This window comes from Rhinoraja longicauda, chromosome 18 (assembly GCF_053455715.1).
Source record: "Rhinoraja longicauda isolate Sanriku21f chromosome 18, sRhiLon1.1, whole genome shotgun sequence".
Taxonomy (NCBI): Eukaryota; Metazoa; Chordata; class Chondrichthyes; order Rajiformes; family Arhynchobatidae; genus Rhinoraja; species Rhinoraja longicauda.
In genome coordinates this window covers 40,280,077-40,393,500 of record NC_135970.1, presented here as the reverse complement: position 1 = coordinate 40,393,500, position 113,424 = coordinate 40,280,077, and the positions used below count along the sequence as shown (strand labels likewise).

The 113,424-nt window shown below is 40.9% G+C and overlaps 1 protein-coding gene across 1 annotated transcript; it reads left to right on the top strand.

The window, feature by feature from the left end:
- The first annotated feature begins 19,537 nt into the window (after window positions 1-19,537).
- On the top strand, window positions 19,538-110,093 carry qser1 (glutamine and serine rich 1). The gene is made up of 10 exons (XM_078414916.1): window positions 19,538-19,947; window positions 78,470-78,570; window positions 90,604-90,765; window positions 93,516-97,265; window positions 101,354-101,688; window positions 102,631-102,747; window positions 103,900-104,033; window positions 105,431-105,639; window positions 106,747-106,812; window positions 109,945-110,093. The coding sequence occupies exons 1-10, from the start codon at window positions 19,820-19,822 to the stop codon at window positions 110,091-110,093; spliced, it is 5,151 nt and encodes a 1,716-aa protein (XP_078271042.1). The 5' UTR covers window positions 19,538-19,819.
- Window positions 110,094-113,424: the final 3,331 nt, after the last annotated feature.

Genomic DNA, 113,424 nt, shown 5'->3' with positions numbered 1-113,424 from the left:
TCCCTTCAGCGCCGGGTGTTCGATGCCATTCACGGGCTGACGCACCCGTCCATCCGCTCCACCTCTGCCTTAGTAGCCGCTCGGTTTGTGTGGCATGGCCTGCGTAAACAGGTAGCTGTTTGGGCCCGTTCCTACGTTCCCTGCCAGACCGCTAAAGTCCAACGCCATGTCCAGCCCCCGGTACAGGAGTTTGAGGTCCCAGCGGTCCGTTTTTTCCATATTCACGTGGATTTAGTAGGACCCTTGCCTTCCTCCCGGGGCTACACCCATCTGCTCACGGTGGTGGATCGGTTCACCCGGTGGCTAGAGGCTTTCCCATTGTCAGATACCTCTGCTGCCTCTTGTGCCAGGACCTTGGCCCTCCATTGGGTGGCACGTTTCGGGGGTTCCGGCTGTTATTACCACCGACAGGGGGCCACAGTTCACTTCGACCATCTGGGCCACACTAGCAGAGCTGTACGGTTCCCGGTTGCAACACACCACAGCGTACCACCCCCAGGCTAATGGGCTTGTGGAGAGGTTCCACCGACAACTCAAGGCGGCCCTCTGTGTGAGGCTGGAAGGCCCGGACTGGGTAGACCAACTTCCCTGGGTCCTTCTGGGCATCCGGACCGCTCCTAAGCAGGATCTCAGTGCTTCGTCCGCGGAACTAGTATATGGCTAGCCACTTCGAGTACCCGGGGATTTGCTTCCGGACTCCTCCGGCCAGCTGCCTCCAGTTCAGTCAGTCTTAGCATCTCTCCGGGCACGCGTGGGTTCCCTGGCCCCGGTTCCGACTTCACGTCATGGGTGTCCCATGGTACACGAACCGCCTGCCCTGAAAGACTGCGAGTTTGTATTCTGCGTAAGGATGCTCATCGTTCCCCGTTGCAGAGGGTCTATGAAGGGCCGTTCCGGGTTTTGCGTAAGGGGACGGTCACCTTCACCTTAGACGTGGGCGGCAGGAGTGAGCTCGTCTCAGTGTCCAGGCTTAAACCTGCGCATTTGGATCCGGACCGCCCGGTCCTGGTCGGCCAACCACCTCGGCGAGGCCGGCCTCCTGCAGTTCCGCTCAGTCCAGGACCCCCCGCTCCGGTAGTTCCACCAGGTCCGGCATCCCCTGCTCCTGTGGTTCAGGCTGCCCCTCTCCTTACTCGTTCTGGTCGCGAAATCCGGCTCCCTGCTACGTTCCGTACCTCGGGTTCTGGGGGGGGTGGTCATGTAGCGACCATAAAAAGTCGTCCTAGTTGTCGAACCCTCAGATTGGCCAGCAAGGTCACGTGTGGGTGCGACCGTAGGGATTGGTCCAGAGAGCGACACCGCTGATTGGACAGCGTGGTCATGTGCGCTTTTGGCGCCCAAAAAGAGTCAGTTGGGAGACGTCTTCGAAGAGAACAGTTAGTTTTAATGGTTGTCTGTAATCTTGTTAAGAAAACTTTGTAATCGAATATTGCTGTCGCAATAAACTTCTTCAACAAAGAACAAGTTTCCAGACTCGCCATACTATCATGTCTGCTTTCTCCACCACTCCTGCAGCAGATTCCAAGACCTATCATACTCTATGTTAAAAAAAACTTGCCCTGCACATCTCCTTGGTAGACACAAAATGCCGGACTAACTCAGGAGGACAGGCAGCATCTCTGGAGAGAAGGAATGGATGATGTTTTGGATCGAGACCCTTCTTCAGACTCATGTCAGGGGAATGGGCGGGACAAAGATAGAATGTAGGTGGAGACAGTAAGACTGGTGGGAGAACTGGGAAGGGGGAGGGGATGGAGAGGGAAAGCAAGGGCTATTTGAAGTTAGAGAAGTCAATGTTCATACCGTTGGGGTGTAAGCTATCCAAGCGAAATATGAGGTGCTGTTTGTCCAATTTACGCTGGGCCTCACTCTGACAATGGAGGAGGTCCAGGACAGAAAGGTCAGATTGGGAATGGGACGGGAAGTTAAAGTGCTGAGCAACTGGGAGATCAGGTTGGTTAAGGCGGACTGAGCGGAGGTGTTCAGCGAAACGATCGCCGAGCCTGCGCTTGGTCTCGCCGATGTAGAGAAGTTGACACCTGAATCAGCAGATACAGTAGATGAGGTTGGCAGAGGTGCAGGTGAACCTCTGACTCACCTGAAAAAACTGTCGGGGTCCTTTTATCAGAACTTACATCAGCATCCAATAATAAGCCAAATTTGTCTAACCTTTCCTTCTAGTTAATATCCTCTAATGTCTAATCCAGACAGCATCCTGGTAAACATCTTCTGCACCTTCTCCAGCTTCCAATCCTTTCTGTTTAGAACAACCACAAATGCACTCTCCAAATGTGACCTTACCAAAGTTTTATTAAACTGCAACATGACTTTGTGACTATATTACTCTATGCCTCAACTAACTAAGGCATATCATAAAATATCACATACTTTCTTTATCTACTTGTGCTGCTCCTTTCATTTAGTTATAGATGTGGACACCACGAGCAGGCAGTGAAGAAAGCCAATGGAATGTTGGCCTTCATAACAAGAGGAGTTGAGTATAGGAGCAAAGAGGTCCTTCTGCAGTTGTACAGGGCCCTAGTGAGACCGCACCTGGAGTACTGTGTGCAGTTTTGGTCTCCAAATTAGAGGAAGGATATTCTTGCTATTGAGGGCGTGCAGCGTAGGTTCACTAGGTTAATTCCCGGAATGGCGGGACTATCATATGTTGAAAGACCGGAGCGACTAGGCTTGTATACACTGGAATTTAGAAGGATGAGAGGAGATCTTATCGAAACGTATAAGATTATTAAGGGGTTGGTCACGTTAGAGGCAGGAAACATGTTCCCAATGTTGGGGGAGTCCAGAACCAGGGGCCACAGTTTAAGAATAAGGGGTAGGCCATTTAGAACTGAGATGAGGAAAAGCTTTTTCAGTCAGAGAGTTGTGAATCTGTGGAATTCTCTGCCTCAGAAGGCAGTGGAGGCCAATTCTCTGAATGCATTCAAGAGAGAGCTGGATAGAGCTCTTAAGGATAGCGGAGTCAGGGAGTATGGGGAGAAGGCAGGAACGGGGTACTGATTGAGAATGATCAGCCATGATCACATTGAATGGCGGTGCAGGCTCGAAGGGCCGAATGGCCTCCTCCTGCACCTATTATCTATTGATCCCTTTTGCATCTGTGCTGTTAAGGATCCTGCCATTAACTATATACATTCCTCTTACATTTGACCTTCCAAAATGTAACACCTCACACTCATGGGTATCAGGGATTATGGGGAGAAGGCAGGAGAATAGGGTTAGGAGGGAAAGACAGATCAGCCATGATTGAATGGCAAAGTAGACTTGATGGGCCGAATTGCCTAATTCTGCTCCTATCACTTATGACCTTATGACCTTGTCCAGATTAAACTCCATCTGCCATTTCTCCACCCAAATCTAGTTCCCCATCTTGTTATATCCTTTTTTAAAAATATTTATTTATTTTTATTTTTTACAGAACTTTTTAGAAAACAAACCCTCCCACCCTCCCCCCCCCCCACCCCCCTTATACTAACCCCAAATAAGAAAAAAGAAGAAAAGAAAAAAAGATTAAAGACTGCCTGGGTGTTGGGGGTCCTGCACACGCCCCATGGAATTCCAAACAGAATAAACTGTATATATATATACATCTCTCCCAAAAGAACCATTGAGAATATGAACAATTCTTCTATATATATAGGCCCCTCTTTTGTAGATAAGGACGCCAGATATTTAAAAAAAGTATCATATTTGTTCCTTAAATTATAAGTAATTTTTTCAAGTGGGATACAGTTAGAAATTTCATTATTCCAAAGGTCCATACTTAAATAGGAATCAGATTTCCAAGTAACTGCGATAGTTTTTTTGGCTACTGCTAATGCAATTTTTATAAATTCTTTCTGATATTTATTCATTTTAAGTTGTGGTCTTATTCCTTCAACATCACCCAATAACAAAAATCTTGGGTTGTATGGAAGTTGTATTCCGATAATCTGTTCTAGAAAACTTCTTAAGTTTGTCCAAAAAGTTTGTATTTTTGAACAGGACCAAGTAGAATGAAAAAAAGTACCAATTTCTTGATTGCACCGAAAACATTGGTCAGATAAACTTGAATTTATTCTCTTTAATTTTTGTGGTGTGATATATAATTGATGCAGAAAGTTATATTGTACTAGTCTAAACCGAACATTTATTGTATTTTTCATACTGTCAAGGCATAGTTTTGACCAATTTGTTCCATCAATATTAATATTCAAATCCGTTTCCCATTTTCGCCTTGATATATGAATTCCTTGTTTAGGGTCCTTTCTTTTAATTAGATTATATATAATAGAAGTACATTTTTTAATTTGTCCTTTTTGAATTAGGTTTTCAATTTCCTTAGATTTCGGCAATAACATTGTTTGACCCAATTTATCTTTTAAATAAGCTCTTAATTGAAAGTAACAGAAAAGAGAATTATTTGATATATGATATTTATTTTTCAATTGTTCAAATGACATCAATATACATTTTTCAAAGCAATCACCTATATATCTAATCCCTTTTTGATGCCACCTATATAGAAGCTGGTTATCCATTGTAAAAGGTATCAATCTATTCTGAATCAAAGTTGTCTTTCCTAACAAAGATTTTTTTGTTTCATCCTCAAAATTTACCTTATTCCATAATCCGATCAAGTATTTTAATAATGGAGATTCTTTCAGTCCCCGTATCAATTTAGGTTCCCATTTATATATAAAGTCTTCTGGTATATTTTCTCCTATTTTGTCTAGTTCTATTCTTGTCCATGCCGGGTTTTTTTCTTCAAAAAGAGATGCAATAAATCTCAGTTGGTTTGCTTTATAATAATTCTTAAAGTTCGGAAGTTGTAATCCTCCTGAATCAAACTTCCATGTCAATTTTTCCAACGATATTCTTGACATCATACCTTTCCAGAGAAATTTCCGCACATATTTATTTAACTCTTGAAAAAACTTCTGTGGTACTTGTATTGGTAATGTTTGGAATAAAAAAAATATTGTAACTTCGGAAATATATTCATTTTAACGGCATTAACTCTTCCTATTAATGTTATTGGTAATGTCATCCATTTATCAAGGTCTTCTTTTATTTTTCTTAGTAATAATAAATAATTTAATTTATATAAGTTCTTCATATCATTATCAATTCTTATACCTAAATACTTTATACCAATTAATGGCCATCTAAATTGGGTTAGTAATCGACATTGAGTGTAATCTCCTTTAGTAAGGGATAGAATTTCACTTTTATCCCAATTTATTTTATAACCTGATATTTTTCCATATTCTTCTAATCTAAAAGATAGTTTGCGCAACGAATCTAATGGTTTTGTTAAGTATATCAAAACATCATCTGCAAATAAGTTAATCTTAAATTCTTCCTGATTGACTTTAAAACCCTTAATATCTGGGTCAGTTCTAATTAGTTCAGCTAACGGTTCTATCGCCAGGACAAATAAAGCAGGTGATAATGGGCATCCTTGTCTAGTTGACCTTTTTAATTGAAACGGTGTTGAAATTTGGCCATTTGTCACTACTTTAGCTTTGGGATTCACATTTAGAGTTTTAATCCAGTTTATAAAAGTTGTTCCTAACCCATATTTTTCCAATACTTTATATCCTTATAAGTATTCCAATATGTTATATCCTTTGACAGGCTTCACTGTCTGCAACTTTATTAATTTTTGTGTTGTCTACAAGTTACTAACCAACCCATCTACATTTTTGTCCAAGTCATTTATATATACATATCACAAACAAAATGGTCCCTGCATTGATTCCTGCAGAACAGCACTTTTAAAAGACCAACAGCCAGAAAGACACCTCTCCATTACCCTCTGTCTTCTATGGGTAGATGGTTCTGAATCCAAACTACCAAATCACCATGGATCCCATGCATCTTAATCTTCTATTCAACCTAATTTCCTCAGATCATTAGTCCAGGTCACGAGGATTTAATCCTGTAGTGTCATAACCATGGCATTGAATTAATTAATTGCTAAAAATAATGCAGTAATGAAATCTAAAACAGAAAACATATTATAACAAATCACACATTTATACATATAGGAAAACAGTATTAGAATGATTTTAGTAATTTAAAAAAAAATTGGCTCAGTGGTATATCCTGTTACTAGCTGAGGGGATAGGCCGTCATCCAACTCTGCCCTTATTGCAGCTGGTGGGACGCTATTTTGTGATTAAAGGAAGCTTGTTGTGATTGCCCTTGTAAGGTTCACTGCTTCCCTTTGGGGTAATGTTGCCCTGCACACTCGTTCAGATGGTGATGAAATGTGGCATGTGCGGTCAAATAATAGTAAAAACAAAAGTGGCACCAGCTGCAGCCTGACATCAAGTCAGATGTACATACTTGGATGTCACAAACAGTAGAGTAAACTTCGGATAAAAGTCAAACCAATAAATCTCCAGAGATGGATTTTATATACATGTTGAGGTATTGAAACTGGGTGTGAAACCTATTATGTTGTGACAGGTAACTACAGGATAGGTTTCTGTGGAATGAAAACAAATCAAGAAAGCACCCGTTCTTAAATAAAGAGATTTTTTTTAAAACTGAGAATCATTAACACTACATTGGAAATTGGCAAAATAACAGATTTGAACATCAACTGGAAAATTTCCTTTTGAAATTATTCCCGTAAGGAGCAGCCAGAGTTCAGAAGGGGTAGATTCTGTGGTTGAACTTAAGAAAGCACCAAACCAAGTCATTTTATGCCTGGTGTACTATGGTTAAGTTCCAAAAAAAAACCCCAATTGAATGTAAAAGACTGAAAGGCAAGCTCAAAATAATGGTAGTATAGTTTGTATTTGGTTTGATTTAGAAAATGTAGAAATTAAACAACTACCAGTCAGAAAACTGGGAACAGATTGGAGGTATGTACAGACTTGATTGCTCCAGGGATCAATGTTCAAGTTCCTACTTTTTCTGACCCAAATAAATGACCTGCATTCAGAAACTTAATGGAAGTTGACCAGGTTTGCATACAAAACAATTTCAAACCAGGCTAGGCAGCAGAAAGCAACCAAGGATTTATTTTTAAAAATGACAGTACTTTCAGGTGGGCACGTCTATGAAAGACAAAAGTAAATACAAATAACTGCAAGGTAATCTATATATATATAGACAAAATATTGGGAAACATGTTTCACGAATGGTGCTCAATTAAACAAAAAAAGGGAGATTTAAAGTAATCTAGTGGGACTAGTAGCCTAGCACCAATTATGTTGAGTCATTGTGAAACATTTAAGAAGGTATCATCTGCAGCTTGGTTGCATAACTCTCATCAGAGCAAGAATACCTGAAAACTCCAATCCCCTTCCTGAGATTTAAGCACAAATTCTAGGCTGAATTCTAGAATGGGTAATAGATAATATTGTGCCTTTACTGATGAGGGGCTGCAAAGAAACACTATCGACTATAGTTTTTTAAAGAAGTAGCCAAGAAGGTTGATGAGAGCAGACAGTAGACATGGTCTATATAGACTTCAGCTAGGCTGCTGATAGACTTCTGCATGGTAGGTTGTTCTAGAAGGTTGGATCACTTTGGATCCAGGGAGCGCTAGGAAATTGGATATTGAATTGTTTGGATCAGTAACAAAATTCACCAGCACTGTCTTTGATCAATTGAGGAAAAACGTGTTGTAATAACAGACCTAATGCAAAATTAGTGGCAGCAGTCATTCCTGTCCTCTTAGATGCTTCTAAAGCCTTGAATACCTATAGATAGCAACTCTACGCCATAAAATATTCCAAATTCACTTGAAAGGCAAGTGACTCAACGTGTTCTCCCCTAGGCCACCATCCCCAGCACTGAGGCCATAGCTACATTTAGTCAGCTGTTGGGCAAACAATATTGCTCGCTTGCTTGACACTAGACTTCCAAAATTATTTATATCAAGCACTGTTAAGGATAAAGATTACTATGTTGGCAGCGAAGAAGATTCAAGGATGTGTCCAAACCTGCCTTGATAAATAACAGGTACATTAGTTGAAAATCACAGCTGATATTTCCCTTTGCACTATACACTGGTAGAATGGTGCTTTCTGCACACTGACTGCACTGCTGATCCCAGCGACACTTTCAATTTTAGCGTAATTTATTTTTTTCAAGTCACAATTCGATCACTTAGATTCCATCTTGGGAGTTTGTAGGTTGAGAACCGAGTGGTGATGGGGAGGGTGAAGAGAAAGGCACTGGGAAAAGGCTGGCTGCAAGCCACAGGTGTATGCAATAACTTCAATGGTGAGATGAAATCATCAAAACCTCAATCCAGCTCCTTTTATCAAACACCCGAAATTGCCCCATTTATTGTTATTCCCCCGCTGATTCTCCACTAAATAATATCGTTACAATGCCCAAAAGCATCTTATGCATTTCATGTCACTAAATAATTATACCTGCAGATAGAGTTAACATTAGCACAAACTCAGCAGAAAGAGGAAAAAAAATCCATTCTGGTAAATAGACATATAAAATATGCTGGTGAACTAAACTACTTCTTACCTTATATCCTCCAATCCATTAAAGGGATTAAAGACTCACAGATTAAGGTTTAAATGGATAGAAGTGACCATATACAAAATGATTCAAACAAAAAAAAGGTAGAATTACAAATCTACCTTTGAATCTGATATCACGTTTGCGAGGCTTCTGCCAAAGTTAATTTTGAAGTTCAAAAAATCACTAAGTTTTGTGATTACAGATGAAAACTACGGAAATGCATGTCACTACTAAAATAAATGAACAGCAATAGATCAAGAAATTCAGAGGCAATTCAAAGGCATTCAGAGGTTTTTTTTCTTTCATAGAAACATAGAAACATAGAAAATGGAATAGGCCATTCGGCCCTTCGAGCCTGCACCGCCATTCAATATGATCATGGCTGATCATCCAGCTCAGTAACCTGTACCTGCACCTCACCAGATAGCACCTCAAAAACCAAACCAATATAGGTTCAACAACATCTGGAAATCATTTTAGATCTATTTTTCACTACAAATTGTAAACTGATTAATCCTGAGCTTTTTGTTTTAAGGACGTTTCTTTTAAGTCCCTCATGGATTTTTTCAAGACTATGGTATATTCATAATCTTTAGTTTTGGGTTATCTCACACCCACAAAATATTTTTATCCAGAATATCCTGTCAATTCCCTTCATAATTTTACAAATCTCAATAGCAGGAATTAACATACCGCACAATCATGAACAAAGATACCGGTAAACTCCATAGAGCATCAGCAGGCAAGTACAGAAAAACACTAATATTATATGTGAGCTACTGCAGATTGGATTCTGGCAATATTGATGGAGAAGTTCGGATGTTGAGAAAACTAAATATAATTCTTGCAATTTAACCTAGTATACTTCTGCATAATCTATGATGAATTCCTGTCAAGGCCAGTAATAACCTGTCTAATATGTGGCGTTCAAAATTACATGTGGTACTCCAGACGTAGACTAATCAGGTAAACCGAAGTCCAAGACAATTAAGAATGGCCAATTTATATTGATGTTGCTAGTGACAACTTAATCCCTAAATGAAATAAAAAATCATGAAATACAAATCTTAGGATTTTAAGTGTGTAGGGAGGAACTGCAGATGCTGGTTTAAAACCAAGGACAGACACAGCGGGCTGGAATAACTCAGCAGGTCAGACAGCATCTCACCTATTCCTTTTCTCCAGAGATGTTACCTGACCTGCTGAGTTACTCCAGCTTTGTGTGCCTGTCTTAAGTTTTGAATACTGGATGTGTTGCCAATCTGATATCAATTTCTTACTTCCTCCAGTTTTTCCTATTGAACACAAAATATTGAATGGTATTTTTTCCAACAAAATGATGGGAAAGCATTCTAGTTTTACACTCTTGAAACAGTCAGATCATTAGGAGAACCAGTCAATGTTAATGTGTTTGGGAATTACTAATGACTGGAGAGCAAACCAATTGGGTGAATCTCCACTGATAGAGGCATTTTAGTTTATTTGCCAACTATCATTGTGGCAGTTGAAGTTCTAGACCATAAAGATAATCTTAATGTTCAAAAGCATAAGCAAGCAAGCCAGAGCTGTTCAGGCATGGCAGATAGTAAACAGTTGCCAAAAACACTTTAATTACCTGAACAGAACTTTGAGCGCTTTTGATTCAAAGTCCTACTGCATGGTATGGTGCCAATGCTTTATGCGTCAAATATAATCACGCATCCAACACATTAATTAGTACATAATTTAGCATGGCTGTGAGATGAAGTATACAGTATATGCACAGTGAATTCAGTCAGAGTTGAAATATGTGCAAGTAGCAAGCAAGCTAACAAAATAAAATAATAGTTTAATATATTTGTATCTTCCTTTTGCCAGAAACAACTTTCAGAATTGTTAAACATTTCCATGCACCAAGGCAATATTAGTAGTTTCATAAAATCACTAATTGATCCAATCATAAAATTCAAAAGTGCCAAATTAAATATTTTTGCATGAAAGTTCTGAGTTAATCATCAGTAATTTACAACATTTTGTAATAGAAAGGAAGCATTTTAAAATTATTAACATGCAAAATATTCAAACAACTGTTAGGTTTAATGTGAAGATTACAGAACCTCAAAGTTATGAAAACCAATTATATGTGTGCTAGGTAGACACAAAATGCTGGAGTAACTCAGCGGGTCAGGCAGTATCTCGGGAGAAAGGGAACGGGTGACGTTGCGGGTTGAGACCCTTCTTCAGACTGATGTCAGGGGAGGGTACGGGACAAAGATAGGATGTAGTCGGAGACAGGAAGACAATACAAGAGACAATAGGTGCAGGAGTAGGCCATTCAGCCCTTCGAGCTAGCACCGCCATTCAATGCGATCATGGCTGATCACTCTCAATCAGTACCCCGTTCCTGCCTTCTCCCCATACCCCCTCACTCCGCTATCCTTAAGAGCTCTATCCAGCTCTCTCTTGAAAGCATCCAACGAACTGGCCTCCACTGCCTTCTGAGGCAGAGAATTCCACACCTTCACCACTCTCTGACTGAAAAAGTTCTTCCTCATCTCCGTTCTAAATGGCCTACCCCTTATTCTTAAACTGTGGCCCCTTGTTCTGGACTCCCCCAACATTGGGAACATGTTTCCTGCCTCTAATGTGTCCAATCCCCTAATTATCTTTTATGTTTCAATAAGATCCCCCCTCATCCTTCTAAATTCCAGTGTATACAAGCCCAATCGATCCAGCCTTTCAACATACGACAGTCCCGCCATTCCGGGAATTAACCTAGTGAACCTACGCTGCACGCCCTCCATAGCAAGAATATCCTTCCTCAAATTTGGAGACCAAAACTGCACACAGTACTCCAGGTGCGGTCTCACCAGGGCCCGGTACAACTGTAGAAGGACCTCTTTGCTCCTATACTCAACTCCTCTTGTTACGAAGGCCAACATTCCATTGGCTTTCTTCACTGCCTGCTGTACCTGCATGCTTCCTTTCATTGACTGATGCACATGGATACCCAGATCTCTTTGAACTCCCCCTCCTCCTAACTTGACACCATTCAGATAATAATCTGCCTTTCTATTCTTACTTCCAAAGTGAATAACCTCACACTTATCTACATTAAACAGCATCTGCCATGTATCCGCCCACTCACACAACCTGTCCAAGTCACCCTGCAGCCTTATTGCATCTTCCTCACAATTCACACTACCCCCCAGCTTAGTATCATCTGCAAATTTGCTAATGGTACTTTTAATCCCTTCGTCTAAGTCATTAATGTATATTGTAAATAGCTGGGGTCCCAGCACCGAACCTTGCGGTACCCCACTGGTCACTGCCTGCCATTCTGAAAGGGCCCCATTTATCCCCACTCTTTGCTTTCTGTCTGTCAACCAATTTTCTATCCATGTCAGTACCCTTCCCACAATACCATGTGCCCTAATTTTGCCCACTAATCTCCTATGTGGGACCTTGTCGAAGGCTTTCTGAAAGTCGAGGTACACCACATCCACTGACTCTCCCCTGTCAATTTTCCTAGTTACATCCTCAAAAAATTCCAGTAGATTTGTCAAGCATGATTTCCCCTTCGTAAATCCATGCTGACTAGGAATGATCCCGTTACTGCTATCCAAATGCTCAGCAATTTCGTCTTTTATAATTGACTCCAGCATCTTCCCCACCACCGATGTCAGACTAACTGGTCTATAATTACCCGTTTTCTCTCTCCCTCCTTTCTTAAAAAGTGGGATAACATTTGCTATCCTCCAATCCACAGGAACTGATCCTGAATCTATAGAACATTGAAAAATGATCTCCAATGCTTCCACTATTTCTAGAGCCACCTCCTTAAGTACCCTGGGATGCAGACCATCAGGCCCTGGGGATTTATCAGCCTTCAGTCCCATCAGTCTACCCAAAACCATTTCCTGCCTAATGTGGATTTCCTTCAGTTCCTCCATCACCCTAGGTTCTCCGGCCCCTAGAACATTTGGGAGATTGTGTGTATCTTCCTCAGTGAAGACAGATCCAAAGTAACGGTTTAACTCATCTGCCATTTCTTTGTTCCCCATAATAAATTCCCCTATTTCTGTCTTCAAGGGACCCACATTTGCCTTGACTATTTTTTTCCTCTTCACGTACCTAAAAAAACTTTTGCTATCCTCCTTTAGTGGGAGAACTGGAAAGGGGGAGGGGATAGAGAGGGGAACCTCAATTTGGTCTCCTCAATATCCCGCAGCTCCGCTCTTGCTCCCCCTCCCCCCATTCGTAACAAGGAGAGTCCCCCTTGTCCTCACCTTCCACCCCATCAGCCGTCGCATACAACAACTTATCCTCCAACATTTCCGCTACCTCCAACGGGATCCCACTATTGGCCACATCTTCCCATCTCCACACCTTTCTGCTTTCTGCAGAGACCGTTCCCTCCGAAACTCCCTGGTCCACTCGTCCCTTCCCACCCAAACCACCCCCTCCCCAGGTACCTTCCCCTGCAACCGCAGAAGATGCAACACCTGCCCCTTTATCTCCACCTTGACACCATCCAAGGACCCAAACAGTCTTTCCAGGTGAGGCAGAGGTTCACCTGCACCTCCTCCAACCTCATCTATTGTATCTGCTGTTCCAGATGTCAACTTCTCTACATCGGCGAGACCAAGCGCAGGCTCGGTGATCGTTTTGCTCAACACCTTCGCTCAGTCCGCCTTAACCTACCTGATCTCCCGGTGGCTCAACACTTCAACTCCCACTCCTATTCCCAATCTGACCTTTCTGTCCTGGGCCTCCTCCATTGTCAGAGTGAGGCCCAGCACAAATTGGAGGAACAGCACCTCATATTTCGCTTAGGCAGTTTACACCCCAGCAGTATGAACATTAACTTCTCTAACTTCAGGTAGTCCCTGCTTCCCCTCTCTATCCCCTCCCCCTTCCTAGTTCTCCCGCTAGTCTTCCTGTCTCCGACTACAACCTCTTTGTCCTGCCCCCTCCCCTGACATCAGTCTGAAGAAGGGTCTCGACCCAAAACATCACCCATTCCTTCTCTCCCGAGATGCTGCCTGACCCGCTGAGTTACTCCAGCATTTTGTGTCTATCTTCGATTTAAACCGGCATCTGCAGTTTTTATTTCCTACACATATGTGTGCTAGTCTCTCTTAATGACACCAGGATGGGTAGAAATATTGAATACATTTTAAATGCACAGTGGTATGAGGATTTACAAGCTGATTATTTTATCCCTGACAGAAATGTAACATGATAAACTATTTATTTATACTTTAACTTTAACTGTCTAATATACAGTAGTCAGCATTACATAACTTTCAAGTGTAGGATTCTTGCTAAAATTATTTTTAAGTTGGGTATTCTACTGCTGAAAGCATCAGTATATATATTTTTTTTAAATTATAAATTAATCTACAGGCTTTCTTGGCAATTTTCGTAGTTGATGTGGGCTTTTGTGCATCAGGAAAGTGGAACGTGCTCTTATATAAATGAAATGTGTGTTGGGGAGTAGGCTTTTATCAATGGGAAGAGTAGATTTTTACATATCTATGACATGTTTATTAAAGTGAATAATATTTCTGATGTGTTCATCAAAGCAAAACTAACCTTAATGATATTCAATACTTAAGTTTATTACAGTACTTGTAAATAAAAAATAATTTCTAATTGCTTTTCTACTGTGGTTATTAAAGAAACTATCTTAGCATGTTATAAATTTATAATTATATTTACAGAAAGAGCATTTCTTACTGTGTCTTCACATTCACTTTTGAACTATTCCCTGTCATTCTCTTCATTTACATGTTGTCTTCTCATTCCATTATTCACAGAATCAGCTTTCATACAATCAGCACTTCTTAAACTCAACAAGTAATTTGCTTGATTTATTCACAAAATGCTGGAGTAACTCAGCAGGTCAGGCAGCATCTCGGGAGAGAAGGAATGGGTGACGTTTCGGGTCGAGACCCTTCTTCAATTTCAAAAGTAATTTGCTTGATCCTGACTGTCTAAACCCACTGTCTAGACTGTTTTCTACTTTATCCTGAGCTTCAATATCTCGTCAACCATGGTTTTCTAAACTTGCCAGCCTTATCTTCACACTAACAGGAACGTGCTGTCCCCGAACTCTTGCTTTCGCACTGTTAAAGACTTTCCACTTGACAGATGTCCCTTTACCTGCAGTCTCACCCCATTGACCTCTGCAAGTTCCAGTCTAAAAGCCTTCAAAATTGGACTTGCCTCAATTTAGTACCTTAATTTGTGAACCAGCCAGATCTTTCTCCATAACTATTTCAAATTCTGTAGAATTCTGGTCACTAGTCTCAAAGTGCTCATCCACTGACATTGCAGTCACTTGTACTTTGTTCACAAGAGGAGGTCCAGTGTTGCTTCCTTTCTAATAAGGTCCTCTGTATATTAATTAATGAAGCTTTGTTGGACACATTTAACAAATTCCACCAGATTCAAGCCCTTTGCGTTAGGGATGACCTAAATATTATTGGGAAGTTAAAATCTCCCACTAATATCATCTTATTATGCTAATATATATCTCAAACCTTACTAAGCATCTGCTTCACCGGTTGACACTAACTATTGAGGGCCTGAAATAGTCAAAGTGATAGGTTCTATCATATAGCTTCACTGCACATCTCCAAATAATATCCTCTCAAAGCACTTTTGCTGTGTCTCCTTAGTATGATCCTTTGAAGTACAGGACAAGTCTCTTTGATCAATTTGAATGACAATGAGTACTAATCTTGTTCTCACAATATTGTTCTCTTATGCAAAGTAGCTGACCATTTTCATCTTTGTATAAGTATCTATCTTTTATCTTTGTAATCTCAAGTGTTTTCAGGTTTTCCTATTTTCACAATTGCTTCCACCTTTTCTTTGAATGTTTGAAATTCATTTGCATCTACTTTTAGCCCAAGAACAACAGTTTTCTGTAAAACAGCAGATTTGCTTCTTTTGAGCTTTATATAGTGGCCATGTGGCTGCCTCAACACTTCCTTGATTATTCAAAGATTTATTTGGTACGTGGCTTTAGTGCATCTTTAGTACGTCACACCTATCTTACAGAGACAATGATTTACTTTATAGCACCCTGTTTATTAGTTTAATGATGATTTTTCACAGTAGGAGGTTTTATATGTGAAAATAAACTGTGTGTATTCAGACACAACAGACTGCAAATGCTGAAACCTTGAGCAAAACAAAAACAGTGGTCAGGCAGCATCAGTGGAGGGAAATAGACAGTCAAAATTAAGGGGTGGGGCAAGAACAAGCAAGTGAAAGGTGGAGCCAGGTGAGGAGGGAATGATTGGTAGATAGGTCAGGTGGGGAAAGAGGAGGGAATGATTGGTAGATAGGTCAGGTGGGGAAAGAGGAGGGTGGATTTTGTAAATAAGGCTGGAAGTGGTAAGTAAAGAAAACAAAAGCATACAATTGTTGAAATCTGATAAGGATGGACAGGGAGGGAGGAAGGGATGGAGTAAGTAAAAAAATAGAGGGCCTGGAATAGGGAGGGATGGAATACGAGCAGGTGGAGAAGGAAAGGAGCAGAAAGAATGGAAAAAAAAGGTATGTGGGGGAGAGGAAGTGGGCAGATGAGAGGGAGGAGGGTGGGTTACTTGAAAATGAGACTTCAATGTTCATGCCATTAGGTTGTAGGCTACCCAAGCAGAAAATTATCTGCTCTTCTTTGGGTTTGTGTGTGGTTTCACTCTGGCAGTGGAAGAGGCCATGGACAAAGAGGTTGGCATGGGAATGGGTATTAAAATGGCTGTCAATCAAGAACTCCAGCCAGTCCAAGCAGATAGAGCATGAGTGTGTGTGGATGATGACACATTGGCCTGGCTCGCCTCAACGGAGCTGCAGGTCTAAAAGACACATGACAGAAGAAGAAGAGCATGAGTGTTTGGCAAAGTCGTTTGATTGCTAATATTACTGATTCTCCTTATTCAGATTTTATTTAAGCATATACATTTTAAGCATATAAATATTAAGCAAGTACACAACAGGTCTACTCTGACGAAATTTTGGTTCTTGCCAACTTGTGCAAAGTTGGCATTGAGTACCTTTTGCCATCAACTGCCTGATTCAATGTCACCTTGTAATTATCATAAAGTTAAACAAATCTATCTGATCTAGGTACAACTACAATATAAGTTGCCAAGTCAGCGTGGCTTATCTTTACTAGAACAGTTAATTCTAATTTATCTAACTCTTCCTGCACCTGTTTTTTCAACAGATATAGGATAAGACTTAAGGCAGATTAATTTTATGTCTGACGTAGACTGAATATGAGCATTAACTGCAATGTTTTTTTTACTCTGTTCACAGGATGTCAATGTCACTGGCCAGTAATGAAGCCTCCAGCCAATTGCCCTGAACTGAGGATATGGTTAAGAGTCAAATATTGCGTGAATATACTTGACTATTTTTTTTTTCAGTGCTATGCCAAAGTGTCATTCTGAAGTACCTAGTCTAACCTCAATTTTCTGAGCCAATCATAACACTAATCACCAAAATTGATGGGTAATCGGTTTCAAGCCCTGGTGGTTCTATTTGCTGACCATTGGGAGCACATTAAACATTTCACCTGGCCCATGGTCTTCAATACTTCACCTGATATAAGTTTTCAAATTCATTTTTCTCTTTGGTCGTGGTAATTTAGAAATACCCCTATGGTCTTGACTGAGCAAACTACTGCTTTGTTTTGCTAACATCGATACATTTGCCATTTAACTATTTTTGGACAAAATGATTTTATATTTATTCCACAGGTGTACAATTTTGCACAATGTTTAAAAAAAAAGATCAAATCTGTGCGTTTATAATTTTGGTTGCAAACATCCATGATTGTAAAAACTGCTAATGCTCAATTGATGGCAGAACTTTAGCAATCTTCCCTATAATTACAAGAGATTCCCTCAAAAACTTCTATTTTACTCTAATTTTGTCTGCCTCTAATATGATTCTGAAAACATACCTTGAGGATTACTTTCATCAACTTTCCCAGCATTACTATCTCTTGGATTATAAATTAACTGCGATATTTAAAAAAAAAAAAATCTTATTCGGGCAGCATGGTAGCGCAGTGGCAGAGTTGCTGCCTTACAGCGCCAGAGACCCGGGTTCGATATGGGTGCTGTATTGTCTTTACGTAGTTTGTATGTTCTCCCCCTGACCGCGTCGGTATTCTCCGAGATCTTCGGTTTTCTTCTACATTCCAAAGACGTGCAGGTTTGCAGGTTAATTGGCTTGGGTTTGTATACTTGGTATAAGTGTAAATTGTCCCAAGTGTGTGTAGGCTTGTGTTAATGTGCGGGGATCGCTAGTCGGTGCGGACTCGTTGGGCCGAAGGGCCTGTTTCCATGCCGTATCTCTAAACTAAATTAAATCTACCAAGCATGAATTAGTCGGTGATATGACAGACAGATCAACCTGATAACAAATGGAAAACAATCATTAACCCTTTCAATGGGACATGTGAATTAATTATATTATAAATGCTCAAGAAATCAAGATCATGACTACTTTTTGATTATTTGAACCACACATGGGAAGCACATCCTTCGGTTTATCATCAAAAATAGTATATGGCGAATTTTGCTTTTCAACAGGTGGAGATTGGGTACAAATGATTCATCAATTGTCATCAGAGTCACAGTTGAAGACAGCCACCAGCTCAATTCAGATAATTCTATTCCTGAGACATGCGACTAAAGTACTGTGACTGACAAATTACAATAAACTCTATCGAATCCCTTTCCCTTCCCAGCATGAGTTGCCATTGAGATATTTTCTTTGAAGGTCGATGCAGATTTAGTGGGCCGAAGGTTTGTTTCCATGCTGTTTCTCTCTATGACTCAATGAGCTTTAAAATGTATTTTGGTATCAAGAAAGTTGCAACTTGTTAAATAATTTAAATATTATGATCTATGAAGTGAAAATATTTTGTTCATTTTCATGCTGTGGCTGAGATATTTAACCTTCAGACTCATCATCAGTGTTATATTCCATTATGCAAATGGTTAATCACCTAAAGCAAGTTAAAGTACAAAATAAGCAAAATCACAGTTTTGTTTGAATTTATGAATTAAGGATTAGGAAAAGACCAAAGATAACATTATTATTCTACAGCGTGGGAATAGGACGACTGGAAACTCCACAAAGAATTGCTCTGCCCTGACAGAACAAATAGCCTTCTTCTGTTCCATAATAATTTGGCTAACTCCTATCCAGTTAACAATCAAACCTATCCTTGGTGCTGCAGAACAATCAAAACACTGATTCGTTTTCTATATCAGTGTAATGTCACATTATTAAATCCTGGACTCAGGGAATAAACAATCATTCGTCATACAATCCAGTTTTGGTACTGTCGGTCCAGGAATTCATGGTAGTTAAAGTATGATGTGACAAAACAATCTAGCATTAAGAAGCCGTAGTATTTGCTAAGCAATATTAGCAATAACAGGTATCAACATTAGCAGTTCCAGTATTGCGATTGTGAACAGATTAGTATTGGCAAACTATAATTGAGCTATCATGAAATTAATACATTCTGATATTGTGGTACTGGGAGTGCAAGAAAATTTGATATTGTGGTACTGGGAAATCAACTATCATTACGAGACCAGACAACATTCAAGTTTTGACACGAAAAGCTGGAGTAACTCTGCGGATCAGACAGCATCTCTCGAGGAAATGCAGTTCCTTTTCTCCAGAGATTTCGTCTGACTCGCTGAGTTACTCCAGCTTTTTGTGTTTATCTTCGGTTTGAAACCAGCAATTTGCTAAACATTAAAGCTTTATTGGTTAAGCAACCAAATCTTGCGGCTGCGGTCTACACACCATTTCAGTATCAGCAGCACACCCAGGAAAGTGGAAATGTGAGAAGAGGAACGGTGCAAACATGCCTCGCCTCGGCACCGCGGGCCTGGACAATCAGGCACCAAACAACCAGCTAGTTGCAGCCTCTTGTCCCTCCCCAATTCCTTACGCTCGCTCACACGTTTGGCTTCCCTTCCTTACGCCGGCTCTTGCTGTCTGTGGTCTGGAGCAGAAGGAGGTGCATCCTGGGAGCGACCAACGTTGTTGAAAGAGAGAGGGGAGGAAAAAAAATCAGAAAGTGAGGCCCGTGTGGATTTGGAGGACGTCTCTCTCTATTTCTCCCTCTCCCCACCGTCTCGAGGCAGCCCCAGGCAGGGCCCGCGCGAGCGCCACAACGGCGGTTCCCAACGGCCCGCCGGCCACGCGAGGCATGTGAGGGAGCAGCCTCAGTCCCGCGCGCCCGCCCGCCCGCCCGGCCGCCCGCTGGCCGCGCACTCGGAACAACATGGACAGGAACTACACGGCGCCCAACTTCACCGATCCGCTCGTCGCTGCCGGCGGGCAAGCGTGGACGTACGAACGGACGGGGACGGGGAGCGGCGGCGGCAGCGGCAGCGGCGGCGTCAAGTCCAGGTGAGGGAGCACTGACGGCCTTGGTCGGTCGCGTGTGTGTGTTTTGCAAAGCCGGGCGGGCGGGCGGGCGGGGGGTCGAACGTGTCTCCCCTCACCACATAACGGCGCGAGGAAAAAAATCGAGTAGGGGGCTTCGGGGCCTGGTGCAAAGTTCTCTTCCCCCCACCCCTGAAATCCCAAGTGTCGGTGTCCAGTGCACAGGGTGAACTCTCCGTGCATTTTTCAGTCCTTTATCTCTAAGTTAATTATTTTCAATCTTTTCATATCAAATATTTTTTTTTAAAAAGATTGTTTTCCTAGTGATCTCCATTGATAACACGTCCGCAGAGGTCGGGGAGGGTTGAAAAGCGGCTCTCCCACAGTCAGAGCAGGGGCCTTCAGTAAAATTGTTTTGTTTCCACACTATCTCTTTGTCGCCTTTTTTTAATCTATTTTTTTTTAAAGAGTGGAATTAATTCTGCATCGATTGCAAACTGACTATGAAAGCTATTTGGTGCAAACTCAGGCATTGGTGTTTGCCTTTTGATTGTGGATAAGAGTGAAGAATATTTTAAGTTTCCAAGAGTAGGCGTGGTCTGCAGGAATCACACGAGTTCTGTTGCCGGGACTTGCAAGAATATTCAAGTGTTTCAAAGTTAAGTTAACAGCATCGCAATCCAAGCAAACATCATTCGTATGTTTTCAACTTTGTTCCGAAGGCAGACAGGTTGGTTGACGTTAATTTACTTTAAATTGACAAGTCAACCACGTGAATTCTATGTCGGATTATTACGGTACTAATGAGTTGTTTCCCCCAGTGGTATGGTTTTAATTGTTTACATTATGGTTCTTGCAATTACTTTTTAATGCAGAGATATGGAGGCTGAAACCTATTTTGCTACTTTTCGACGAGAAAGTAGTTTTTTATTAATGGAAAAATAATTGTATCACAAATTTTTATTTGGTTAAGAATTATAGTACAGAAGGAGTGCGATTCGGTCTATTAGGATCTGTGCTGGCAAAACACTCCCATCATTCCATTTGCCTTTCATCTGTGGCTCTACAACGCATTCTCTCCCACAACCATTAGCACCCCTTTGTTGTTTTTTGGCACTTTCTTACATTAAGGGATACTTTAACTGGCCAGTTATCTTTAACAGCATATTTCTGGGATATGAGAAGAAACAAGAGCATTAAGGATTGCAGGGTGAATATGCAAATTCCACAAAGACAGCATCCAAGTCATGATCAAACTAGGGTCGCTTGAGCCGAGGCTGCAGTGCTAATTGCCTTCACTCTTTTGCATTTTCTCACAACCGCTAGGTATTCTGAAGCCCTATACACCGTTTTAATTTTGTTCTGTTTTTTGTAATAAAAGCAACGTGGCAAACATTTGTGCATGACAAGACCCCACAGACTGTGATGACTTTAATATTACCATTTGAGGACTAAAATTTAGCCAGTGAAAATTTCTAAAGAGTTTCTGAAAAAAAAGTTTTAAAACGTCATTTGGCAAGGTTTGGGTGCCACTGGCAAAGCCCAGCAATTACTACGCATCCCTAATTGTCCTTAAAGGAGGTGAGTTATGTTGAACTATTTCAGTGCCTGTGGTGAAGGTATTACTGTTGGGTAGGTAATTTGAAGGTATACATTTAGTGATGATGACAATAAGTGACTATATTTCAAGTCAAAATGAGACTTGGCAGGAGAATCTGCAATTGGTGGAGGTCTAATGATCCTGCTGCCCTTCTCTTCTGAAGTGGAAATTGTGGATTTTGGAGGTGCTGAAATAATGACAGGACTCCTGTCCCATCTCATTTGAAAGATTTTTCCTTGGGCAATACAGCATGTCAAGGTTTTGTTGTTATTTTCTGGTGTATGATCTGTACAGTGTAAACCGTAGATCAATTGATCATAATGGCATCTTGCATTATGAAAATGTATGTGATTCTTGCAAAGTTGTTAGAATTACAAAGTAAAATCAGAAAAAAATCCTGATTTAGGAAGGAGACCCATTTAGCCAAGGTATGTATGCCGGTTGACAATCAGCCCTCCAACCTAATCCTACCTTCCATCGCTTCATCCTCAGTAGTATACAGATACACTTCTAGTCACCATGGAGGGAAGATTTAGTGAGATTTACAATGGCCTTTGAAACACAACTGCCAAGTGATGCATTGATGTTGGTGCTTATGAAGAATTTTATAACCGCATTCCCTGATTTTGATAGAAGGTAGCAAGGATGTACACGCCACTGGAGATAAATGGGTCTACTGTGGATAGGGTGAGCAGTTTTAATACTTGGGAGTCCGCATCACAGAGGATCTGACATAGGCAACGCACATTGCCGCACTGGTGGGTAAGGCAAAGCAGCGCCTTTACCACCTTAGACAGCTGAGGAAATTCAGAGTGTCTCTGAGGATCCTTCATTGCTTCTACTCTGGGGCTGTAGAGAGCATCCTGTCTGGCAACATTACAGTCTGGTTTGGGAACAGCTCTGCCCAGGACAGGATGGCCCTGCAGAGAGTAGTGCGTTCGGCAGAACGCACCATGGGAACTACACTCGTCCCCCTGCAGGACCTATACATCAGGAGGCCTACCGGGAGGAGGTGGCTGATCTGGCACTCTGGTGTCAGGACAATAGCCTCCTCTTGAATGTCACTAAAACGAAGGAGCTGATTGTGGACTTTAGAAGGGCTAAACATCCAAGGACGTACACACCACTGGAGATAAATGGGTCTACTGTGGATAGGGTGAGCAGTTTTAAATACTTGGGAGTCCGCATCACAGAGGATCTGACATGGGCAACGCACATTGCCGCACTGATGGGTAAGGCAAAGCAGCACCTTTACCACCTTAGACAGCTGAGGAAATTCAGAGTGTCTCTGAGGATCCTTCACTGCTTCTACTCTGGGGCTGTAGAGAGCATCCTGTCCAGCAACTTTACAGTCTGGTTTGGGAACAGCTCTGCCCAGGACAGGATGGCCCTGCAGAGAGTAGTGTGTTCGGCAGAACGCACCATGGGAACTACACTCGTCCCCCTGCAGGACCTATACATCAGGAGGTGCAGATCCAGAGCAAGCAAGATTATGAGGGACCCCTGCCACCCCAGTAACGGACTGTTCCAGATGCTATGGTCAGGCAAACGTCTCCGCTGTCACGCTGTGAAAACAGGGAGGATGAGACGGAGTTTCTTCCCACAGGCCATCAGGACTGTCAACTTTTATAACTCCAGAGACTAAATTTTTGTCTACACTATAGTAACTTATTAACTTTATTTATATGCTGTAACTGGAATTCTTTTTTGTGCACAATCCGCAGGCATTGCCACTTTCATTTCACTGCACATCGTGTATGTGTATGTGACAAATAAACTTGACTTGACTTGAAGTAAGGCAAGACAAGTGCAAAATAAGAGGGCCACCAATACTGCAATTATTTTTTAAAATGGCTATAAGCTTCCACAAAGTTTTATCAATGTGTAAGACCAGCCTGAGTGAATTAGGTATCAAATTGCTCTATCAATTTCTGTCATCCTGATTGCTTTGTAAGCTTTGAGTTCTTTGTCACCAGAATAAGTCCAGATTTTATTCTGTAAATCTTGGCAGTTGTCTGATAGATGCCAGTCCCAGGGATTTGAATTAAAATCAGCCATTAGAAAATAAACTTTGGAATGGTGTTGCCCTGGCCTGCAATGCAAAATAAATTAGATGTGGCAATGAACTGTTTAAATATTGGCATCAATTTGCTGCTGGTGTGATCATATATTATGCTATCACCAGTAGCCTACCCTGATGTAATACATCTATTGTGATGTTGATTTCTAGTAAAGCTTGACTTTTATTCAAAAATTCTTTAGTGTTCTTTCAACAATAAATCTGTCAGAAACATTAATAAATTTACATCAGCAAAATTAATTCCAAGACTTTTGCATTCCTGAACAAGTTTTTGCATGAACCTTACTTCCCCTTTCAACTAAAACATCTCTGCAAAATTACTGAAAGATTGTAATAATGCTCAGCAGTTTTGTTAAGCTTTATACAAATTCCCGCAGAGTTCTTTATCTTCTCCATATCAATATTTTGTTATGGAGATTCAGCATCTCTCATAGATTCTCAGAAGATCGGAACTGTATAATTTCTGAATTTTAAAATGTTTTTTGTACTGTTAATACTTTGTGACTTCACCTTTAGCTTTGAACCTTGGTCATGTTGTGTACGATGAACCTTAGGTGATCTTAGTTTCTCAATAAAAAGAAAGATCTCACTGGAGATAACCAAAGTTTGGAAAGAACGTCTGTCCTACTGAATCTTACAATTCAAATCTGAAACTTTACTTGGGTTTCAAAAATAAAATAATACAAAAAGGAGTTACTCATTCCCCAATATACCTTGCTAGATCTTGATTGTAAGCATATAAAAGTACAGTATTTTCTCTGTATCTCGCTCGGTACATGTGACAATAAAATAACAACACTTGAAAAGCGAGGGACTTTTTTTGGTTTATTTAATTGTTTTCCAATAATTGTCCAGTTAGTAATCTCAAATCTTAAAAATGTACTCTGTTACTTGGAAGAACAATATGTAAAAGGCTGAGAAAATCTACAGTGTAAATTGCAGATTTTCAGATCAAAACCCCAATCTAAATTGGGGTTTTATTCTTTGTGTACACAGAACCAATAAAGAATGGAATTTTTGTGGAAACTTTGTTCCTTTTCTGCCAAGGGATTGATTCAAGTGTTTCCCAGTGTAATTCATTTATCCGTAAAGTCCGATTTAATTTTTAAAAAATTTCTTGAGATATGATATCATCTGCCAATCTGGCTTTTTATTCTTTCCTTAATTATCCTGAGATGGTAGCATACCCTTAAACTGACTAGAGTTTATGTTATTATAGTTATGAGTAGCTAACTAGGCTAACTGTTATTATAGTTATGAGTTAGCTAAGTTGTGTTATTATAGTTATGAGTAGCTAACTTATTGATGGTGTTCACACAATAGCTGCATGGGGTACAGAGGAAAGGTATTCTTCTCTAAAGGAAAGTAATAAGCCAAATTGATTTCATGACATTTTCATGGTCTCCTTTTAAATCAGATTTTATGTTTGGATTATTTAAACTGAATTCAAAATATCAATGGCCATGGTAAAATTTCAATACATTCCTGAAGACATTAAGATTTTTTGTAAATTATTACTCAGATGGTGGGTTTCTCTTGAAATAACACGCTCAGAAAATGCATTGTGTATGAAGATAATGTGAAACCCGAGTTTATTATTTCTTGTGGGCATAATAAGCTATTAAAGGACTGGACTAAAAAATGGTGGGTTTCACATCCTTCTATTGTTAAAACCGTGTTTTTAAAAGGTTTTGCTGAGAATTGAAAATATTGAAATAAAACATTAATTTGGTTATATTGGTCCCCACAAACGTAGTTTCAGATTGTGGTTTAATGGAGGCATTGGATATTTGTTCAGTAAAATTTATATTATTGATATGAACGTGGAACTTGCTACCATATGGAGTGGCAAGGGAGATAATACCATTGGCACATTTAGGAAAGGATAATGTATACAAAATTACAAATTGCCTCCCCTTTATTCTAAGACTGTGGTCCCTGGTTCTGGACTCGCCCAACATTGGGAACATTTTCCTGCATCTAGCTTGTCCAGTCCTTTTATAATGTTATATGTTTCTATAAGATCGCCTCTCGTCCTTCTAAACTCCAGTGAATACAAGCCTAGTCTTTTCAATCTTTCCTCATATGACAGTCACGCCATCCCAGGGATCAATCTCGTGAACCTATGCTGCACTGCCTCAATTACAAAGATGTCCTTCCTCAAATTAGGAGACCAAAGCTGTACACAATACTCCAGGTGTGGTCTTACCAGGGCCCTATACAACTGTAGAAGAACATCTTTACTCCTATAACTGAAAAACCTCTCGTTATGAAGGGCGATGAAGATCCTGCGGCCGAGTCGTGCAGGGCGATAAAAGTCCTGAGCCCCTGCCGGGCGATGGAAGGTCCTGCGGCCGAGCTGCGCAGGGCTATGAAGGTTCTGCGAACGGGTTGATCGAGCCTTGCGATTCGGGGCGGTCGAAGCTGCTACGGCTGGAGTTCCCGAAAGCCGGTCGCCAGCCAGGGACCTGCGAGCTCCCTTTGTTGCAGTCCACAGAGTCCACGGCCGAGCTTCCGAAGGTAGAGTCGCAACCACAATCACGGCGCCACCACAGCTTCCGAAAGTTGGCCAGCTCAGAGATGGGTCCAGGCCCTGCGACCGGAGCCTTCAAGGTCGATCCCAGCTGGAGGCCGCCAACTCCACGGTGTTAGGCTGTAGGGCGAACGGAGATACGACACGGAAAAGGGTCGCACCTCCGTTGAGGAAGAGATTTTTTTTCAAAATGTTTCCCCCACCACCCCCCACATATACACAGCTAAAAATAGACTATTACGTACATCTAACGGCCTGCAGTCCGTCTGTCTTTTGTGTTTTTTGTTGTTTTTGTCTCAATTGTAGTGTTAATATGATGTAGTGTTGTATGTTATGTTTTGGGGGGGGGGTGGGAGGGAACGGGAACTGTAACTGTAACATTCTCTCTCCAGAACGGAGACGCGACCTTTGTTCTGTGCCGTGTCTCCGTTCCCGTTGCGGCCTACCACCGGCCATGCACCTGGGACCACCTGGGTCTCTGGTTCGCAGAGCCCGCGGTCCGGACTCACCACCTGCGGCGCTGACTGCCTGCGAATGCTGCGGGAACGGCTGCGACTCGTCTCCGGAGGCTCCGGCGCGGGCCGTGTGGACGTCGGAAGCCCGCAGGCCCCTGGATGGGGGCCGACATCGGGAGCTCCGGCAGCGGCAGAGGCAACGTGTTCGCCCGCCCCGAATCGCGGGGCTTGGGTCGGCCCGCCACGGACCTTTCACCATCCGGCGCGGCCTGAAATAGGCCGCGGGATTTTTTTTCACCGCCCAGCGGGGGCTTCAATATCGGGAACCCCGACCGCCCCGACGTGGCAACTCCAACAGCCTGACCGCGGGACAAGACGGCAGGGAAGAGAAAAAGACATTCTGGCCTTCCATCACAGTGAGGAGGGACTGGAGGAGACTCACTGTGATGGATGTTTCTTTTTGTTTGGTGTTAGTTGTGATTGTATGTGTTATTGCATTTTTATTGATTAATCTTATTGGTCTTATTGTTCAACTGCGGGTAATGTTTCATTTTACTACACATTTATGTATATGTAACAAATAAACGACTATTGACTATTGACTATTGAAAGAAGAAAGACAAACAGACTGCCGGCAAGCTGCAGGGCAGCGCCGCCACTTCCGGAACATCATGGGGAAGAGAATATAGGACTACCCGTGCATCCTAACAGGAAGGAAGATCTGTGCAATGTAAACCATAGGTCAATTAATCTTAACGGCTTGTTGCATTATGAAAATGGATGTGATTCTCGCAAATTTGTTAGAATTGCAAAGTAGAATCAGAAAAAAATCCTGACTAGGAAGGAGACCATTTAGCCAAGGTATATGCCGGTTGACAATCAGCTCCCCAACCTAATCCTACATCCTCAGTAGTATACAGATATACTTCTAGTCGCTTTTTAAAATTAAGCATTCTACCTCTCCCTTTCAGGCATGGAGTTCATCCCCAACCAGTCTCAGATAAAGGATTTCTGCTTCAACTTCCCTCCAATCTTTCTACTGATTACTTTAAAGGCATGCCTTCCATTTTTTAATCTTCCAAAAGAAAATGATGTCTTATTTCCTGCTGCTTGGTGCCTCGTAACCTTGTACATCTCGATTTAGTCCTCTTTAGCCTCCTCTGTTTCCAAACTAACTAATTAATACTTATAGCTTTTTTTTTCCATTCATGACCACATCCTTGTAAATCTCTCTGCACCCTCTCCAATGTAAGCACAGCTTTCTTGTACAGTGGTGACTTGAACTGTCTGGAACATTCAAGCCCTGGCTAAACACATACTGTTTGTAAAATGTGGAGGAAGGAACTGCAGGTGCTGGTTTCCACTGAAGATAGATACAAAGTGCTGGAGTAACTCAGCTGTCCAGGGAGCATCTTTGGAGAAAAAGGAGGGGTGAAGTTTGGGTTTGGAACTCGTCTTCAGACTGAAAGAAGAGGGAACAAATCTTATTTACCTGTTACATTTAATGCTCTGAGCAAATACTCAAAAAGATACATCTATTCTCCCCACAATGTTCTCCCAGTTACTGTAATTTCTCTTGGTTTGTTGCACCTCCCCAAATGAGTCTGTTTGCACTCTGGATTAAATCCCATTTGTAGCAATTCTGCCCAAATGATCAGACTGTATATCCTTCCGAAGTTGAAAGTTTTCCTCTATCAACTGCACCCAATTTTTGAATCATCTGCTAAAAATGATCTATAAGATAGTGTTGGCTGGATCAATTCCAAAGCATAAAGTAAGGAATGTGCTTTAGAAATCCTGAAGGGAGAAAATAATTTTTTTGTGAATTCCATTATTTCTCTTTAGTTTCAAGCAAGAACAAATTTGTTGGGAATCATCCGTATACCTGAATATAGTACTATATGCTGATTTATTGTAAAATAGCTGACTTCTACAACCCCTCCACAATTCAGATGTAATTGAATAAAAATCAAAATGTGCCTTAAGAACTCCTTTATACTAGTTATTATGGATTTGTAAATAGTGAATTGCAATCTCACCAAGCTTTTTTAATCAAAATTCACAAATGTTAATTGGTTAATAGAACCACATTCCTTATTTTAACATTGGCAAAGTGGCAAATACCTACTCTATGACTAAATGTCAACTTAATCACAATTCAGAATTAAATGCCTCAATGATTCGCAGAACCAACTGAATATTTTATGACTAAATCTTTCCACAGTTAGTATGCTGCTTGGATAAACACATTGGACTGATAGCTGCGAATGGATTAATGTCTATTTCTTTCAGTTGATTTGGATAAAGGATACTGATGTTCTATGTGCAAGTTCTTTGGGCATTTTTTGATAATTTGAGAATTTCTGGCAGGCTGGGGTTGGGTGTGCAGTGGGTAAGTGTGTTAGTTGTTGCAATATGCATGGAATGCACATTGGACTTGCAACAAGGTAAGTGAATTAATGGAACAAATAGAAATAAATAGATATAATCTAATTATCGTTATTGAGACATGTTGCAAAGAGGTTAAGGTTGTGATTGAAACATTGCAGACTGGCAAAATAGGAAAGGTGAGATGGCCTGAAAATAAAGGCAGCTGAGAACCAATTTATATGAAGAACAGGAAGAGGTAGGAAACATTGGTGAACATAATACAAATCAAGAACTCAGAGATGCACATAACCTGTAATAAAATAATAATTGAGGACTTCGCTTGTGGACCGAATAAACCCGATTAGTTGTAATGGTATGGAGGTTGAGTTGATGAAATGTGCTAGAGATCAGTATGTGTTGAGGATCCAATGGCGAAAAAGGCTATTTAAGTATATTATTGTGCAATTGGAATGCAAATCTGATAGGGAATGGGTCTTTAGGAAACAGTGATCATAATGCGATAGAGTTTTATGTAAAGATTGAAAGTGATTTTATTTTTTATCCGGTTTTTCGCCTCTCCCAGGAGATCACTCAGTTCTTTTGGGTGGGCGGTTGGAGCGGTTGGAGTAGCGGCCGGGCGGTAGGTTTAGTAACCGAGCGCGGGGCTTTGTTTGGAGAGTATGACTGCCAGGGCAGTTTTTTGTTCTGGGTGTCAGATGTGGGGAATCTGGGAGTCTGATAGTCTTCCAGACATCCACATCTGCACCAGGTGTGACGAGATGGGGCTCCTAAGGGACCGTATTAGGAACCTGGAGCGGCAGATTGATGACCTCCGTCTGATCAGGGAGAGTGAGGAGGTTATAGATAGGAGTTACAGGGAGGTGGTCACTCCTAGACCACGGGAGGTAGACAAGTGGGTCACTGTTAGGGGGGGCAAGGAACAGAGGCAGGGACTAGGGAGTACCCCGGTGGCTGTACCCCTTGGAAATAAGTACTCCTGTTTAAGTACTGTTGGGGGGGACAGCCTACCTGGGGGCAACGACGGTGCCCGGGCCTCTGGCAAGGAGTCCGGCCCTGTTGCTCAGAAGGGTAGGGAAAGGAAGAGGAGAGCAGTAGTAATAGGGGACTCTATAGTGAGGGGGTCAGATAGGCGTTTCTGTGGACGCAGTCGGGAGACCCGGATGGTGGTTTGCCTCCCTGGTGCCGGTGTCCGGGATGTGTCTGAGCGTGTCCAGGATATCCTGAAAGGGGAGGGAGAGGAGCCAGAGGTCGTGGTACATATAGGTACCAACAATATAGGTAGGATAAGGGAAGAGGTCCTGAAAGGAGAATTCAGGGGGCTAGGAAGAGAGTTAAAAAAAAGGACTTCCAAAGTAATAATCTCAGGCTTACTGCCTGTGCCACGTGATAGTGAGAATAGGAATGGAGTGAGGTGGAGGATAAATACGTGGCTGAGGAACTGGTGCAGGGAGCAGGGTTTCAAGTTTCTGGATCATTGGGACCTCTTCTGGGGGAAGTATGACCTGTACAAAAAGGACGGGTTGCATCTGAACCCGAGGGGAACCAATATCCTGGCGGGGAGATTTGCTAAAATAACTGCGGAGACTTTAAACTAGTACGGTTGGGGGGAGGGACTCAAACACAGATAGCTAATAGGCAGTGTGAGGCAGGAGGCAGAAAAGGGAAACACTCAGACCCAATATGTAGGAGAGAAAGAAGGGAAAAGAAATAAACTGAGAATAAGAAATGATGGGTCCCTTAAATGTGTATATTTTAATGCTAGGAGCATTGTAAGAAAGGTGGATGAGCTTAGAGCCTGGATTGACATCTGGAAGTATGATGTTGTGGCGATCAGTGAAACATGGTTGCAGGAGGGTTGCGATTGGCAATTAAATATTCCAGGATTTCATTGTTTCAGATGTGATAGAATCGGAGGGGCAAGAGGTGGAGGTGTTGCATTGCTTGTCAGGGAGGATATCACAGCAGTGCTTTGGCAGGACAGACTAGAAGGCTTGATTAAGGAGGCTGTTTGGGTGGAACTCAGAAATGAGAAAGGTTTAGCAACACTTATAGGGGTGTATTATAGACCGCCAAATAGGGAACGAGAATTGGAAGAGCAAATATGTAAGGAGATAGCAGATATTAGTAGTAAGCACAGAGTGGTGATTGTGGGTGATTTCAATTTTCCGTATATAGACTGGGAATCACATTCTGTTAAAGGGCTGGATGGTTTGGAGTTTGTAAAAATGTGTGCAGGATAGTTTTTTGCAGCAATACGTAGAGGTGCCTACCAGAGAAGGGGCAGTGTTGGACCTCCTGTTAGGAAATGAGATGGGTCAGGTGACGGAGGTATGTGTTGAGGAGCACTTTGGGTCTAGTGATCATAATGCCATTAGTTTCAATATCATTATGGAGAAGGTCAAATCTGGACCAAGGGTTGAGATTTTGGATTGGAGAAAGGCTAATTTTGAGGAGATGAGAAAGGATTTAAAAGGAGTGAAATGGAAATTGTTGTTTTATGAAAAGGATATAATAGAGAAATGGAGGATATTTAAAGGTGAAATTTTGAGAGTACAGAGTCTTTATGTCCCTGTTCGGTGGAAAGGAAAGAATAATAATTTGAAAGAGCCATGGTTTTCCAGGGAAATTGGACACTTGGTTCGGAAAAAGAGGGAGATATACAATAAATATAAGCGGCAGGGAGTAAATGAGGTTCTTGAGGAATATAAAGAATGTAAAAGGAATCTTAAAAAGGAAATTAGAAAAGCGAAAAAAAGATATGAGGCTGCTTTGGCAAGTAATGTAAAAGTAAACCCCAAGGGGTTCTACAGATATGTCAATAGCAAAAGGATAGTGAGGGATAAAATTGGTCCATTAGAGAGTCAGAGTGGACAGCTATGTGCTGAGCCGGAAGAAATGGGGGAGATATTAAACAATTTCTTTTCTTCGGTATTTACCGAGGAGAAGGATATTGAATTATGTGAGGTAAGCGAAACAAGTAGAGTAGTGATGGAAATTAGGAGGATTAAAGAAGAGGAGGTACGGACACTTTTGAAGAATATAAAAGTGGATAAGTCTCCAGGTCCTGATAGGATATTCCCTAGGACATTGAGGGAAGTTAGTGCAGAAATAGCAGGGGCTATGACGGAAATATTTCAAACGTCATTAGAAACAGGGATGGTGCCGGAAGATTGGCGCATTGCGCATGTTGTGCCTTTGTTTAAAAAAGGTTCTAAAAGTAAACCTAGCAATTATAGACCTATTAGTTTGACGTCTGTGGTGGGAAAATTAATGGAAAAGATACTTAGGGACAATATATATAATTATTTGGATAATCAAGGCCTGATTAGAAACAGTCAACATGGATTTGTGCCTGGAAGGTCATGTTTGACTAATCTTCTTGAATTTTTTGAAGAGGTTACCAGGGAAATTGATAAGGGCAAGGCTGTGGATGTTGTCTATATGGACTTCAGTAAGGCATTTGACAAGGTTCCACATGGAAGGTTGATTAAGAAGGTTAAATCGTTGGGTATTAATAGTGAGGTTGCAAGATGGATTCAACAATGGCTGAATGGGAGATACCAGAGGATAACGGTTGACAATTGTATGTCAGGTTGGAGGCCAGTGTCTAGTGGAGTGCCCCAAGGATCTGTGTTGGGTCCACTGTTGTTTGTCATTTACATTAATGATCTGGATGATGGTGTGGCAAATTGGATTAGTAAATATGCAGATGATACTAAGATAGGTGGAGTAGTTGATAGTGAGGTAGATTTTCAAAGTCTACAGAGAGACTTGGGCCTTTTGGAAGGGTGGGCTGAAAGATGGCAGATGGAGTTTAATGCTGATAAGTGTGAGGTGCTGCATTTTGGTAGGACAAATCAAAATAGGACGTACAGGGTAAATGGTAGGGAATTGAGGAATGCAGTGGAGCAGAGGGATCTGGGAATAACTGTGCATTGTTCCCTGAAGGTGGAATCTCATGTGGATAGGGTGGTGAAGAAGGCGTTTGGTATGCTTGCCTTTATAAATCAGAGCATCGAGTATAGAAGTTGGGATGTAATGTTGAAATTGTACAGGGCATTGGTGAGGCCAAATCTGGAGTATGGTGTGCAGTTCTGGTCGCCAAATTATAGGAAGGATGTCGACAAAATGGAGAGGGTACAGAGGAGATTTACTAGAATGTTGCCTGGGTTTCAGCACTTAGGCTACAGAGAGAGGTTGAACAGGTTGGGTCTTTATTCTTTGGAGCGTAGAAGGTTGAGGGGGGACTTGATAGAGGTTTTTAAAATTTGAGAGGGACGGACAGAGTTGACGTGGGTAGGCTTTTCCCTTTGAGAGTGGGGAAGATTCCAACAAGGGGACATAGCTTCAGAATTGAGGGACAAAGGTTTAGGGGTAACATGAGGGGGAACTTCTTTACTCAGAGGGTTGTGGCTGTATGGAATGGGCTTCCGGTGGAAGTGGTGGAGGCTGGCTCGATTTTATTATTTAAGAGTAAATTGGATAGGTATATGGATAGGAGGGGATTGGAGGGTTATGGTCTGAGTGCAGGTAGATGAGACTAGGTCAGGGAGAATGGTCGGCGTGGACTGGTAGGGCCGGACAGGCCTGTTTCCATGCTGTAGTTGTTATATGTTATATGTTATTTAATCTAAAACTCTTAACTCAGTACAAAGCAAACTACAAAGACAAGCTCAATGCTCTCAAGACAGTGGAACTAATTGTAGACTTTCGAAGAGATCCCCTCTCCCCACTCACCATCAACAACACCATAGTCACATCTGTGGAGTCATTTAAGTTCCTTGGAACCATCATCTCCAGGGACCTTAAATGGGGGGGCCACCATCGACTCCACAGTCAAAAAGGCCCAACAGAGGATGTACTTCCTGTGGCAACTGAAGAAACACAATCTGCCATAGGCAATGATGATCCAATTCTATACTGCTATCATTGAGTCCGTCCTCACCTTCTCCATCTCAGCCACCAAGCACGACATCCGGAGGCTGCAACAGATCGTTCGCACAGCTGAGAAGGTTGTTGGCTGCAACCTTCCCCCCCATTGACGAACTGTACACTGCAAGGGCCAGGAAGCGAGCGGGCAAGATCATCTCTGACCTCTCTCACACTGGCCATAAACTCTTCGAAGCACTTCCCTCTGAAAGGCGACTCCGGACTGTCAAAGCAGCCACAGCCAGACATCAAAATAGCTTTTTTCCCCACGAGTGATAGTTCTACTCAATAACCAAAGTCTGTAGTCTCTTTTTTGCTCTGATTTATTTTTGCCCACATGTTTAGACCATAATGTTGTATCCTTATTGTTTTGATGTGGTTATGCTTTGCTCTTAATTGTTAACTGTATGTTTGTGTTGTGTTGTGTGATCAGCCATGATCGCATTGAATGGCGGTGCTGGCTCGAAGGGCTGAATGGCCTACTCCTGCACCTATTGTCTATTGTCTATTGTCTATTGTCATTTGTGAGCGGAGCACCAAGGCACATTCTTTGGATATGCATACTTGGCCAATAAACTTATTTATTCATTCATTCATGTTTGAATTGGCAGTGATAGATGGGGAAGCTACATTCAAAGGGAATGGTCATAAACAAGCAACAGCTACATTTAAATTAACTAATACATAGTTTACAAGTAAAATATCCCTTTTAAGGCAAAAAAAGATAACACTGAAAATCTCCAGCTGTGCGTCTCAAAAGATAGAATACCAGATCAAAGAGAAAGGTTTATAACATTGCCAAGAAAAAAGCAGTAAGCCCAAGGATTGGGAAGATTTTCGAATTCAGTAGAAAAGGACAAAACATGGATGAGGAACTGGAGGGAAGAAGGCAGGTGTAGATAATTTGATCCCACATTTTGCACTGCCACTTAGTTAGATCATGGTTAATCTTTTATCTTAGTGCTATTTTCATAGTTCATAAGTTCTATGAACTATGAAGAACTAAGAAGAACTAAGAACTAAGAAGAACTAGATAGCTATTCCGCTATCAGGTGTACTCCACCATACAAACACGGCTGATCTATCTTTCCTTCTCAACCCCATTCTCCTGAATCGCCCCATAACCCCTGACACCCTTACCAATCAAAAAATCAGTCCATCTCTGCCATAAAAATATCCATTGACGGTCTCCACACCAGTTTGTGGCAATGAATCCCTCAGATTCACCACCTTCTGCAAAGAAATATCTTCTCATCTCCTTTCTAAAGGTACATTCTTTTATTCTGAGGCTCTGGTCCTAGACGCTCCCAATAGAGGAAACATCCTCTCCACATTCTCTCTATCCAGGCCTTTCATTATTCGGTCAGTTTCAATGAAGTCCCCCCATATCCTAAACTCCAGCTAGTACGAGCCTAGTGCTTTCAAACACTCATCATATGTTAACCCAGTCATTCCTGGGATAATTCTTGTAAACCTCCTCTGGATCCTCTTCAAAGTCACCACATCCTTCCTCAGATATGGGGCCCGGAACTGCTCGGAATACTCAAAATGCAGTCCGACCAGTGCCTTATAAAGCCTCAGCATTACATTTGTAGGAAAGAACTGCAGATGCTGGTTTAAATCGAAGGTAGGAACAAAATGCTGACGGGTCTTGACCCAAAAGTCACCCATTCCTTCTCTCCAGAGATATTGCCTGTCCCACTGAGTTACTCCGGCATTTTCTGTCTACCCTCAACATTACATGCCTGTTTTTGTATTATAGCCCTCTCGAAATAATTGCATGTGTCTTCCTTACTACCGATTCAACTTGCAAATTAACTTTTTGGGAATCCTGCACCAGCACTCCCAAGTCACTTTGCACCTCCGATTTCTGAATTTCCTCCACATTTAGAAACTGGTTACACCTTTATTCCTACTACCAAAATGCATGACTGCACACTTTACTCTGCTTAATTCCTCCTGCCACTTCTCTGTCCAATCTCTCAACATGTCCAAGTCCTCCTTCTCCCTGCTTTCTTTACACTACCTGCCCCTCCACCTATCTTTGTATCATTTTGCTAACATAAACCCAATGAGTCTCTTAATATTTAAAAGTTGAGGCCCTGTCAATTGAGATTGAGGTGGGGGAACCACGGTTGAGGAAAAGTACTGGTGTGAAAAGTGTTGTCAACTAAATAGATAGAATGGAACATGATGAACTGGGAGAGTGGAATAGAGTCCCTAAAAGTTAGATGGAATAGAGTACAGAATAGTAAAAATAGATGTAGGATTCTATGGGTGTGCAGCGGATGTGGTTGCTAGCCTATAGCTCGAGACAGATAATGGAGATTGAAGATTGACCATGTAGAAATTTGATTGAAAAGATATTGAAACCTACAAAAAACTGTATGAGAGCAGGAAGCTGCACCTATATGATTAGTGTACTGTGTCAAGGTGAGATGACATAATGAACCAAGTTGGATTGAAACAAAATTCTATCCCACTTAACACAAAGGAATGGTCATTGCTTCGTACCCTGCGGGTTGCCATGGCTACACCTTTGAATTTGAGAAAATGGATGAAGATATAGGAAAAGTTATTCAATGTAAGTGCAAGTTCAGCCAGACAAAGGAATCTGGTCGAGACCCTTCTTCAGACTTCTTGAGACCGACAGGTCACCCATTCCTTCTCTCCAGAGATGCTGCCTGTCCCGCTGAGTTACTCCAGCATTTTGTGTCTATCTTCAGTTTAAACCAGCATCTACAGTTCCTTCCTACACAAAGGAATCTGGTGGTGGAAGGGGACTAGTTGAGCCTCATGGAATGAGAGAAAGGCTATTAAGGCCTGTTGTGGGAAGGAAGCAGAGAGGGATTGGAATCCATGGTGAAAATGTGTTGCTTGGGGGGTGCTAAGTATCAAGCTTACAATGGCAAGAGGATTGTTTTATATGTAAGTGGGAAGATAAGGAGAGGAAAAACTGCATCAAGATAAAACAAAGTTCTGTGGATTGATATCGGGTTGAACTATTGGGTCTATTAAAACTGTTCTTGTGGAGTGGTAGAAGCATATTATGCATAGTGGGAGACTGAGACTAGAGATTCTAGAGAACTTCTGAAACCGTCAGTGACTGGGATATGCCTGAAGAAGGGTCTCGACCCGAAACGTGACCCATTCCTTCTCTCCATAGATAGACAGACAATAGGTACAGGAGTGCCAGCACCACCATTCAATGTGATCATGACTGATCATTCTCAATCAGTACCCCGTTCCTGCCTTCTCCCCATACCCCCTGACTCCGCTATCCTTAAGAGCTCTATCTAGCTCTCTCTTGAATGCATTCAGAGAATTGGCCTCCACTGCCTTCTGAGGCAGAGAATTCCACAGATTTACAACTCTGACTGAAAAAGTTTTTCCTCATCTCCATTCTAAATGGCCTACCCCTTATTCTTAAACTGTGGCACCTGGTTCTGGACTCCCCCAACATTGGGAACATGTTTCCTGCCTCTAACGTGTCCAACCCCTTAATAATCTTATATGTTTTGATAAGATCCCCTCTCATCCTTCTAAATTCCAGTGTAGACAAGCCTAGTCGCTCCAGTCTTTCAACATATGACAGTCCCGCCATTCCGGGAATTAACCTAGTAAACCTACGCCCTCAATAGCAAGAATGTCCTTCCTCAAATTTGGAGACCAAAACTGCACACAGTACTCCAGGTGCGGTCTCACTAGGGCCCTGTACAACTGCAGATGGACCTCTTTGTTCCTATACTCAACCCCTCTTGTTATGAAGGCCAACATTCCATTGGCTTTCTTCACTGCCTGCTGTACCTGCATGCTTCCTTTCAGTGACTGATGCACTAGGACACCCAAATCTCGTTGTACATCCCCTTTTCCTAACTTGACACCATTCAGACAATAATCTGCCTTCCTATTCTTACCACCAAAGTGGATAACCTCACACTTATCCACATTAAACTACATCTGCCATGCATCCGCCCACTCACACAACCTGTCCAAGTCACCCTGCAACCTCACAGCATCTTTCTCACAGTTCACACTACCACCCAGCTTAGTATCATCTGCAAATTTGCTAATGGTACTTTTAATCCTTTCATCCAAGTCATTAATGTATATTGAGCACCGAGCCTTGCGGTACCCCACTAGTCACTGTCTGCCATTCTGAAAGGGACCCATTTATCCCCACTCTTTGCTTTCTGTCTGCCAACCAATTTTCTATCCATGTCAGTACCCTACCCCCAATACCATGTGCTCTAATTTTGCCCACTAATCTCCTATGTGGGACTTTCGAAGGCTTTCTGAAAGTCGAGGTACACCACATCCACCGGCTCTCCCCTGTCAATTTTCCTAATTACATCCTCAAAAAATTCCAGACGATTAGTCAAGCATGATTTCCCTTTCGTAAATCCATTGCTGACTCGGAACGAACCTGTTACTGCTATCCAAATGCTCCGCAATTTCTTCTTTTATAATTGACTCCAGCATCTTCCCCACCACTGATGTCAGACTAACTGGTCTATAATTTCCTGTTTTCTCTCCCTCCTTTCTTGAAAAGTGGGATAACATTAGCTGCCCTCCAATCCACAGGAACTGATCCTGAATCTATAAAACATTGGAAAATTATCACCAATGCGTCCACAATTTCTAGAGCCACCTCCTTAAGTACCCTGGGATGCAGACCATCAGGCCCTGGGGATTTATCAGCCTTCTATCCCATCAGTCTACCCAACACCATTTCCTGCCTAATGTGAATTTCCTTCAGTTCCTCCGTCATCCTTGGATCTCTGGCCACTAGAACATCTGGGAGATTGTTTGTATCTTCCTTAGTGAAGACAGATCCAAAGTACCGGTTCAACTCGTCTGCCATTTTGTTCCCCATAATAAATTCCCCTGCTTCTGTCTTCAAAGGACCCACATTTGCCTTGACTATTTTTTTTCCTTTTCACATACCTAAAAAAGCTTTTACTATCCTCCTTTATATTATTGGCTAGCTTACCCTCGTACCTCATCTTTTCTCCCCGTTTTGCCTTTTTAGTTATCTTCTGTTGCTCTTTAAAAAAGTCCCAATCCTCTGGCTTCCCACTCTTCTTTGCTATGTTCTACTTTGCTGCCTGTCCAGCTGAGTTACTCCAGCATTTTGTGTCTACCTGGGATATATCATTGTTGCGTCTCAACATGACCACTCTGATGTCTGGTCAGTATTTGCTTTCATCCACCTTCAAGTTCATCCATAAATATTGCCTATATCCTAATCGATCATTCCTATTATCCAAACCATCCACCTTGCAGATTCTCTACTCTTTTTAAAATCTAGTTTTATTTGATGGATGTGTTATTTTTTATTATCAACCTTCACTGCGTTATGTACAAGTAATTTGTTAACATGTCCTCAAGTGAGCCACAAACAGCTAGGAACGATCAGGGTTGGCCGAAGTTTTTGCTTGGCTGGTAGTTTTTAAGGAAAGTCTTAGAGAAGGCAAAAGTTGGTAGAGAAATTTAGAAAGGAATCCCAGAACAAATGTTTTCAGAACCTGAAGGCATGAAGCAGTTTTAAAATCAATAATGAGTAAAATGCCAGATTTAATAATAATGCGGGGATCTTGGATGTTCAGAGGTCAGGAGGAGGCTAATGGTAAAGGATGGGACTGGTCCAAAATTTGAAGACTTAATTTGTGGCAAGACCATTTTAATGGTATTAGACAGAACCTATTGAATATTGATTGGGTAAAGGGCCATCAGGTAAGTGTAGATACGTTAAATTTACAGATCTGCAAAGCATGCCTTCCTCCCTTTCGATTTCTGTGCGATATCTTTTATTCACAATAGACAATAGACAATAGGTGCAGGAGTAGGCCATTCAGCCCTTCGAGCCAGCACCGCCATTCAATGCGATCATGGCTGATCACTCTCAATCAGTACCCCGTTCCTGCCTTCTCCCCATACCCCCTCACTCCGCTATCCTTAAGAGCTCTATCCAGCTCTCTCTTGAAAGCATCCAACGAACTGGCCTCCACTGCCTTCTGAGGCAGAGAATTCCACACCTTCACCACTCTCTGACTGAAAAAGTTCTTCCTCATCTCCGTTCTAAATGGCCTACCCCTTATTCTTAAACTGTGGCCCCATGTTCTGGACTCCCCCAACATTGGGAACATGCTTCCTGCCTCTAATGTGTCCAATCCCCTAATTATCTTATATGTTTCAATAAGATCCCCCCTCATCCTTCTAAATTCCAGTGTATACAAGCCTAATTGCTCCAGCCTTTCAACATACGATAGTCCCGCCATTCCGGGAATTAACCTAGTGAACCTACGCTGCACGCCCTCAATAGCAAGAATATCCTTCCTCAAATTTGGAGACCAAAACTGCACACAGTACTCCAGGTGCGGTCTCACCAGGGCCCGGTACAACTGTAGAAGGACCTCTTTGCTCCTATACTCAACTCCTCTTGTTACGAAGGCCAACATTCCATTGGCTTTCTTCACTGCCTGCTGTACCTGCATGCTTCCTTTCAGTGACTGATGCACTAGGACACCCAGATCTCGTTGAACATCCCCTCTTCCTAACTTGACACCATTCAGATAATAATCTGCCTTTCTATTCTTACTTCCAAAGTGAATAACCTCACACTTATCTACATTAAACTGCATCTGCCATGTATCCGCCCACTCACACAACCTGTCCAAGTCACCCTGCAGCCTTATTGCATCTTCCTCACAATTCACACTACCCCCCAGCTTAGTATCATCTGCAAATTTGCTAATGGTACTTTTAATCCCTTCATCTAAGTCATTAATGTATATCGTAAATAGCTGGGGTCCCAGCACCGAACCTTGCGGTACCCCACTGGTCACTGCCTGCCATTCCGAAAGGGACCCATTTATCCCCACTCTTTGCTTTCTGTCTGCCAACCAATTTTCTATCCATGTCAGTACCCTACCCCCAATACCATATGCTCTAATTTTGCCCACTAATCTATGTGGGACCTTGTCGAAGGCTTTCTGAAAGTCGAGGTACACCACATCCACTGACTCTCCCCTGTCAATTTTCCTAGTTACATCCTCAAAAAATTCCAGTAGATTTATCAAGCATGATTTCCCCTTCGTAAATCCATGCTGACTCGGAATGATCCTGTTACTGCTATCCAAATGCTCAGCAATTTCGTCTTTTATAATTGACTCCAGCACCTTCCCCATTCATGATCAAATCCTCTATATTCACCAGAAGGTGAAGACTGAGTGATGACCATGTTCTCTCTCAATGCATCATCTCTGGAGGCCCTATTTGTATTTGGTCGGCTCTGTTGGGCAGGCTACCCATTGCTTGTCAATGCCATATTCCCAAAAAAAGACACTATTCTGAGCTCTGTGCATGGAAGAAATACCAGGATTGAGGAAACTTTTGAGAATATTCTCAAAAGCTCCTTGGAAACAACCCTATAAGTGAGTTCGGTATTTCGACTGAGCATGCGCCAGTCATAGGTCGCAAGGGCTAAGCATTCTCGCCGGCTGATCTGCTGCGTGTATACAGACCTGCGTTTCATCTGTATTTTTCAGTTTTGCTTCGTAGAGGTAAGAAAATACAGCTTACAAATATCAATAAGGTGTATTTATGGTTAATTTGTACTCCGGTAGACACAAAATGCTGGAGTAACTTACCGGGACACGCAGCATCTCTGGGGAGAAGGAATGGCTGTACTCTTCTCTGTTCGAAATGTCAGCATATGAATTAACAGGGCACAACGGGCTACGGACCAAGTGATGGATTTGGAATAAATTGGAACTTCATCGTTGGCATGAAGGGTCTGCTTGTTACCAAGAAACACGGGGAGAGAGATACGCAATGCGGGACACAGAGAATCGCTCCAACAGCCCACCAAACGGAAGACGCACAGAATCAGTCGCTGATCGGCAGACACAAAAATCCGCGGTCAGACCAAAAGTGATACGATTGGTGTGAGTGGCAAAGAGCGTGAGATGGCAGGAGAACGAATGGAAGAGGAGGAAAGAGCGAGAGGGAAACTCAAGTAGGTGGGCATTAGAGAGGTAACCTTCATCTGAATGGAGCTGGGTCATAACACCAGGAATGTATTATTCTGCAACTCCGACTTCCCTCACCTGGATGGGGGACGAGGAATGGGAGGATGTGACCTCGGAGGGCAGCACAGACGATGGATAGGGATGTCACTGAGCTGGAGCAGCCCCGGGCTGTGTGCCGAAGATTGCCAGCGCACACATGGGCAGCATCACCTCTACAAGCCGGTTCGCCGAGCGTTGGTGTGCAAGAGCCAAGTGGCATTTGCAGAACGAAGCCCGTAGCCTCGGACAGATCAGTGGCGACACGCGCGACTTACTTGGGATCGCAACGGCAGCAAGAGCGGGGTAGAAAATTCTCAGGACCTGTACCAGTAGCTGCATGCCTCAGATTCTTCTACGCAGAGTCGCTCCCAGAATGACCCGTCCGTCGGCTTCTCTCAGATACTTGCACTCACTAGAGCTATTTTTTTAGAGAAAAGCTAATCCCAAGAGACGGAGGAGAGGATTGTATAACTCAGACCCTACAGGAAGGGTCTCGACCTGATAAGTGAGAGTGGTCCCCGGGACAGGCAGGACATGGTTTTCAAATTTCAATCGATTAGAACTGAATGAGTTTTTTAATCGTTATGTAGAAATAATGGTCAAGTTTCTTGTACGGAAGGTCAGTAATCCAAACAAAACTTGCACGTGATGCAAAGTTGGTCATTGGATTTATCCATTGAAAAGATTAAGTGAAATAAATGTTTTTAGTCTTAGCCAAAATATAACTGATTTATATTCTAATTCATCTATCACATAGAGACCAGTTAGCTGTGGATATACTAAAATATAAATTCTTAGCATACTTAAATTTAAAAGAATACATTATTTCTAAGCTTGGTTCATAAATTCATTTTCTCCCTGCTTACATAGTTAAGCCAATCTAACTTTAAGATCTAACAATTCCCCTCCACTAGCACCTTCATCTGCTTGGTAGAACTTGTTTTTGCCCTTGGCAACTTCTCTTTTGACTTTTTCCACTTTTTACAGATCAGAGAAGAATCATGGACCCTTCTATTCGCCCTGGCTACATTCTTTGTTGGTGGTATGGAAGAACCCTTGTTCCAAGCATTTTTGGCACAGCCCACCCGACCTCCTTCTTTGCCACATTGACGACTGCACTGAGCTGTCAACAAAGAATATACTTTGTCCTCTCCTTTCACCTATCACATCACTAGGTGGGATGAACCGTGTCAACTCCAACAGAGTTCCACCACCTGTCACATCCTCCCCTCTCTGACTTTCTGCTTTTTACAAGGTGTGCTCTCTTTGGTATGCTCATCACTCCTTCCCCTTCCATTCTCTGTAGCAACACCTATTCTTTCATCACTTCAGCACTTTCCAGCGACTTGGGCAGCCCTTCCGGGGAGGTATAGGTTGATCTGCAACTCTACAATCACGTGGCGGCGCCTAACGGCAGCGGCTGACTAGCAGTCTGTCCGTCTTTTTTTTGTTGAGTGTCGGTGTTGGGATGATTTTTATATATATTTTTTTTGGTTGTGTATGTGTGGGAGGGGGTGGTGGTGTGTGGGGGGGTGGGTGTGGGTGGGTGGGTGTGGGGAACTTTTCTCTTCCTCACGGCGCGGGGTGCGGCTAGGCTGCGGGGCCTAACATCCCCCGGTGCGGCTCGGCCGCTGGACTTTACATCCCGGTGCGGCTTGGCCGCTGGACTTTACATCCCGGTGCGGCTTGGCCGCTGGACTTTACATCCCGGTGCGGCTTGGCCGCTGGACTTACATCGCCCGGTGCAGCTCGGCTGCGGGGCTTAACACCGCCCGGTGCAACTCGGCTGCGGGACTTTACATCGCCCGGTGCAGCTCGGCTGCGGGGCTTAACACCGCCCGGTGCAACTCGGCTGCGGGACTTAACACCGCCCGGTGCGGCTCGGCTGCGGGACTTTTCACCGCTGGTGCGGCTCGGCTGCGGGACTTAACACCGCCCGGTGCGGCTCGGCTGCGGGACTTTTCACCGCTGGTGCGGCTCGGCTGCGGGACTTAGCTGCGCAAGGCTTGGTCGCGGGCCTTTCATCGCCCGGTTCGGCCGCGAGACGTTTCAGCGCCCGGTGCGGGGACTGTGCGGGTCGGTCGGGGACGAGCTGTCTGTCCGTGGGCGTGGGGAAGAGAGGGGAAGTTTTGTTACCTCCATCACAGTGAGGGGGTGTTTGGAGTCACTGTGATGGACGTTTGTGCTGGGGTTATGTGTCTTGTGTTCTTTTTTTTTCTTTCTATGACTGCTATGTAGTTTCGTTCGGTACTTCGGTACCGAACGACAAATAAAGCTCTGTTATACCTGTTATACCTGTTCCAAACTGATCTAGTGTATTTAGACACAAAATGCTGGAGTAACTCAGCAGGTCAGGCAGCATCTCTGGAGAGAACGAATGGGTGACGTTTCGGGTCAAGACCCTTCTTCAGACTGCTGTAGCATATTCAGAATGCTAATACCTTTGGTGCTCGGGATGCGGCTCCTCTATGTTGGTAAAACTATACATAGAATAGGAGACTGTTTTGTGACGTACCTGTGCTCTGGCCATCTCAAGCTTCTAGTTATGTAATTTTAACAAGTAAATATTAGAAATCTATTGTTGAAAACCTAGCAACTGAATTATGTTCATTTAAAAAATGGCATTAAAGTTAAAACCCTTGTATTGTTGTCTAAAATTAGTAACTTTTGGATCTGTGTTGTCTCAGTGCTGTAAGCTGTTAGGTCTGAAAGATTTTGTTTGATAATGTGAAAAAAATATCTGGGCTTGGCTTTGGAGTTATGTTATTCATTGTGATAATCAGTTATTTAGGTTGTTATGGGAGCCTACCATTGTGAATGAGAACCACGGTGCACTTTTGGCATTTTGGTATGATTGTTGAACAAGAGCTTTTATGTGGCTCTTTCTAGTCCTTTCAGGGCATTTCAAATTACTATATAGCTAATGACATAATTAATGTTCTAGATAACTAGACAGTATGTTCCGACAGTCAATAATGTGATAATGACAAAATAATTGTAGCCAGACCTCTGGGGAATTTTCTGCTGCTCATCTATGAAATGTCTTGGGATCAAAAGTATCCAATTGGGAGAGCAATCAGTCTCTGTTTATATCCTGCTCAAAATATGGCAATCCTAGCAGTGTACCTTCACTTCTGCATAGTGTTGAACATATAGAACAGTATAGCACATGAACAGACTCCTTGTCCCACAATGTCTGTGCTGAGCCTGATGCCAAACGAATTCCATCTGCTGCTTCGTGGTCCATATCTTTCTGTTGCTATCTGTTCACATGTCTATCTTATCTTATCATGTCTATCAGTCTGAAGAAGGGTCTCGACCCGAAACATCACCCATTCCTTCTCTCCCGAGATGCTGCCTGACCTGCTGAGTTACTCCAGCATTTTGTGAATAAATACCTTCGATTTGTACCAGCATCTGCAGTTATTTTCTTATACTGTCTATCTTATTGTCTCTTAAAGTATCTGCTTTCACCACCACCGTGAGCAGCGCATTCCTGGCATCTACCGCTCTATATTAAAACAAACCTGAATCACTCGCCACATTTAAACTATCCCTCACTTGTATAAAACCAATGCTGTTTAGAATTTGTCTAATATACTTTATCTATGCCTTGCATTATTATATATACTTATGTCAGGTTGTTCCTCAGCTTCTGGTGTTCCAAAGAAAATAATCCAAGTTTGACCAATTGTTATTATTTAAAATGGAAACAAGGTCATTGGCCCAACTCATCTAAAATGTCTGAGCTAGTCCCATCTGCCCAGACTTGATCTAAATCTCTAAACCTTTCCATCCATGTACCTTTCTTTTGCAATATAATAATTGTAGCTGCCTCTTTAGTTTCCTTGGCAACTCAGTCCATATACCCACCATCCTCTCTGTGGAGAAGGTTGTCCCTCTGGTCCCTTTTAAATCTTTCCCCTCTCACATTAAATTTGTGCCCTTTAGTTTTACTTTAGTTTATAGATACAGCATGGAACATGGAGTTCATGCCGGCCATCGATTACTGTTTACACTAGTCCTATGTTATCCCACTTTTTCATCCACTCCCTACACACTAGGGACAATTTGCAGCAGCCAACTAAACTACAAACCCACATGTATTTGAGATGTGGAAGAAACCAGAGCACCTGGGAGAAACCTGCGCTCTCGAAGGGAGAACATGCAAACTACAGACAATGCTCGAGGTCAGGATTGAACTTGGGTCTCTAGCTCTGTGAGGCAGAACCTCTACCAGCTGCACCACTGTGCCTCCCCCAATCCTGGGAAATAGACTGCGACCATCCACATAATTTTCAGCCTCATGATTTTATATTATTCAAATTCATGGGGGATAAAAATCCAATCCAGCCTCTCCTTTGAACTCAAACCCTTCCTGTGAAGTTCTTCTACACCCTTTACAAAAACTTATCTTTCCTATGGTGTGGTGATCAGAACTGCACACAATACTTCAAATGTGGCCTAAGCAAAGTTTTATACAGCTGCAACACGACTTCCTAAACTTTTATGTACATGAAGGAACTGCAGATGCTGGTTTACACTGACGATAGACACAAAATGTTGGAGTAACTCAGTGAGACAGGCAGTATTTCTGGAGAGGAATGGGTGATGTTTCGGGTCGAGACCCTTCAGACTGAGAATCGGGAGAGGGATACTAGAGATATGGAAGGGTACAAAGAGCATGTCACAGGGGGAGCAGCGAAAGAGGGTGTTGCAGAACTCTCGTTGGAGAGAGGAGGAAAACCTCTTTAAAATAGGCATACCTTGAGGAGATTTTGCAGTGGAGCAGATTAAATGTGTAGGAAGGAACTGCAGATGCTGGTTTACACCAAACATGGACACACAATGCTGTTGTAACTCAGTGGACAGGCAGCTTCACTGGAGAGAAGGAAAGGGTGACGTTTCTGGTCGAGACCCATCTCAGTCTGAAGATCGGAACATCTAACACCTATTTCTGATTAAGTTTGAGTACTACAAGCAAAGTAGCCTTGAATTATGTACACCTTCTTGGCAATTGCTTAGATTTCGCTCTCAATTTCTTTTATGACCCAGGAGTCCATGTTTAATTTAATAATTCCAGACAGTTTTCCCTTTTGTTCAAAATTCGCTGTTTCTACTGAAAGATCATCAACTTGCAATATTAACTGTTCTAACCATAGGTGGTGCCCGACCAGTGTGTTTCTAGTATTTTGTATTTATTTCAGTTTTCTAATATCTGCATTGTTTTGCCTCTCCAGTTTGAATATCAAGTTCTAGCATTTTGTTTTTCTGACAAAAGTTCTAGGACCTGATACATTAACTCTGGTTCTCTGTCCACAGATGTTACTTGATCTGCTGAGTGTTTCTAGCATCTTCTGTTTTTATTTCAGATTTGCAACATCTGCAACTTTTAAACATTTTGTTTTGTTTACATCCCCATTTTTACTAACTCTCAACTTTTGTTTGACGTGCAACACTAATTTCTTTTAAAACATTGTCCTTGACCTGAAATGTTAAAGATGGATGGACATGTATCATTGGTCATCATATTCCAGGAGAAACGACCAAAAATTATATGATGTGGGACCAAGTAAAACATGTTACCGTCCTCAACCTATTGTAACAATGTGGTATGTTAAAGTACATTTTTAAAAACAACATTGAGGGAAGGTCAAAGGAGACATCAATGAATCATTTCTAGCTGAACTTGGGCTTTCATGCATGGTCACAGTGACACCATGTCAAACTAATATATTTCAATACATGGGCCTAGATTGTACAGATCCTGATTTTCATGGTGGGAAATTAGCATGAGAGGAAATAATTTGATTGGAATTTTGTGGTGTGGATTTGCACCCAAATTATTCCTCCAAAACTTGCCAAAAATAGCCGCTCAGTATAATTTAAATATTATAATATAACGATGTAATTTTGAATGCAAACCGGTTTTCAAGACTATTTTTGGGTATTGGAAGGGTTTGTAGTCTTTTGATGTAACTGGCAGTTCGTATCTCTGAATTATAATGTAGTCTCTCCAAAACAATTTCAAGCCCGTGTGCAAACTATTTTGAAAATGGTTATTATCCAAGATGCTATGTGCAAAAGAAAGATAAAAGATTGGGAGAAAAAGCATCAAAAAGAAAAGAATGCCAACAAAGTGATTTGAGATAACTAAATGATTTCCAAATTTTGGTGAAAAATTTATAATTGCTCCTTATTGGCTTCCAGAATGTTAATAGAAAAATGAATTCCTTTTTGAGGTGTTATGGTATTGTATGCAGAAGATGCTAGAAACAATAAAGAAATAAATACACAGTTAATTTGTTCAGGTTGGGGTTATTACGAAGAGGCAAATGTTGGTTTAAACTTCAGGGCTCCAACCAAACAAGGCCAAGTAGCTCTCACTAATGGTGTTGTGGAATCATTGAACCGTATCACAACAGAAAAGGGTTTTAACTTGCTGGTTCAAAAGTTAGAGCGTCCAATAAACCATACTCCCTCATTCCTGAACCTCCATGGCCTGCTGGAGCTCCTGGTTGCCAACCATTTCAACTCCCATCCCACACTGACCTTTCTACCCTAGGCTTCTTCTATTGTCAGAGCGAGTTTTTTTTTAGATTTAGAGATACAGCGCAGAAACAGGCCCTTCGGCCCACCGAGTCTGCGCCGCCCAGCGATCCCCGCACACTAACACTATCCTACACCCACTAGGGACAATTTTTACATTTGCCCAGCCAATTAACCTACATACCTGTACGTCTTTGGAGTGTGGGAGGAAACCGAAGATCTCGGAGAAAACCCACGCAGGTCACGGGGAGAACGTACAAACTCCGTACAGACGGCGCCCGTAGTTAGGATCGAACCCGAGTCTCCGGCGCTGCATTCGCTGTAAGGCAGCAACTCTACCGCTGCGCCACTGTGCCGTCACATACAAACTGGAGAAACAGCACCTTGTATTCTGCTCAGGTAGTTTGCAACTCAACCGCATGAACATTAAATTCTATGTAATACCCCCAAGACACACACTCATTTCACCCACTATCCACCCCTCTTATCCCCCCCTTCCTCTTCACTGCCCCTTCTATATGACTGGATCGCATGCAACAAAAAGCTTTTCACTGTACTTCAGTACATGTGACAATAATAAACAAAACCATCTAAACAGATGAATGACGTCTTAATTGCTATAGAGGATACAAAGTGCTGGAGTAATTTAGCGGGTCAGGCAGCATCTCTGGAGTACATGGATTGGCAACATTTATATCCGGAGTTACGTCAGTACTTTGTGTCCATTTGTGTAAATCAGCATCTGCAGTTCCTTGTTTCAACATCTTAATTACTGTAATGGAATTGCATGTAATTTCCAGGGATTGAAGTGTTGCTTAAATCACTCTGGTCAGTCAAAGGTTGACCTGCAGCTATGCTCGTGGTGGCTTACTGTGTAGCTGGTTCCATGTCTTCAGCATCTGAGTTTGGTTAACCTGCATCAATATTAAAGTGATAGAGCTTATTGTGGATGTCAAACATTAACCATGTGGAGCTGGTCTTTCTGACATAGTGTCAGAAATCCTGGCTAAGGTGAGATGCACATGTTGACATTAAATGATTCTCAAAACTTTAAACTTGAACCTCTTATCAGTGGAGAGGCAAGGGTAATGAAAACACCTCCAGTATTTCTCCATTGCAATAAGCCTCCTTTGATAAATATTGTGAGGGATAGGGATTTATTGTAGTATTTGCAGAAATACCTGAAATGTGCCTGATTGTTTGCAAAGTGAGTGAGATGGCATTGTGTATAGGAAAGAACTGCAGATGTTGGTTTAAATCGAAGGTAGACACAAAATGCTGGAGTAAATCAGTGGGACAAGCAGCATCTCTGGCATGAAGGAATGGGTGACGTTTCGGGTCGAGACCCTTCTTCAGACTGAAGAAGTTACTCCAGCATTTTGTGTCTACTTTCAGCTACATGGCATTGTTCAGTTGTTTTCCTGGTTTGAGCAGGACGATGACTTTGGCATGCTTCCATAGATTTTGGCACGCTCCTGCTTTTTTGAATAGTTGTGAAAAGTTTGGCAAGCATCTTGCCCCAAGTTTCTTTGGAAGTACTGGGTCGATTCCTTCTAATTAGTTGGAGTTATAGAGTTATGCAGCATGGAAACAGTCCTTAAGATCCATGCCGACCATGTGTATCTGAACGGGTCCCAGTTGCCTTTGTAATCCCTCTAAACATTTTCTACCCGTGAACCTGAGTAAATGTCTTTTAAACATTTGTAATTGGTAACTTTCCTTCATTGTGGCAAGTGTTGAGTTTATTCTTTCCACTGTGCATGTTGTGGTGGGGTTCCTTGGCCACTGAAATTTGCTACTTGTGAGCCATTTTTGGCATTGGGTAGATATGAAACTGGTAACTCTTTTGGAAGTGGTGAGGACAATGAGAGAATGATTTTTTTTTTCTGGCTTGAAAACGAAGCACGAGTGGAAACCCATCTGATTACAAGGCAAATGTGCAAACTCTACGCAGAATGTGCCTGTGCTAAGCAATGAACAAAGGTCCCAGGTACAGTGAGTTAGCTGCACTAACTGCTGTCAACCTGTAGCACTTAAAGGGGTGAACTCCATTCCTCCCATTGTTGCAAAGCTCAAAGATGGGTGGGTTCAGGAGTTTCAAGAATCTGGCATCTTCTGGATCGTTTTGTGTGTTTTCAAAATCTCTTCAGCAATGAAATATTCCAGTAAGGAGCTTGTCTGTCACAATTGATCAACATTTCACCACATAAAATTGCCTGCAGAGCTGCAGGAGAATGACTTCCAATAAATTGTATTCTTTGAATTGGATATTTCTCATGTAAAGAACATATTTGTGTTTGTTATTTGTTCCTCACCTTGAAAACTGAAAAACGTTTGTTTTACAGTCAAGGAGTTGATAGATGTTAGTTAGTATTCTGATTGAAGCTTCAATTGTACTAGTTGACAAAGTCATGAGAAAGTCACTTCAGTAGGCAGTTATGTGGGGAAAAGTTAGGAATATTAATTCTCTGGAGCAATGCTGGAGAGAATGAAGGCTCATTTAAGCATGTAATAATCATCAACCACTGCAAAATAGGCTAATCAAATTACTCCATTCCATTACAAAGTTTCATTGTGCAAACCTAAAAATACTACAGAGCCAACTAATCATATCACTTCCAAAATTTAGTTCTGGGTTACTTTCTGTAATTGTGTTGCTTTTTGAGGCCCGTCTACATATCAGCTTCTGATTAAATACGTCAGAAAATTCAAAGGTCAATGAATTGAGTACACAAAAAAAGTAAATGAATTAACCTACTCGTGTTATCTTGAAAATCCTTGCAACTGTTTAACAATTCTACTCAATTCCTTGTAAACGCTTTGCCAAGCTCTATTTTATTTTGCAGCCTGTAACAATTGGGATATTGCCATATTCATGTCTGGAAAAATGTTATTACTGGCAAAAGTGGTTCTCGATTTCAGGGTCTTTTCAGCTATCTGAAGTTTTTTTAAATGTCTACGGACAAATTAAGTCAAGCTGGGCAGAAAAGTGCAAATACATTAAACTGTATTTCAAACTTCTTGTTGGAAGGTAAATGTTACTGGCGATTTTCACATCCATCCCTAATTGCACATCCACTGAAACAATCCCTTAATCATGCAACAATTTAACTACAGAATCATTTACGACTCGGCAGTTGATGGGCCGGATGTCACCCATTGGCTAAACCAGGTGAGGATGACAGATTTATTTCCTTAAAGGTAACTAGTTGCCAAATGGGCTTGGTGATATCCAGTGGTGTCATAATAGTGTAAGAATAGTGTCATATAATAGTGTAAGAATAGTGTACATAATTGTGTAAGAATAATGTAAGATGATATCCAGTGGTGTCATGGTTACTTTACTGTTGGCAGATGTTTTTTAACTATAAAATCTTTAATTTGTAATTCCGCAATCCTTCTAATGGCATTTGACCTTGTTTGGACCGAACATTCAAAATTCTGGCTGCTAATCCAGTCACATGAGCACTACCATACCTTTAGCATGGTTACCACTGGTCATAGCTATGAAGGTGTTCTGCATTGAAACATCTTAACTCTCGTAGTGGGTTATGAGTGTGTTTAAAAACTCTCAAATTGTTGCAATGTAATTATATTGTTCATTACTTCCGAGATAAGTTCATGGTTGAATGAGTTCAAACGTAATGATATTTCATTGTAAATGTCAATATTTCTGTTCTATGCATCCGTGTCTGTGTATAAAATAGAAAAGCAGAGGATTTTTCAAATGCTGAAAGACTGAAGAATGTTGATGTTTAAAGGAGTCTCCTTGCACATATCACCGAAAGCTAATGTGAAGGTGCAACAAATAGTTTGGAAGCAAATAGTATGTTGGCCATTATAAAGAGGATTAGAGTGCAGGAATAAAATGGTCTCACCAAGGCGTAGTGACCATACCTGAAATATTGCTTTCCTTACTTAAAATAAGTTCCAAATCATGGAGAAACATAAGAAGGAAGATTCACCGGACTGGTGTTAGGGATGTCAGATTGGTATTGAGTAGATATTGGGTCTGCAATGTCTACAGTTTGGAAGAATCAGAGGTGATATTATTGAAATTTAGAATAATTGTACAAGGTGGATACAGAGAGAAGTCCAGAATCATGGGTCATAGTGGAATTCTCTGCCTCAGAGGGCAGTGCAGGCCAATTCTCTGAATACATTCAAGAGAGAGCTAGATAGAGCTCTTAAGGATAGCGGAGTCAGGGGGTATGGGGAGAAGGCAGGAACGGGGTACTGATTGAGAATGATCAGCCATGATCACATTGAATGGCGGTGCTGGCTCAAAGAGCCGAATGGCCTTCTCCTGCACCTATTTTCTATTGTCTATAGTCTAGAATGAGGGACAGGCCATTTTGGACTGGCATGGGGAAAAATTTCCTTATGCAAAGGGTAGTGATTAATTTTCAACCTGGAGGGCTATGAAAACTGTGCTCAATAGACATCTGGATATTGAGGGCATTAGGGGACAAGTGATATGGTCATAGTGCTGGGAAATGAAGCTGTGGTAGAAGGTCTGCCATAATTTTGTGAATGATTGCGCAGGTCTGAACAGCCAGATGGTCTATTTGTAATTAGATTCCACAAAACATCTATCATTTTTTGAAAGGTCGTATATCAAGTGTCATCTTTGCAGTGCATATTTCAAAAATATGACACTATTTCAAAATATGTCATATTTTTGAAATATGCACTGCAAATATGACACTTGATAGACCAATGGCAAATTGTAAATAGAAATTACAGTAAATGAGTAAAATGTGTGCAAAAACATTCAAATAGCCACTTCAATTTTCACCATCAGATATTAATTTGCTTTTTTTTTGAGGTTTTCAAAGAGCCATTATTAGCAGTTAATCTAGCAAGTAACCCCCTAATTTAAGCAAGAATTTAGAAATTGCAGTTTACAGAAACAGCTTGTTCTGCACTTTGATGTTTGCTGCTATTCATGGGTATGGCAACATTGTGGTCAGTTTAGTGGACATAATCATGACATTAAAAAATCTGTTTACTCAAACCATTGAGGGAAGTATATCTGACTTCTTTACATTTTCTGGTCTATCTGTCACAATGTGATAGTCTCTTATGTGTCCTTTGAAATGGCACGTCAAATGGATAGCCGATAAGTGGCGGTGTTGCTAACAGTGTGTATCCAGTGAATAAATGAAAAGTATCAAGGGTAGTCTTTGAGACTAAAAGTACCACAGTGTTCTAGATAACAAAGAATCAAACCATGATATAATTTTGAAGGCATGACTAAAGATACCTGTACATTTTCCTAAATCTACCTCCCCAGTTCATAGATTTGGGGGGAAAATTAATAGTGCCTGACTGAAAAATACTTCTTTAATAGACTGTTGTGAAGTTGAACTGACAGGAAAAAGCTAACAAAAATACAAAAGTAATTTACTTCAGCATTTTTATGCAGTTTAAATCGGACAAATGTTCTGAGATTTATCGGCTGGATAGGTAAAAAATAATGTCTGCACATCAGCCAGAAGGGGATTTTTTGTTTAGGATATGTAGACTTGTTAGCAAGTTCAGCCATGTCAGGGATTGCATATGTGGATGGCTAATAAATGCAAGGTTAGTTTGATATGATTTTCCCAGTTCTTCTGAGGTTGAACATTTACGACTTAAGCTCTTGGATAAATTATTGACAATATGAAATGGTACCCTAGAACAAAAAAAATGCCTTTTATGACTGAAGGGATAAAAACTAGTACAAAAGTACATTAAAATTCCACAATAGTTGCACTTTGAATATTCTCTCGTGGTTGTGGACTGCTTTATTTCTACTGCATAGAAACACTTTGAAGACATTGGCAGGTAAGATTCCACAAAAAATATAACATGGAAATGCTTACAGTGAAAAAATATGGGTGTATTGAAGCATCTTCTTGAACATTAAAAGAACATAAACCAGGGCAAAATGTACACAACTGTATATCGGCGAGACCAAGCACAGGCTCGGCGATTATTTCGCTGAACACCTCCGCTTGGTCCGGATCCTACCTGATCTCCGGGTTGCTCACCACTTTAACTCCCCCTCCTATTCCCACACTGACCTTCCTGTCCTGGGCCTCCATTGTCAGAGTGAGGCCCAGTGCAAATTGGAGGAACAGCACCTCGTATTTCGCTTGGGTAGCTTGCACCCCAGCGGTATGAATATTGACTTCTCTAGCTTAAAGTAGCCCTTGCTTTCCCTCTGTCTCCATCCCTCCCCCTTCCCAGTTCTCCTACCAGTCTCCGACCTTATTTTATCTCTGTACCACCCACTCCCCTGACTTCAGTCTGAAGAAGGGTCTCGGCCCGAAACGTCACCCATTCCTTCTCTCCAGAGATGCTGTCTACCCCGCTGAGTTACTCCAGCATTTTGTCTACCTTCAAAATATACCTATCTTTCTAATTGGTAAACAGCCCTTGCCAAATAAGATTTTCTGTGGCATGTGTTCTAGGATGAGGGATTTTCACATTTAGTTTAATTTCAAACATTACTGCACTTTAACAGGCCTTTGGCCTACAATGTCTACAATCATCTCAAACTTCTACAAGTTTTCTATCTTCTCGTGGAAGATACTGAAGCTTGAAACCCTCCACTACCACCCTCTGACTCCTACCAAACCAATTTTGTATCCAATTGGCTAGTTCATGTGATCTCATCTTCTTGACCAGTCTATCCTGCAGGACCATTGCCTTGTCAAAAGCCTTGCTAAACTGTTCTATCTTCTAATGGAGGGATATGGATCACATGCAGGTAGAGGAGATTAGTTTAACTTGGCAACATGTTCTGCGCAGGCATTGTGGGCCAAAGGGCCTGTTCCTGTGGTATACCGTTCTATGTTCTAAAGTCAATGAATACCACCCTACACTTGGCAATCCTCTTGTCACCTCTTCAGCAAACACAATTAAATTTGTGAGACACAATTTCCCACACTTAAAGATAGACTGACTATCTGTAATCAGTCCATGTAAGTCCTGTGATTTTAAAGCTCCATCTAATTTTCCTCTGCTGGGACATATGAGAGGGATTTTAATTGGGTTATAGGTAACCTCTGGTTTGGTGGTTGTTGTTCTTGGTATCTTGCTTCCTTAATCATAGCAAGTCCAAATAAATTAAGTAACATGAAGTATAGAGAAGCAACATTCAAATATGCTATAATGCTAAACGGCCTTTTCAGCATGCCAGAGATTATCCATTGTAAAGAGGAATTGTGTGGGTGTGGCATTGGTAAAGAATAAGCCATCAAGTAAATTACTTGGGATGGGATTTTGAAAGAGATCTCTCAAGAGATAGTAAATATGTTTAAAGTTGTTTCAGCTTGATGGCTGGTAACAGAGAACGGTTTTAACTTGGCCAGTTTGGGGGAAAATGGATAGCTCTGAGCTGTAGCGGTGTTACACTGTTGATTTTTTCTGTATGAGCCCCTTTGTCAGAATTGGGAAAGATTCTTGATTTCATTTTTCCTTTAAAGCTATATTGCCATTTTATCCAGAGATTTTGAATCTTTGTAACATGTGCTGATATATCTACTTAAAACTGTAGTTACGAGTTCCTAGACTATTTTCAGATTCTGTCCACATTTGAATTTCAACTTTTCAGCTGTGGTTAACAAACAATAATCATGGATTTTGAAAGGCCAATAGTCTTCAGGTTTTTGCTTGTAGCTAAATTACAGATTGAGGGAGCAATCTGGGGAACTGGGGAGAAAGGCAAAGCAACCAAGATGATTGGGGGTGGGAAAGGATGGTTTTTTTGAAAAGTTTTTTTTTTCCGGTTGACTATAAATTTAACCCTACCACCCAAAAGTATCCTTCAGCAATCTCCTGCATTGTTCAATAACCATTTGCCGTACTGTTTTAATACCTGGTTAATCTGGCCAGCTGAGTACATTGTATGCTTGATTTATTTGTGCATAGCAATGGCAGTGTTCTGAAAAGAACCTGCAAATACATTTTTAAGGAATCGTGTTGTTTCAGGGCATGAGCTCCTGGTTTAAAAAGAAATCTTACCTGATCCTTAAATCAGAGGTGCTTTGGATTTTTAATGTTACTTTTTGGTCAATTTACTGAAATTGTTTAAGATGAAACTATTTATGTAACACCACAGCAATATTGATATATTGCAGTTCGACGGTCTATTTTCTGTATTGTATAATCTATATAATTTTATTAAACTGTAAGGGCCACAACAAAAATCCTGAAATTGGAAATATGAAATAAAAGTACATGAAAGATGAATATCATTCTGGAAATGGGTGGTCATCTAATAATAACCATATACTAAGTGATAGAAAAAAACATTGTTCTTCAAGAGTCAAGAGTATCTTATTGTCACCTGTTCCAAAATGTAACAATTAAATCTGCCTTTAACCTACCAGGTCGAGATCATTTCTCCCAATTAATCATGGAGAGGAGATTGGCAAATGATCTGGCAGCAATTGTGCATCCTTTTTAGGTCAAAGAGATCGGTGACTATTTGGAATGTGCCATTGACATAGTTTGAGAGGATGACCTCCATACCAACTTGTGCAGAGCCAAACCTGTCAATCTTTGCACAAAAAGGCACAGAAATAGTCCCATGCAGATGGAATACACAGGCTAGTTGTGGAAAAGTTCAATGGGTCTTGGATTAGTTGGATGTTCATAAATTCATAAGTGATAGGAGCAGAATCAGGCCATTTGGTCCATCAAATCTATTCTGCCATTCAATGATAGATGATCAATCTCTCCCCCATTCTCCTGCCTTATCCCCAAAACCCCTGACACCCATACTAATTAAGAATCTATCTATCTCTGCCACATATCCATTGATGGCCTCCACAGCCTTCTGTAGATGTTATCCTGAATGGACTAGACTAGGACTACATTGGACTGGTGTGAGTGGATCATGTCAGCCATTTCTCCAGCAAATGCAAGAATGGTGACGTGGTAGAAGTCCAAATCGTGCAGGGTCTGTATCCTAGACCTTATTCCATGAGATTTTACTGCACATAGTTCTTCATATCAGGGACTCTGTCCTCAACTGCTTGACCTAGCTGGGACTCTGACCCACTCTCTCCTGAAGGCACTTGATTGACCACTTTGTATACTCCTGACACAGAATGTAGATGAGAATTCTGCCCACATTCCACTATAGCTTCAAGGAAGGGAGGTAATGTTATAGCAGGAGGCTATCTGGCCCATCAAGTCTACTCCGCCATTCAATCTTGGCTGATCTATCTTTCCCTCTCAACCCCTTCTCCTGCCTTCTCCCCATGACCCCTGACATCTATACTAATCAAAGTCCTCTTCCTTCATTCTCAAATATGCCCAGAGTTTTTGTAACAAATTCAGCAGCCGGTTGTTGGTGTCAGTACCTCCATTTGGTGCCAGTCTGTGCGTGCCTGGATGGAGGCCATGTGATATGGAACTTGTATGGCAGCAAAATGGACAAACAGTTGATTCGAAACCTACCTGTTCCAGGCCATTATATAAAGGCAGTAGAGTTGGGGATGTGAGTTTGTCAGACATACACCAAGTTGAGGGAGCCAACCATTTCTCACAATTTCTCCATCAATGATTGTCGATGTGGAACTGGACTGCAACTCAAGGGTACAGTTGAAATCCCATCACTCCTCCCAAACCTGAGGATATGTTCTCTGCCATTGATGGATCTTCAGATCAAGCGCTTCTTGGAAGAAGCTTACTTGCAATAGGTTGGGCCAGAAGATGTACACACTCAGTGTAATGTCATCACACTCAGTGTAATGTCACCTCACTCAGGTAAATGTTAAGGTGGGACAAATGGTCTGGCTCGAGCTCTCTAGCTGAAAAGACAGGACTAACAAGATGATCAATTTGCTAGATATAGAACTAAGATGATTCATAGACACCCCGTCTCCATCCCCCATTTGCCATTCTGGAAGTCAGGGAGGCTTTTTCTTTTGGAATGGTGTTGGCTTCCTGTGGCACAGTGGCTTTGCAGGTAGTTCAGCTACCTCGGGCTCAGCAACTCAGATTCTTATCTGGTGCTTTCAGTGTGGAGTTTGCACATTTTCCCTGTAACCCGATGGGTTTGCTTCATTTTTCATCCATATCCCAAAGATGTGCTGGTTATTGGATGAACTGGCTACTGGTGTATGTGGGTGATAGGAGAATCAGTGGGAAGTTAAGGGGCACATGTGAGTAGGTTATTGGGAAATAATTGGGGGAATAGTATAGCTGGAGCTTTGGAGTTGTCTTGAACAGGCAAATAGCATCCTATAACATAAGGAAATATGAGAAAGCTCATTACATGTCTCAATTCCCCAAGAATAGAGAAATTACTACATCTGCAGAGATTGATGTTGAATTTGGCGGGTGAACCCTTCATATCAACAATGTTTTCTTGTTCAATCGTGAGCAAGGTGGGAGCCCCAGGGTTGGGAGAGGAATGAGTTCAGTCTGCACCTGGGTATCCTGTGGCTGCTTTGATGTCTTCTACCCTTTCCTCCTTCCCAGACATCGCTCGTCTCGTCTCGAATGGCTTTACCTGTTTGCTCACTGTTTCTATTATGGGGCGGAGGGAAGGGGCAACAGTGCCACCATAGGCTACTGAGGTGGCATTAGCACTGAGGAAGCTGTAACTTCTCTAGCACATGTTGCACCTCTTGGCATGGCATCATGCCCTGTCTGAAATAGAAAATATTATGTTAATCCACTTAAGTATATCACATTTCTAATGTATCGAGTGCAGTGATTTAAATGAACTAAAGTAGAATTAAATATTAGCTATGCATTAAAAACATAACACTCATGGGTGTATTTGGAAATGCTTCAGTAAAACAGTTTATTTTATTTTTTGATATATACAATGGAATTAATTTAACTGATCTTTGAATTATGGGCGAGTCAGTTGTATATTGTTAATTTGGATAGCTGATTACTGACAACCCTGGTGTTACAAGTGAGGGATGTACTTCCAAAAAAATGCCGTAATCGAGATTTTTGGTTACATGAGCCACACCATCTGCACAAACGTCAAGAAATGGATCGGTTGGGCTTATATTCACTAGGATAATGGATTGGCTGGGCTTATTTATTGGAATTTAGAAGGATGAGAGGTGATCTTATAGAAAGATATAAAATTATTAAAGGATTGGACAGGCTGGATGCAGGAAAAATGTTCCCGATGTTGGGGAGTTCAGAACCAAGGGTCAGAGTTTGAGAATCAGGGATAGGCCATTTAGGACTGAGATGAGGAAATATTTTTTCACCCAGAGAGTTGTGAATCTGTGGATTTCTCTGCCACAGAAGGAAGTGGAGGCCAATTCACTGGATATATTCAAGAGAGAATTGGATATTGCTCTTGGGACTAACGGAATCAAGGGACATGGGTAGAAAGCAGGGTACTGAAATTAAATTGAATGTAAATTCAGCTGATTATTATTGTACATTTGACAAAATTTTAGTTTCTGCAAAGGTGAGAGCACATTGTAGATCACTTTAGACAAACTGAAGTTCCTGTACCACTTTTACTCATTTTGAATTCACCTTGGATTGAATCCTACGTTTGAAATATACAAAGCTCATTCTTAGTAACTTCTATAGATGTCAGAATATGCTATGTCAGGGCTTAATTTTACATTGTGGACATTCTAAGCAATCCCTTTAAAGGAGATAATTGAAGTAAAGCAGCTCATAAAAGTTCACTTAAGTTGTAAAACATTTATTTTCGGAGCTGAGCCAGTTTTGCACTTAATTATACCATTTAAAATTGTTGTGGTTTTGACAATGTTGATGTACATTGTGATGCTTGATCGAAGCTAGATAAAAAACTTTCCACCATCTTGCATTTTCATGTTAGTTCTACAAACAATGTTAAAATCAGTAGAATCATGATGCAAGTCTAACTGCACAGAATTTGCAAGTTGGACCTGGTCTTTTTTTTCTCCAATGTTTGAAATCCATCAGTAAATTCGGGTCTTCCATGTTTATCGATGCCATGCATCTTGTTCCTGGACCTGTTTTGTTTAAATTGAGCTGTTGGTATTTTAAGAGTTAGATGTGTGGCATTCTGTTGTTTTCCAATAAATTTTGGGTGTCAGTTATTCTGACTTGTACAGCTAATATTTAACTGAATGTCCATTGCCAGCTGTCAGAACTTGTGAACATATTCTTCTTTAAATCTGTGGAGTTACTGGAAGTCTTATTTCTTGTATTATAGTGGTACAAGCAGATATTATCAATGGCATGCTATCATACAGTTAAAGAGCCTGTTAGAAAATGGTGCAAAGCAAATTAGTGTTTAAGTGTTGGTACTGAGTGAAGGTATAAAATTCCAAATGGTTCATCAAAAACAGCAAATCTTTTGTTTTCGTTGCAGTATCTTACCAATTAAGTAATTTAGGTACTTGGTGAACTTTTATTAAGGCACTTCATTTTCTTTGTATAATAATACATTACATTTTTAAAAATAATGATTAACAATTATTTTTGATTTTACTCAGTAAAATACTTTGTGTTCTCTGCGCAATTGTCCTTTATTTACAAAAGACCGAGTTTCAGTCAGGTATTTTAAAAATACATCTCCCTTACGTGGGACATACTGGCAAGAAAGCTGTTTTGCTTGTTCCAGATTACTATTGAAATACTTTTTGAGCTATTTGATGTGGTTCTGATTCACAAATGCTGTGACTGCGGCCCGGATTCACCACCTGCGGCGCTGGCTGCCTTCGGATGCTGCGGCTGCGACTCGTCTCCGGAGGCTTTGGCGCGGGCTGCCTGGACATCGGAAGCCCGCAGGCCCCTGGGTGGGGGCCGACATCGGGAGCTCCGGCAGCAGTAGCGTCTTCGCCCGCCCCGAATCGCGGGGCTTGGGTCGGCCCGCCGCGGACCTTTCACCGTCCGGTGCGGCCTGAAATAGGCCGCGGCGTTTTCTCCACCTGGCGGGGGCTTCAATGTCGGGAGCCCCGACCGCCCCGACGTGGCAACTCCAACATCCTGACCGCGGGAGAAGACAGCAGGGGAAGAGAAAAAGACATTCTGGCCTTCCATCACAGTGAGGAGGGACTGGAGGAGACTCACTGTGATGGATGTTTCTTTTGTTTGGTGTTGGTTATGATTGTATGTGTTATTGCATTTTTATTGATTATTCTTATTGGTCTTATTGTTGAACTACGGGTAAATTTTCATTTCACTGCACATCTATGTGTATGTGACAAATAAATGACTATTGACTATATTGACTATTAATGAGTCAGTTGGGTTTTTAACCATAAATTCCCCAGCTATTGCGATGGGGTTTATGTTTGCAGGTCATTGTCCAGGTTCCTGAATTACTGGCTATATATTTTGTGCGGCTCCACTAAATTATATGATGGCATTTCTCTTCAATCCAATCGTGAATGGGTTTTGTGTTAGTACAAAAACAGGATGTCAAGTTAATTTAAATGCATGTTCAGACTTATGTCTGATAGTGGGTTGTATGGATTTTCATGGAAGCTATTCAGGGAAATGGTGTACATTGCCTTTTGTCTTCGCATAATGCATACCAAAATTTCAAACTCCATATCAAGTCCGTTGTGAGGATGGCATCTCTTAAACAGATAAACACTCGTGTTTTAGTACTCAGTAATCATAATAGTACTTTATTAGCCACGTTTTTTTTGCAACATAGGAGGAATTTGATTTGCCATACAGTCAAACCAACAAAGAGCAACAAGACACCCAAATAAATTTCTAACATGAACATCCACCACAGCGACTCCCCCACATTCCTCACTTTGATGGAAGGCAAACAAAAGTTCAAACTTCTTCCCTTCTTTGTTCTCCCGCGGTCGGGGCGATCTTGGCTCCGGCAACCGGCGGTCAAGCCCTCCGCATCGGGGCGATCAAGCTCCCACATCGGGGGGGGATCTCAGCTCTCCCGCGCCGGGTGATCGGACCCCGGGTCGGGACTAGTCGAACCTCGTGTGGCTTGGAGCTTCCCGACATCAGTCTCTACCCGAGACTGTGAGCTCCTCGATGTTGAAATCCGCAGGCGGTGTTTGGAGCGTCAATCCCAGGCAAGGGATTGCAGGCTCCGATGGTAAATCCACATCCCCGTAGAGCGGCTCAAAGTCAGTCTCGAGCAAGGCCGCCAGCTCCATGATGTTAGGCCGCAGGGAGACCAGAGATACGATCCGGAAAACAATTGCATCTCTGGCAAGGTAAGAGATTGAAAAAAGTTTCACCCTCCCCTCCCCCCCCCCACATGTAACAAATCAGAGAACATTAACACATACTTTTAAAACACACTAAAAATAACAAAAAAGAATGACAGACTGTTAGTGAAGCTGACATCGCTGCCACTTGAGTTGTGTATTCATGTTAATATGCAGTGATGACTATGCTTTATCATTAAAATCAAATATTCCTGATAACAACATTTATATTTAGCTTTACTGTTGACTGCATATGTCCATGCTGTTAAGAGCTAATAAAATAGATGAAGAGAATTAACTTGATCGGATCATGCAAGTTAAAAAAATAATTTCCGTATACTTTATACTTTTAATAACAATGCAGTAAAACTCAGTTCATCCGGTACTTTGGTGGAGCCAGAATTTCACAACACACTTTTAAATAACTGTTTTAGATATTACACAGAAGTATAATACATTTTTGAGTGATTCAAGTAAGGCTAAATTGGGTGCAGGAAACAGAGTCAGTAACTTTACAAGGAGTGTGGAAAACGGGACTTGGGTGAGTTTAAAGGGAGTGCAGGAAATGGGACCTGGGAGTGCTTAAACTGAGCACAGAAAATAGAACAAGATGAGCAAGATGTAAAACAAGATAGCTTTTCAAATAACATGGGCAGCGGATTATCAGAGTTTTAGGGTAGCAGTCAAGTGGCTATATTATAGAAGTTATGGCATAAAATTGGATTGAAAATTGAATTAATTAATAACATAAGAATGTAAGTTTCACTTTACTTTATTTTGCTCGTGAGGGTGTTCACAATTGGGAGTACAACTTCATTGCAGTGGTGACATTTTTTTCTCATGGCCTTTCCAGGTAACCCTGTTTATATAATCCTAAACAATGTAAAGGAGAAAGACAATCAACTGCATTAACCAATCCCCATACAATATGCTTGCATGCACCAATTTCTAATACCATGTTCCTGGTTTATGATAACCCGAGATCTGATGTCAAATGGGATACTTTGATCACATGTGCTATTAAAATCACCCAGATTAGCTGAGGTGCACTGCAGGAATTTATTATTTTCAGCAACATACACTTTACAACTCATCTAGAAATTGAAAGTTATACAGCACGGAAACAGGTTCTTCAGCCCAACACATCCATGTCAACAAAGATGCCCATCTGAACTGGTCCTGTTTGTCTGTATTTGGACTATGTACCTCCTGTGCAAATATCCCTCTGTGGCGGTGCCCGGGGATTAGGCCACTCCCTGGGTCATCCCCCTCGGCACGGAGTGGACAGGGCTGGGGAGGGTTCTGGAGCTACTCCTGAAGGGGCTAGAGTGAACTCGTGCGGGTAACTGAAGAGAATGAATGTTCTGATGCTTCATTAAAATTACTGTTTGTCCTTACCTGGCGTCTTGCCTGATTCCTACTGCGTCCAGGCCCACTACACCTCAAACATTTGAATTGCACTTGTCTGTTTAGCTTCCTGTGACAGTTTGGTCTATCTACCCATTACTTTGTATGATTAGTTATATTTAGCATCAAAAGACATGCCTATGGTCATCCATATTGACGAATCCCCTTCCTACCCCCCCCCCCCGACTGATTATATAATTAATAATGTTGTGATGCTTGGTGAATTTTTCAGCAGAAATTAAATCTTGATCCCCCACTACTTTGTGATTTTAACAAATTACCTGTTTGAAAATAAATGTTTATTTTAATAGTTTAGTCAAAAGCTTGAATTTGTGTCATTTTCAAGGTTTCTAGGTCAGTTTATTGTCACATGTACCAATTAGGGGACAGTGAAATTTGAGTTACCATACAGCTATACTAAGTGAAAAGCAACAAGACACACAACCACATAAAAGTTAACATAAACATCCATCACAGTGGATTCCACATTCCTCATTTTTGTGCCTGTTTACAATTTAAGTACCAAATTTATCAAATTAGCAGTCTTAGCTTTTAATTCACACCAACAAGTATTCCAAAATACAATAAAACACACTTGACTCTTGAAAATTTGGCAGAGCCATTGTGTTGAGATTAACATGTGTTTGCACTTAAATAATTGAGTGAGTTCCTAATCACTTCTGTTGTGTTTTTGTTAAATGCTAAATGGAAGCCAGGTGGTTTATTTGAAAAGCTGTTACCTTGGGTTACACCTGTGCAAGTTCTGGCAGCCAAATATCTCCATTTGACATGAAAGGAATCCAGCTGACATGAAATGCATAGATTATTATTTTTGCCAACTGTAGCTGATAATTTAAAGGCTCATATTTGCAAGGATCGTGTGCTGTTGTAAAAATATGTGCATCAACAATATTCCCTTGATGAGGAAGATTTTTTAGAACCAGAATCCTGCATTTCATCTGGTAAAACTGCTGGCGTTCTATATTTTGCTGTGGTGATTAACAGGAGTAACCAGTTGAGGTTTCCTTTTTGGTAAAGACAACCGAAAGCATCTATCATTAGTAATGGATAACAAGTGACCACTAGCCAGGCACAAGAATTTCTAAGTTCTGAAAGATTTTGAATAAAATTAAAAAGCTTGACATGCACACTATCAAATTACTGTTTATTTTTTTAATGTAGCTGGTTCAAATTAACATTTTAAATTTTGGTTTGTCAAATTTATATTTTCCTTTTTAACTGCTTTAATGTTATCTGGATAATAATTGTGTGAGTGATGTTCACCATATGTAAACTGGATTACACTTTTTGTATGGACTGTGACTTGTTTGGTTCAGTATGGGTAGTGGTGTCATAGTTTGTTCATATTCTTGTTCCTTGTTGGTTTTCATTATCATGTGGTTTATGTGGTCCATCAGGTGTTTATGGAATAATAAAATAGTGGCATAGGAAATTAGCCATCTGGCCATCCCAATTTGCAAACAAATATTTAGTTTGTCCCCTCCACACAACCAGGCAGCTTTTCTCTGCTGGTATTGATAGCAAATAATTAAATCTGTACACACCATACTGGCATATTGCTGTTCAAACTGTGTGATGCTTCTGCGAGGAAGACAATTCCAAATCTTTGTTGCTTGAGACATAACAATGCTTTTGTTTGTATTGCCTCATTATTATTTTGCTAATTACTCAATATACATCTTTTAATTAATGTTCCTTCAGCCTATGGAAACAATTTTATTTAATTACTTTGAACCCTCATTTATAAACCTTCATCAGATCACCTCCTTGCTGTCTTTATTCGAGGGATGTCCAACCCAAACTTCTCCAATCTAACCGCATTAGTTAGAACAGTAATTTCTTCCAATGTAATTCAAAGCTATGCAACGTGCTTTGCTCTCTTCCTTTTTTAAACTGTAGATGCTTTCCTTGTGCTTTAATGATTTTTTTTCGTTTTCATGAAATAGATAATGATTTCCTATGGCAGAAGACTGAACAATTTATCAACACTTTCTACTGTAATTTCCCAAGTTCTCTTTGCTGTTTCAATTTTTAATTAATCACCCGTTTGCTAACATCCAAACGTAAGAAAGTAATTTCTTACCATCCTCTGTCATTTAAAAACATTCCACTTCTTTATTTTCCTGAGGTTCTGGCTTCCAGGGAATTAGTTTCATAAATAATATTTTCTCAATTTCCTTTTTGAATTTGGTGTTTATCCAGGAGATGAGTATATTTCAGAGACTAGGGCAATTGTAGCTTAACTGTTAATTTGCCCAAAGTCATTACAGGTTGGTTGGAAAATATTGATCAAAGGAGCCACCTCTCTGCAAAAGCGGATAAAATTCGCCATCCCTTTTAGTGAACCACTACAGCGTACAGCCAACTGAAAAGAGTGTAAAGATCAAGACCTCAAACCCAGAAGCACAGGTTCCAATTCTTTAACTACTTCAGAGATATGGATAACAGGCTGCTCAAAGCATTAGAGGGGAATTAGTAAACATAACTATTTATTTCCATTGTGAAGGAAACTTGGCAAGAAATAATAAACACCCTCTCAAATGGCCAAAGCAATAACAATTCAAAAACCAAACTTAGCCATTATCAAAACCTGGAAATAAGATAGCAGCAGAACATAGGTTCTTGGTGAAAGTCAAGTGCTAATAGTTATTTAACTCTGAATAATTATCATTTATTGATTCTCAAGTATTCATTCCAGCACCTGGTATAGTGGGATTAACTAAAAGATCATCATCATCCTGGTTACCAAACAGCATAACCCGTGTAAAATATTTCACAAACCTCAGCTATAAGCAGTATAATGTATACTCATTTACGTGCATACCAAATGAGCAACTTGGAAGTGCTTCCATTCCTGCTTATAGCTGAGGTTTGTAAAATATTTTACACGGGACATGCTGTTTGGTAACCAGGATGATGACGATCTTTTAGTTAATCCCACTTTTTGTTTTGCTTTTGTCAGCCTCTTGAGTAACTTCTACATTTTAAATTGGATGTTGTTCTGCTGATGTGGGCATAAGTTGTTTCAATAGTTTAAAATAATTGCGTCTGAACAGACCAATAATTGAGTACAGACTTCTGACCTTGATGATTGAGTCGATTCATTCATGTAATATATTCCTAGGACTGAGGTAATTGGCCTCCAACAACCACAACTTGTGGCCTTTAGTTCCAGGTTTGATATGAGCCAATGCGAAATCATCTTAGAGTCCATAGAGTTATACAGTGTGGAAACAGGCCCTTCGACCCAACTTGCCCACACTGGCCAGCATGTCCCAGCTACACTAGTCCCACCTGCCTATGCTTGATCCATATCCCTCCAAACCTGTCCTATCCATGTATCTGTCTAACTGTTTCACAAACGTTTGGATAGTCCCAGCCTCAACTACTTTATCTGGCAGCTTGTTCCATACACCCACCACCCTTTGTGTGAAAAAGTCATCCCTCAGATTCCTATTAAATCTTTTTCCCTTCGCCTTGAACCTATGTCCTCTGGTCCTAGATTCCCCTACTCTGGGCAAGAGACTCTGTGCATCCACCTGATCTATTCCTCTCATGATTTTGTACACCTCTAAGATCACCCCTCATCCTCCTGCGCTCCAAGGAATAGAGACCCAGCCTACTCAACTTCTCCCTATAGCTCACACCCTCTAGCCCTGGCAACATCCTCGTAAATCTTCTCTGAACCATTTTAAGCTTGACAATATCTTTCCTATAACATGGTGCCCAGAACTTAACACAATATTCCAAATGCGGTCTCACCAATGTCTTATACAACTGCAACATGACCTCCCAACTTCTATACTCTGCTCTGACTAATGAAGGCCAATGTGCCAAAAGCCTTTTTGACCACCTTATCTACCTGCAACTCTACCTTAAGGAACTATGCACCTGCACTCCAAGATCCCTCTGCTCTACAACACTCCCCAGAGGTCTGCCATTCACTGTGTAGGCCCTGCCTTTGTTAGACGTCCCAAAATGCAACACCTCACAATTCTCTGTATTAAATTCCATCATCCATTCCTCAGCCCACCTGGCCAATCGATCCAGATCCAGCTGCAATATTTCACAACCATCTTCACTAACTGCAAAACCACCCACTTTTGTATCATCAGCAAACTTGCTAATCTTCTTAATTCTGATTGACTCTGGTTTTGTTATGTTTCCTTTGTGCCGCACTTTACAAGTACCCTCTTCGTATTGAGGATCAGATTTCACGGAATTCTGTTTCAGTCCCTAAGTTTTGATCAAGGCTAACATCTGAAGCAGAGTGGTCCTGGCAAATCCTTAAGTGTTTTGAAAAGCACTTGACACTTAAATCGGTAGAATTACTATGCATGTAGTGTACTGTCTATTAAAATGTGCTACAATAGAAATGTGTTTATTTAGTTTAGAGATACATAGAAAGGGGCCCCAAGGTCCATCAAGTCCGCACCGACCAGCGATCCCTGTTCCCTAGTTTTATCCAACACACTAGGGACAATTTACAGAAGCCAATTAGCCTACGAACCTGTATGTCTTTGGAATGGTTATTCTAAACAGTTATTCTAAACTGCTCTTTACAAGCCAAAGAGTCCACTACTGGATGCTGTGTGAAGTTACTTGGATTGCTACCTAATGGTATTTTACAAAGTGAAATTTATCAGTTTATAAAGTTGCTGTTTGGAAGCAGTAAGCGTTTTGATTGTTCTGAATTTCTAATGGTGTTATAAACTCAGTACTTTGCTGTACTTATTTTTAAATCCAAATGAATAGAGGTTTGTTCATTCCCAACTTCTTGGTTGTCATTGGCACATCCTGCACCTGTGTGGAAGTGCTTGATCACTTTGGTGACTTAAGACATCAATAAATTCACCCTTTGTCTCACTATTGGATATCTAGTCTGACAGTGCACTCAATGGCCACCTTCAACAACTGGAGAAACAAAATACTTTCTGCAATTTAGCTTAAGAGCTAGGTTGATGTAAGATGCTCCACGGTTAAGGAATTGTGACCACAGTTGAACTTCAAGTCATTCACCAGTTTCCAATCTTCCACTGACACAGCAGCTAGCCATTACATATTGAGTTGGGTGCTGCCTTTAAGGGAGGTTCAAACCATGGGTTCTCTGTGGTGGATGTGGGTAGTGGACAATTTTCAGTAATGAAGTATTTGTTGAATGCATTGCACATTTCTTTCCATTTCTATATAGGATTTGTGCCACTGCACTAATGTTCTCCCATTGCCCCTCTTTTTTTAAACTTGTGTTCTTTTGGATACCACATGATGGTATGAGAACTGCCAAAGATATCGGTGGATATATATTCTGGTGGGTTTCTGAGAGATGTATTTTGGATTGTTTGAAAGCTGAATTAGTGCATGTTTCTAGTGGTTTTGTTTAGATTTGTCAAGGCAGTAGTTCCATCACAAAGCATAATTGGCTCTAGTGAGAACCAGTAGATCTTGTTTCTTGATTTCCATTTAACACCACAACTACCATGAGAACCAAAAGCATTATCATTGGGATTTTGTTTGTTTGATGTCACAATGGGTTTTACTGCAGTTATTAAGTGTTTTTATGTATAATTTGTAATCCAGTCAGGAATGATGAGTGGGTTTGGCGGCACTTGCTGAGCAAGAAACAGAGATAATGTTTTTAAATGAAGGAGCTATACCAGAACTGATTGCTCAGATGGATCATCCCAACTGGAATTTGATGGGTTAAGTTTTTGCTTAAGCTAAGAAATTTGATTTGGCCCAGTGTATGCTAATTGGGAGTGTGCTCTACTTTCATGTAATAATTTGCTTTAGTTAAACATTTTGTTCAAGATGGCCGCGCCGTTGTGTTTGGCTGCCTGCCACTATGTTTCTTTTTTTTCCTAATCAGATGTGCAGCACTTTGGTCAAGGTGGGTTGTTTTTAAATGTGCTATACAAATAAAATTGACTTGACTTGACTTGACATGGGGTCTTGGATGTATTGCTTCTGCTCCAGTTCTGTGAGTTCAAGAATCAAGAGTGTTTTATTGTCATATATCCCAGGTAGAACAATGAAATTCTTACTTGCTGCAGCTAAACAGAATGTTCCAAGTTATTTGAAGAGTACCACGTAGGATCTCTCATTCACCCTCAGGGGTTCTAGACCAAGTAAATGGGTTTGGAACATGATGTACTTAGAAAATAGGTGCAGGAGGAGGCCATTTGGCCCTTCGAGCCAGCACCGTCATTCATTTTGATCATGGCTGATCATCCACAATTAGTAACCTGTGCCTGCCTTCTCCCCACATCCCTTGATTCCACTAGCCCCTAGAGCTCTATCTAACTCTCTTTTAAATTCATCCAGTGAATTGGCCTCTGCTGCCTTCTGTGGCAGAGAATTCCACAAATTCACAACTCTCTGGGTGAAAATGTTTCTTCTTGCCTCTTTTAAATGGTCTCTCCTTTATTATTGGACTGTGGCCCCTGGCACAGAAAACAACTTCTGTTGTTTGGTCTCTGTGTTTTCATCATAGAGATTTTAAATTAAATTAATTAATTTTGTCACGTGTACTGAGGTACTGTGAACTTTTTATATTTCATACAGGCAGATTGAGCCACAACATGGCCGCATGCATGCATCATGGTACTGCCAAAAAAAAAGGGAAAAAAACAAATGTAGTATAAAATTTTGCAGCTAGAGAGAAAGTGCAGATACCCCTTTTATAACATGCAAGCATTGGCACAATTGATGGGTGGGTGTCTGTGTGGTCAGTTTGCGAGTCTAGCTTAGTGCCCGCGATGGCTTTGCAAAGATCATACCTAGATTTCCTGCAGAGATCAAGGACACCTGACTTGAATGCCTCAAATCTGGATTTCTGCAGGGAGTGGATATCTTGGTTTATCCATGGTTTCTGGTTGAGGAACATTTGGCTAGATTGGTGCACAGTCCTCTACGTTTTTACAGATGAAATCTGTGCCTGCAGTGGTGTACTCGTCTAGGTTGGCTGCCACTTTTTCCGAATGTGCCTCTGGCCACCGACTCAAAGCAGTCGGTCTTTCATTTATCCTCTTGGGAGGCTTCTGCCAAATGGAGCTTGAAGTGGCATAAATATTTCAAGAAATAAACACGGAAAATGCTGGAAACGTTCAGCAGGTCATACAACATCTGTGCTTCTGTTTCTATAATGCTACTTGACCTGAATGTTTCCAATATTTTCAGCAGATGTTTTAATTTCTTTTCATTCCTTATGTTTTCAAGAACTTGGTGTCAAACATGAGAATGATATAACCTGCCCATGGAATGTGGTAGAGTGTAATTGATGTTACCATGGCAAAATATGCTGATGTTGGATTGCCTATATTGCTAATGGATATATAATAATAGTAATAATACATTTTATTTGTCATATGCAGGTTGGCACAGGGTCAACGGTACAATGAAATGTATTTGACAAGACAACGGGTCACCTCAGCAGTAATATTCCAAGGATAAATAAGATTAAAAAATGACATTAGTAAGGTAAAAAGACAATATTAAAAATAGTTAAAAGACAATATTAAAAATAATCAACATATATGATTTGAAAGGTGTTTATGAGTTCAGAAGCCTGATGGTCTGATGGTAGAAACTGTTCTTAAGTCTGGTGGTACGCGCAGCCATACTCCTGTATCGTCTGCCTGACGGTAACAAGGAGAACAGCCTGCGTGCTGGGTGGCTGTGGTCCTTGATGATGCTGCGTGCCTTCCGCAGGCACCGCCGGTAGAAAATGTCCTGAATGGCCTGGAGGCAGTTGCCAGTGATGTGCTGTGCCGTGCCGTGCCGTCTTCACCACTCTCTGTAGTGATTTGTGGCTGTGGCAGAACAGTTCCCGTACCAGACTGTAATGCAGCCCGTCAGCAGGCTCTCAATGGTGCATCTGTAGAAGTTTGTGAGGATGCTGGCGTTCATGCCAAACTTCCTCAGTCTTCTAAATAATACTTGTAGTTCCCCTCTAATGCTTTGAGCAGCCTGTTATCCATATCTCTGAAGTAGATAAAGAATTGGAACCTGTGCTTCTGGGTTTGAGGTCTTGATCTTTACGCTCTTTTTAGTTGGCTGTACGCTGTAGTGGTTCACTAAAAGTGTTGGCAAATTTTATCCGCTTTTGCAGAGAGGTGGCTCCTTTAACATAGAATTAAACCACCTTTACCCATTCTCATCATGAATATTAATTATTATTGGAGGCATATTGACGGGTTCTATTGAATGCTTGGTGTAAAGCCTATCATCTCGTGTTCCACTAAGGAGCTTAGAGGAACAGTGACCCCAATGTCCACATTGGCAAGCGTCTTCTGTATACTGCAAATTGATCACTGAGTTTGGATCTTGGTTCCAGGAATGGCGATGAAGAAGGGTTTTCTATTTGTCCTGTTATTTGTCCAACTATTACCCTAGACGTGAAGTGCACTGCTGCAGTGTAGAAGATTAAGAGTGGGGTTGGCGCGTTGACACAGCCTTTGAGGAAGGACATTCTTGCTATTGAGGGAGTGCAGCACAGGTTCATGAGGGTAATTCCCGGGATGGCGGGACTGTCAAATGATGAAAGAATTAAACTTGGATCGAAAACGTTAGTCTTCAGGAAGGTTTATTCAGCTTCTCAGAATTTTTGTAAAATGGTAAGCAAGTAATAAGATTTATTATTTTGCACTTTTGTCAATCCCCCTTGACGGTTTGAGGCAGATAGAACATATCTCCACGTGGAAGACTCGGGCTTCTAAGTGTATGGTAGAAATAAGGAACTATGGATGCTGCTTTACAAAAAAAAAGCCAGTGCTGGAGTAACTCAACAGATCAGGCAGCATCCCTGGAGAACATGGATAGGTGATGTCTCGAGTCAGGACCCTTCAGACTAATATGTAAGGGTGGGAGGGAAGAAAGCTAAAAGAGAGGGGCATGGCAAAGAGTGGCAGGTAATAGATGAACACAGGCGAGCAAGGTTTGAGAGGCATTTGGTTGGACAAGAGCCAGAGATGAAATAAAAGGTGTGCGATAAAATAAAAGGTGTGCGATAAAAGGATTGAAGAGTTGTGAATTATGAGGAAGGGATGTAAGGGAGGGGACAATTTGAGGAGAAATGGGTGTGAATCTAGATGCGACCAAGGAGGGGGGGGGGGGGTTAAAGGGGTGTGTGGACAAGGAGGGGGTGTTGTTGGAGGTTCCCTAAAATTTGGAAAATGCAATGTTTATACTGTTGGGTTGTAACCTACCCAAACAGAATAAGAGGTGCTGTTGCTTGAGTTTGCATGTGGCTTCACTTGGCAATGGAGGAGGCCCAGGGCAGAAAGGTCAGTATGGGAATTAAAATGATTGAAAGGAAGCTTTTGTAAAACTTTTGTCTCAGCCAAGAGAAAAAATATTTATTTGATATTTGTGTCTTGATTTATCATTTTGTTGTAATTCAAACAAATTTTCTTTTCATCCCAATTATGAAGTCTATCTGTTACATTAAGTAATACAGTAATGTTGATTTGAGTTCTCTTCAAAGCCTACTTCACTTTTTGGCTACTTTGAGTAAATCTTAGTGATTAAGCTTTGCAGTGACTTCCAGTTTGTTTGTTACAGGATCTCAATTTCTGTGTAGCCTAATCTATTTATACCATTGTGAAGAAATAACTTAAATGTGTACAGTATTCACATCTCATTACCCAGTTAAGTAGGTATCTTATCCACTTGTGTTCATTTATAAATGGGATTACAAATTTATGTAAACAAAAGGTAGTAGTTTATCTTCTACACTATACCAGGTGCTGGAATGAATAATCTTGAGAATCATTAAATGATAATTATTAAGAGTTAAATAACTATTAGCATTTAACTTTCACCAAGAACCTATGTTCTGCTGCCATCTTATTTCCAGGTTTTGATAATGGCTAAGTTTGGTTTTTGAATTGTTATTGCTTTGGCCATTTGAGAGGGTGCTTATTATTTCTTGCCAAGTTTCCTTCACAATGGAAATAAATAGTTATGTTTACTAATTAAACTCTTGCCAAGTGTCAAAGTCAAGCTCCAAAATCTTAGTTGTCCTTTGCTGATAGAATCATAGCACTTAACATTTTGCGTGCAAGTCATAAATGGGATTAGTTGTTTAAAATATTTAGTAACATTAGTTGCCAAAGCAGTTGAGCCACAATAATTTAGAAATAAGTGATTGCTGATTTACAGTTTACAATTTACAGTTGAGATTGGTGTCAGAGATTGAGATTAATGTAGCATTAGACATAGATAGCCGTGGAGCTACGTCAGATAAATAGATTTCAAAATAGATTAAAATCTTGCAGTTAAAGATTCCGAACATATGAAGCTACTGAGGTGTCAGTGAGTAATCATCTGAAAAGTTGCTCTTGTGTACTGTCTCAGTCTGATTTTACTGTTTTACAGCATTTTGTATCATTTGAAGTGACACTGTTATAGCTTTAAGTATTTAATCACTATTTTTGGAACTTTTACATGTTTACTTTCTTGCACTGTCTTGCTGTCTCTATCTGTTGTTTTCTTGCTGTACTGTCCACTTAAACTCGTGCCATGTTTTTCGGATATCTTCGCTACTTCATCAGGCTAGAATGTCTTGCACATGGTGATATTAACTTCCAATTAATCTTACAATGCCTGCACTCTTCTGTCCTCCTTTAATCACTTTCCACATAAATTCGGCTACTGAGCCTGAAGAAGGCTCCCAAGCCAAAACATTGCCTATCTTTGTGTTCCAGAGATGATATCTGATCTGCTAAGTTACTCCAGCACTTTGTGTTAAACACTGCCATTTATTTTCTTGGCCACCTCCTTAACTTCACTATCAATGGGACCTCGCTGACTAACCCCAATAATAGTTGCTTTCACCCACTCTGGTAAAATTCAAATCAGTTTGTTATGTACACCAGGGTGCAATGAGCTTCCTTGCTCACATGAAGCTCAAGAGTAAACAGTATACACACAGTAATGATAAATACAATAATAAATAATGGGTGCAAAACAGCAGAATGGTGCAAGAGTGTAGTGTAATCCAGTCGTGAAAAAACCCCAAAACAATCTATTTTTCATCGTGATGTAAGTTGGTAACTGTAGCACTTTCACTTTATACAGAACTCCATCCTGTAGTTTTTACATGCATCTCATGTAGTTCTATGATCAATTTAAGGCTCTAACTATTTAAGAATCTTCCTCATTCAATGCAGTAAACTCTGTATATGTATTTATTTCCACCAAATTAAATCTTGAGATTTTTGAGGCCAAAGAGAAAAACCATGTTGAAGGAGAAATTGCAACCAAGCATTGATGAAATAGTTTCCAATACAAATCATTACTGTACCGTCAAACTCTGATGTTCCATGGGGAAAAAATATTTCTGTAAATTTGTGTGCATTTATTTGGGCATAGTCAATATTTAACAATTCCTACAATTGAATGTTTCCATACAATTAGACATAATTCAATGGGAAGCAATATGGAATAAAATGTTTTATCCCACAACTGCATATTTAGAAAATTATTTCTCCAGATTAAGTAATTATAGAGTCAGAGTCCTAGAGTGATACAGTGTGGAAACAACTTGCCCAGGCTGGCCAACATGTCCCACTACACTAGTCCCACCTGCCCGCGTTTGGTCCATATCCCTCCAAACCTGTCCAATCCATGTACTTGTCTAACTGTTTCTTAAACGCTGGGATAATCCCAGCCTCAACTACGTCCTCTGGCAGCTTGTTCCATACACCCACCACCTTCTGCGTGGAAAAAGTTATTCCTCGGATTCCTATTAAATCTTTTCCCTTTCACCTTGAACTTGTGTACTCTGGTCCTTGATTCACCTACACTGGGCAAGAGACTCTGTTCATCTACCCAATCTATTCCTCTCTCATGATTTTATACATCTCTAATATCACCCCTCATCCTCCTGTGCTCCAAGGAATAGAGTCCCAACCTACTCAACCTCTCCCTTTAGCTCTATAATTATATTACATATACAGTAAGGCAATCTTCAGTGATGTGTCTGCACTAATCACCTTTCTGAATTAACATATCAAATATGACACTTTGTCACAGATACAAATCAATGTAGTGTTGATGTGTTTTTAGTCAGTTTCTCACTTGACTCTTGAAACTGAAGTTGCATTAAGAGCTCTGCCTCTTCCCTATCACATCTCATTCACCACTCTCTTGTATTCGCTAACTAATGCAGACTCCTGAGTGAACATTACCTTGATTTGAAAATTCTTATTGCAAATCTCTTATTGTTTGATTGCCAACTGGCTTTAAATCAACTTCTCGCCTACCACAATAGGTGTACTGCTTTAATTTTTGCCTCTTGAAACATTTGTTGCCATTGTTGAGGTGTTATGCCTGTAGCTATTAATGCCTAAACTCTTTAATCCCCTTCCTAAAGGTCCGTCCCCTCTTCTTTAAAAACATTAATATCTGCTCTTTGTGTGTTTATTCATCTCTGAAGCACCTTTGAACATTTTGCAGCATTGAAGGTGTATTTAAAATTGCATAGATAAGAACTTTAACCTATAGAACTGTAAATAGTTTATAATTGCTCTTTTGTCTTGGATAGTAAATGGTTAGATCGACCAATCAATAGAAGTAGGTTAGGTATGTAACTGAACTTCATAAACTCTGCAATCGTGTTGGTCTTAACATGCTCTATTTGCATTGCACGGCAAAGGTGCATTAGTTGTCAATTAGTCACACCTTGTTTGCACATTTCTGGTGGATAAACTTAAATTTGCATTTGTACAATATCAACAAATCTTATGAAACAGTTAAGTGCGAGTTATATGACTGAAGAGGGCACCAGCATCTCAAGTTTTGAAGGACTATTAATTAGATGAGCAGTATTTAGTAGTTGCCTACAAATGAAGGGGAAAATTTATCTGAATGCTCTAAATATTTTCTTTCCTTCTCAGTTCTATTTGACTCACTTGGATTGAATGTAATATCACACATGAGGAACAAGCAAGAACATTTCAAACTCCTTTTACAGCTACTTGACTTCTATTAAAATTGTGTAAATGAAGTTTTGTTTTTGGAGCCTAATTTTTATCATGTATATAGAGGTGTAAATTTGATTTTCATTTCATATGTCATGTATTTACTGGACAGCAAGTGTAATCTTGACCATTGGTACTAAATTGGTTACAATTTCACCTTGTTGTGCTGAGCTGGCGGTAATCCACAAATACAGTTTACATTGACCCACATTCAACTCCATGTTTAACCTGTTAGGCTCTCTTACTCCTTGCAAAGCAGATATACTGAAACAGCTTTCAGGCAACACAAAACTGTTACTGAAACTGGAGGGGTTGAGTTACAATGAGAGTATGGATACGTTGGGACTTAGGAGGCTGACAGGGTAACCTTGGAAGTATATAAAATCACGAGGGGCATAGATAACCAAAAAACCCTGTCTTTTCTCCAAGATAGTGGTGTCTAAAACTAGAGGATTAGATTTTAAATGAGAGAGGAACGATATAACAGGGACCCAAGGGGTAACATTTCAACTGAGAAGGTGGTGGGCATGAAGAATGAGCTGCCGGGGGAACCTGCAGTGGTGGGTACAATTTATGATGTTTAAACAACATTTGGACAAGTTTATGGATAGATAAGGTTTAGAGGGCTTTAGGCCAAAAGCAGGCATTTGGGATTAGCTCATTTTGACATTGGTTAGCACAGACGAGATGGACCAAAGGGCCTGTTTTTTTGCAGCATGACTCATAGTACAGTGCTTGATGGTTGACCATTATTATTTATCAGATTTATTGAATGGCTTTATTTTATGGAATGGAAAAGTGGATTTATTTAAGAAATTATTCTCTGGAAATTATTTGGAAAAGGAAAATCATTATTTTGGTTTGCAGGAACGAGATTAAATGTGAAGATGACACGAGATATAGGCTACTGAGAGGCTGTGAGAAGTCCTAACCGATGTGTTTAAAGTCGTAATGGCATAAAGAGTAGCCAGAAACTTCACATTGACGAGGGATCAAGAAGGAGGTTTGATCGATTGAAGATTTGATAGATTAACAAAAGAGACGGAAATCACACCAGACAAATAAAAAAATTTCTGCAGTGAGTGGTTTGCATCTAGAGTGCATTGCCAGCCAGAGAAGTAATGGAGGCAAATTCAATTGTAGCAATAAAAATGGAATTCGATAAGTATTTGAAATACAGAAATTTGCAAGTGTGGGGAGAGGGTAGTGAGTAGGACTAGCTAACTTTGCAGAACTTTATTTATGATTTAAACTTGACAATAGTTTTGATCTTTGATTTTCTTCCTTTCACCCAGTCTCTGTTTAAAAATAACTGCATTTGTTACATTTTACTAACCAACTCTGTTGCCTATGTTTTTTCTCAGCTTGAGCTATGGAGCATCACATCCAGAAACTGACCTCATTCATAGGCAGGCTTATGCAACATCTCACCAGCTGCCTGGCTATACCACTACACACCCCACAGGTAAAAAATGATTTAGAGTGACTTTGAGTAACTTACAAGTTTAAAAAAAAATATCTGGAATAAAAACAGTGTTGAAAATATTCATTTGGCAGGGCTGCATGTGAAGAGAGGTGTGGCAAGGAACTGCAGATGCTGGTTACACAAGCATCTGCAGATAGACACAAAATGCTGGAGTAACTCAGTGGGACAGACAGCATCTCTGGAGAGAAGGAATGGGTGATGTTTTGGGTCTCAACCCGAAACTTCACCCATTCCATCTCTCCAGAGATGCGACTTGTCCCGCTGAGTTACTCCAACATTTTGTATCTATCTTCTGTGAAGAGAGAATCTGTGTTGATGTTTCACGTCCATGAAGTTTCATCAGATCTGAGAAAAGTTAGAAATCAAACAAGTTTTACAGAAAAAAATGTGTGGATGTGTGAGGAGGGCGAGTGGGAGGGGGGGGGTGGGGGGAAGGGGACGGTGGGGGGGGAAGGGGGACAGTGGGGGGCAGGAGAGGGACAAGTGGGGGCAGTGGAGGGACAAGTGGGGGGTGGGGTAGGGGGATGGAGTGGGTCAGTGGGGGGAGGAGGGTGGGATAAGGTGGATTGAGTGGGGGGATTGAGAGTGCTACACCAATATAGGAGAGGCTTTGAGTCCAGGGCTCACTCAGTGACGACACCCTCTCCCCTTCCCTGTTCCCCCTCTACGAGGAATGAGCCCAAGGGGTCCACTTGGTCTAGTATGTATTAAAAACTTATTTGAAATCTGTTTTCAGGTAGTTTATGGGAATCTGCAGTTTGTGATTTTATTTTAAATTAACAAATAAATTGACAGCACGGCCTTTTTTCCAGCTAAATGGCTCTGGACTGATTACCCAGCCAGTCCAATGACATTTAAAACAGATTGGGCCACTTTAAATGTAGATTATATTAGAATTACGTAGAATACAGCACTTCCCAATCATTTTCAGTACGCTATTGAAAGCCCCTGTTACAGCTCACTAAGACAAAGGCAACAAGAAGTGTAGGAATGCTGCCACCTACAGGCATTCTTCCAGGTCACACAGTTTTAACTTGAAATTACTCTAAACTGTTGTTCTAACTGCAGGAAGTCCCTGCATAACAGAACTGTGGAGGACCCTTTACCACAGGACATGAGCAGTTCCAGGGCAACTTGTTACCATCTTTCATATGGATGGGCAATAAAAATTAACTTTGGCAGTGCCACAGACTTCTGTAAATAACTTTTAAAAAACAATCAGATCATGCTTGCCAAGAATCACGTACTGTATAATTTAATCATAAAAATGCGGTCTCCTGAAAGATCATTAACCTGAAATGTTACTTGTTATTTTTTTCTGGATGGTGCCTGACATATTGAATGTTTCCAGCATTTTTCTGTTTTTATTTCATATTGGCAACATTTTTACTTTTTGATTATGTCAGTTTTCTGTTCGGTTATTTTTTTTTAAACAAAGGGGTTTGGTTCTACAACTTTAATTCAATCAATGTGCTGATTTTAAGCTGTCTCAATGATAGCATTATTCAAATCCATTTTTGTATGGTCTTGTGGTTTTGGTTTATGTTGCATTTCAAATTGGGGTGCAAAGTCAAAGCACACTCTTGAGTAGGTGAATAGGAATAATGGGGAAGAGTTGCACTGAGAGAGAGGAGGCTTTTTAGGAAGAGATGTTAAACTAAGGTTTGAATTGTCTGCTCTGTTAGATTTTAAAACAGAAGTGTTATTCCCAGTATTAAAAGCGGAGGATTTTGAAAATAGCAATCTGGGGAAAGGGCTGAATGTGCCACTTCTGGTCCATCAGTGGAGACAATGAAATATGTTTAAAAATAATTAGGTCCAGAGAAATGACAGCAAGAAGAACTGGAATGTGATAATATAGGGTAAATTGGGTGTCAAAAGTATTGATGAAGCTGACAGGAAAACAATGGGTATTGGCTAGCGAATAACAATATGTGTGTTGGTGGATATATAAATTGGCAATGAATGAAAATAAGACTAATCAGAAAAAGAAAAAATAAAGCTGAATATCTTAAATGTGAGATACAAGTCTATACATACCAATGATCTGAAATTATTTGATTTGGTGTTGAGTAAAGTCTTTAGTCAAAGGATGAGAAGCTCGTGTGTATATTTGTTTCAGTTATTCAGCATCTGTAGCACTTTGCTGTTGGATTAGTGTTCTTCCCTTTGACTTTTTACTATGTTTATTGCTCATTAACATCGCTCAAGGTACATAAAAAATGGCTGCCACGGTTCTCGTGTTAAAATGCAAGCTTGTATTGTTATGCTTTATGTGCGTCTTGAACTCCTAACTCTGACTTGGATTATCAATTGAGTTGTGGTGGAAATTAGAACATCCCTGAAGGGTTCATTTTATTTAAACCAGAATACAAGAATGTCACAGTAGAGGATGACTGTTACGTGAACTTGAATTCACGGAGCTCAAACAAGCACAGGCTAAGTACTCCCACCAGCTGAAAGAGGACTTCAAACAGCTGATGACGAAAAACGAGACCACCACCTCTGAGATGAAGAGAACTCTGGAAGAGCTGAGACAAGAAAACTGTGCACTCCGTGCCCAAATAGCCAAAATGAAGGAGGATATAATTAAGCAAGCAAAATAATTTTGCAAACAGCTCCAAAATGTCAGGAACAATCACTCAGAAGTTCCAAAAAGGACACCCGAAAAGACACAGAGCCCATCTGTTGCTCACCTTCCAACACCTCTGATCTGCATTCAACCCACCAATACATCACCATCGGAGATGGGAGAGACCAGGAAGCTGCTGCACGCCCTGTGCTCCCAACTTTTGTGGTAAACCCCCCCCCCCCCAAAAAAACACATACATATAATACAGTCCCTCCTGAGTGACTGATAAAATAAAAAAATAGCATAGGATTGCACTGAATTAGTACTGTTAATATTGTTGATATTACTATTAATATTGTTGATATTGCTATTTTTAATATCGTTATTATTACTAGGTGGCAGTACGAGCCTGCCGTACCAAGGCATACCCAATTTTACCTAACATTTCCCATTTATAGAAAAAGTTAGTGTTCTCACACTTGTCCCACAAAATGTTTTTCTTTTCTCTGAAGAAAAAGAAAGATATATAAGTAAACATAAATGAGTTCATTCCATATAAGCTGCTGGAATATCCAGGGTCTGTACTCCTCAACCTTCGGGATGAAGACTAGGAACCGTGAATTCCTAAAGTTCATAGAAGATACTGATATAATGATATTAACAGAAACATGGCATCGAAAGGATACGTTTACTCACTGCCCCTCACGGTATCATGAAGTCATGGTGCCCTCAGTAAAAACTACTAATATACATAAGGGCAGAACTTCCGGGGGTGTCTTGGTGTGGTACAAGGGACAGTCACATTACATCAATAAAACAGGGGAAATCACATATATGGCTGAAACTAGATAGAGGAATTGAAATAACTGAGGAAGATACATATCTATGTGCTGTCTACAAACCCCCAATGGAATTGCCATACTTTGAGGAGGATCTATTTGAAACTCTCCACACGGAAATCAACCATTTCTAGGCCCACGGAAATGTGCTACTATGTGGGGATTTGAATGCAAGGACCGGATGTGAACCCAATTTCATAGACCCACAGGGCAACAACCATGTGTTCGGTCAAACTACTTTGTACGTCACACCAACCATCGCCAACCGGAACAACCTTGACTGTGAAATAAATATAAGTGGCAGAGAGGTAGTGCATCTCTATCGAGCCTTGGGCCTATATATAGTTAATGGTAGGTTCAGAGGGGACTCGCTGGGGAGGTTCACATATTCCTCGGCTCTTGGGTCTAGCGTGGTGGACTATGCAATCACTGATATGGACCCCTGCACTATCAGTGCATTCACTGTTAGGCAGCAGTCCCCTCTCTCAGACCATAGCCAAATCAACGTGTACCTAAAATATTCTGCTCAAATTAAAGACGTAAAAAAGGAGCGCAGTACGCTCTATAAACTAAATCAGACATACAGATGGGCTCCAGACAGTGGAGATAAATTCATCATGGCCCTGAACTCACCCGATCTCATAAATAAAATATAAAAATTTAAGACAAACCCATATGAGACTACCAGAGATGATGTAAACATGGCCTAAATGACATTAATATGACCTTTCACAAGGCAGCTGTCAAAGCTGACCTTGTGAAACAAGAGAAAAATCATCAAAAAACATAACCATGAAAAATGGTTTGACTACGAGTGCAAAAGTGTCAGAAAAAATCTGAGGAAAATATTAGGAACAAAACACAAAACTATACCCATAAAAGACTTGAAGAAATTGAAAACTCCATAAATCAAAACAAATTTTGGGATATGTGGAATAACCTGAGCACAACAAAACCACAAGCATTACCAATTCACAATGGTGATACCTGGAGGGCATATTTCGAAGATCTATATAAAGGCATTCCAATAAATTAAATAAACTTAAACTACTCTCATATCAAAGAAAAACTCCAAACATTAGAAACAACAATTAAAGACTATCAAAACCCTCTCGACTTCCCAATCACTCCAGAAGAATTGGCCACAAAAATAAAATCTCTCCACTCAAAGAAAGCCTGTAGTCAAGACAGCATTAAAAATGAAATGCTTAAGTATAGCACTCCGGAGGTGCAGCATACAGTGCTTAGGCTGTTCAACATCATATTACGTTCACGTTATTTTCCTGATATTTGGTGTCAAGGGCTTATTTTGCCCATTTATAAGAGTGGAAACAAATCAGATCCAAACAATTATCGTGGCATCTGTGTCAGTAGCTGCCTTGGGAAGTTATTCTGCAGTATTATAAATAACAGAATGCAGGATTTCCTTAGCAAATATAATATTCTCTGTAAAAGCCAAATTGGCTTCCTCCCAAAACATCACACCACTGACCATATCTATACCCTCCACACACTCATTGAAAAACATATACATCAAGCAAAAAATGGAAAACTATTTGCTTGTTTTATTGACTTTAAGGAAGCATTTGACTCTATTTGGCACGAAGGGCTTTATTACAAACTTCTCCATTGTGGTATAGGAGGAAAGGTATATGACCTTATCAAATCAATATATTTGAATAATAAATGTGGTGTCAAAATTGGGGACAAATGCACTGATCTCTTCACCCAGAGAAGAGGCGTCCGGCAAGGCTGCAATCTGAGCCCAACACTGTTTAATGTGTACATAAACGATTTGGCAGTAAAGTTGGACCAGAGCACAGTGCCAGGCCTCTGTTTTCTGGACGGAGATGTAAAATCCCTACTTTATGCGGATGACTTGGTTTTGTTGTCTCCCACAGAACAGGGACTGCAGCAACAGTTAGACCTACTCGATGAGTACTGCCAAAATTGGGCCCTGCCAGTAATTCTAAAGAAAACCAACATCATGATTTTTCAAAAAAGACCATGATGTCAGGAAGACAAATACCAATTCACACTCAATGGTATCATTATCGAACACACTATGAGCTACACTTACCTTGGTCTAACTGTTGCAGCATTAGGGAGCTTTAGCATGACAGTGAATGCACTTAAAGAGAAAGCTCGAAGAGCTCTGTATGTAATAAAAAGAAGATTCCACAACATCCAAATTCAATTTTAATCCAATTAAAATCTGGCTTAAAGTATTTGACAGTGTAATTCAGCCCATTGCGCTTTATGGTAGTGAAGTATGGGGTCCGCTCAGTCACCATAGCTATACTAAATTGGAAAAACACACAACAGAGGCCCTACATGCGGAATTTTGTCGGAACATCCTCCGCATCCAAAGGAAAACACTAACAAACGCATGTAGGGTGGAATTAGGTAGATACCCACTGATAATAAATATCCAGAAACGAGCACTAAATTTTTGGAATCACCTTAAATCTAGTCCTCCAGACACCCTCCAGTTCAAAGCTCTCCAAACCCAAGAGGGGAACTCAGAAAAGAGCTCCCTGTGTCAGTTGGTACTGAGACTAACTACCCCTATTCAGCTAAACCTTGACTAGTCTCAGATCAACACTGCTCAGATCAACACTCCAATCATCAGTTAGAGTGGACCAAATTATTAAACAATGCAAAGAAATCTATTTGGAACATTGGGATAAAGTAACCAAAAGCCAAAGTAGATTAGAATGTTACCATGCCCTAAAAAGAGATTATAAATTGGCAGACTAACTCTCAACTGTTAGAGATATAAAGCAGAGACAGACTCTCACCAAGTACAGGTTAAGTGACCACCATTTAGCAGTTGAAAAAGGAAGACAGAAGAGATCTTGGCAACCAAGAGAAAATAGAATATGCGGTCACTGTTTGACAGATGAGGTTGAAACAGAGGTGCATTTCCTCTTAAAATGTAAAAAAATTGGACAAAATAAGGAAAATATACTTTGAAAAACTCCGTCTGGCAACCCCAGATTTTAAAGAACAAGATGATATATCAAAACTAAGAGTAATCCATGGCAAAGGAAATACGGCACATCTTGGCGCACAATACGTAACAGCATGCCACAACCTGAGAGACAGTGATTGACCAACATGTACACATACACGCATACATAAATTGACACTAATTGACATTAAGAAAATTAATGTTGACCTGCTAAAGTTGCTACCTTGCTGTACTGCTTACAACTGCAAGAACGAGTAGCAATCAATAAAAGGCTATAAATGTATTGCGTGTGTATATATATATATATATATGTGTGTGTGTATAGGGGCATATCTACCCATGTATTGTATACTTGTATTTATATTCATGCATTTTAAATATGTATGTTATGTTCTATACTTTGGCACTATAACGATGTATCTTATCATGCCAATGAAGTTTTTTAATTGACTTGCAATTGTGCTGTGCTCTCTCCAGCCCCACTTATTCATTTTGTTGTCCTTTAATAATCTTTTTTTCCCTAAAATATTGATCGGTGAGTCATTTAAAAGCTATCATAGATTTTGCTTTCCCACTATTGCTGGTAAAACTATACATTGTCCAACAAACTCAAGATCATTTTCTAATTTCACAAATACAAATGCACTTTTTTGGTGTGTTTTGGGATCACTATATTGATTTCAGAAATTCCCAGACACAGGATTGTGATAACAACTTGATAGCTTTCCTTCCTCCCTTGGAAGTAGTTCTGTGGAACTTTCACTTCATCTTGTGTATAAGGTCTTTGGATAACTTTTTCCATAATTCTGCTGACTGCTAATTTTATTTGGTCCTTTTCATGATCATGAATTTAAACTCGTAGCTACCACTTAACAAACTACAGCCCCTCATTTTGGGGAAAAAAGTCTAATCTTAAGTTTATTGGAATGTGGAGCACCAATGTCTCCAATATTTCCATAACAGTAAAGTTTCTCATCTTTTCATATTGCTTGCAATTTCTCTACATTAAATATCATCCAGCATTTATTTGCTCAATGTGCCTCCAGTTACTTTAAATCCTCCAAATTTAGTACCTATTCCTCCAGATTTTTAAATTTTGTGAAGAGCAACATTTAGAATTTCTGTTTTACATTTTCCAGTCCTAAAAAGAGAGCCCATGAACTGTTTCTCCCCTTTTTTTTGTTTGAGGCCACATTGCTTTCTTTTCTTATATTTGTTCATTGAATATGGTTGATGTTGGCAAGCCCTGTGTTTATTCTACATCTGAATTAAGTATCTTGCTAGGTCTCCAGGGAAAGCATTTAGGAGTGTCAAGTCTGCGCATGATGCGTATATAATTTGTTGTATTGATAATGAATTACCATTACTAATATTTAATTAAATCATGCAGATTTATTTTTGTGCCAATTTAAATTCCACAATTTCTGTTATGAAATTGGCTGTTCCTGATGGCTTGTCCAGTTACTTTCCTATACTGTTCCAATACCTCTGTAATGCATGCCATGATTTTACCAGCAGCAATTCTGTGCAACGCCTTGTCAATTGCCTTTTACATGTCCATTCTTCAGATCCACTTCACATTTTGCAAAGAAATGTTTAAAATGCTGCATCAATGCTGTACACGTGTTTTTGTGGGTAGAAATCTTCTGAAAATATTGATACAGGAAACCTCAACCAAACTTTTGAACATTCACAAACAACAGAAACATATCAGATGTTATCTTTGAGTTGCTTGTGACAGCAAAATAGCATTTTGTTACGTAAGCTCTAATGAAAAATGTTAAATAAAAAATTCTGCTTTGGGTCACTTGACCTGAAATGTGCAGAATTTGATGTGGCTAATCCTGGAGGTCTTCATGAATCATCTCAGAAGCAAAATGGCGGCGCTGCCATAGCAGCTGCGGCTTACCTGCGGTCCATTTGTCTTTGTGTTTTTGTTGTTTTTTTTTGTCTTAATTGTAGTTGTGATGTGGTGTTTTTGTGTTTGTGTACTATGTGTGTATGTGGGGGGGAGGGGGGGAACTGTAAAATTGTAAATAGGTGTCCCTTCCGAACGGAGACCCGACCTTTGTTTTCTGGGTGTTGTCTCCGTTCCTGCTGCGGCCTACCATCGGCCCAACTCCTGGAGCTGGCGGCCTCCAGGGCTCCGGTTCGCAGAGCCCGCGGACCGGACTTACCATCACCGGAGCCGGCCGTCTTCGGAGGCTGCGGGAGCGGCTGCGACTCGCGTTAGGCTCGGGCCGCGTGGATGCCGACATCAGGAGCTCCGGCAGCGGCAGCGTGTTCGCCCGCCCCGGATCGCGGGGCTTGGGTCGCGGACATTTCACCGTCCGGCGCGGCATAAAATAGGCCGCGGGATATTTCTCTGCTGGGCGGGAGCTTCAATGTCGGGAGCCACGACCGCCCCGACGTGCAACAACAGCGGCAGCAGCAGCGTGTTCGCCCGCCCCGGATCGGACTTATCATCGGCGGAGCCGGCCGTCTTCGGAGGCTGCGGGAGCGGCTGCGACTCGCCTTAGGCTCGGCCCGCTGCGGACCGTCCGGCGCGGCCTGCAACCACAACAACCTGACCGCGGGAGAGGACAGCAGGAGAAGGGAAAAGACATTGTGGCCTTCCATCACAGTGAGGAGAGGACTAGAGGAGACTCACTGTGATGGATGTTTTCTTGATGGATGTTTCTTTTGAGTGTTTTGGGGGTTGTGTAATTTTAATGCCTATTTTGATGCTTTTGTTGTTGGACTGTGGGTGACTGAATTTTGTCCAATTTGGATGACAAGAAAGCTATCTTGAATCTCTTGAATTATAATTATGTTTTCTTCTGCATGTTCCTTTGCATTAAATTTTGCTATTAAATCTGAACCAATGTTAGGTGCAACAGATGCAGAGCTTGCCAAACATCATCCATATCCCATGAAAAAACATTTAAAAAAAGAAGATTGTTATCAGTTTGTAAACCTGAAACTTTATTTGTTCAGAAATTTATCTTTTCTATTCTCTCTACAGACTGATCCAGTTTTCTAGTGCATATATCAATGCTTACCAAGCATTATATGATCAAAGAGAATACACATAGGGAAGAGCAGACAAGTAGAAAAAATCAAATGGAAGCAAAGAACAAGAAAGGCAGTAAGCAAGCACAGGAAGGACCAAAGATTGATTTGATAATAAAGGCACAAATAAAACCAGAAAGAGAATTATAAAGAAAATTAATTGTTTAAATTAACAAGAATTGTCAAAATGTTTGAGGCCGATTAGAATTCGGTGGCCTTCTCAGCGAGGACACATCTTGTAAGTGAATGGAAAACAATAATGGTCAATAAGATTATTTTAAATAAAGATACTGAAAGGAGGGAATCAAAATATTTTAGTCCTGTGTCTGAGAAGTAAAGTGTGCTTTAACTGTGTTTTGATTGTAGGAAATTTGAAGGCTCGATTTTTGTGGTATTTTTAAAATATTGTTAAAAATGCATTCTTAACATATCTAATAGTCCTGAGTTATCAAACATGATTCGTGCAATTAATAAGAGGAAACTGTGGGTACAGTATGTAGCTCTATTGTGGACCTTGTTAAAATGTTCTTCTGGTTTTGTTGTTAGCTGGAAATTAGATTTGACCACTAAGTTTCATATGTTCAGTTGAATTAATCACTTTTGATATCTGGTTCAATTTTGAGTTTATTTTTGTATATCATAAGTGATAGTAGTAGAACTGGGCCATTCGGCCCATCGTCTATTCCGCCATTCAATCATGGCTGATCTATCTCTCCCTCCTAACCCCATTCTCTTGCCTTCTCCCACCGACACCCGTACTAATCAGAATCTATCTGTGCCTTAAATCTATCCACTCACTTTGCCTCCACAGCCTTCTGTGGCAAAGAACTCCACAGATCATCACCCTCTGACTAAAGAAATTCCTCATCTCCTATCTGAAAGAGCATCCTTTAATTCTGAGGTTATGACCTTTAGTCCTAGACTCTCCCACGAGTGGAAACATCCTCTCCACATCCACTCTATCCAAGCTTTTTGCTATTCTGTACATTTCAATGAAGGCCCCCTCATTCATCTAAACTCCAGCGAATACAGGACCAGTGCCATCAAACGCTCATCATATGTTAACCTACTCATTCCTGGGATCATTCTTGTAAACCTCCTCTGGACCTTCTATAGAGCCAGCACATCCTTCCTCAGATATGGTGCCCAAAATTACTCAATATTCCAAATGGGGCCTGACCAATGCCTTATAGAGCCTCAGCATTACATCCCTGTTTTTGTATATAAACCATCTCAAAATAAATGCTAGCATTGTTTGCCTTCTTTACTGCAGATTTGACTTGCAGATTCATTTTTTGGGAATCCTGCACCAGCACTCCCAAGTTCCTTTCCACCTTCGATTTCTGGATTCTCTCCCCATTTAGAAAATAATCTATGCCTTTATTCCTACTACCAAATATATCAAGGTTTGATGAGGCATGTTACTTAAAATAACGTCGGCCAGTAAGACACATCAACTTCCAGTCACCTTAGATCTCTGTTGTTAAATCAAAATAACAAAGTCTGGTAAGTCTATATGCTGATTTTCAAGCTAGGTTACTTCTCCTGTAGTTGCTGGGGAAGGTACCTGTAGAGGGGGTGTTTTGGCTGGAAAGGGACGATTAAACCAGGGAGTTGTGGGGGGAGTGGTCTCTCTGGAAAGCTGATGGTTTCCGTGGAGACCAATCCCTGAGCAACTCTTTGGTTCACATCTCTTCCCAGCCAAACCACCCATTCTCCAGGTACTTTCCCCTGCAACCACAGGAGATGCAACACCTGGCCCTAGACCTCCTCCCTTGCATCCATTCAAAGATCCCAGCAACCCTTCCAGACGAGACCGAGTTCACATGTCCCCCTGTAACCTTATTGACCTCACTCAGTGCTCCCAACATGGACTCCTTTACATTTGTGAGACTAAGCATAAACAAGGCGAATGTTTCGTCAAACAGATGCTCAGTCCACCTGGACCTGCTGGATTACCCATTTAGTAATTATTTTAAATCCACTTCCCATTCCCATACTGACCTCTCTGCCATATGCAAACTGGAGGAAAAGCACCTCGTATTCCACTTGGTTTGCTTCCATCCCAATGGTATGAACATTGAATTCTCCAAATTTAGGTAATAATCAACACCCTCTCTCCCCTTTTCCCCTCTCTCCCTCTTCCCTCTGCCCCATCCGGATGCATACCCATTTCTTCCACGATGCTGCCCCCATCACCCCCCAATCCCCTTCCACCTGTATCCCTTCCTCTGGCTTCACATTTCACACCACTTCTCTCCTTATCATACAGCCTTTTGTTATTTTTCCTCTTTGACCTTTGTCCACCCATCTGCTAATCAAAACCATTCTCACCTGTATCCACCTATTACTCACATACTTTGTCTCCTTCCCTCCCCCCTCATTGCACTACCAGCTTTCGATTAGTATGAAGGGTCCCCACCCAAAACGTCACCTAACCCATGTCTTCCCGAGATGCTGCCTGGCGCTGAATTACTCCAGCACTTTCTTTTTTTTGTGAATTGGCATCTGTAGTTTCTTGGGTCTACGTGACTGATCATATCCTGTTGTATTAATTGTTGTCTGCATTTGTTCAGGGCTCTCCAGTTTGTTTGATGCAACCTTGCAACATTCTGGCAGCGGACCATCAGAGACCTCAGTTATGAACTTCCTTTCGGCAATTGAATCATGCACCCCTCAGGCTGGACCTGCTACAGCCACCCTGCTACCACAGTTCAGAACGCCTTCATGGCAGACAGGTAAATTATGAAGCCAGGAAACTTGGCTTTCTATGGTGAACTTATATTTTACACAAGTATTTCCCCATGTCAATTGCAGCATCAATGGAAAACATAAAGACCACAAGGTGAAGGAAATCTGAGCTTGAATGAGTGAGCATTTACAAATCTCGTGCATCTATGAACAGCTCTGTATTTTTAAAGTGTCAGGTTCCTGGACGGGAACCTAATATAACGTAATTTGTGTTCCTCTTCACCACTTTCTTCCCATCTCCTACTCTGATCACATCCGCAGCCCTCAACTGTCCATAAAATGATAATCGGTCATGGTTTAGCTTTTTGTGGTCACAGAAGCTAAAATTCTCATTTGAATTTGAAATTGTTTACATGGAGAAATTGCATTGAATTTTGGTTGTTCTTAAGATTTGAAAAGATTGGCTTTTTGAGTTTATCTTGATTAGAGTCTCAATTACTGGTACCTAAATTTGACAGAAGTGCAATGTTAATTTTCCAATCTCACGGTGGATTCTTTTCAAGCTTTTGGGCCAAAGGCTGTTCTATGAGTCCAGCACGGTGAAACCAGTGACCAATTAAGCCCATTATCTGAAGTATTAGACTAGATAAAGGATTTAAAAACTAATTACATTAACTTGATCCTTATTTATTGTCAAGCTAAAACCACATCTAGAAACATAGAAAATAGGTGCAGGAGGAGGCCATTTGGCCCTTCGAGCCAGCACCACCATTCATTGTGATCATGGCTGATCATCCATAATCAATAACCCGTGCCTGCCTTCTTCCCATATCCCTTGATTCCGTTAGCCCCATGAGCTCTATCTAACTCTCTTTTAAATTCATCCAGTGAATTGGCCTCCACTAGCTTCTGTGGCAGAGAATTCCACAAATTCAAAACTCTGGGTGAAAAGGTTTCTTCTCACCTCGGTTTTAAATGGCCTCCCCTTTATTCTTAGATTGTGGCCCCTCGTTCTGGACTTTCCCAATATTGGAAACATTTTTCCTGCATCTAGCTTGTCCAGTCCTTTTATAATTTTATGTTTCTATAAGATCCCTCTCATCCTTCTAAATTCCAGTGAATACAAGCCCAGTCTTTCCAATCTTTCCTCATATGACAGTCCCGCCATCCCGGGGATTAACCTCGTGAATCGGCACCTACGCTGCACTGCAAGGATGTCCTTCCTCAAATTAGGAGACCAAAACTGCACACAATCCTCCAGTTGTGGTCTCACCAGGGCCTGAAACAATTGCAGAAGGACCTCTTTACTCCCATTCTCAAATCCTCTCGTTATGAAGGCCAACATGCCATTAGCTTTCTTCACTGCCTGCTTCACCTGCATGTTTACTTTCAGGGACTGGTGTACAAGGACACCCAGGTCTCATTCTGTGAGTCCAGCACTGTGAAACCAGTGACCCATTATCTGAAATATTTGACTAGATAAAGGATTTTAAAACGAATTACATAAATTTGATCCTTATTTATTGTCGAGCTAAATATTTCTGGTCATAAACCACGAGATTACATATGGCTTTGAAATTTACAGTCAACCTTTAAACAGATCCTGTGGGTAAGTTCCCACCCACCACTCATCCTCCTTAAACTTGAGCTCGTCCAAAGTTCTGCTATTCACATTCCAGCTTGTGTCAAATGTCATTCACTTACCACCCGTATGCCTGGAGATTTACAGTACATCCTGATTTTATTTTCTTCTCACTTTCATTTCTCTTTAATCATTTCTGGCTCTAAGTTCTTGGGATCTCTTCATTTTTCCAATTCTAATTTTTTTTTCTTGCCCTTTTACCTTTGATGATCAAACCTGTGGCAATATAGGCTGCAAGTCTATCTCTAGAGCTCTGTTTCTCTTTATTTAGGGCACACATTCGAACAACTGTCTTTGAATTTTCTCTGTAGAACGACTTGTCATCTTGCTTAACACTTTGGTGCAGTCCTCTTATTGTAGGACAACTGGTGTGTTATTTTAAACCAAACGCAACGTCCCAAAAATAATGAGTAACGGTTATGCGTTAAATCATATTTGCATAGTCATCTTGAATCCAATATCCAGTCACGATGCTGGCAGAATTTGAAATGAAATCTATGGAGGTCCACAATCGATATTTCACCTGGTTAAATCAAACTTTGACTACCGACTTTCCACAACAGTTCATGAATTAACTTTTGGTGCTCTACCAAACCATACACTGATGCAGTTAATCCATTGAGGCATTTAGCGACATTTTGGTATATTGAAAGCTGGATAAGTTGCTTTAAACATTTCTAATCAATTTGTTTACCATATTAACAGAGTTGATGCAATGGAGGGGAAATTCAGCTGATCATACATAAATATTTGTAGCCATTAGAATGGTAGATGCAAACAATTACATTTAAAAAGGGAAAAAGCTTTAGTCCCATTGGTGTGTGTGGAAGACAGAGACTGTGATAAATATTTTTTTTTAAATCTGGGATTAGAAGTATACCAAAGCTATTTCTGACAATTTAATTTCTTCACGTTTTACAACTGAACACATAAGTTGGTCATTGAATCAATATTCATCTGGATCTGTCCAGTTGAACAACATATTTGAAAGTGATGGCATGAAGCCCATGTTTTGGAGTATTATTTGAATGGACATACCTGGTAAAACAGCATAACATTAAAAAAAATTGTTTCTATTTTTGTTTTCTGAATCTTTGTTTCTATTAAATGTACATTCAACGTGTTCTATCATTGTCTTTTTATTAAATTTTACAGGTATGCACTCATCAACACCTACAGAACTGTTTGTCACTGGAGCACTGCAAGCTTCAGGAACATTCCCGCCATCAGCTCTTGCAGCTTATCAGCATCCTTCTTCCTTCAGTAGTCGTGGTTTTACTGGTACACAGTCACTGATGCTACAAGATGCAGCTTTCAATTCTACAACAAATGGGCTTCTTTCTCCACATGATCCTTTGCTTCAAATCAAGTCTTCTCAGACTGCTGTTCCTTCCCCATTGACATTTGACAGGATTGGTAGTACTGTTTTAAGTACGAGCATACCCCAGTCTTCAACATATCGTTCTGCTCAAGAATCTGCTCCTCATCACTTACAACCACAATTTAGCTTGTTGCCTTCAGCACTTGGACCAGCTCAGCAAGCCTCACAGCCATATGCCACATCAGTTTTTTCTAGTTCAAATGCCTCTATTGAAAGGGCACTTCAAAGAGAATGTAGTGTTATTAAACATCACCAGCGGCCTTCCAGCTCACACTCAGTGCAGGCGCAGTTACCAAGTTCTCACCATTCCTTGCAAAACTATCTCGAAGGTGGGAGTGGAGTTGATTTTCAGGAAACATCAAGACATACAGGTTTAGCGTGTAGCCCTCTGGGAGACCAGTCTCAGGTGAGCAATGGTGGAACACAAAAGAACTCTCCAGTAACAGTTGAACAGTCACAGAGTTATTCATCCACTGTTCAATCTCCTGATTATTCCTCAAAATCCAAGAATTGTTCAAGATCAGCTCAACGTTCTACAAAAACTGCCAAATCCCAAAGTACACCTGTGACTGTACAAACACAGACTTACTCCACATCAACACAAAAACAAAGTTCCGTAATAGCAAGCCAGTCTCAAATATACTCTTCGGGACAGACTTCAAACCTAATAATGTCAAATAGTCAGCCACAGAACTATGTATCAACACAATCTCAGAATATGCCAATTGTTAGTCACTCAGAAGTATATTCTTCCAGTCAGCCTGAAAAAATCACTACTTCAAGCAAGTCACTAGCTTCTTATTCTGGTCAATCGCAGAACTTGACATCTGTTAGTCAAACACTTAGCTACGCTTCTGACCAGTCACAGGTATTGCCTTCAGTTAGTCACACTGACAACTATTCTGGTCAATCACAGAATCTGTCTTCTGTTAACCAGACGCAAAGTTATTCTTCCGGTCATTCTCAGGGATTGCCTGCTGTGAGTCAGTCACAAAACAGTTATTCAGCACAGACACAGGGCTTGTCAACAGTTAGTCTTTCACAAAGTTATGCTTCCGGACAATCTCTCACTTTAACATCCCACACCCAGTCATTGCCATTTTCTTCACCTACTCGTGCACAGAATTTGTCTGCATCCAGTCCTACTCAGAACTTTATGTCTATGCATTCATCACCAACGAGTCAGTCACAAAGTGTTTCTTCACCCCAATCTCAGAAGTTTTTATCAGGAGTACATTCGCCTACTTTCACTTCGTCTCATTCTCACACCATGCAAAACACTCAATCGTCCACAGACAGAAAGCAATCTTATATAAAAAGGAAATCTGATTCTGATTTATTTGCTCCATATAAGGAAACTGAGGATTTTCCTATTCAGAATATGTTACATCAGCAACCTTCCCTTGATGCATCCACCTCGGGTTTAACTGAAAGTGGAATTGGGGATGAAAGTGCTGTTTACTCGGTCTCAAAAGCAGACGACCGGTACCTATCTCAGAGTGTTATCAGGAGTAATTCTCGCCTAGAAGATCAGATTGTAGGTCTCGCTCTTCAAGTGTCAAAATCAGATGAAAGAAAGCATGTAAAGCAATTTAATGTGACACGACCCATAGAAATGGTATCTCATCATGGTCAGCCGCTTGGCAGTAACAACGATCTCAGAACACATGAGATGAAAAATGTTGCCGATTCGTCACAGCCATCACACATAATTATGGGTGCTGAAGAACTGAAGCAGTCTCATTCTCTTTTACAAAAAACATCAGAGAATAGACCACCAGTTCGTCTCACACAAGTTATAAACACACCACAGCAGCTGCAGGTTCGCTCTGTTAATCAGAGTCCACGATTGCAGGTTTCTGGTGCACGGTTACTCCTGGGTTCACCCCGTGAAATATCACTGTCATTACTACAGCAGTCAGTTGGACTCCAGGCCCAGTTACTACAGGCAGGCCTAGGTCAATCCCAAGCATCGTCACAATCGCATGAAATACAAGCCCAGTCTCAGGTGTCCCATCATCAGTCACAATTTCTTCAACTTGAACGTCATCTTGCCCAAGCGAATGCAGCACAATCTCAACAGCTTCTGCAACAGAACTCTGATGGCACTGAATCTTCAAAACCACTGCAGCTAACAGCAAAGGATCATTTTGATGAATCAGACAGGCAAGATTCAAAGTCGCAGTTTGTCGGCCTTAGTTCTGTCTGTTTTACAGAATCTATGTTGCTTGGTGTTGATAGAAATCTTTTCTCTGGTGTTGAAGATGTGTTTTCTGCCAATGAGCAGTGTGGAGTTACTTCACAAGAGTTTGCCAAATCTGCTTGTAGTGAATCCAATATTCAATCAGTTGAATGTGCTGATGGTTCAAAGTCCACATTTCAAACAGTGGCTGTAAGGCATGTTACCCCAGTCTTCCATACCACACAAGCTTTGCTTTCGGATCAACAAAATATGCACAATCTGGCACTGAGTAATAGTCAGATTAATTTGGATCTTGAGGCAGTACCATTAGATACTGCAACTCAGTCTAAACCTTCAAGCCTTGAACAGCAAACAATTGGAACAGATCAGCAAATACAATCTGGTTTAAATGTATCGAATTTGAACTCCATCCAAGATGCCAATGACCACAGTATTGAGGGCTTTAAAAAGCACCTAAGTGCTCATCCAGAATCTGAAGAGGATGACATTCCTGATGACGGTGCCATTAACAATGCAAAGGATCCTGACTTCATTCCAAGTGGTAGAAGTAACACAGATGAGAGTGCTGTATCTGATGGTGAAAACAACTTGGGTAATGAAATTACGCCAGGATCTAGTAATAAAAGGATATTGAAGAAACCAGCAAAGCCTAAATTAAAAATGGGAGTGCCTGTAGATGGGTGGTCTCATGGTGTGCCCGAAGAAGAGGGAAATCTAGACATGACTCTTGAAGGTATTCAGAAAAAACGAAGAGCAAAAGTGCAACCTAAAGAAACTGCGGAGGATGACATTGGTGGCCCGAAGCCAGTAAAACGAAGTGGGCAGAGTAAACGCCCAAATTCCAAAGATCCAAACTCACCTCATACATCTAATGACAGTTATTATGAAAATTACCACCAGCAAGAAAGGATAAATCAAAAAATAAGAGAAGTTGAGGAAAAGCAACCGGAAGTTAAAAGTGGTTTCATTGCATCCTTTTTAGACTTTCTTAAATCAGGACCTAAGCAGCAATTTCCAGCACCTTCTGTACGTATGGCACATCGCAATAGGCGTCCATCCACCAATACCATTCATGCTCCTCTGATTCCGCCAGTTTCAACGAGTCAAACAGTGCCAACTGCCTTATTACCTACTGAAAGTGGACATATCAGTCCTTGCAGAAGATTAGATGATGACCTGAAGAAAAACCTGGAAACATTGGCTGCATTTTCTTCTGACGAGGAAGATTCTGTTGGGAAGAACCATGATCTTCAAAAGAGTATTTCTTCTGCACTTTCTGTTTTGGATGATCCCAATAAAAAGGAAAAATGCGTAAAAATAGGTAAGGGTGCTTACTTAAATCGGGTCATAGCAATTTCCTTTTCGACTGGTGAAAATATTGGTGAATACCCCTTATTCTTAAACTGTGACCCCTGGTTCTGGACTCCCCAACATCGGGAACATTTTTCCTGCATCTAGCCTGTCCAATCCTTTAAGAATTTAATATGTTTCTACAAGATCCCCTCGCATCCGCCTAAATTCCAGTGAATACAAGACCAGTCGATCCATTCTTTCATCACATGTCAGTCCCGCCATCCCGGGAATTAACCTCGTGAACCTACGCTGCACTCCCTTAATAGCAAGAATGTCCTTCCTCAAATTAGGAGACCAAAATTGCACACAATACTTCAGGTGCAGTCTCACCAGGGCCCTGTACAACTGCAGTAGGACCTTCCTGCTCCGAAACTCAAATCCTCTCGCAATGAAGGCCAACATGTCATTAGCTTTCTTCATTGCCTGCTGTACCTGCATGCTCACTTTCAATGACTGATGTACAAGGACACCCAGGTCATGTTGCACCTCCCCTTTTCCTAATCTGACACCATTCAGATAATAATTTGCTTTCCTGTTCTTGCCACCAAAGTGGATAACCTCACATTTATCCACATTATTATTATACTGCATCTGCCATGCATCTGCCCACTCACCCAACCTATCCAAGTCACCCTGCAGCCTTACAGCATCCTCCTCGCAGTTCACACTGCCACCCAGCTTTGTCATCCGCAAACTTGGAGATGTCACATTTAGTTCCCTCGTTTAAATCATTAATATATATTGTAAATAACTGGGAGCCACCACAAGCCTTTGCGGCACCCCACTTGTCTCTGCCTGCCATTCTGAAAAGGACGCGTTAATTCCTGCTCTTTGCTTCCTGTCTACCAACCAGTGTCAATTGAATTGAATAAGTTTATTGGCCAAGTATGTACACATAAAAGGAATGTGCCTTGGTGCTCTGTTCGTAAGTAACAACACGAACATACAGTAAACAATTTAGAATAAAGCATAAAACATTAAAACATTAAGAATAAAACATAGTTTAAACATGTGAATGAAATAAAATACCAGAGCAAAAGGAGGCCACAGACTTTTGATTATTGAGTAGAGCTACTACTGGCGGAAAAAAAAGCTGTTTTTATGTCTGGCTGTGGCGGCTTTGACAGTCCGGAGTCGCCTTCCAGAGGGAAGTGCTTCAGAGTTTGTGGCCAGGGTGAGAGGGGTCAGAGATGAACTTGCCCGCTCGCTTCCTGGCCCTTGCAGTGTACAGTTCATCGATGGGGGGAAGGTTGCAGCCAACAACCTTCTCAGCTGATCAAACGATTCGCTGCAGCCTCCGGATGTCGTGCTTGGTGGGCTGAGCCAAACCAGACCATGATTGAGAAAGTGAGGAGAGACTATATGAAGGCAGTATAGAATTGGACCATCATTGCTTGTGCAGATTGTGTTTCCTCAGCTGCCGCAGGAAGTACATCCTCTGTTGGGCCTTTTTGACTGTGTAGTCGATGGTGGCCCCCCATTTAAGGTCCTTGGAGATGATGGCTCCAAGGAACTTAAATGACTCCACAGATGTGACTGTGGTATTGTTGATGGTGAGTGGGGGGAGGGGAGGGGGAGCACTCCTAAAGTTTACTATCAATTCCACTGTCTTAAGAGCATTGAGCTCCAGGTTATTATGAAGGCACCAGGACGCCAGCTGTGTCACTTCCTGTCTGTAGGCAGATTCCTTCCCATCCTGGATCCATCCAATCAGGGTTGTGTCATCCACAAACTTGAGCTTGACAGAGGAGTCTGTGGAGGTGCATTCGTTGGTGTAGAGAGAGTAAAGGAGAGTGGAGAGAAGGCAGCCTTGCTCCTATGCTGAGGGTCTGTGGGTCCGAGATGTGCTTTCCCAGCGTCACATGCTGCCTCCTGTCTGTCAGGAAGTTGATGATCTACTGACAGAGGGGTTCAGGCACAGTCAACTGGGAGAGTTTGGAGTGTAGTAGCTCTGGCACAATGGTGTTAAATGCAGAGCTAAAATCCACAAACATAATCCTTGCAAAGGTCCCCTGGCATCTAGGTGCTGGAGGATGAAGTGCAGACCTAGGTTGACTTCGTCATCCACCAAACTGAAGAAGAGTCATTAGCTGAGAACTTGCTCCTTAACTTCTCAGAGTACCCTTCCTTGGCAGCTCTGATTCCTCTTCGCAGCTTGTACTTGGCCTGCCTGTAGAGGTCTGCATCCCTGCTCCTGTAGGCCTCATCTTTAGACTGATGAAGCTGTCTGAGTTCTGCTGTAAACCAGGGCTTCTTGTTGTTGAACCAGATCCGGGTCTTAGCCGGAATGCAACTGTCCTCACAAAGGCTGACATAGGACGTCACAGTGTCTATATACTCATCGAGGCTTGTGGTTGCTTCCCTGAACGCATTCCAATCAGTGCAGTCAAAGCAGGTTTGTAGTTTTTCAATGCCCTCGCTTGTCCACCTTTTCATTGTTCTCACCACAGGCTTAGCAGATTTTAGTTCCTGCCTGTAGGTCGGAATAATGTGAAGAAAGCGAATGGTATGTTGGCATTCATAGCAAGAGGATTTGAGTTTAGGAGCAGGGAGGTTCTGCTGCAGTTGTACAGGGCCTTGGTGAGACCGCACCTGGAGTACTGTGTGCAGTTTTGGTCTCCTAACCTGAGGAAAGCCGTTCTTGCCTTAGAGGGAGTACAGAGAAGGTTCACCAGATTGATCCCTGGGATGGCGGGACTTACATATGAGGAAAGACTAGATAGACTGGGCTTGTACTCGCTGGAATTTAGAAGACTGAGGGGGGATCTTATAGAAACATATAAAATTCTTAAGGGGTTGGAGAGGCTAGATGCGGGAAGATTGTTCCCGATGTTGGGGGAAGTCCAGAACCAGGGGTCACAGCTTAAGGATAAGGGGGAAGTCTTTTAGGACCGAGATGAGAAAACATTTCTTCACACAGAGAGTGGTGAGTCTGTGGAATTCTCTGCCACAGAAGGTAGTTGAGGCCAGTTCATTGGCTATATTTAAGAGGGAGTTAGATGTGGCCCTTTTTGCTAAAGGGATCAGGGGGTATGGAGAGAAGGCAGGTACAGGCTACTGAGCTGAATGATCAGCCATGATCATATTGAATGGCGGTGCAGGCTCGAAGGGCCGAATGGCCTACTCCTGCACCTATTTTCTATGTTTCTATGTTTCTATGTTTCTATGAACTAAACAATGATCAGAGAGACCCAGAGCAGCCCGGGAACACAGCGGGTGGGGCAGGTAACATGAAGTCTGTACTTTGGAAACTCTCGACTGAGGTTAGCCTTATTAAAGTCTCCCAAAACAAACACCATGGAGTCCGGGAAGTCACTCACTACTCTTATTACCTGGTCAGCGAGTTGTGTTTGTGCCTCACGTACGCAGGCTTGGGGAGGGGGGGGGATGTAAACTCCAGTGAGAATAAAAAAGATAAATTCCCTCTGAGAATAAAAGGGATTACAATTCCCTACCCCCAATACCATGTGCTCTAATTTTGCACACTCATCCTTGTGTGGGACCTTGTCAAAGGCTTTTTGAAAGTGGGGGTCAGTGGGGAGAAAGATGTGAGTTAATGTTTTGCATCAAGTCCCTGATTTTGCTTTTTGTGGCAGAAATACAGTCCTTTTGTTTAGCATTTGTTTAGGAAGGAACTGCAGATGCTGGTTTAAACTGAAGATAGACATAAAATGCTGGAATAATTCAGTGGACAGGCAGCATCTCTGGAGAGAAGGAATGGATAATGTTTCGGGTCGAGACCCTCCTTCTGAAGGGTCTTTAACCGAAATGTCACCCATTCCTTCTCCCCAGTGATGCTGCCTGTCCTGCTGATTTACTACAGCATTTTGTGTCTATCTCCTTTTTCATTTGTTGTTCTATTGTGTTCCATCTAATTGCATTCATCCCACAATTTGTGGGTTTAAATTAATAGCATGTTTATTCTGTTAAGATCTGACTAAGAGTTAAATATCAGAATTTTTATATTCATGTGATTAAGTTTGGAAAAATACCTTAAAAATACATGTATTTATGATTACTTTTATTCTGCATTCAGTATATATTTTTCTTTACTAGAGCCCAATAATGGAGAAAAGGATTCCAACACTTCTGTTTCTGCTGTTATACAGCAGGAAAAAGTTGCAAATCCTCCTCCTCCTCCTCCCCCTCCTCTTCCTCCTCCTCTTCCTCCTCCATCTTCGAAAGAGGAAGCACAGGAGCCAACTGAAGCTCTAGAACCTCCCAAGGAAAATGAACAAGATGATTTGAATCCTCCAGAGCGGGCTGAAAAGCAAGAATTAATTGCTGTGGAAGGTTCAACAGATGAAGAGGATATAGAAAGTGGAGGGGAGGGCATGTACAGGGAGCGAGATGAATTTGTTGTAAAGATAGAGGACATTAAAGCTCTTAAGGTAATGTAATGTTTCTAATATTTTCCATCAAATTTGAATTGAAGGGGATAAATTCCATCTGGAGGATGATCATATGTTTCAAATGTTTCCAAAGTCAAATTTACATTGGTCGAAATGAACTACTTTTTTGTTACTTATTTACACATAGTAAGGACGCTTACTTAAATCTGGGCATAGTCAGCAACTTTTTTGATGCTAAAATACTGTTAGCAGGGATAAAGTCATGATGGGAGGGAATCTAACATCACACGATGGTTAATATGTGTACAGATTTGGAGGCTGGACTGCAGTATTTTGCAAGGATTGTAAATCAAGAAACTACTGATACAGGTGCTCCTCGACTTACGATGGGGTTACCTTCCGATAAACCCATCGTAAATGGAAATATCGTAAGTCGAAAATGCATTTAATACACCTAACCTGCCAAACATCATAGCCACCTAACCTACCGTACATCACGGTTTCTACTGAATGTGTATCACTTTTGCACCATCGTAAAGTCGAAATATCGTAAGTCGAGGAGCATCTGCACTGGAAATCTGAAATAAAACTGCAGATACTGGAAATCGGAAATTTAAAAAAATGAAGTGCTGCACTCAGCAGCTGTACTGGTAATGTCTGTGGGAAATATATTCCTTGACTGGAAATGTAAATGTACTTGTATTTCAAATTCCTCATTTAAAATTGAAGAGTTCTTTACTTCCTTTCAATCACATGCCCACCACCCAAGGTCAGTTTGAGCATTTTGAGTTGATGTTCAAAAATCTGAATGTCTATGGCAGTGGCATTCAAATTAATTTAGTAGCTGTCTAAATATTCGAAGTGTAAACAAGTTGAATTCTGAAACCGATTCTGAACTAATGCAGGGTTGTTATCCATCAACGTCTAAAATGGATGCTACTTTTGTTTTCTTCCTTTTAACACCATATTGTCTATTTATAGGTGGCCTTAAGTACAGGTAGAGAACCCCCAGCTATTTGGAAGGTACAGAAAGCTTTGTTGCAAAAATTTATGCCTGAAGTAAAAGATGGACGGAGACAATTCTCCGCAACAAACAGTGTGAGTAAATTTTGTGAATAAATGGAAGTGTGTGGAGGAAGGGAGGGGGGGAGAGGGGGAGGATGGGAGGGGGGGAGGAGGGGAGGGTGGTAGGTGGAGTGGAGGTGGGGGTAAAAGGGGGAGGGGGGAGAGTGGGGTAGGCGGGAGTGGGGAGGGCGGGAGTGGGGGGATGCGGGAATCGGGGGGAAAGAGGGGAGTAGGGGGGAAGTCGGGAGTGGGGAGGAGGGGAGTGGGGTTGGTGGGGGGGTACACATGGACTGTTGTGATTTGCTGTTGAAGACCACTGGAGCAAGTATGTCTTCAATGAAATTCAGTATGTGCATTTTTAAATGAAACTCTTTCATCATAACTTAGTCATACATTTAGTGCAAGGAAAAAGCAAAATAGAGAAAACAAAACAAACCAATTTTTTCTTTGTTAAAAGTATCTTTGATCAATAACCTTTCTATAAATAGCAGAATATACTCATGATAGGCCTGACATTGTACATGTAGTCCAAAAACTACAGACTGTTGGAAATAATAGTCGTTTTTCACACATGAATGTAGCGCAACGCGTACGCGCATTTGGCGTGCATATTTTTTTTGCTGAAAAGTTACATTACACGCCATATTATGAATTTTGATGTAAAATTCTGAATTTTGGACATCAAAATTCTGAATTTGTAAAATCAAATGTTGGGAGGTCTGCCAAGATATGTGCTGGAAATGTGGCTATTACAGATTGATTCTTGATCATTGATTTGGCGATGGTGTGAGAAGCGGTCTATTTCAGTAAAATGTATTGTCACTTGGTGTTAGAAGAAAACTTTACGATTCTGTCTCCTGGAATTATTGCACACCATTTGTACACCATTTGTATTATTATTATTAATGAATATTAAAATAGTTTGAAATTTGTTATGCATATTTATCACCACAATGTCAGCCATTGGATGACTCACGACAAGGGTCTTGGACAAGTTAGTGAGATGCTGATGCCGATTAACAAAAATGGTTCGGAAGAAAATGCAGATGCTGATTTAAACTGTGGACCCAAAAAGCTTGAGTAACTCATCGGGACAGGCAACTTTTCAAAATATTTTGTTGACAAATGCATGAACATTTAAAAGTTGCTGTGAATTAATACAATTTTTTTTTTAAATTCTTACAGTATCTAGGATACTTTGGGGATGCAAAAACCAAATACAAACGGGTGTACGTGAAGTTCATTGAAAACTTAAACAAAAAGGATTATGTTCGCGTTTGTTCCAAAAAGCCAAGAAACAGACCGTCGCAAACTTTACGGTATGGAACATATTTTGCTGTTCAGACTATTAGTTTTCATCAGTTTGGGTGGCTAATGTTATTCATTGGAGGCATGTGGAATTTCTAAAGGGAAAAAATCATATCATTGACATTGTGAGAGTGAATGAATTCACTTTACCCGAAGGAATAAAGAAAAATTCACATGAAATTTTACAGCATTAACCTCCAATTATTAACTGGATCCATCAGGAAAGTAGTTTTCACCAACCTCCTTATTATTTTCCTTCCTCCCCATGATTTTTAATCTGCTCTAACGTGTATCATTTAAAACCCGGGTCGTAAATTGTACCATAATCCAATCTCCAAAATAACATGACATTTTCTTTGAGATGCAGAATCACTTGGCAGTACTTTTATTGTTAATAAAATATTTTTCTTAAGTAAAAATAAAATGTATAATTTGTAAAAATCATAAAGAGACTCCATAATCTGTTGTCCAGAATTTTGTTTGCATTTATCTGCATCCTGGGCTTCGCACAGATGGAGTTCCAGGTATGAACTTTCTGTGTGATAACATTGTAGGTTTGAATATGCTCACTGCTGGCATCACAGAGTCCAGGGGTAGTTTTCAGTTTTGCTGAGATTTCGCATAATATTCTTGCATCATGCACTACTTGAGGTGTGTGTTTCTGAATGTAACAAATTCCTGATTGGTTTGCCAGTTGCCAAAGCTGTTACTGGATATTTAGGCTGGGGCTACTCTCATGTGCCATCCCAGCCTCGCTGTTGGATTTTGGGACCTTTCGGCAACAAGAATAACACTTGAATCCAAACTAGAGAAGTTGACCCAGGATGATGGGTCGACAGATCTGGGCTATTACCTGTTGCCTAACTGAGTATAGATTTTTTCCTATTATGATAGTGAGGTTTTTCATTGATTGAAGATAGTTTATATTTTTAATGTTCCTTTGCCCAACAAAAAAAAAAGTTTCCTTAAAATTACTACTTTATTATGGCTATATGTTTAGAATAAAGTTGATTTCATCTAAGATCATTATGTGATCACAGTTAGAGTTGTCAAGAAGTATTTGAGGTGAACTAAGGAATTGATCATATTTGCATTTTAGTTTCTGCACAGAACCTATTGACGGGCAATGTTAAATATATGTTCAGCAGTACCATGGTAGTTGTTGAAGCTATGTTGATTGTGTGAAAATATTATTAGATAATTAAAGATTACCTTGCACATTGAGTACGATAGGCAACCTGTTCCATTATTTTGTAACTTTCATTATTAATTTTAAAAAACTACAAACCATGATGGTATATTTTATGTGTAGTATAAACTTAATTTGAAACCTTTCTAATTTTGAACATTTAACCTCCAATTTCCCACATGTCTGGTCAAATTTTTCATTTATATCGTCTATCTTCAGGCACGGCCAGTCAAAGACGGGTTCTAGTAATAAAACCTCCATCGGCAACACTGCAGCTCAGAAAGGTTCATCAGCAAAATCCAAAGCCAGAACAGTTAAAAAAGTAAAAGCTGAACCGCCACCCAAAAAACGAAAGAAATGGGTGAAAGAAGAATATTCGTCCCACTCAGACTCTTCTGTTGAAACACAGAGTGATGATGATGGTAACGGTAATTACATTTTTTTTTTTTTAATTTGCAGTGAGTGTCATTGTTCTTAAATGATTGTTAAGCTGGGAATAGAATGAGGATTTGTTCTTAAAATTTACATTATTTGCCATTTATGCCACTACAAATATTTACTTTACTAAATCTTTCTCTCTAGTTTTTAAGGTAGCATTATGGATTGGGAATGAGAGAATGAGTATTTTGGACATGCATGGAATTCTGATAGATTAATGCAATCTTCCATCACATTGAAGTGTGTTTTATTCGTTCAGGTTGAAAGAGAAATGGGGCGAGGACATTTTCATATGATTATCAATTTATTAATATCTATGTTCAAACAAATTTAGAATACTTTAATTCCAGCATGTATTAAATGAAAGTTTATTTTCAGCTGTTTTTAGTTTTTGCTCAAATTATGAAATGCAGGAGTTACCTGTTGTGACGTTGCCCCTTCTCATGCTAGGATCTTTTACTTGCTTTGTAAATTGGTTCCATGTGCCCAGTAAGGTATAATGGAGAGCCATATTATTTATAAATCTGTAGAGTTAATTTTCAAGTGTTCTAAATAGTCTTTCATCTAAATAATTTGGGATATAATTAAACCCAGGGTCACAGAAATAAAAGAACAATTTTCAACATCATAAAACACAGTTCCCCAGACTATCAGATTGTGAAAATGCCAAAAGTGTTTCAAATTAAAAGGGCACTTTGAGATAAACTAATTTTCAGCGCTCGAAAACCCCAAACACCTTTTTTTAAATTCTACCAATTGATGTCTGTACAATACTCATTCAGAAATGATTTTTAAAATTTGTGCTTTATTATCTACAATGAGGTTGGAAGTTGAATGTAATAAATGTAAGGTTAAAAACATTGTGAAGAACAGTCCATAGAAACAAAAGTTTATTACTTCACTATAACTTAAAAATAATTTGGCAAGATATTCTGATGACTCTTTTGAAAAGAAGGTGGCTCATGCTTGTAAAACTGTTCTCGAGCTAATGTCTTCTGGAGCGCAGGAGAGGACAGAATGGCAGAGGTGGCATGATAAATGAATACAAATGTTTAACAGGTCTTTTAACAAAAGCTCACAACTGCCTTCTTCCTCAGGCAATGGATTTCTTTCGAAAGGGAATACACATGGAAAAACTGTGAAAAACATTCAGCAAAAATCAGGTTTGTGAAATTAAGTATGTTTATGTTCCAGATTTATTGTGCTGTTGCTCTGAACATGTCAGGATTTCTCACTATGAATTATACATTCAGTTGAATGAAGAAACATCCTCTGCAGTTACAAGTATGCTAATATAATGGTGGCCAGCAGCAGGATTTAATTGTTTATTCTTCCTCTATCAGCATGTTCAATTTTCCAATCTAGATCTTGTGACCTTGAGGATCACTTGTATGCATCCTTGCTTTTGAGGGAATGGGGAGCTTTTCAAAATGCTTTTAAAGCTCAGAGCCAGAAATGTATTAAACTAGACGAGAAGTTGCCTATTTATCCACAAACCAATGCCGTGGCATGATAGTTTATGACAGGATTCCATGCTAGATTCCTTTCCAATTGAAAATATGTTTCTGATTATGTTGGTTAATACTTGTACATTTTGAACGTTATAACATTGTGAAATCTACTATTTTTGTTCATTTGCAAACCGTTAGGCTTGATCAGAAGGTTATGGGTTCAAGAATTGGGTTGAAAGACTGGAGCGACTAGGCTTATAGACACTGGAATTTAGAAGGATGAGAGGGGATCTTATCGAAATGTATAAGATTATTAAGGGGTTGGACACATTAGAGGCAGGAAACATGTTCCCAATGTTGGGGGTCCAGAACAAGGGGCCACAGTTTAAGAATAAGGGGTAGGCCATTTAGAACTATGAGGAAAAACTTTTTCAAGATTCACAATTCTCTCTGGAATTCCACAGATTCACAACTCTCTGACTGAAATAGTGGAGACCAATTCTCTGAATGCATTCAAGAGAGCTAGATAGAGCTCTTAAGGATAGCAGAGTCAGGGGGTATGGGGAGAAGGCAGGAACGGGGTACTGATTGAGAATGATCAGCCATTATCACATTGAATGGCGGTGCTGGCTCGAAGGGCCGAATGGCCTCCCCCTGCACCTATTGTCTATAAGAATTACTATAGAAATTTAAGTGCATGATTTAGATTGACTCATCATTATAGTGGTGAAAGTGAAGACTCCATCTGCGATTTGTACCAGCATCTGCAGTTACCTTCTTATACTCCATCTGCGATGTTGATCTTTGGACACAAACTTAATGTGGACCTGGTATGCTCTCTTTGGTGATCGTCCTAGCCTTCCAAAACAAATTCTATGCACTGTCCTATCCAATATTTTAGCTTTCATAACAAATAACTTTACAGATTACCTGGTCATGATCTATTTTCTGTTGTGGAACTTGGCTGTTGTTTTTACCTACATTACTAATTGGTATATTTCAAAAATGATTTTCAAAAAGGCTGCCATGAGATACAACATGTGGACATAATATTTGTGTAGTTTCCAACTCTGCTTGTTTTTCGTGTCCATTCCTTTGCTTCTATGCCATGAGATTGGAGATAGAGAGGATAGGGGTGGATATTGTTTAAAATGTTCAAGATTAGGTTGATAAATAAATTCATTCTCAGAAGTGTGTCCATGTTTACCTGCCCCATTATTTAAGTATGGAAATGATTCCAGGAAGATACTACTAAATAAAGTACTTTGTTGCTCAATATCAACAATTAATAATATAATAATAATATATTCCTTTATTCGTCCCACACCAGGGAAATTTACAGTGTTACAGCAGCAAAGTGGATAGCAAGAGATCATTCATTATAAATAAAAGTAAAGACAAGAATAAATTGTCATCGGTTTACTGTGTATTCCTTAACTGTTACTGTTGATTCGTCTGCTGGGAGCAGTGCTGGTTGTGCAGTCTCACAGCAGCAGGAAGGAAGGACCTCCGATATCTCTCCTTCACACACTTGGGGTGAAGGAGTCTGTCACTGAAAGAGCTACTCAGTGCATTGACAGTGTCCTGCATGGGGTGGGAGTCGTTGTCCAGCAGCGATGTTAACTTTGCCATCATCCTCCTCTGTCCCACCGCCTGCACTGAGTCGAGGGGGCAACCCAGGACAGAGCTGACCTTCCTGACCAGCTTGTCGAGTCTCTTCCCCTCCGCCGCTGAGATGCTGCTGCTCCAGCAGACCACTCCATAGAAAATGGAGTGTGTAATTAAAAATATAAAGTTCCCCTTTTAAAACTTACTATTTTGAAAGTTTGTTTACTGAGGATTTGAGCAGGAGTGTAATGTTCCATGTGATTACATCCATTGAAATAATTTTCACATTCATGAAAACAGTCTTTTATTACTGCATGTTAATATTTAATTGGAGAACTTGCGTGATGAACTATAAAGAAGATGGGACTTCGAATCTGTGGTTGCTTTGGGTTCTTGGCCTAACTAAAGTTGGCAGTTTCCCTCGAATTGTAACTATGTTCTTTGTGGGTAATGAGGAAAAAAACATCTTTGTGCAAGTAGATGCCAATTTTAAGTTGGAATTAAGTCACATTGTTGCATCTCAGTTTTATTAAAGAGTACCCCATAGCCATACTGCCAAAAGTTGCTAGCACCTTAAGCTCGTCAGTCATCAAAAAATATAAATTTATCAAACAATAAGAAAAATACTTTTTTGCATATTATTTTTCAATTGTACAAAAATGTATTTAAATTAAGTTTTACTTGTAAAAGAGCCAGAGGAGAAACAACATTTCCATTGAAGAATTTTCCTGAAATTACCCACTGCACTATTTTCTTAAGCATTGCAGCTATCATATAATATATTTAGATATTAATATATTTTGTTTTCACAAAGAATTAACTTTACGTGGGAAAATAACCAGTCACTTGCGGGAAAATACTCAGAAGAAACATTGTTGTGATATATGGAATTCAATTATATTTTAAACCAGAATTTGCAATCAATAGTGAGTTGCCCATGATTGATTTTAGATAAAAGATCATACATATCAAAAGCAATTAAAAGAAGCATAGGATGTGCTAAGAGCTGTTTGGGTCTCTCATTTTAAGACCATTATCAAGACTTTTGATTGTCTAGGAAAATGCTGTTTTACTCAAATTCGGATCATTTATTAAATAAGAAAAAAATTAAATTGGTGCATTATATAAGATATGTATCAATAGTATATCAAATATAAATTTGAATAAACACATGTGGTATCACTTTTTAATACATTTTTAAATACCAAATTAATTGTTGATATTTGTTTATTTTAGAACGCCCCCCAACAACTCCATATGTAGCTCGTTTCTTGAATACCAGAATGATGAAAGAGACATTTAAAAACTACGTTGAGCTGCTTGTGAGTACAGCCTTGGATCCTGACATGATTGAGGCATCAGAACAAAGTAATGGTAAATATTAATATTGATGTTTCATCTTTGATACTGATTTTAACCTACAGTATCCATACCTTTGCCATTTTTGGTGTTGTCCTGGTCAACATATATCTCTTGAAAAGAAACTCTGGTTAGACAACTTGCTTTATTATTCATTAACTGCATGTTGTCATTGCTTTAAGGCCAGTATTAATTGCCTGTGGAAATAATTTTTTTGCTTGGCTCAGAGAACAATTAAAAGCAATGACAATTATTTTTTTGAGATTGTACCTGAACTGATGCTCTATTTAGGACCACCCTGAAGGGTCCTGATTGGTCTTGGTACCCTTGGTCCAAACATTTACAACTATATACCCATCCTCGCGCCCCAACCCCTAACTCTTTTTTAAAAATCTGCTAGGACCACGTGCATCTGTGCTGTGAATCTGACACACATTCCTACTCTCTGCTGAGACCCCAGAATCGGCAATTGCTCAGTATGAGAGCTTGGCTGAACAGTTCAACCATGTGTTGTTCAGGACTATACCTGGCTGCCACTGAGTGTGGGCCTTGCTGAGGTCTGGAAAACTGCCTTAATCTTCTGATCTCTTATCACTATCCTTTGATAGAAGGCACCAACAGCTGAATGATCCAGTGCTTTGTATAATGTCCACATTGTTGTGGGGGTGGATTTATTGATAAGCCTGACCAACTAAGAGCAGTGTATATCCTTCCCAAAAGATTATTAATTAACCAGAATCAGCTTCATTTAGTCTAATTCATTTTCATTTGGGAATACCCCAATTGCCGTGATCATATTTAAATCCCTGTCTCTGGATCATTAATATGCGATATTACGCTGGCATCTGGGTTTAATCAAACCATTCCCAGAGGAGCTGCCATATACTCTTACTATTAATTCTAATTCATTTAGTTATTATTTCGCACTACTGATTTTGTACAACAATCTTGCATCATTCTGTTGTTTTGCACTTGTAATTATTGTTGTAATTATCATTACTAGTGTATGCTGTTTTACTCCGAGCTTCATGTGAACAAGGAATTTCATTGCCCTTGCTGTATATGACACAAAACTGATCTGATCTGAGGATCTTTAAGAATAGAGAAGCCATAATTCCCAATCTCCATTGTCTCCAGCAAGAAATTGGAGCATTCTGACATGTATTCACATGACAATGCAATAGATTCTGCCACTGCCCTGACTGTGGATATCTGAGCTCCTGCCCTGAAAACCATTGGTCTAAATCAGGGGCCTCCAAACTTTACAGCATGAGGGTCACATTATATATATGGCACATTTTTGCGGGCCAAAGGAAAAAATAAAGAAATGTCAGTTTTATAAATTTAATGAACTCAAAAAAGAACTTAAGTAAAACAAATGGAAGAAATTCAAAACAAGGTTAGGTTAGATTAGATTAGGAAAGGTTAAACTAGATTCGGTTAGTTTACATTAGGTTTATATGGCGGGGGGGGGAGAGAGAGGGGCGGGGGGGGGGAGAGAGGGGCGGGGGGGAGAGGGGGCGGGGGGGAGAGAGGGGCGGGGGGAGAGAGAGGGGCGGGGGGGGGGAGAGAGAGGGGCGGGGGGGGAGAGAGAGGGGCGGGGGGGGAGAGAGAGGGGCGGGGAGTGGCGGGAGGGGAGAGAGAGAGAGACACCAACAAACGCATGTAGGGGCGGAATTAGGTAGATACCCACTGATAATAAATATCCAGAAACGAGCACTACATTTTTGGAATCACCTTAAATCTAGTCCCCCAGATACCCTCCAGCTCAAAGCCCTCCAAACCCAAGAGGGGAACTCAGAAAAGAGCTCCCTGTGTCAGTTGGTACTGAGACTAACTACCCCTATTCAGCTAAACCTTGACCAGTCTCAGATCAACACTGCTTTCCAATCACCAGTTAGAGTGAACCAAATTATTAAACAATGCAAAGAAATCTATTTGGAACATTGGAATAAAGTAACCAAAAGCCAAAGTAGATTAGAATGTTACCGTGCCCTAAAAATAGATTCTAAATTGGCAGACTATCTCTCAAGTGTTAGAGATATAAAGCAGAGACAGACCCTCACCAAGTACAGGTTAAGTGACCACCATTTGGCAGTTGAAAAAGGAAGACAGAAGAGATCTTGGCAACCAAGAGAAAATAGAATATGCGGTCACTGTTTGACAGATGAGGTTGAAACAGAGGTGCACTTCCTCTTGAAATGTAAAAAATTAGACAAAATAAGGAAAATATACCTTGAAAAACTCCGTCTGGCAACCCCAGATTTTAAAGAACTAGATGATATATCAAAACTAAGAATAATCCATGGCAAAGGAAATACGGCACATCTTGGCGCACAATACGTAACAGCATGCCACAACCTGAGAGACAGTGATTGACCAACATGTACACATACACGCATACATAAATTGACACTAATTGACACTAAGAAAATTAATATTGACCTGCTAAACTTGCTACCTTGCTGTACGGCTTACAACTGCAAGAACGAGTAGCAATCGATAAAAGGCTATAAATGTATTGCGTGTGTATATATATATATATATATATATATATATATATATATATATATATATATATGTACAGGGGCATATCTACCCATGTATTGTATACTTGTATTTATATTCATGCATTTTAAATATGTATGTTATGTTCTATACTTTGGCACTATAACGATGTATCTTATGCCAATAAAGTTTTTTAATTGAAAAAAAATTGTGTGAGAGAGAGAGGCGGGGAGCGGGAGGGAGAGAGAGAGAGAGAGGCGGGGGAGGGAGAGAGAGAGGCGGGGAGGGAGAGAGAGGCGGGGGGCAGGGAGAGAGAGAGAGAGGTGGGGAGGGAGGGAAGAGAGAGAGAGGCGGGGGGAGTGAGACAGAAGCAGTGGGAGGGAGAGAGAGAGAGGGAGGGGGGGAGGGGGAGAGGGAGGGAGAGAGAGAGGCGCGGGGAGAGGGGGAGAGAGTGAGAGAGGCGGGGGAGAGAGGCAGGGGGAGAGAGAGAAAGAGGAGAGAGAGGCAGGGAGAGAGAGGAGAGAGAGAGAAAGAGGGAGGGGCGGGGGAAGAGAGTGAGGGAGAGATAGAGGGTACCTTGCTATACTGTTTACAACTGCAAGAACGAGTAGCAATCGATAAAAAGGCTATAAATGTATTGCGTGAATATATATATATATATGTGTACAGGGGCATATCGACCCATGCATTGTATACTTGTTTTTATATTCATGCATTTTAAATATGTATGTTATGTTCTATACTTTGGCAATATAACGATGTATCTTATGCCAATAAAAGTATTTTAAATTGGGAGAGAGCGGGGGGGGAGGGGGGGGGGGGGGGGGGGGGGGAGGGGGGAGGGGGGGG

Excerpts from the sequence above, each read along its gene's own strand:
- qser1 (XM_078414916.1), top strand. The coding sequence starts at position 19,820 with ATGGACAGGAACTACACGGCGCCCAACTTCACCGATCCGCTCGTCGCT. Across the intron at positions 97,266-101,353 it reads GGAAAAATGCGTAAAAATAG|AGCCCAATAATGGAGAAAAG; the intron begins GTAAGGGTGCTT and ends TTTCTTTACTAG. Across the intron at positions 104,034-105,430 it reads AGACCGTCGCAAACTTTACG|GCACGGCCAGTCAAAGACGG; the intron begins GTATGGAACATA and ends GTCTATCTTCAG.